This window comes from Phlebotomus papatasi, chromosome 2, assembly GCF_024763615.1.
Source record: "Phlebotomus papatasi isolate M1 chromosome 2, Ppap_2.1, whole genome shotgun sequence".
Classification (NCBI taxonomy): Eukaryota; Metazoa; Arthropoda; class Insecta; order Diptera; family Psychodidae; genus Phlebotomus; species Phlebotomus papatasi.
The window spans coordinates 57,791,481-57,913,376 of record NC_077223.1 but is presented as its reverse complement, the minus strand read 5'-3'; the positions used below and the strand labels follow the sequence as shown (position 1 = coordinate 57,913,376).

The 121,896-nt window shown below is 33.8% G+C and overlaps 8 protein-coding genes across 12 annotated transcripts; 3 read left to right on the top strand and 5 right to left on the bottom strand.

Annotated features, from left to right (window-relative positions):
• Positions 1–1,718: 1,718 nt before the first annotated feature.
• Positions 1,719–11,947, bottom strand: LOC129801879 (uncharacterized). 2 transcript variants are annotated; one of them, XM_055847282.1, is made up of 4 exons: positions 11,788–11,947; positions 10,299–11,724; positions 2,230–3,484; positions 1,719–2,164 (listed from the first exon to the last, which is right to left on the bottom strand). In XM_055847282.1, exons 1-4 carry the CDS (start codon positions 11,794–11,796, stop codon positions 1,981–1,983), a joined length of 2,874 nt encoding a protein of 957 aa, XP_055703257.1. In that variant the 5' UTR covers positions 11,797–11,947; the 3' UTR covers positions 1,719–1,980. The 2 variants fall into 2 exon arrangements, with proteins under 2 accessions (XP_055703257.1, XP_055703258.1); XM_055847283.1 differs by lacking the exon at positions 1,719–2,164 and having other exon boundaries at positions 2,197–3,484; positions 11,788–11,938.
• A 32-nt stretch (positions 11,948–11,979) lies between these two features.
• Positions 11,980–28,767, bottom strand: LOC129801881 (opsin, ultraviolet-sensitive-like). The gene is made up of 3 exons (XM_055847285.1): positions 28,664–28,767; positions 28,065–28,600; positions 11,980–14,277 (listed from the first exon to the last, which is right to left on the bottom strand). The coding sequence occupies exons 1-3, from the start codon at positions 28,699–28,701 to the stop codon at positions 13,712–13,714; spliced, it is 1,140 nt and encodes a 379-aa protein (XP_055703260.1). The 5' UTR covers positions 28,702–28,767; the 3' UTR covers positions 11,980–13,711.
• LOC129801882 (E3 ubiquitin-protein ligase sina-like) lies at positions 15,362–21,039 on the top strand. Its single transcript, XM_055847286.1, has 3 exons — positions 15,362–15,587; positions 15,677–16,004; positions 20,266–21,039. The coding sequence occupies exons 2-3, from the start codon at positions 15,741–15,743 to the stop codon at positions 20,845–20,847; spliced, it is 846 nt and encodes a 281-aa protein (XP_055703261.1). The 5' UTR covers positions 15,362–15,587; positions 15,677–15,740; the 3' UTR covers positions 20,848–21,039.
• Positions 28,768–29,080: 313 nt separating the features above from the next.
• Positions 29,081–33,342, bottom strand: LOC129800995 (uncharacterized). Its single transcript, XM_055845745.1, has 2 exons — positions 33,175–33,342; positions 29,081–29,281 (listed from the first exon to the last, which is right to left on the bottom strand). Exons 1-2 carry the CDS (start codon positions 33,340–33,342, stop codon positions 29,081–29,083), a joined length of 369 nt encoding a protein of 122 aa, XP_055701720.1.
• Positions 33,343–33,408: 66 nt separating this feature from the next.
• On the bottom strand, positions 33,409–34,945 carry LOC129801880 (tRNA (guanine(37)-N1)-methyltransferase). Its single transcript, XM_055847284.1, has 2 exons — positions 34,827–34,945; positions 33,409–34,773 (listed from the first exon to the last, which is right to left on the bottom strand). The coding sequence occupies exon 2, from the start codon at positions 34,707–34,709 to the stop codon at positions 33,423–33,425; it is 1,287 nt and encodes a 428-aa protein (XP_055703259.1). The 5' UTR covers positions 34,710–34,773; positions 34,827–34,945; the 3' UTR covers positions 33,409–33,422.
• Positions 34,946–38,491: 3,546 nt separating this feature from the next.
• LOC129801877 (protein Jumonji) lies at positions 38,492–65,508 on the top strand. The gene is made up of 9 exons (XM_055847280.1): positions 38,492–38,619; positions 38,707–38,840; positions 39,195–41,469; positions 47,939–48,880; positions 51,193–52,364; positions 53,055–53,573; positions 53,637–53,928; positions 53,993–54,151; positions 64,565–65,508. The coding sequence occupies exons 2-9, from the start codon at positions 38,764–38,766 to the stop codon at positions 64,934–64,936; spliced, it is 5,808 nt and encodes a 1,935-aa protein (XP_055703255.1). The 5' UTR covers positions 38,492–38,619; positions 38,707–38,763; the 3' UTR covers positions 64,937–65,508.
• Positions 65,509–65,649: 141 nt separating this feature from the next.
• On the top strand, positions 65,650–73,114 carry LOC129801878 (ubiquitin carboxyl-terminal hydrolase isozyme L5). The gene is made up of 3 exons (XM_055847281.1): positions 65,650–65,811; positions 65,905–66,308; positions 72,531–73,114. Exons 1-3 carry the CDS (start codon positions 65,736–65,738, stop codon positions 73,020–73,022), a joined length of 972 nt encoding a protein of 323 aa, XP_055703256.1. The 5' UTR covers positions 65,650–65,735; the 3' UTR covers positions 73,023–73,114.
• Positions 73,115–98,094: 24,980 nt separating this feature from the next.
• LOC129801876 (bumetanide-sensitive sodium-(potassium)-chloride cotransporter) lies at positions 98,095–113,383 on the bottom strand. Of its 4 annotated transcripts, XM_055847277.1 has the most exons (11): positions 113,288–113,383; positions 113,073–113,165; positions 110,401–110,670; positions 104,310–104,388; positions 104,038–104,241; positions 100,550–101,863; positions 99,788–100,381; positions 99,525–99,732; positions 99,280–99,342; positions 98,603–99,151; positions 98,095–98,534 (listed from the first exon to the last, which is right to left on the bottom strand). In XM_055847277.1, the coding sequence occupies exons 3-11, from the start codon at positions 110,583–110,585 to the stop codon at positions 98,290–98,292; spliced, it is 3,441 nt and encodes a 1,146-aa protein (XP_055703252.1). In that variant the 5' UTR covers positions 110,586–110,670; positions 113,073–113,165; positions 113,288–113,383; the 3' UTR covers positions 98,095–98,289. The 4 variants fall into 4 exon arrangements, with proteins under 4 accessions (XP_055703252.1, XP_055703251.1, XP_055703250.1 ...); XM_055847276.1 differs by lacking the exon at positions 113,073–113,165 and having other exon boundaries at positions 110,401–110,690; XM_055847275.1 differs by lacking the exon at positions 113,073–113,165.
• Positions 113,384–121,896: the final 8,513 nt, after the last annotated feature.

Here is a 121,896-nt window from a genome sequence, read left to right as displayed (position 1 = left end):
ATAAACATGTAGGAATCTAGGATACTTTTTGCAATACTCCAGCTATTTGCTATATACAAAATATTTGAGCTCAAAAATGACGAATTTTCAAATTTTCACGTTGGTGCTTGAATTTTAATATTTCTAATTTTTTTTTAAGCAAAATCCTCTTATGACTAGAAACTATAATAACTATACATAATATTTCTCAACAAAGTAAAAATTATAGTTTATTGGTATTTTCAGGAAAGCTTCATAATTTTCATGGGTCATATATGACCCAATCGTCCCTAGAGGTAAAAAACACCGAATTTGTCTCTAGTGGATTTTCGAAGATTTGAGGTTAGACTGTTTCATGTTTTTGTTTATGTGTGCGCAAAATAGTTAATTATTCGTGTGATATTGTGTGATAATATCAATTAGCTGAGTGCAATTTCCCAGTGCAATAATAACTGAAGAAGGTAATATTTTGATAATTTATAAGATACTTCTGCGTATATGTTGTGAATTCATAACTTTTACTCTTGTAGATATTATTTGTTTTTCTTCAAAAATTTTTTTCAAGAATTTTCAAAAATTCTTCAAAAAAAAAAAAAAAAAAAAAAAAAAAATTCAAAAAAAAAAAAAAACTTACTCTTGTAGATATTATTTGTTTTTCTTCAAAAATTTTCAAACTTCAAAAATGGAAAAAAAAAATTTCATGATCAATGATCCCGAAATCATCCACATATTATGCCCGGAAGATAGCGATAATGCCGACAATCTTGTCCTGAACGAAAGCAACATAATATATTTTTAACAAGACGTTGATGAAGTGGACTTTGAAGTCTTCATCGAAAACGCATCAACTTCAAAAGAACTCCCAAATCCACAGCAATGTGCAACTGTACGTCTGAAATTCCCAGAGACAAGCAACATTTCATCTACCCATTACCATCAAACATATTTCGAAGAAAACTGAGGTGCACATGGTGCTATCAGAAGAAAGGGTTGTAAGACCAATTGTATTTGTGAGGCATGCGACATTTATCTCTGTGTTACCGGTACTCGAAATTGTTTCGATTAATATCATAAAAATAAAAAATGAAGTAAACATTAATACATGTTTATGATAAAAATTATTGTTTTTGTGTACCACTCTTCAAGATTCTTTGAGACCAAAAATTGAATGAGATATTTTTTTAATTAATTTTTGATCGTTTTAATTTTTACTCGTACTCTAATTTTTTTTATTATTACAAATATATTCAAGTTATTTATCATTCAAAAATAACAGAGCAAACGAGTGAACTAGTCGTCTGGAAAATTTTGTGCTTTTTTACCTTTAAGGACGATTGGGTCATATATGACCCACAGTTTTCCAGAACTCCTAGGGATGGGAATATTTCTTTTTAACTGTAAATCTCTTATTTAGACTAAAATATCGAGGGAAACTTGATTTCGTTGAATTTCGCTCAGCAGAAAGCTTCTCGTCCTTAAAGGGTAAAAAGGTCTCGATTTTTTTTAAATTATTTAATATTTTAATAAAATATTTATATTTTTAGTTGAAATTCTTTACAATTTCTCTTTATGTGCACACTCGTGAATCATGTCCTGCTTAATAGCACGGGTATTTTGAGAAAATATTGATTATTCTTACCGTTAACTCCATCCTGTAAATTAAAATCTCAAAAATAGCAATACAATCTAAAAAAGACATCCATTTTAGGATAATGAAAAATTTATTAGGAAAATCAATGTTTTCATTTGGTAAAAATTTAATTTCTATTCCATTTCTTCATCTACATAAATTTCTGTGTATCTTCATCAAATATTTACATGTTGTCAAGTTGAGAAATCAAGAATCCAATTCCATGTCAGAAAGATCAAAAATAAAGTTGAACAATAATTCTTTTAGGATTATTTCAAATATTAAAGTCTGACTTTTCTAATAAAGTCAAAAATAAATTCAACAATTTAAAAATATTTAGAAAAAACAAATCAGGAAGTTACCTTTTACTCCTAGTCCAACGGTATTAATTTATTTTTCATGGATCGCCTCGCTTTTTTGAGTACCGGTTTACCTGATTCATCCAGAAAATGTTTTGGAATTGCATTAATCGGCAGTTTGTTGGCCCTCCTCAATTTATGAAATTCTTTAACAAGTTTTTTATAGTTTTCATGGCGATAAGGTGTAAAAATATATCTAAAAAACAATTTTATTTAATATTCTTCCAATTTGCAAAATTTATCTGTGAAAAAAAAACTTACTTAAAATGAAGAAAGATGTTATTTCGAATTGCCGGAGGTACTTGAACGCATTGTTCCTGTTTCTCCAGTGTCATCAAATCCTGCTCAATTGCCCTCAGATGCATCTTCCCATCTAATAATCCAGCCTGTCCCAAGAGAATCATATTGAGCCTGATTCTCAGAGCATCGGCTCTTCTGAGCATTCCCATACTAGTACACTTTCTCTCCAAGGCACCCATTTCAACATTCAATGCCGTAGCATCCCCTATGTAACCCAGAAGCAGCTGCAGCTTTTTTCGCAAGAACCGAATCATCTTTATACGGTTCCTTGGAATATTCTGAACCTCATCCATTTGACCATCTGGACTTGGAACTGGTGATTTGTCCACTTTGCTCAGGAAACGCATTAGAGTCTTCTTAAAGGACTCTATATTACCACGTTCTCCACGCAATTTCAACAAATTTCCTGACTGAGAACTCCGGAGATTCACTTCTACCGTGAGATCATCAGCCAAACTCATGAGGACCTGCTTACCCCGAGGTGCAAGTAAGCGTTCACAGTATTCTCTATCCAGATAAAGCTTGGATTCAGCATTATCTGTTTGGATCCTAGATGCTTCTTCCACATCCACCATTTCCTGTTCTTCAACTGGTTCCGGCTCTTTACTTGATTCCCCTTTAGATGCCTCAATATTACAATTATCCAGAAATCTCTGGTAAAACTGAGATTTTTTAACACTCTCACTCCACGCAAATTGCATTCTCTCCCCGCGGTACGTGTGAAAAGGATCCTTGGGATTGTCAACATTCCCACTTGCCTCATACACAGCCTCATACGATGAAACTCTCCACGGACTTACAGGATACTCCAGAATTCTCACAGGACACGGACAACTATCTGCCATGTGGCCCTTTTTAGCACACATAGAGCAGTATTTTCGATCATTGAGACACTCCTTCACCTCAACCGGTACACTGCCTTCGAGAGTCGAATGATACCTTCGCCACGTATCCGGACACAGTTCCTTCTTGTGCCCCTTCGTCTGGCAAATCTCACAAATGCGAGATGGCCAATCTGAGCATTTGCCACATGCAATGCCAAATACCATCGCACGATTTCCACATCTAAGGCACAATGTGTTTGGACATCGGGGTTCCCGATGGCCAGACTCACCGCACATGTAACACACCAGCTTCATTTCCTGTGGCTCTCGCCATGTTCGATGGAATCTGCTGAAGTTGAAGTCCCGAGCGCTTATCTGCCAATGACTGTTGGCTATAACACAAAAAAAACCAAATATTCAATAAAAACAATGTCCTACCAAAAATTTGAATTTTCACAAGTTCATTTTAAATTTAAGAAAACCTGATGAAAATCTTGAAATCGTAAACTTTTTCAGTGTTTTTATAAAAAAATATGCATTTTTGAAGCAAAATTTCGATTTAAATCTTACAACAATTCCTTTACTTCAAATACAAGAGCATTTAATTCTGAAGCAAGAGAATCGGCCAAAACAGAATCTCAATCTTATCCGCCACTTTGAAGAAATTCTAAAAATAATAAGTGGAGAAAATGCGCTTCAAAATTTTGAATGTTTTGGATAAGGGAGACTGGGGCAAAAAGTCACAAATCGAAAAATTCAATATCTTCCAAGGTAAAAAAGATAGTGGCTCAAAGTTTTTTCTATAGATAGCCTCCATAGACTTTCTTCAATGTCGTAAGTTTCTTAGAATTCGAACAAGGAATTTAGAAAACAAAAAATATCGAAATTTTTAGTCCTATTTTTGAAATATTTTCCTTGCAGAAGATAACAATTAGGGGAAAGTCGTCTGCCTTTAAATGCAGCAGCCTTCAAATGTTGCGATTTTTTGGTTCCCGTCAAATCATTGCTCTACCTGCTGATTTTACTCGGAGGTTTTTTGAATTTTAACGGTATATTCTAGTACATTCAGAGAAAATCTGCAGATTCTCGGCAGAATTTCTCCCTAGAAAATCTGCATAACCTCCATTACTTCACAAAAATATTGTTGATTTATGAAGAAACTGTAGAAGTTATAAAGAAAATTGTATGCTCTGCTTAACAAGCATTACCGAGTACACATTTTAGATCAGTAAAAAAACTGCGAGCAAAAATACTAATTTCTTAAAAATCACCAATCGAATGATACAAAAACACGAAATTTTGGTCGACACTCTGTTTAAAGTTTTCACTTCACTTTTCTCTACTTTTAACACGGCGTCGCAGAATTCTTTATTTTATATAAACACCGTGATATCACTAAGAATAACTCTATAGAATTTTGCAAACTTCAGTGAAAAATTTTTCCATCTCTTCTGACACATCTTGTCTGGAAAGTCTGGAATGTAGAAAAAATCTACAGAATATCTACAGAAATTCATCAGAGATTCGTCATAAATCTGCCGAAATATTCTGACGAATTTTGTCCCAAGCCCAAATAAAATTCGTAAGAATATCTACAGAATTTATCTGCAGATATTCTGTAGAGGTGTAGATTTTCTCTACAGAAATCTTAAAGATATCTGCAGATATTATTTGACGGGTTGTTCTCAAAAGCATAAATTATATTCTATTAACTATTAGGTAGCAATCCATCATCCTCACAAATCATCAAAAAATGGAGAACCTAGCTCCTATTTCCTAGATGCTAGATCAAAAAAAAAAATGAAAATGAGCTCTAAACTGTAATTTTGATGTTCCACAAATCATGTGATTTTTCATAGTAAAAATCATTTTACAAATAAATCTTCCATTGTGACACATAGAAGGTTAATCAGGCTTAATATTTCTGTTAATACATTTTGGTTCAGATGACACAATTTTTGTGGGTGGCAAAAATTTGCAAATATCACCCTGCAGTAGCCTTTAAATGCTAATGTCGTGTGCCTTTAAATCCTATCCATCCTATCTTTCCATACATCAAAACATGTGAAATCGAACTCCTACTTTCCTCTGACGAACGTCAAACAAATACTTATAACCTGCTATCTTGCTCCGGCCGGGATGTTTCAAGTTGACAATTGTCAACTTCAATGGCTTTTTCTTCCAAATTTTCAAGTGCAAAACAGTGCTTCAGAAAAATGTGAAGAAAAGTTATTGTTTAATGTCTTTTGACTGCAGTGATGATTTTAGTGAGTGCGTTAGGCTTCAACCTAATCATTTATAGCCCATTTAGTTTTATTGATTCAATATTCTTGGTGAAAAAAAAAAACATTTAAAGGTAGCTACCTCGCGTTTAAAGGCAGACTATGCCAGCTGCCTTCATACAAATCGACATCACTTTTTTAATTTCCTCAGAAGGAAAAACTGAGGACTTGCAAGTGCTAAATGAGGTAATCATATACGCCGAATGAACAAGAGAATTTTTTGGTGTAGTAGAAAATAAAATCCATTTTGTGGATTCTTCAGAAAAAAATCTTAAATTTGGAACTCCATTTTTCATTTGAAGGCAGACGACTTTCCCCTATTACCTACTTATTTTCCAAAATTGATGCACTGGTGAATATTTTCTAAATAATTTGGATTCTTTGAATACGAATCCGCTATCTAATTTTAGAATTTCGCAAAAGTTGTTTTCTCCAAAAATCCTTTTATTAAAAATGGCCACTTGGGGCAAAAAATAACAAAAGGCATAGAGCAAAAAGTAACAAAAAAGCGAAGCAATTTCTGATGTCTCACGGCGAAAAGAAACGTCATTATCATGTCTCGCCACTTGTTGTTTGCATTGGTCAAACGATTTGCAGTCTTTTGTGTGTTTTTTTTTCTAAAATAGCTTGAAAAGCGCTTTTCTCGTTTTCTCACTTTTCTCGCAGAGAAAACGGTGTTTTACAAAGGTGTAGACGAATAAATTTTCTATGAAAATATGTCCTCTCGGTATTTTTTCAAATTTACGGAAGCCCGTAATAAAGCGAGTCAAAATATGATAATACCCCATGTCTGGTACTACTTGCCCCAGCATTTTTGAGAATAGTCACAAAATTACCTTTTAGAAATTGGCTCGATAAACGTATTTCCTTACAAAATAGAAGAAAATTACTTTCACAAAGTTCTAGAGCGGTAAATTTCCTATAAAACTGTGCTAATTAGAAATTTTTGAAGTGCTTGAGTAGCTTGTAAAAAAATAAAATATCCGTTTTGTGACTTTTTGCCCCGGTCTCCCCTATTCAATAACTGTATTTGCTGCAATAACTTATTACTCAAGATCTTTTTGACAATTTAGCCCTAGGATTTGACATTAAAAATGAGTAATTCATTATTTTCTGATGAAAAATAAATCAATTGATTGCCATTTAGGATTTTGAGACTTTTGGGAACTAGACTAAACCTCTACTCTGAATATCGCAAGTTCGGAAATAGTTCGAATAGGCTTCTGAAAGTTTTGTGGTGTTAGATAGTTTATCTATCTACTTAAACAATTAAATTTACAGTAGACTCTCGCTAATTCGGTTCTTTGAAGATCGGGCTACTTTTTAATTCGTGCAGCAGTTAGATTTGAAAAACGTTTGTTGACAATTTTCAAGTTTTATTATGATTATCAAATGAAGCAAATATGCTTAAATTTGCCATGGTTTGTCTTAATTATGATGTTTTTCTGCATTATTAAGAGATTTTCATAAAATTTACTATAAATATGACTATGTAAACTTAATATGTGTATGCAGAAGAACAAAAAATCGTTGCATTTCAAAAAATTTGTCGCCCGAATTTCTCTCTAATTCGGATGACATTTTGGTCCCAAATACCCGAATTTGAGAGAGTCCAATGTAGATCTCTTTTGGCCTTATTATTAGAGAAACCTTCTTAACCCTCTAAAGTCCAACTTTTAAATACGCGAAAAGAAGTAGGGGAAAGTACTCTCCCTTCGAACGTTCATGCCTTCGAATAATGTGAATTTTTTCTACTGTTCTTAAGAGGTTTATACATGATTATCACATAATTATCAATAGTTAATAATAAGATAACTAATTTTTAATAGAAATATTTAAGTCTCTAGGGAAACCTTAAAGAAAATTCACAATATTCAAAGGCATGAACGTTCGAAGGGAGAGTACTTTCCCCTACACAGAAAAATTTTGACTTTAAATTTAAGAATATATAAAACTCCGGGAACTTAAATTGGACGTGAATCCCCGAGGGGTTTAAATTCAGAAGCTCTTTGCCAATGAAATGGGCTAGAATCTCTATCTTTTTGGCGCTAAGAGATCGGGAGTTTAAGTTCAGCATTAGCTGAAAACTGAAAAATGTCTTGAGATTTTCAAATTACAATTAAAACTAAATGATCAAAGATTTAGGATTAGGGCATTGGCATTCATTGGCTGGGATTTGAAATTAAATTCCTGGGTAATTTCTGTTTAAGAATTTTCCATTTTTCTATGAGTATGGTCCAATAAACTCAAAAATTCCATCCGTTCTTTATTATCACTCTTAGTTTAGGCGCAAAATGCAAAAATATAAAAACAAATTTAAATTTTTTCGCTCCTAAAATTCTTATTTTTATTTTTTTTAATATTATCAAATTAAAATTTACAGAGTAGAAAGACATATCTTTCAATAAAAAATAAATTTATTTTAATCACTTTACTTTGAATCGGTATTTTTTTAATCAACTTGAAAGCAACTAAACGAAGAAGCAAAATAAGTTCAAACCTTCTAAAGGTGTTAGTAAGACTATTAGGAGAACGTTGGCATGGTTCGCACAGAGTGAACCTTCAAACAACGCAAATTTTCTCTTTATTTACAAAGAGCTAGTTCGTCATTTCTTAGCCATAAGATAGATAAATAAGCTCATGAGACGAGATGAGAAATGGTAAGTCAGCTCTTTGCAAACAAAGAGAAAATTCGCACCGTTCGAAGATTCACTCTGTGCGAACCATGCTTACATTCCCCTACACAGAAAAAAATATTTTGTAAAAATGTTCGTAAATGTTCGTGAATTCCTTGGGGAGTTACGAAATGCTCGTAAATCGTATAACCCACAAATATGTTCGTAAAAATTTGTACTTTTTTCACAAAGATTGTTCGTAACATGATCACTTGACGAGCATTTTTTGTACTCTTACAAACATTTGTTCGTAAATGTTCGTAAACACACAAAAAAAATGTTCGTAAAATTTTGTCATTTGTTCGTAAATGTTTGTTTTCCTGTCGAAGTCAACTCACTTTAATTAATGATATGGAAAGTTTCCGGGCTTCTTGTGACATTATACGTTTCCCTTACATGAACAGGAAGAGGACTTAGTAAGATTGGTTCATCAAATGAAGAACAATGGGCATCCTATTGAGGCGGATTAGCTGTCCAAATTTACAGCCAAGTTGTCCAAATTAATAACCAAGTTGTCCAAAATTCGAGTCAAATTCACCAATACATATCAATTCATTTTCAAACGTATTAAAACTAATTTCAGTAAAAACAAAGACAATAAACCATTGTCAAGTGTCTAAACAACCCTTCTGAAGAGAGAGTAACAAAATTAGTATTGAAAATATCGCACTTTAAATTTAAAAGATCGATACTTATAAGCATACTGTTCAAAATTAGGAGCCTTTACCCTATACGAAAATATCATTGAATCCCAAAAGAATAACTGACGTGGAATATTTATAATGCAATAGGGCGATGACCTCCTTCCGGGTGCGTCAGGGATGCTGATCCTTTCCACAGAACAAACAACAATGTTTTTTTTGGCGAAAAAAACATTGTTTTTGGCGAGGATCAGCATCCCTGATGCGCCCGGAAGGAGGTCATCTCCCTATTGCATTATATAATTGAATCATTCCTAATAACGGATTTTCAAGGTTAAACTGTTGAACTGACGGTTGAACTGATTCCTATCGGTTATGACCTCGTATAGAACCGATTCAAAATCGATCTATTTTTTTATCCGATTTTTTTATTTAATAAATCAGTCCCAATCGGTTATAAACCGGTCGGTAAACGGTAAATTATTCAAAAGCATGTATTTTTGAGATATAGCATCGAAATCACGAGTTTGAGCACTTCGGAAAGCCAGGGGCTCTTTGCTGCAATCCCTTTTCAGAAACAACACTGAGTGAGAGAAATCCGAAAAAGTTAAAATAACATTCCTAAAATGTTAATTTTATCCTGCATTATTGATCCGAAATCGGTGTAAATATTACCCTTTTTAGGTGTATTAGGGGTTAAAATAACCCATTTTCATGTTAATTTTACCCTTAAAAAGGTGTAACATTAACATTAAAAAATGTTGATATATTTTTACACCTAAAAAGTGTTAAAGTTACGAGGAAAAAAAGTTAATCGCACCCACTTTTTTTCTCAGTGAATCACCAGCGAATTCTTTCATTTTCGTTTATAATCGTGATTTTTCCTATTTTCTAACACGTTTTAAGGGTTAACCAATGCATTTCTCATCCGATTGAAACAAGTTTAGATCCATGTAAAATGTCTTCGATTTCCGGATAATTTCAAGTCAATTTAAATTGCGGTGTACGTAATTTTCTTTAATTCTTTATTGCTGTACAATTTTCGCACAATTCTAGCAATCAATTATAAATAGATAAATGTAAAAAAAATATGAATTACTTGAAAATTTAAAAATAATTATACATTAATTGTGAAGAATTGGATACCATAGCTGCTCTTTCAAGATTTTTTTATCATGATGTTAATGTAAAAAAAAATGGACATACTTTAAATGACTTTTTTTATTAACTATTTTCTTTACAAACAATTTCTTGAGCAACTAAGACAAAATTAACGTTAATAACTCGTTACTACAATTACGATTTTTATGATTATAATTATCTTTTCCTGTATATTTTTAATTTCTTTTTAATATAAAAAAATATTGCTATTTTATTTTAATAGGAAAATTTTAAATACCTTAGCCGAGAATATCAAATAACCTTGTGCAACGATACAAGAACAAAATTCTAAGAAAAATAGCTGAGATTCTTCTGTTTCTTTTGTAATCATCGATTTTTTTCTTGGTCAGCAAAAAAAAAACAAAACAATTTCCAATCATCAAGTTTCAGCAAATAATCTTTTCAGCTGCATTGTGTTTCAGTCCGATAAGACAATAATGGACTCACCTGGCATTTGGTCAAGGATTTTCTTGACTGAGAAGTTTTCTCCTCCCCAGGAATCCTCGTAGAAGCGTCTACTCTCTGCATTCCAGCCATGCGTGAGCCTTGGGAGATTGTCCTCTTCAAGCTCTTTATCATCCTGCTCAGATTCTTCACCTTGGGCTTCTTCTTCTTCTTCTTCTTCTTCTCCCTCTGCAGATTGTTCCTCATCTTCCTGCCCAGAACCCTCAGCTTCTGACTTTTTCTCAGCCTCTGATTCTTCTTCAGAATTCTGATCTCCTTGAGTACTTATGTTGAGGAGAATGTCAGAAGTCTCATCTCCAGGAATCGCACTCACAATCTCCACAGGATCATCATCGGAATTGCCAGGATTTTGAGAATTTGACGTATCTCCATTGGCAATTGAACTGAGAATCGTAATGAACTCTTCGTCAGAGCGATGAGATGAACTCAAATCGATACTCTTCCGTTTGGGAACAGTGACAGCATTTGGAAGAGCTTCTCCCTTGAGAATGTAGGGTGTTTCCTTTGGAGATGGTGGTAGACGTTTGCGCTTCCGGTAGCGATGCTTGGGCGAGGATTCTTGGTCCGGCAGGAAATCCTCAGAATCCGACGTGGAAATATCGGAAAAATGTTCCTTAGGGCCTTCTGTGGATTCAGAATCCTGAGCTCTGGAACGCTTCTGGGCATTTCCCGTGGGCTTAGATTGCTGCTGGACTGTTCTCAGCTCGTCGTCAGCCATATGAATCGTCTCCATGGACTCTGCGAGACGCTTGCGATCCTTTGCAGCAATAAAATCATCCGAAAGGATAGAACTCGAAGGACTGGAGCCCCTTGTGGATTTCACCTGACGCTTCCTGGGGCTCTTCTTCATCCCATCTTGCTGAGACTCATCCGAACTGTCAAGACAGACGAGAGGAGGCGATGGAACAGGAACCTCTACAACATCATCATCCTTTTCGTCATCACTCGAGTCCAGAACAATAGTCTCAGGCTTTTTCTTATCCTTCCGACGGTTCTTCTTCTTCTCGCGCTTTGACTGTGACGGAGCCTCAGGAACTGGTGGCTTTCGAAACAACTTTGCCGGATTCTTTCTCAAATTGGGATTCCTCACAGATTCTGATCCCATCTTGATGCCCTGCAGAAAAGACTGGTAGGGTGTAAATTTTGGAATTGCCTTCCCACCCTCTGGTTGTGTCTCTCTGTCAATCCCCAAAATCGGGGCAGTTCTCTTTGCAAACTTCTTGCCAAAGGGCCTTCCGGAAGTGCCACCTTGAGCAAAATACCGACCATTCCTCCCCTTCTGACTGCCACCGGGCGCACTGGGTGGTGCGTCTGTCTTCATTACACTCTCCACTTGTCCGTGGTGTATCTTGGAGTACAAGTGTTCCTCTAGCTCGGCAGAAAATTCTTCTAATGCATTCCCTTCGTCCTAGAAACAAAACAATGACAAACTTGTCTCCTGCGATTTTCACCAATATTCCCACAAAATTACCTCATCCATTGCCTTAAATGAACTATCGGTATCCCATGCACACCTTTTGCTACAGCATTGGATAATTTATTTTCACTTTTCCGTAGAAAATCGCGATTTTCTAGCCGCCAAGAGTTTCACAACAAAAAAATACAAGAAAATATCGTACCACGTGTGACAATAATCATGCAAGTTAAAAATGGCATGTCAATATGTTGCTTGCAAGGGAGTTTATTTAAATTTAAATTTAACGTATTTCGGAGAAGAAATTTCTTTGGAAATTCTCTCAAAAAATTTATAATTCTGAAAAATATAGATAATTGTAATAGTTGTTAAATTTTTTTGGAACTTCAAACTCTTCTTAAATTTAAAGATTACCGAAAAATTTAAATTTATTAAGATCTAAAATCTAACCTTTTCAGAAATTTATTAATATACAAAGATTCCGGGTTCAGTCGCACGTAGAGGAGTGAGCGGAAATGATATGGAGGATCAACAGCGAGGCTTGACCTATTCCTTACCATGGTATTATACATCATATGCAAATTGAGTGATTTTAGAAGATTTATTCCAGGGCAATTGATATTCGAATTTCTGTCGGGAATGGATTTTTAGTTACTTTAATCCTTCAATTGCTTGGAAAAAATTGCCCGACAGAGATGGGAATGCATTTTGTTGTTCTGTTCTCGCTTCGCGTGAAGTCATGCAAAAATTTTGCTCAAAATTGCGGACGGAAAATTCGACATCCCGTCAAATTTGTTAAAATTGGCCTTCATCCTCTTTCCTGATTTGAATTCTGGTTGCCAATGTGTTTTCTTGGATAGTTACTCTATCTAACTCAATAGAGTTTGTAATGAATTAATGTACAGAATTTAAATTCAGTGACCGTTAAAACGCGTGTTTGAGGACGGCTCCCCGCGCCCCCGTAATGGATAAAAATATTTTCTTTTCAAAAAATTCACCTATTAATCTGTAGAAAAGAAAACTAATCCCAAAATAAGAACATTTTATCTCAAGTATTTCTGGTACATTGACTGAATGGGTTAAGAGGGGGAACAAGAAAAAAACAAAGTTTCAGGACTATACCGGAAAACTTATCATCAATATCAGTAAATATATGAGACGCTAAGAGCAGAAGTGGTCTCCTTTGTATGCATTTCCCTATTAAAACTGTCCACTTCTGTTCTGCGCGTCTATGGAATACTGCCAATACTGTTAAGTTTTACAATAATATTTTGTTTTTTAATAATATTTTCATATTACAACAATAATAATAATAATAATAATAATCAATATTTAATGTAAAATTTCTCTTGATGTTTTATGATAATTTTTTATAAATCTCTGCTGAAACGTAATCGTTTTCAAACTTATACAAATGAAAATATAGTAATAATAACGGTGCACGCACAACGTTCCATAGAGGAACTTAGGCCCCCCGCAAGAGGAGTTCGGGACATTCATTGCTTTCACATCAAGCTTTCAAAATCAAGCGCAGTGAAACTCACTGGATGCAATTCGAAAACCAGAAAAATTCCTGGTGACCTAATGGCCTCTACACACTAGAGAAATTTATGTCAATATTGAAGCAAATTCCCTACGCTTTTGTAAGAAAAACTCTTCAATATGGACATAAATTTCTCTAGTGTGTAGAGGCCATAAAGGGGATTCGAACTCGGGACACTTGCATCATACAGCGAGTGCTCTATCAATTGAACTTGAAACTTGACCCATTGAGTGCCCAAATGAAAGTGCCTTTAATATAAAAGGCACAAAATTATTTATGATAAATAATCTGTGACATTCTTAGTAGTTTTCATTAAAAAAAATCAAAATCTTTTGAGGAATTTCCAAAAAAAAAAACTTCCTGTATACACTCATGTCCATTGTTTTTCTTCTGCCTAAGGTCGTCATATAATATAATTTTTCTTGTGTATTTTTTTCTTTATGTGGTAGTCGTGGTCACTTGTCCAGTGTTCTGTCCAGTTTGAGTGACTTCCGTGGTTACAGAAGCTGTATCAGAGATTTCCTTTTCATGAATAGCCAGCCATGGCAGTTTCTTTTGCAGCTCAAGACGATATTTCGGATGACTGATGGCATAAACCCAAGGATCAATACAGGCAACAAGTTTGCAGCAACAAGCTGGAATCATAGTGACCCCAGGTGTCAACAATCGGCGATCACCAAAAGCTCCAATGAGCGCCATGACGCCATAAGGAGTCCAGGAGGCTACAAACAGAAAGCAAATCACAAGAGCAGCTTTTGCTATTCGAATCTCTGCAGTTTGATTCGAAGTATTTGTGTTTGATCTTAGAGAATCAACATTCATCTTCTTGGCTTGCTCTCTGAGAGTTTTCTCATGATTCACCACATGACTCACGATCTGACTGTAGAAGTAGATGATCATAGACATAGGGATAACATAACTGCACACAAAAATCGCTCCCACAAAGAGATGGTTGTCGAAAGTATCGGTGAGATAGTCGAAAGTACAGGATGTTAGATAGCCCTCTGAAACAAAAAAAAGAAAAGCTTAGTGGTAACAAAACAAGGGTTAAAATCCATTTTGGGATGTATGAGAGCTATGAGAGAAATGTCCGCTAACGCCTCTGGGACCTATTAGATCGGTATAATTTCATGAAATCAAAATTCGTGTCCTTTTCTTTTTCAAAAGATTTGCATAAGGCTATCCCACTCCTTCGATCTCGAAATTAGACTGAACTAAGTTTAATTTGGTTTTACGTTGATGGCTTGACATATGCGAAACTTAAAAAAAAGGATGTGAAAATTGACTTTATGAAATTTTCCTGATCTAAAAGGTGTGCCGGAGGCATAAGATAGTCTATACAAATTGTATGTAGTTGGTAGTCTAATTCTTTACCAAGGCCCTTCATTCACCTTCAAACACACATTTTTTAGATCTCAAGAACTATAAATAATTTGGTCCCTCCAGTTTCAGTTATGTTTTAGTCTAGAAAGCCTATCCTAGAGAGCAATTCTCCTATAAATCCCAAAGACGCCCCATTTCTCCTTCTTGATAATTTAAATTTCTTAAATCCAAAAGCCTCCCAGCCCAGACACTACATTTAATTTTTGAGAATCAACATCAAATCGCGTATTCCTGGGTGCACTTTTATTCGTTTTCTTCGCATTGTTCGCACTGCTGCGGTGCGGGACCGGGCACGAAAATTTCTACTTCTACTATCCATCCATAGTTGAGTAATCCGTGGTATACCTCTTAAGTACACATAGGTAATATTTTTTTGTTTGTATTTTAGATTAGATTTTATAGTCTTTGGTATTCCTAAATCAACTAAAATATTTAGTTAAAAATGAAATATCAGAAATTAAAGAACTTAATAATGGAGTTTCAATATTTAATTTTCTGTGAAGTAAAACAAAATTTATAAAAAAAATTAGATCATCTTTGAAATAAATTAAATATTAATTTAGATATCCAGAATTTCAACTCAAATTATAAAGCGAATAAATTCGTTTGAAAAATTCGAAAAATTAATTCTGTTGAATTATTCATGGTGCGAAATCCTTAACTAGCATGCCACTTCTTTCTTTATTTCCACATTTTCCACACTTTTTGTGTGGAAGAACAACATTTGACAATCGATCGAGCAAAAAAGTCTCAGCAGAATTTGTGCTATTGATTAGAAAAGTTGTTTTTTTCCTGTGAAAATTTCCCAGTTTGAGTTTCATTTTCGTTTCTGTGTATTACTAAAGGGGAACTCTATTGAGTTTGTGTGAAATTTTTATGGCTCTGGCGCAGGAAGAGTTCGAAAATTGCGTAAAAACCTTGGTGTTCTGAGGTGAGTGAAAAAAACAATGGTCAGCTGTCATTTTGTCGAGAGTCTCTGTGACTATTTTATGAGTAATCCTCCTGACCCTCCTACTGCAGACATTCAGTTCATCCGTGCAAAAGGAAGCAGTGGAACTGTGACGGACTGGACCAGGGTGACGAGATGTCCGTAAAATTGCCCATTCCGAAGCGTCGGGAGGCCCCAAACGCGTCATCATCATCCAATTCGAGTCTCTCATCGGCCGATGGAATGTCTGCTGACCTGGCGTCCCTGTTCGAGTGCCCCGTGTGCTTCGATTACGTCCTGCCGCCCATTCTGCAATGCCAGAGTGGTCATCTTGTCTGCAGTAACTGTCGCTCCAAGCTCACCTGCTGCCCCACTTGTCGGGGCTCCCTGGGAAACATTCGGAACCTCGCGATGGAAAAAGTAAGTCTTCAAATTTATTTCTTCCTATTTTATTTTTTTAATTTTGATTTGATATTTGTTTTTAAACATTGAGTTGCAAAATTCTTCGAAAAAGAATAAAGATAAATTTCACAAATTTATATCACTATGATGATACCCAAGCAGCACAAAATCTCTAATAAAACTCTTAAAAAATATTGGATTTTTTTTTGCAAATCTCATATCTTACTGGTACTTAGTGATACATTTCCTGTTTAATTAAATTATTAATTCACATAAAATATTTTAGTCACGGGTCCCATTATCTCCCTGTTATTCTGACCATTTCAGGATTATTCTGATCATTGGTATTTTAGGTATCACCATTTAGTATCATTGCGTTTTTGATTGATTAATCAATCCAAGATCTTTAAATGAATTTACGCTATAGTCAAAAAGAAATTGTTAAGATACTAAAATAGTTATCAGAAATTAATATTTAATTGCATGTGGATTGTGGATAATGCTGACTTCCCACCTAAAAATCATTATGGGCCATGCTTCATTGAGAAATTATGGCCAATTAATTATACATTTTTCAAATATTCAATAAACATAAGGAAAATTATATTGCACTTCACGGACAAACCAAACCAATGAGTTTAATTTTGGGTGTTCTTTAAGTGGGATTGTCGTTTACTAAATGAGCCCCGCCCCCACATGAGTTATAAAAAAAATTAAGAAGTAGCAAGAAATTAAGGAAAATATAAATTTATAAGAAGCAGGAGCGAATAAAAAAAAGCTTTTCTCGGCAAATCCATTACAATCTAAAAGGATACTGTTTTACCCCATGAACTAGTAATTTCGTCTACACAGAAAAAAAAATATTTTGTAAAATTGTTCGTAAAGGTTTGTGAAATCCTATGGCAGAATTAGAACTGGAGTTATGGCCATTTTAAGAAATTTTTTTTGGACCCTTATAGCTCGGGCCAGGGGGCTCGGGGGACCTTAAATTTAATATTGATCGAAAACCCTAAGGCCCAGCTATAACATACTAAAATTTGAGCCCGCTCGATGCCATAGGGGCGGAGCTATTGAGAAAACAAAAAAAGGGGGGTATTCAAAATGGCGGAAGGAGGGGTGGGGGGGTGGGGGGTCAATGCACCAAGTTGCAATTTTCATACGATATATAACCTTTGCCGAAAACCGCAAGTCGATATCTCTTTTAGTTTAGGAGCTATTAAGCTCCAAAGAGCGGCCGGACGGACGGGAACGGTTTTTAGCCATCCATATATTCGTGATCAGGAAGTGTCAAAACACATTCTGGCAAAGTTTGGGGCCGATCGGAGGACATGAGATTTTGTTAGGATTATAGTAGGTGAGATTGTTAAGAATCTCACCTAATATTAGTTTTTTTTTTGATTTTAAAGAAAAGGCGGCTTCAGTTTTTTTTTTTTTTTAACTTTCTTATGAAAATTTCAACAAGCTTTTTGTTTAAATTTCACCATAAATCCATTTCCACGTCGTAAGGTAAAGTACCCTTCCTCGACCGGGTTCCTTTATTCGACCAGTGGGTCAATTTTTGAATATTTGATGGTGAATTTCATCAATTTCTATGAATTTGTCACTGATTCGTATTATTTAAAGAATAATTGACCTATTAATGTTAGATCATACACAAAATATTATAGCAAATATAATTAAATTGAATAAATAAATCCTCCGGTCGAATAGAGGAACCGGTCGAATAAAGGGTACTTTACCTTATAAGTATGATCTCAAATTTTTTGCAAAGTTCAGAACATTTCTACAAAAAAAAGTCCCTAAAACGTCTAAAACTGAAACATATCCAAATGCGCATTTCTTGGATGGAAATTCTAATAAAGAAAAAAAACGTTCTTCTATGTGTTTAAAATTTAAAAAAAAACGTTTAAAATTAAAAATTTAAATGAAAATGGCGGGAAGTTGATCAGAAATGGAATGGAAAATTTTCGTTTTAGAGTCCCAAAACCGTTTTCGAAAGTTGCTTTCAAAAACTCAATTCTAATCATATTTTACCTACTTTGCGGCCTGCTGTGGAGAGAACTAACTAGATATTCCCTAAAATCCCTTCCCAAACAACATTGTAGCTTTCTTTTGATCAAAAATTTCCAAAATGTTCTTTTCAGAACCTGTTTTTAAGATTTTAAAAATTCGATTTTTCACAAAGCTTTTCATTTCAGATCAAGAATGAGATGAAATAAATTCAATTCAAAAATTCATTTCATATCCTTCATCAATCCCTTCATCACTTCCCTATCCATATTCAGAGCGGCAATGTTCTACTCGAGACACTTAAAATAGGGTTTAAAATGGAAAGTCTCACAAAATACAACAATTTTTTCATATAGTTGAAGTTCATCAAATGAACACTTGGGGCGCTCTGGTCGAAAAAACGAGTTCAGAAACAAACAACCTCGATTATCTCGGCTTCTGATTAATCGATGAGATCAAGTTCTACTGCAAAATTATAGAGAACTTTCTGGTCTACGTTTCACCCATATATCACTTTTCTGTCAGTCCATCCAAATCCTTGATATTTTGGTTTAAATACAAAATTTGTATAATTTCACGAATTTGATTCAAAATAACTGAATGGCGCCCCCCAACTTCAGCTCTAAATCGAATTTGCGTACATTCTGAGTTAGCTCACATTAAGAATCTCATCTACATAAGGCGGTTAGGATTATCTATCCCTTTTAATTAGAGTCGAATAGTAAATTCAAACAGTAAAACTTGCAATATTAAAGGGAACCGAATGGATAATATTAAGTGTCAAAAAAAACATTAAAAAATATTTAAAAGAGATCTTGTGGGGGGCATGTTTTTTTGCAATTTTTCATTGGATCCTCTAAAAATACTCTCTTCAAATACCTAATGACGTAATTTCAAATTTGGGCCCCTTATAACTAATATCTTATCTAAAATCTTTGTAATCTTGGCCTTGATTGGAACCAAATTTTATTCGTTGCCCATTCAATGGGATTTACCTGAAGTTCTCCGAATAAGGGAATGTGGCTTGAAAATCAATATTTTATATCGCTCTTGGGAGATTTAAAAAATGATTATTGTATAATTCAATTTAATTTCTTACAATATGTGTAGATAACTTAAAACCCGAAGAGTTGAGTGTTTTATAAAGTTGAAATTTATGTATATACTCTTTACATTTTACTTATCTTTTACACAAACGAAAGATTATTTTATTCCCATATTGTCAATAAATCACATTTTATGTGATGGACTTGCAAAAGCTTAGAAAAGATTATGAGTGCAAAGTATCACAATTAAAGATTATCCCAATATTTCTCATATTCTCTAATTATTTATTTAGTTAGTCTATACTGGACCCTATTCTAAAAAATCTTTCATTTATTTCAAAAAAGCAATTCAATATCTTAAAATCACGATTCTTATGTTGCTATAGCTCAAGTTTGAAGAAACCAAAAAATTGGAATAAATAAACTGTGTTCTGTAAGCACGTTTTATAAGCAACAATATTTATTCACTGAGAAAAAAGGGGGTGCGATTAACTTTATTTCCTCGTAACTTTAACATTTATTTGGGTGTAAAAATATATCAACATTTTTTAAAGTTGATTTTACACCTTTTTAATGGTAAAATTAACATGGAAAAGGGTTAATTTAACCCCCAATACACATAAAAAGGGTAATATTTACACCGATTTTGGATCAATACTGCAGGGTAAAATTAACATTTCCGAATCCGGAATGCTATTTTAACTTTTTCGGATTTCTCTCGATGACAGAATTGAATATTTCTTGCGTTTCTTGCTATATTCTGCACTGAGAGAAATCCAAAAAAAGTTAAAATAACATTCCGTAAATGTTAATTTTATCCTGCAGTATTGATCCGAAATCGGTGTAAATAATATGCTTTTTAGGTGTATTGGGGGTTAAAATTACCCTTTTTCATGGTAATTTTACCCTTAAAAAGGTGTAAAACTAACATTAAAAATATTGATATATTTTTACACGTAAAAGGTGTCAAAGTTATGTGGAAAAATAGTTAATCGCACCCCGTTTTTTTTTCTCAGTGTAATAATTTCACCTGGCTTTTCATTTTAATTCCGTGTTTGTGTTGAATTTTGCACCTCACTGTATTTGTCGTATTTTCTTATCAAATACGAACTTAACTTTTTTTTATCAATTGATGATCAATTTGTAAAGATTAATTGCAAACAAATGATAATCCAAGTAACAATTGAAGTAAAATGAAATTATTTGTTATTTTTGACGTAAAGGTAGCTTCCAACGTGAAGTTTCCGTGTAAACACAGCAGCTACGGCTGCAATGCCTCCCTGATCTATACGGACAAGACAGAACATGAGGATGCCTGTGAATTCAGGCCGTACCTCTGTCCATGTCCTGGAGCATCTTGCAAGTGGCAGGGTGCCCTGGAGCTCGTGATGCCGCATTTGATGATGTCCCATAAGAGTATCACAACGCTTCAGGGTGAGGATATTGTCTTCCTGGCCACTGACATTAATCTGCCAGGAGCTGTAGATTGGGTGATGATGCAGTCGTGCTTCAATCAGCACTTTATGCTGGTGCTGGAGAAACAAGAGAAATTCGATGGGCATCAGCAGTTCTTTGCCATTGTTCAGTTGATTGGATCACGCAAAGAGGCAGAGAACTATGCCTATCGCCTGGAGTTGAATGGACATAGGCGTCGGCTGACGTGGGAAGCGATGCCACGGAGCATCCATGAGGGCGTTGCATCGGCCATCCTAAATTCTGACTGCCTCGTCTTTGACACATCCATTGCGCAGCTCTTTGCTGATAATGGCAATCTGGGCATCAATGTCACCATCTCGTGCGTCTAAAAAAAAAAGATCTCTCCACATCCCAAATCATTCGGCAGTTGTGAGCACTTTTCACCCTCCCTAAAAGCCCATCCAAAAAATCCCGAGCAAAATCGCATTAAAGAAAAAAACCATCACCCTTCATCACTCCCAGAGGATTTAAAAAAAAAATACTATACTTCTTAAATAAATGACACTAGGGTTAATTGCAAATAATCCGTGGTATCAATATTGGAATATCTGGGATGTTTGGGATATCAACTGACCTTTCTGGACAAATTGGTAAGTTTACTTTGATTTTTTTTTCTTATCAGATCATTCATATGAACTTATCTCTCAAATAAGGTAAAGTACCCTGTAGTCGGCCGGTTTCTCAACTCGGCCAGTGCGACTATTTATTCAATTTACTTAGATTTGTTATAATATGGCCTTACCGATTTAACATTAGAAGGTGTATTATATCATATATAACGTAAATCAGTGAAAATTTCATAGAAATTGACTATAAAACGTTAAAAAATTGGTGAAATAATTCAACTGGCCGAGTTGAGAAACCGGCCGACTAGAGGGTACTTTACCTTAATACGTAAATTATATTTTTAACTCAAACTTATAATTTTTATCTAATGTCTGATGAGAATTTTGAAAGAACTAAAGAGTTTAGACATTTTTAAATCTATTTTGTGAAGATTGCATTTTTTTTTATCATTTATGTGTAACTATGGGCGTGGTCTATTTTTATAGTCCTCATTTTATTCCCTATTTCGTAATTTTTTTTTCTGAAAAGTTCTGGATAAAGTTATAATTTTGTTCCAAAAATACCTTTTGTAGAAATATTAATTATGACCAATTAATTTTTGAAAATTTCCTAAATAGGGGGCAGTGGGGCACCGTTGAATTGGGGAATCTTTGAAATTCAGCTTTTTATCCTATTTTTAAAAGAAATTGAGCCTTACTTTATTGTAATTTAGCTTTACAAAATAGGTATGCGATGATAAATTATATCATGATAAGATAGGAGAAAAACGCAAATTTCAAAGGTGTCCAATATGATAAATAAGGTATATAATGAATGCGAATAGGGTAGAGTCAGCCTTTTTCGCCATGTAAGCACTTTTTCGCCACCTAATATAAAACAACTAATTTAAGGCATTTAAGAATAAGTAGCATTTTAACACTCATAATATGTTCTGTTCTAATATCCCAATACGTTATTACGTCTCTTAATTAATTGAAATTCGTTTTAAAACAGGTGGCGAAAAGTACTGAAACAAGCATAATTGGGGAAAATGCATATTTTTCAATGAGATTCTCTAAAATTTTCGAAACGTATCCTAGATATATAGATAGATATTGCTTCAAAGTATCTTTATACAAAAATTCATTTTAGTCTGACAAAAATATCACAGCTTACGAGGCCCCTAAAGCTTAATGGTGGCGAAAAGTACTGACTCTACCCTATTTCGTTTTCGAGAGAATTTTCTCCACGGAAACCTTTTTTTTTAAATTACCTTTTGGGGTAAAATAACACAGGACGCGAGATAAAGTTTGAAAAAAATCTACATTAAAATTAAGATTGACCCGTCTTAAATTGTCCCAGGCTCGATCGAAAAGACTTTCCGTGCCAAAAACTGCTTTTGGAAAATGATTTAAAAGGCTTCTGGTTTCCCTGATTTGAAAGATACTTCACTACGAGATAGGTGAAAATCATTTTGGAAAAGGTGCAGAAGACTAAATTTCCTATAAATGGGCAAACATTTTGTGGTCAGTAAAATACTCTATTTCAGTCAATAGGGGAAAGTGGGGCACTTTTCAAAGTGGGCCACATTTGAAATTGTAATTTTTCACCTATTTTTAAATAAAATTGAGCCTTATCGTGATATAATTTAGCTGTACAAACAGATTGAGAAGCTAAATTTAATTAACCCTCTAACGGTGTTTTCTATAATATGCTAAAAAAGTCCTAAAACAATGTTTTCTAGGATAATTATGATCCAATAAAGTCGAAAAAACCATTCATTCTTCATTATCTCTTTTAGTTTGGGAGCTAGATGAGAAAATATAAAAATTTATTGAAACTCTTTTTGCTTCTAAAATTCACATTTTTACTTTTTTCAAATTTAGAAAAAAAAAGTAGAATGTCATATCTTTCAGTAAAAAATAAATTTATTTTAGTCAGATAACTTTAAATCGGTATTTTTATGGAAATTGGAAATCAGTTTTTTTGCACAAATATTTTTTGTTGCTTTTTCTCTGACCTGTCACACAAAACTGGGAATAGCAAGAAAACGAAGAGTCAAAATGAGTTCAAACTTTCAAGAGATGTATATAAGTCTATTACCGAGGACACTATAGTACTTTTAAATAAATGAAACCTTTATTGTCGCTGTAAATGTTATTTTTGTGAAGACCGCCTGGAGGCGGTCTTACCCGATAGAGGGTTAAAATATGGCCCAGTTCCACTAAAACATATGAGAAAAATCCCAGTTTCAAAGGTACCCCATTTCTCCTTAAAGACCCCGGCCACACCTTTTAGATTCGGAAAATTTATATTTTTCAATTATCGTATATATAGTCAAGTGTGCTAATCTGGGCGCTTCGCTATCTGGATCGTTTATGACTAATCCACTTAAAATAATATTTTACTGCTCGAACTCACAGAGAGGGCAGTTATATACATCGTCTTTTTTCAACTTATCACTGTTCTGGAACTTAAACGGTAAGAGACATAGACTTCAAGTCTTAGATGACTCCCAATGAAAAACAATATCTCTCGACGTTTTCCTACCCCTCCCCCTCTATCCCCTCCAAAACCATGTTTTTTCTCGGTTTTTTTATCAAAATTGGCCCAAGCTTTTTCAATGATTTTCGGATATGTTTCAGAGGTAGTCCAGGCGAACATTTCGCCCAAACATACTTATGACCGGAAAATTCGCCATTCTGAATGATTGAAGGTCAAAGATTGGAGGGCCTTTGGAGGGACTTTGGAGGGCCCATTTTTCAACCGATTTGGTTAAATTTGGATTTTTTTGGAAAGGTATTGAAATTCTGAACCCGGATGTATTGGTCTTCATAGGTAATCAACCGGTTAAGTACCGATTTTAAATAATTTTTCGAAATTTTTTTTTTTACTTGACCTTAAATTTGTTCTCGAGCTAGAGGTCAAACGGTAAGAGATATCGACTTCCGGTCTTCGATGACCCCCAATAAAAAAACAATATCTCTAGACGTTTTTCCCCTATTCCTCTCCCCTCCCCTAAAAACATGTTTTTTCGTTTTTTCTCAAAATTGGCACAAGATTTTTCAATGATTTTTGGATATTTTTGAGAGCTAGTCCAGGCGAACATTTCGCCCTAACATACCTATGACCGGAAAATTTTCCATTTTGTATTATTGAAGGTCAAAAGTCAACCACTTTGGAAGGCTCATTTTTCAACTGATTTGGTTAAATTTGGATTTTTTGGAGAGGTATTGAAATTTCGAACCCGGCTGCATCGGTCTTCATCGGTAATGAATCGATTATGTACCGAATGATTGATTTTCAAATGCTTTTTTTGTGATTTATGAAACAATTTGATCTTTAGTAGATCAGTAATATCAAAAGATCATGCAAAAAAAAAAAACTAATTCACGGTGAGCTCTATCTCGTGAGTTCGAGCATTCCGCAAAGCTGGAACGCTTTGCCATCTCTTTTATTTTTATTTCTGTAATATAGTCACTACAGTAACATAATATAACTATCCAAGTTTGAGAAAAAGCAAAACTAATATTTTTATCCATTAAATAAGTGAGTGTAATCGACTCATTTCAATCTTGTGCCAGTTGGGTTCTTCACTAAAATTTTTTTAGCAGTGATATTTTCGCTAATGACAGCTGGTTGATTGAAAATATTTACTGTTTTTTTCCTTGTGCAAAAAGTATTTTAAATCCAAAGATTTAATTAAAAGCGAATTAGCGAAAAGGCGAGCCACTTAGTGCATGCTGACTTATTTCACTATTATCATTATTTTATAAATTTTCTTTAATATTTTAGATATTTTTTTTATATTACGTTTCTGAATGAAACAGTGAATAATTCTATGGATTTAGAAGAAGTAAAAAAGAATTTCATCAGTCCCAAAACAAGAGTTTAAGTAGCACTCTTCGGAAAACGATCCGGTTACCCCACCTTACTGCATTATCAAAAAAGCCAAGAGATGGTTTAACGTAATTAGAATCAAAATAATTATTAGATTACATTTCCATCAATTTTTGACTAAGTCGTCTCTCGGCTTAAGCCGCGAAACGACGTACTTAGTGGGAAACTGATGAAAATTTAGTCAAATTCGATTTCGATTTTCGAATTTCTGTTTTAATCTCATTACCATTTTTTAGGTTTTAATAAATCTAAATTAATTTTTATGCTTTAATTAAATAATTTATTTGCTATTTAATTTTACTATTAAATATGATATTTAATTAATTAATTTGCTTTAATTAAATTTTTCAAGCATTCTGAAAAGAAAGACTTTGTCATCCTATTTTTAGAAAATTGAAAATTGAAGTAGATTATACACTCCGATATTGATCTTTTAAATTTTTCTTGAGATCCATACTCTCTCATAAATGTGGTTAACTTTATTACTTTATTAGCACGGGCACACACATTGAAATACTTGCAGAAAATGTGGGAAATAATATAAACATTCACTTCACTATAAACTTTATGAGTTCGTTGTTCTTCTGTTCACTGTTTCTTTCAATTTACGAGCTAGACAGACTGATATTTACCAGATTATTCACAACTACAATGAAAATGATCTGCTTGATTAATAATTATTTCAAAATTGATTTTAGGGAAATCTAAGGGAAAAGAAGGGCTACATTGAAAATGCTATTTTTTGCATATTTTTAAAGAAAGATGGGCATAAAATTCAGACAGACAAAACAATTGTGGATCTAAATTAAATTATGACTATAGGTCAGTAGGGTACACAGTAAAAAAATGTGTAAAATTTTACTACTATAATAGTGCAAAATAGACCATTTTAGTTGTTTAATTTAAAAATGTTTAAAAAATTGACAATAATTTGGTAATTTATTGTCACGTGATTGAAAATTACCACTATTATAGTTGAAAAATTTTCAACAACGTTGTTTAATTTGAAAATGTGTAAAATTTTAACATAATAATAGTGTGAAATCGGATAAATTAATTATTTAATTGCGACCTGTGTAAAATTTCTCACTATTATAGTCATAAAAAAATTTTCAAGAATGTTTTGTAATTTAAAACTGTTGAAAAGTTCTAAATATTACCACTATTATAGTATATGATTATAGTTTTTCACATTATTATAGTGTGAAAAAATACAAAACTTTATGGTATTTTTTGTCACATGATCAAAAATTATAACACTATTACAGTTTGATCATAATTTTTCACACTATTATAGTGTGAATCCTTGTCTATTTCAACCAAAGTTGTTGAATTTTTAAATAAAAGTTGTTGAATTTTGAGACAAAAGTTGTTGGAATTAAAAAAAAAAATCTGTAAAAATTATTGAATTTCCAATTAAGGCTTATACTTCAGTCGATATACTTTTCCTTAGGCAAAAGTCATACAGAACATCAAATATTTATTGTGAGAATTTTACGAACTTTAGTTCAATGTTAATTGTATTTATGTACAGAGAAATCGTCAATCAGAGCAAATGACACTCAAATCATCCAATTTTTTTCTCAGTGGAGACAGGAAAAATTCCTGCCTCCACCCAGAATCGAACTGGAGACCTCTCGTTAACTAGACGAGTGCTCTACCAACTGAGCTATGGGTGGAGGCAGGAATTTTTCCTGTCTCCACTGAGAAAAAAATTGGATGATTTGAGTGTCATTTGCTCTGATTGACGATTTCTCTGTACATAAATACAATTAACATTGAACTAAAGTTCGTAAAATTCTCACAATAAACCAAAATTCATGGACACCATGAGCTGCCGGCTCAATTGTACGCACCACATCGTTTCCAAATCTCGCAATCCCGAGAGTAAGCGATTGCAGTGCATAATGCAATTGGCTAAAGGTCGTGTAGCAAGTCAAGCAGAGCATGTGGCCTCTAATAGCTCAGTTGGTAGAGCACTCGTCTATCAAATATTTATATACATAATAAGTATATCGTGAAGATCCGAGCATCAGATGTAATTATCTCGCATTAGGGAGGATCCCGAGTACAGGAAAAAACATTACAAATGTCCAAAAAGGCAAAAAAGAACTAAAATAAACTAAATGGAATGAAAATTCAACAAATTTTGAGTTTATACAGACACAAATTCAACAATTTTTAAGTTCAACAACTACAAATTCAACAACTTGAAATTCAACAACTTTAAATTTAACAATTTTAAATTAATTTTTTTCCAAATTTAATACTATAATAGTGGTGTGAAAGATTACACACTATAATAGTGTTAATTTTTTTTACTGTGTAATTCTGTAATTTTCGTGGCATTGCCACGCGCGAATTCGAAACGTCACAATGTCATTCGAGCTATTTTTTGTCATATCATATGAGTTCGAAAATACAATTCATTGAAGTTTTAATGAAATCCTTTTACTTGATGATTTTATGAAAATACAGTACGTCCTTGGTTGATTTATTTCACAAAATTCATTGTCATTTGAATTTCCAGAAATCTCATGTGACTTCTGACAATGCCACGTGAGCTGAAATAGCAATATCACGGCTATAGAATCGCATTTTCGAAAAAGCTCTCTTAAGATTCGATAACCCAATTTGTCATGTTGCATTGCCAGAGCGTTACAGAATTCCCCTTCAGGTCCCTTCAGAAATATGCGAAAAAATAGCATTTTCAATGTAGCCCCAACTTCCCCTAACATAGATAATTGTTGATTTAGTTTAAAATTTAGTAAATGCACTGAGAAAAAAAAAGGGTGCGAATAATTTTTTTTCCTCAGAACTTTAACACTTTTTAGGTGTAAAAATATATCAACATTTTTTAATGTTAATTTTACTCCTTGTTAAGGGTAAAATTAACATGCAGAAGGGTAACTTTAACCCATAATACACCTAAAAAGGGTAATATTTACACCGATTTCGGATCAATACTGCAGGGTAAAATAAATATTTCCAGAATGCTATTTTAACTTTTTCGAATTTCTCTCAGTGTAGTAATGTAACGAATCATCGTTATGTCCTTTTGACAAAATGGAAGAATTGAAAGGAAATGCCTCAGACTTACCTGGAACAAATCGACCCCAGATTTCCATGAGCGGTAGTACTGTCCAAGGGATGGTATAGCCCCAGACCAAGAGAACAATCATGATGGCCTTTAGGCGAGTCATTTTGGCATGAAAGGGCCTGGTGATGACATTGAACCTGTCATAGGCTATACAGGCATTAGTCATACCAGCCCCAATTCCCGAGAGACTGCCCATGGCTGCAAAGAGTTGACATCCTGTGACTCCAGTTGCGAATCCGCGGTGGAAGGAGTTGAAGATGAAGATGGGTGCTTTGAGCATCATCATAAAATCACACAAAGCCAAATTGACCACAAAGACATTTGAGGGAGTACGCAGGGCTGCTGAGGAACCAAAAATCCACAAAACCAATCCATTTCCTGTCAATGCAGCCACCGTGAACATGATGTACACCAAACCAAGAAGGTAATGTAGGGAAGCTTCGGGTTCTGGGTATGTGAGCCAGTGATCTGGAATCTGACGAAGATCCTCAGGAGGGACATTCCAGCCTAACAAGTGGCCACCGTCCGCTGAAATTCTGCCCATAAAACACATTTTCAAAATTTCTATTTCTATCAGTCAAGAACTCTCAAGTATTCACCGTGCTTCTGGTCTCAAGACTGAGAAATTTCCCTCCATTTTCACTTACACTCACTTTTTCACACCAAGAACACCAGAAGACTTTCCCGAACGGCGACTGACAGAGATTCTAAACCCCATCAATCCCTTATATAGCCCATCGCAGTAAATCTCTGATTAATCCTCTTTGCAAAATCGAAAAATTCTAAATGGAATTAAAGGGAGAATTAAAAGACAGTTTTAGGGCTTCAATCAAGGTCATCAATTGGTCAGGAAAGTTTATTTATTCTGTTTTTTTTTTCTCGCCAACTCACAGTGATACACTTTTGGTTAATTTGCACGAAAACACGCAAGACACGCGGGAGCCTCTTCATCTCAAAGCCAAAAGTATCAAACACACACACATGAAGAAGAAGAAGAAGCTTCTGGGGGGCCCTCTCTAGACATCTAGATTTGAAAGACCAGCCTCCACATCTTTCGTCTTTGGGGCTTTCTTCTGTGATTTACGACCCCCTTTTGAGGGACTGGCCTTGGGAGTGGTAGCCTTCTTTTTCACCACCATGTCCTTGTGAAGAGTCTTAAGGGACTCATTTAGTTTCTCAGATTTATTCTGGATTGCTTCTTTCTTCCCAGCCTTTCCCTTGAAGAGACACAAATAGGAATTGTTGTAGATTTTTTTATAAGGAAAAATTTCCAAAAAAAAAAAATTTTGAGAAAGAAAAGGATGTGAATTTCGTTAAAATTACTTTAATATTACGTTAATATTACGTGAATTAGTTTTTCGCATGATCTTTTCGTCGTGCTTACTGGTCTATTAGAGATCAAATTGATTCATAAATCACAAAAGCATTTGAAAATCAATCAGTCGGTACGTAATCGGTTCATTACCGATTATGACCAATGCAGTCTCGTTCAAAATTTCAATACAGTAGACTCTCACTCAATCGGCTCTTTTTCAATCGGGCGACAAATTTTGTTGACAATTTTCACGTTTAATTTTAAAGCTAATTCGCTCAAATTCGCTGTACAGTAGACTCTCGCTAATTCGGCTCTTTTAAGATCGGGCTGCTTTTTAATTCGGGCAGCAGTTAAATTTGAAAAAAAGTTTGTTGACATTTTTTTGGTTTGATTCTGATTATCGAATGAAGCAAATATGCTTAAATTTGCCACGGTTTGTCTTAGTTGTGATATGATTTTGCATTATTAAGAGATTTTCATGAGATATAAAATAAATATGAGTACGTAAACTTAATGTGACTATGAAAATGAACAAAAGATCGTTGCATTTCAAACAGTTTGACTCCCGAATTTCTCTCTAATTTGGGTGACATTTTGGTCCCAAATGCCCGAATTTGAGAGAGTCTACTGTACTTCTTCCTTATTTTATCGTGATTCTTTATAATTGAGCGCTTTTTGTGGAATTTACAAAGGCTTTGACGCTAAATTCTATCGCTAAACCGGATGATATTTTGCCTCATATTCCCGATTGAGAGAGAGTCTACTGTACCTTTCCAAAAACATCCAAATTTAACCAAATCGGTTGAAAAATGAGCCTCCCAAAGTGGTTTCCTTTGACCTTCAATAATTCAAAATGGCGAATTTTCCGGTTATAAGTATGTTAGGACTAAATGTTCACCTGGACATCCGAAAAAACATATCCGAAAAATATTAAAAAAGCTCGGACCAATTTTGAGAAAAACCAAAAAAAAAACATAGTTTTGGAGGGGATGGGGGGTGGAAAACAACTTCTAGATCTAGAGATATTGTTTTTTATTGGGGGTCATCGAAGACCGGAAGTCGATATCTCTTATCGTTTAAGCTCCAGGACGGTAACAAGTTGAAATAAAAGATGATAAACTGCTCTCTCTTTTGAGTTCGAGCAGTAAAATTAGATAGAGTTTAGTTAATTTCCGTATTGTAAGAGTTGGGGTATATAGATGTTATCCATCTTTGGAAAGATCTCGACCTCAGCTACAACATAATAAAATTTAATTGAAATCGAAAATGGGGATTTTGATATATTAGACATTGAAATTTAGAAAATCTATTTTTGATCCTAGCGTCCCTAGCGGTTTTTTTTAAAGCATTTTTTTATGAAAATTTTGAGACCGAGTCATCTGAGTTACTGAGAAAATAAAATTTAGTAGTGTTGCAAAATGGAAAATGGCAGGGCGTGAATCTGTCATCACAAACATTTACCCACCCAGCGACATTTAACGTTTGCGAAAACCGCTTATCGATATCTCTCTCCGGTTGGTCTCCAGAAGCGATTATACAACAAACCGGGCAGGATGGCTACAAAAAATCGATTTCTAGCGCATATAAAAGCATTTTGAGTGTCAATAACATCAATACGAGTAGATTCAAAATTTGGGCACAATCTGACGACGTCTGAGACTTAGAGACTTTAAATTTGAAAAACTCGTATAGGAAAATTAAAAAATAAATAAACAAATGATAAGATTAATAAGCAAAAAAGTAATCTTTTCGGTTATTATTTGTGTAATTTTATAAACATTAAAAGATGAACAATAATTTTTCAAATTCAAAATTTTCTAATTCGAACTATATTTCTTTACAAATTTTTTTAGGAAGCCATTTTTAGATCTCTTTGATTTCGCGAAGCAATTTTTGTGTTTCTCAGTTTTCGTGAAGTGATTTTTATGTTTCTTCACGGTCGCTAAATAGTTCTTAATAGTCTTCGGTTTCTCGAAAGAAATTTTGAGTTTTTTCGGTTTCGTCAGTTTCTCAGCTTTCACTAAGAAATTTGAGCTTTTCCGATTTTGCATAGCAGATTTTTTTCGGGTTTCTAAAAAAACAAATTCTAAGTCTCTCCGATTTCGCAAAGCAAGTTTTAGGTTTCTTGAAGAAATTTTTGAGTTTATAAAGCAATTTTTGAGTTTCTCAGGCTTCGTGAAGTGATTTTTGAGTTTCTCTGCTGTTGCGAAGCAATTTTTAAATTTCCTCAATCCTCAGTATTGTGACGCAGTACTAAGGTTTCTTGGGTTTCTAGAAGCAATTTTTGGGTTGCTAGAGTTTGCGGACCAATTTTTGAGTTTTTTCAGTATTGCGAGTTTTTTTTTTAATTTTTGGATTTTCGATATCATTTCACGACGCATTTTTAGGTTTCTCGGGTTTCGAAGTTATTTTTGGGTTTTCCGAGTTACTCAAAACAATTTCTGAGTTTCTAAGGTTTCGCTGAGCGATTTTTGGGTTTCACAGACTCCATTAAGCAATTTTTAAGATTTTGAGCTGCGTAAATTAGTTTTTCAGATTTTGCGAGGAAAATTTATGATATTTCTCGGGTTTTGCGAAACAAATTTTAGGTTTCTCGAAGAAATTTTTGGGTTTCTCAATTTCACAATCAACAATTTTGATTTTTTTAAGATTTTGCCTTACCCTTTTCTTAGGTTTTACAGTTTTAGTGAACTAGTTTTTGAGTTTCTCGGATTTAGCGAAGCAATTTTTTGTTTTCTCGTGCAATAGACAAGGATTTCCCCATATGAGTCACCCCTTAATAAAAATAATTATTCAGTCATTATTCATGACCGTTAGGTAAATATAATTATTTTTAATGGTCATGAAAAATCACATTTGGCTAATGTTTAAGAAAATAATGTAAAAAAAATCATAAATTTTTAATGTACAAAAATAGTTAAATAAAATATTCTTAACGAGGGTAAAATTAATTATTTCAATATTTTATTTAGTTAAATTTTTTTTTGTTTTTTTTCCTTGTTTCCACTGAACAAAAATATTAATTCTTATGTTTATTTAAGGAAATAATTGATGATTGATTGATGATATAAATGAAAAAGTTATTTATAAAGATAAGTCGAGAAGACGACCAAGGACAATTTTGACTACTAAAACTCCAATCTAAAAAAAAATCAATTTTTTTTAAACTATGCGCTGTACTGTCCCCTCTGTTTCCTTTAATTCGGTTAGTAAAGTCATTTCCATTTCACGAAAGGAGGAATAAAGTTAACCCTTTAAGGACGATTGGAACACCGGTGTCCCATAAAGAAAATAATTTTTCCTGACTTCCTAAAGATTTTTCTTCTTATGTTTATACGTAATTGCAAAGTAGAAGGTTGAAGGAATCTAGAATAACTTTTGCAAGTCTCTAGCTATTTGTTATGTAGTAAATATTTAATCTCAAAAATGGCCAATTTTTTTTAAGCAAAACCCTTTTGGCAATAAAAACTACAATACTCATACGTAATATTTTTCATTAAAGCAAAAAATATTATTCATTGGTATTGTCAGAAAAATTACTTAAATTTTTGGGCTATTTTTGTCCCTATCGTCCATAAAAGCACAAAATACACCGAATCAGGCTCTGTTGGACTATCCAAGTTTAGATGTAAGTCTTATCATTGATTATGTTTCTCAGTTTAATTTTTATTGTTGATTTTCAGTCCGTAAAAAGTGTCTCGTCGTTAAAGGGTTAAAAGCAAAAGTTTAGGACTGTCAGGACAGACTATAGCAGATAGGGTTTCTCCCAGAATGCCCGCAATAAAATAATCTTACCTTTTTAAAATTTGCTGCTGCTTTCTTGGCCTTATCCTTCTTCTTCGAGGCTACTTTGAACACATTCTTGCCCTTCTTAGTCTTGTTGAGTGTTGCTTTTGATCCTTCGCCCTTCTTGGCGCCTCCCTTTTGACTCTGGATCAAAGCATGCCTATTCTTCCTGCCCATTTTTTTTTAATTCCTGTAACGAGAGAGACAGGGGCGCTCTTTAGTATCCAAGAAAACACTTGAGAGTCCTCTTGTAAAGTTTATTCGTCATCTTGGGAGGTACAAAGGAGTTTTTGCTGAGGTGCCTGATCGTCAGTTACAGCTGGACGTTTTGGGGCCTTTCGGGCAAAGAGGATGTCATCTGTGAGGCGGAAAGTGACTCTGAACATGTTTTTGTTTGGAGCCACATTCCGCACAAAGGACACTCCCTGGAAGTCTGTGATTTTGTGACCAAGGTGGGACTCTGCAGAAGTTCTGGCATCTTCAGGGGCGCCTCCTTTGAGGAAGGTGTAGACATGGACCAGAGGCAGGGATCGATCCATTGCCTGAAGTTCAGGTTGATCACTTAGAAGGCCAGAGAAGACATCCAGGAATTCAATTGCAAGTGCTGGAAGATTCATGACAATGGTGAGAGATTTTTTAGGGTCTCTGTGGTGCCAGAATTCAACCAGATGAGTCTTGAGATCACTCAAAATAAATTCCCGTCCGTCTTTGTTACAGATCTCAATGGAGTCTTCGACTTTGTTGCGCTTGGCATTGTGCTTGAGCCAATTAATGCTGTCGGGATTGAGGTCATTGGCCAGGACACGGCATTCTTTCTTAGCAGCTGGGATACTAAAGGGGCCAACACCGGCGAATACATCGCAAAAATGGTGTCCGGAAGTGAGACTTTTAACAATTCTCTCATGTTCACTGGCTAATCTTGGATTCCAGTACACTCTATTAAAGTCCAATTCAAAGATACATCCATTCTCCTTGACTTCCACTTGGTAACGTTCTCGCCCAGCCAGAAGTTCCATCTCAAAGTTCCTGAACTTTGACTCAATTGTGTGGATTTTATTAACAACTGTCCGACATCCTGGAACTTTGTCCAGAAACACCTCACCAATTAGTCTCCTGAAGGGCAAGAGATGTTCCTTGAGATTGACATGCACAATATGTCCAATTCGGGAAAAGGAAGTGAGATTTTCCTGATCTTCTGGGAAGACTGCACGAAAAATTTCATCATACTTGAAATTCTCATAATTAATTTCAATCTCCTCGAAAATCAAAGAATCCTCTGTGATCTTAACTTGTTCAAGACCCTTGACATCTTCCCAACTTTTTACAATTCCCGGATTTAGAAGTACAGTCTTCACATTCTCTCCAGAAACTGCTTTTAAATGGCCCAATTTGAGCATCTTTTCCTTTACAATTGGCAAAACTTCCAGAAGTTTAATAGCCTCTACTTTAAGCTTGGGCACACGGATGCTCTTTTGGAAGACACTCCTGTCCAGCACAGTCATTCCACGAGCTTCAGGAGGCAGATATTCTTTAAGGTCCATCATCCTCCCTAAGCGTCTGTCTCGTTTAAAAATCCACACTATTGGGCCACACCTCCGCCAAGGGAAACTAATCAGCATAGGCGGAAGAGTCCAAAGCTGAAGATTTTCATCAGTAATTACCTGTAATTGCCCGCAAAGTGCCTTTTCTGGGTACTTTTCTGCAGCCCAAAAGCGTGGTCAAATGTCACTTTTTTGCTTGGGTTCACAAAACTAGCATGCAAGTGGAGCCCAGCCACCCCAATAACTAAATATTTCTGCGAAGCTAAACTTCCAGTGGATAAAACGCGGAAATGTCTGCATTGCTTTCTGAAGTGAAAAGTCCCAGGGAAAATTTCACAGAATTTCACTGATGAAAAGAAAATTAATAGATTTTTTTAGCCAATTTTTGATAAGATGTTGATGTGCGATTACAAGCTCTGTTTTTACATTTTTTTTTAAATTTTATTTTTTTGCTGAAAGAAAATTTTTGAGAGATTATAGTAGTCATTCGAAGAGAGATGGACCATCATTTTGATAATTTTTATCACGCCTTTAACAGGAAATGCGATCTCAGTGGTTTGTCATTTGAACACTCTCTGGATTTAAGATCACTATTAAAGAAGTGTTGATTAAACAACCACCTGGAAAAATGACAAATAATAATTTTGAAAAAAAAAATGCATTTTGCATTTTGAATGCACAGTTTTGCTACCCTTTGCTATACTTACCACTTAACCCTTTAAGGACGAGAAAGTCTTAATCGAGGGTCAGAAAAAATCATTTTTTTCTAACTTTTTTTTTAGAGCAAAATACTGTTAGAAGGCAGTAGGAAAAATTTCATTTATGGGTCACGGGTGACCCAATTGTCCTTAAAGTGTTAAGGCATCTACAAACTAGGAGCATTAAAAAAATGCTTTTTTTCTAAAGAAAATTTCCCATTGTAGACAGAAACGTCAATTTTTTTTTAAAGGAATTTTTGACGAAAATTAACTCTAGTGTGTAGATGCCATTATGGTCTCTACACACTAGAGAAATTTATGTCCATATCCCACAGTTTTTCCGATGCAAGCGCGACAATTTACTTCAATGGACATAAATTGCACTAGTACAGTAGAGTTCCTCAAATTTGAACATTTGGGGGGTACAGATGACACTTCTCACTCCTCTCTTGAACAGTATTTTCAAAAACGTGACGGAATTCATGTAAAATTCACTTTTCCTAAATTAAGGAAAATAACTTTAGAGAATTTTATCAATTTAATTTGTTGTTAAGTAGGCGGAATTTGTTAAGGAAATAAATATAATCCGACAATATTGAGGAAATACCAGAGAAAAATAGTTCTAATTCAGATTCTCAGAATTCTTCAGAATTCAGAGGAACTCGACTATAGATGCCATTACTGTTCAGTTAAACTTAAATCTTCAGGCGACCTTCTTTTAATATTTTAACACCCGAGGCAGATAATAATGTAAAATAATAAATTACCATAAAATGCCCAGTGCAAAAATCAATTTTTATATTGTTTTTCATTTCCAAACATTTTTATATCAGTTTTTTGGGATCATAAATTAATTTTTTTATAAAGATTTTCGTATTTTTAAGTATTTCTGCGATCTTTTCAAACGAATTTCCATAGCGTCTATTAAATGTTAACACTTGTTATTTTTTCACTTTTGCCGAGTATTTTTATTACACTTTTTCAATACTCGAAAATATCAACAAATCTGATAAATATTCAAGATTTTCGCAATGGAATGTTTGAGAAACAACTGCAATATTCGCAGAATTTATATTGTGGATTAAATAGTGAATTCTTTCTTGGTGTTTGAAATAAAAACCATTCAAATGTATATTTTGGGTGCCTATCGCCATATCGACGGCTTCACTATTCCATATTATTCTATCTCAGAATGACTACTTTTCAGAGGAGTCATTTGAAGTTGGCAATTTCCTATGCTGCCCGTGTACATTTTTTTTCGAAAAAGTTGAGTATCTCAATACCCGAACATCGGATCACCACTACATTTTTACCAGTTATAGAGCTTGATGGGAACTCAATGGGCCAAGTGGTAGAGTACTCGCTCTATGATGCAAGTGTCCCGTGTTCGAATCCCCTTTAGGTCACCAGGAATTTTTCTGGCGTTAAAGGTGTTCGAATTGCATCCAGTGAGCTTCACTGCAATTGATTCCACGGGCATGGGAGTGACAATCTCATCCCGTATAAGAAAAAATAATAATGCATGTCTAGAAAATCCCTTGCGGGAAGGCATAGTTCCTTCATGGAATTTTGTGCCAGCATTATTATTATGATTAGAAAAAATGTTCAGAAATCACTTTTTAACCCATTCCTTTTGCCCTAAACCCCCTAGACACACTTACGACTTAAGCCGAGAGATGACTTAGTGGAAAATGATGGAAATGCACTTTAACCATTATTTCTAAAATAATTACACTAAGCCGTCTCTCGGCTAATCCTCATGTATGTCAAGGCCCTTACCATGGTGTATTACACATCATGCGCAAATTGAGTGATTTTATTCACTCCTGGGGAATAGTTATCCGAATTGCTGTCGGGAATGGATTTTTCCTTCAATTACTTGGAAAAAATAGTCCGACAGAGATGAAAATACATTTTGTTGTTCTCTTCTCGCTTCGCGGAGTCATGCGAAATTTTTGCTCAAAATGGCGAATGTAAAATATGACATCCCGTAGAATTTATTAAAATTGGCCTTCATTTTTTTTCTTAATTTGAATTCTGTATGCCAATTTGTTTTCTTGGACAGTTACTCTTTCTAAATTAATTGAGTTTTTATTGAATTAATGTAAAGAATTTAAATTCGGTGAACGCTAAGCCGCGTGTTTGAGAGCGGCTCCCCGCGCCCTCATAGTAGACTATCGCTAATTCGACTCTTTTAAAATCGGGCTACTTTTTAATTCGGGCAGCAGTTACATATAAAAAAATTGTTGTCATTTTTCTTGTTTGATTATACAGTAGACTCTCGCTCAATCGGCTCTTTCTTAATCGGGCGACAAATTTTGTTGACAATTTTCACGTTTAATTATGAAGCTAATTCGCTCAAATTCGCTGTAGTTCTTCCTATTTTATCGTGATTCTTTATAATTGAGCACTTTTTGTGGAATTTACAAAGGCTTTGACGCTCAATTCTATCGCTAAACCGGATGACATTTTGCCCCATATTCCCGATTGAGAGAGAGTCTACTGTAATTATCAAATGAATCAAATGTGCTCAAATTTAGCATGGTTTGTCTCAGCTTTGATGTAATTTTGCATTATTAAGGGATTTTCATGCAATTTACGATATTAAGAGTGTGTAAACTCAATATGTGTATGCAGATGGATAAAAAATCAAAAAGTTTGTCACCCGAATTTCTCTCTACTTTAGATGAAATTTCGGTTCCAAATTCCCGAATTTGAGAGAGTCTACTGTAGATAAAAAAAATATTTTCAAAAAAGTTATCTATATTAATCTGTAAGAAATTATTTCCAAAATATATGAACATTCTATCTATTAAGTCAAGTATTTTTAGTAACATTAACTGAATAGGTTAAATCTAAACTTCGCAGTCACTTAACCTACAAATAAAATTTCATTGTTTTTAAGAACTAGAGAATTGTTAATCTCGTTTTCAATATTTAATTATTAAATTCAAGTTTTAATGACCATATTTTACTAAAATATAATAAATAAATTTCCTTTATAATTTGGTGAAGATATCGTCGACCGCGACATACGATGCCACGTCGATTTTGTCCACGTATTTCTTAGGGAAATTGTTTGACTTTCTTTGATGGGTAGTTGAACCGCGAGTGGAATATCGGCTTGATGGCGGACCGTCGGTCTGCGAAAAAGTGAGAAAAATCGAGTTAAAAGTGTTTTGTGCTGTGCCAAAAGGCACCCAATCTATGCCCAAGTGAGTACTTTGTGATATTAACTAGTTTTTGTGCCGCGAAATCAAGTATTTGCGATCCTAAGAGTGCTTTTTCCGTGGTGCTTGCAGATCCTTCGTGGATTCCACGGTGAGCGGCGATTTGGCGTGAAAACTGCAGAAAAAAAAATGGTCATCTCCAAGGACGCCAAGAGAAAGAGGAAGGACACAGCGGCACCCAAGTCGCCCTCAGAGACACCCAAAAGGTGCGTAATGGTACAAAATTGGGGCTCATATGGGGCAACAGGGCGCGGAATTGCGGTGGTCGGAACAAAAGAGGCGAGTCGCGCGCGCCATATTGATAAAACAAATGTCATTTTCCGGGGAGTTTCAGCACACTGAGAAAAATTGTTTTCTTTTAGAAATCGCAGTAGGTGGTTGAAACAGGGGAGAGCTTTGGGAAAATCGCTTTTCGCGGTTTTAATAAATTGGTAGATTTTTTTATTTTGGTGAAATTTTGGGCATTGTGGTCAATTTTCATTGGGTGGGAGGAGGTGTTTTTTTCTCAGTGTTGCCAAAAGTAACACGAAAAAAAAATAAAATGGTTGTTTCTTTTGCAGAACAAAGGTTCATGCACAGCGGAAATTTGCTCAAGGACAGGGCAATACTTCGTCATCTTTTTCCCTGGCCACCCCTCCACCCGGAACGGCTCCCGGCAAAGATGCCCCTGCTGTTCCGGAAACACCCCCAGAGCCGATAATGGCCAAAAAACCCCGCGCAGCGGACTTTGTGACGTATTTGTGCTATTCCCGGACTCCAATTCTGTCACAGCAATTGGAGATTCTCACAAAGGGTAAAACAGCTGCGACCCCGGCTACTCAGGGCAGTTCGACTGAGACTGTGGTGAAGGATGTGGAGGCTGGAACCTCCACCAGTAAGGATGATGGTGGAAAGAAGGGTAAGAAGGTGACGGAGACTTCGACAAAGCCTGATTTTATTCCATTTGGCGTGCGCAAAAGGGCTGAGCAGGTGCCGGATAAGAAGCAAAAGACAGTGGAGGCTCTGAGGAAGAAGTATCATGATCAGAGAGTGGCTAAATTGAAGTCCAAAGGAGGTTTTCCAGCAATGTCATCGTCAATTAGAACAAGATCCAATGTGACGAAGAATCCTCCGAAGGAAGATGAAAATGAGGAAAAAGCTGACAAGGCGGAAAAGGCTGACAAGGCAGAAAAGGCCGAGAAGGCTGAGAAAAAGGAAGAGATTAAAGGAAATGCGGGAAAGAGGAAGATTTCGACGAGGAGTTCAGGGAGTCAGAAGGATTCAAATGGGATGAAATTGATGGATGTTAAGGTGATTGTGAAGAAGGAGATAGTTGAGAAGAAATTGGCTGAACAGAAGGATCAGGAGGTGAAGAGTGCAAGAGTCACCAGACAAATGGTCATTAGGAATCCCTCAATGGCTATCAAAGAGGTTAAGAGTGACGATGAAGAAGCTGCTGGTCAGGAGGAGGATGATTTTTCGTCGGATGACGAGAAACCTCTGGTGAATTCACTGGAAAAGCCCACTAAGAAGGGAAAGCAGCCCAAAGTGACCAAGGAGGATGCAAAAAAGCCCAAGGATCTAGTCAAGAAGGAGTTACCGCCCAAGAAGACTCAAGCTAAGAAGGTCCCTGAGAAGCGTAAGAAGGTGGAGAAGAAAGTGGAAAAGCCACCGCCAGAGAGTGAAGAAGAGAGTCAGGTGTCGGAAAAGGTGGTGAAGCCGGCTAAAAATAAGATTTCCAAGAAGGAATTGGAAAATCTTTCTCAGACAGCCACGGAAGGCAGTGAAAATGACACCAAAGCTACAAGACCTACACGAAAGACCAAGGAGGCTGCCACAATCTACATGGAATTGATTGGGAGGAAGCTGAATCTCAAGGAATCCGATGATGAGGCCAATGAATCCCTGGACAGTTATCCGGAATTGCCGAATGTCCGGAAAACTGAACAGATGGAGAATGAATTGAAGCAGAATGTTGGGAAGAATAAATCGCAATCGCCAGAAAAAGTATCTCCAGTCCGGAAGCCACCACCACCACCGCCACCGCAACGTCCGGAAGACACTCCAAATCCGGCTGAAAAGAGGAAGCGTCCTGAGGCCAAAGGGACCAAAAATCCAGCTAAAAAATCACCAACGGCTGTCAAGGAATTGGAAAAGAGTTTCTCGGATTCCGATGAGGAACCTCTGGCCGTGAAGATTGTCAAAAAGAAACGTCCCAGTCCGGAGAAGAAGAAACAGTTGTTCAAGGAAGAAGATCTAGCAGTTTTTTCACCCACAAGAGTTACACTTTTGCCCGAAGATCAACCATCGCCAATTCCTGAATGTGAAATCCCAAAGATTTCTCCGAAAAATGACACAACTGATGACATCCTCAATCTCTCCTTCACAACATTCAAGTCTCCAGCATCACCGGCCAAATCCCTTCCTGTTACACCGGATGTCACCAAAACGACGACCGTATCGGATTTGGATCAGAGCTTCGTGAAGCCCCTGACACTGCTTAAGCCGAAGCAGGAGGTGCAGTTGATTCAGAAGACACTGGATCAGGATTCGAGGAAATTTGATCCACTTCCACCCAAAAAGGCCATTACAGCTAGTTTGGCTAGTGCTCAGGGTACCAGCAAGACATCTCCTCAGGCTATAGCCAGCCTGATGAATCCGTTGCCGAGCAAGGAGGAATCAGGAAAGATTTTTGGGATTGCCAGTGTGAGTCTGGCCCAGAGTTCCGGACCTCAGGACACCAAGTGCACCCTGGGAAAGTGTGGATCGGTTCATAAGCCACCACTGGGACCGGCTGTGCCCACGGAGGCTCTTCTGGGGGATTCAGGCGCCAATCGCGAGCGACGCAAATCAAAGGTAGTGCTTTCACACTCATTCGCCTAAGAATCCTTCTTTTGCCCACAACATCTTTACGGGGAGGGTCATTGTTTTTTTCTAAAATCAGAGAAATTTCCTTGGAATATATCTTTTTTTTTAATATTTTGCAGATCTTTTACGAAAAACAGATTTCCCGTTTTATTTATTTTACCCATTTTACCTTCAAGAAGAAAATGTCCTGAATAATGCTCAACGCACAATAACTTTTATATAGTAAACATGTTTTTGACATTTCAATGAGAGTGAGTGAGATCTAGATCTAGTCATCTCCCTCACTCTCATAGAAAATTTTGAAAACATGTTTACAAACAAAAGTTATTGTGCGCTAGGCATAAAATCCCGTTTAGAAATTAGGGGAGACTGGGGCAAAATTTGTCAAAACGGATATTTTATTTTTTCACAAATTATCAGAGAATCTGAATGATTTCTATTTAGTATATTCTTATGAGAAATTTACCGCTCTACAACTTTGCCGAAGTTCTTTTCCGAGCCATTTTCCAAAAGATGATTTTGTGGAAATTCTCAAAACAGCTGGGGCAAATTTTGTCAGGCGTGGGGAATTTTTGTCATTTTCTTTCGTTTTGTTATGAGTTCTCGTGAATCAAAGAACCATCCAATTAAGATATTTTAATAGGAGATTTATTCCTTTAGGGTAAGTGTACCAAATTTCGGCATTAGTTACATGTAAGCACCGAAGTCCTAAGTTTGAAATGATATATTTTTAATTCATATTGATATTTTTTGTTACTTCCTTTTCGGGAAGGTTGTGTGGAACCTTGAAAACTAGTTTATCTTCTTTGTTTTCTTTTAATCACTTCCTAAATTATTGAAAAATTAATAAAAAAAATGGACATTGCTTTGGGTAGTATTCCGGCCACTTTGTGTGAAATACCGGCCACTTTTTTACTGACCACCTTTTGTGACGGAACAGATAGAAAATTTCAAAACGTCAAACGGAACGAGTTTAATATTTAGTTTAATATGTTTATATGACCCACAAGCCCTGAGATCTTCCGTGTAATTTGTCCTGAAGAGCTGAAGAGTAGCATCTTAAATTTACGCGCAGATTCCCGTAGCAATTTGCCCTTCCTGAACTCTTCCAAGGCCTTTTCCACATTATCTTTTTCATAGAAGCGGGGTTTTTTCTGTACATTGTAGAACTCAGAAATTGAAAAAAAACATAAAGTGAATAAGAAATTTAGGAAAGCAAAAGATGTTGCCGGAATAGGCAACACTACCTCACCGGAGAGACGCTCACAATGTATATACATTTTTACGCGAAATACAGGATCCAGCTGGGAAATTTTACCTAAAATTTAAAGATTGATTCACTATTAACATAAACAGAAACAATCTTTAATGAAAACTAATCAAATTTCATGAAAAAAACCGAAGGAATACCTTCTGCACTTCACCACAAATCGTAAGACTGCTAGAAACACAATCGATCTGTCACATTTTTTGTAAGACTCTTTCCACACTGAGTTTTTACAACACAATTTAAATTCAAATTATACCTATAATTTAACTGTCTTTGTGTTAATACAGCCTAAAATGAATAAATATTTGAAAGCAAAATGAATTCATTGACTATTCGAAGATTACATACATAACTTTAATTAATTTATTTGCATGGCCGAAATTACACTCAATGTGGCCGAAATTAGAAGCTAGCCGAAATTTGGCACACTTCCCCTATTTGGGTGGGGGAAGAAAAGATTCTAATTTGACTAAATTGAAAGAAAGAGGTAAAGTAAGGGAGGATGGGACACTTTCACGAAACTGAAGTTTACTCAAGCTAACTTAATTGAGCTGTTTTGAATGTAGCACATTTCCCGTAGTTTACATTCTTATTTCAAAATTTTATATAATATTTCGAAAGTAAAGAATGCACGAAACTGCCTCATAGCAGCTCCTTCTTATAAAAAAAAATTCACAGGTTCTCTCTAGTAGAATTCAAATTTCGGAATTCTGAAGAGATATGAGAACAAATGGCACAGATTCTTCCACAAAACTGAAAAGATTTTATTAGTTCTTAGGTTGGGATCATTTGAATTAAAAATAAAAATACTATAGGGGAAATCGAGGAAGATTTGGTCAAGGGTAGAATTAGCCGTGAATGTTGGTTTCGTGAAGCCCCAAATATTATATACTCCGGCTAATCTTATGGCCTCTACACATTGGGAGCAATTTTTATCAAAAATTGCTTTTTTGAAGGAAATTCCCTGCAGCGTTGTAGGGGGAAACGTCAAATTTCTGTCAAAAACGCAATTTTTGAAGAAAATTGCTCCCAATGTGTAGACACCTTTAGAGAAGATTTAGTCTGTAAAATTTAGCAGTAAAGAATCAGGTAAAAGAAATTCATAGTAGTCGATATTATGGGCCAAATAAAAACCGTTATTTTGTGGGAACTTTGAGTCTCCCCTCTGAACACTAAGCCGAGAGAAGGCGCTAATGGGAAAAGAGGGGGTTGAATGAGGCAGTCTCAGGAAAGGCACGAAAAGAGGAGCATCAAGATAAATATTCTGATGGGATAAACTGATGGGAATGTAGTTAAATCATTTGATGGATTATAATTATATTAAGCCGTCTCTCAGCTTAAGCCGTAGGTGTATCCAGCACATTAGAATCATCGATTAGAGGTCCTTTTCATAAATATCCGTTAGGGGAAAGTGGCCATGCTTGTTACCATTGGAAGCTTCGTAATGACTAAAATTTTCCAGTGTTTCTCAATAAATGTGACTCCGCAATATATTTTAAAAACTGGCCACTTTCCCATAGTTTTTAAAATATGGTTGCGATGAGTCACATATATATTGTGAAACATAGAAAATTTAGTCATTACGAAGCTTTCCATGGTATCAAGCATGGGCACTTTCCCCTACCTAAACAAATTTGATAGGCTAAATATTCTCGGATGATTCTATTTCTATCTATATCTATATCTATCTCGGATGAATTGCTTTAGGTACCTTTGCATTTGGTAATGTATTGATTTACGATACCTAGAACGGGGGTGTAACGATGACTTTTCGATACTATCGAATCGATAGTATCGATAAATCTATACCTGTTAGATTAAGTGAATGTCGACTTTTTACGCATTGTTGGGCCTTTCATTGTGACATTCGTAGAAGAATGTGACTGTCGATAAATATCTACATTAATTACAAGAAGTCCTGGGGTCGAATGATAACTTTTCGATACTATCGAATCGATAAATCTGTATCTCGTATATTAAGTGAATGATGATTTTTTACCTATTGGTAGGCCATTTATTGCGACATTCTTGGTAAAATGTGACTGCTAGTAAATATTTATATTAGCTGTAAAAAGTACAGCTATCGTTTAATTTTTTCAGAATCGACAGTCGATAATATCGAAAAGATGTCATCATGTCACCCCAGCATAAAATTTAGACATTCGAGCGTTCCGCAAAGTTCTATTTAATTTCTCTTTTACTGATTACTGTATTAATAAACTAATTTTACATCTCTGCTTAGAAGGGAAGTGTGTCTCGGATTAATGAATCTTAAGCAGAGTAAAGAATTTCAGCTAAAATTTTGCGTTGCCCGAAATAATTGGTATTGTTCATGGGTATATATTCAGTTGTGACTGGTCAATCGCCAATTAAAATGGATCTCGTGGATTGTCACGTATCACTCTACTATGGATAGTAGGGGAGACCGGGGCAGAATTAGCCTAGACTGCATATAATACTTCAATAAATAGGAAGGGAGTGTAATTTTATAATAGTAGTTTCTTTAATATTCATTCTAAGACAACGTATAACATCCCACTGTCTAATACCATGCGTGGCTATTTCTGCCCCGGTCTCCCCTAGATAGAAATTTTCGTATCCCATAGCAACGTGAATAAAGCGAATTAATAATAATGCATCCAAGAATAATGCTCAACAGTTAAGCTCGGCATCTGAGTTTTATATAGGCGAAACTGGGGCAGTAGCAAAAATGGGGTAGTTGTAAACACTGATTTTTCATGTGCAAACTACCCAGCGAGCACACTTAGCTGAAAAAAGTAGCGTTTTCAGCATATTTTTGCTGAATCGACTAGCAAAAATTTGCTGACTTATCAGCAGTTGTCGAACAAAAAGTGCTAACCAAATATATGAAAATGGCACTGAATCGCCAATTTTGTTTCAAGGTTAGCAGAATTCAGCTGAAAATAAATATGTTTTCAGCTGAATTGCAATCGGTTAGCATTTGGTGCTCGCTGGGTACTTGGAGTTATGTCGACCAACTACTACAGTGGACAAAGATTTCTATAGTGTCTATGAATTATATAGTCTCGTCCTCTGAAGTTAATATTTAATTGAAAAAAATCGAAATAGGTCCAAAATTAATTCAAACTCCATTGCAATATGGTGCCAAGGGTGTTCTGGCTGAATATAGGGGAAATTAAGCATGGTTCGCACGCAGTGAACCTTCAAACCTTCTTTGTTTGCAAAGAACTAGTTCATCATGTTCTTTGCATAAGTTAGAGAATTATAAACCTCGTGAGACGAGATGAGAAAAGGCAAGCTAGCTCTTTGCAAACAAAGAGTGAATTTGCATCGTTTGAAGATCTACTAACCTTGTCTATCTTCCCCTAATACGCTTTATTTTCTATGTGATAATTAGAGATATTGACTTTTTAAGCAATTTTGACTGGACTTTGAGGTATTCTGTGTATCATAGTTCAAATTGGTTTTGAATCGGACAATATAAAAAAAAATGAAATCGTTGGAAGGGTGTTTTGGGAGTATTCACTTATACAAATATGATATTTAATTTTTTAACGAATTTTGCAAATTTGATTCCGTGATACTGAAAAGCCTTAGAGCTACCTTAGATCACAATCCAGTAAGTCGAGGATTTGCCTAATAGATAGGGGTTTACTTAGTCGTTCTCGGTTTCTTGTGATGTAAAATAGAGTTTTGGAGCACGTTAAGTGCTGGACACATTTACAACGTAAGTCGACAAACTGCTTAGTTAGTGGGAGACTGATTTAAATTTAATTCTAATCATTATTTTGATTAGAATACAAATTAGAATACAAAAGCCAGACAAATATCCGGCTCAATATCGGTTTACAAGTGTCTTATTGTGTTTCTCTCCCGAAGTATATGGGAAATTGTAATTATTTGGATAGCTTTATTCTAAATCCAGGAGATCCAATGCAACACTATTTATCTGAAAATTTTTAATCCAAATATTTTGCTCTTTGTTGATGAATCAGACCAAAAATTATATATTACGAGTGGAAGAGGCAAGTTCAATTCAAGCAGCATATTTTTATTCTTATTAATTGCTTCTAAAATCATGCGTGCGTGAACGTTCGTTATCTTATAACAGATCATAATTAAAATTATTAACGAAACTTGAAGTAAGAAAGACCTATTCCTTCCGTACAGAAGTAGATCTTAAAAAATTCGAAAATTTATTTGAAGATCCAAAAAAGAGACTTTCTTACTTCTTGATACTTTCGCAAGGTGGCGGAAGTTACATCCTGTTCGAATTTCGAAGTGCTCAAGTGTCAAAATGTGACGGTCTTCATATTGTTGTGAGGAATAAAACAGAACAACGACGTTTACTGTTCTCGCTCCAGTATTTAATCACTCCATAATCACTGAGTAACACTTTTGCGAGCTTTTTCGTGTGATATTTGATAAATTTTCCCCAACTTGTTCGAAAATTTTGTATGAAAATTCGAAATTGAATTTGAATTCTTCGAACTTCAACGACTTTTTGTGCAAATAAAGTTCCATTTACCTTTCATCCAAGACACTATTGGAGAATCAAAATCTACTTGTGATCGAGCTCATTGGGAAGATAATTGAGAAAATAATCGGTCGGGTATTTTTAATTAAAAAAATCGTTTTAAAAAAAGATCTGTATTCCAAGGAAAATTTCTTTTAAATGAAACTATTTTTTTTTCTTAGAATCTCCTCTTTGAATTTGCAGAATTTTTCGAAAAAAAATTAAATAAGAAGTATTTTATTATGAAAAAGTATTTCAAAAATTGCGATTGAATAGAAATTATATCAAAATTAGAATTTAGAACTTAGAGGCAGAATATCCAAAATTTATTTCTATTTTTTTTTCTTCAAAATTGTGATATTTTGTTTTAGGAGATTCTATATATAAAAAAAATTACTACTATTTTAATCAAATATTGCAATATTTTATTTTTATTTTAAAAAATATTTTTTTTTCTTTATGTTTTGTTTAACTTTGAAAGATCATTTATAATTTTATAATTGTTTTGTTGAAATGATTTTGAATAAAATTGTATTACTAAAATGTTGCCATTTCTTTTATTTTTTTTCCCTCGAAAATTATCCTCTCCGGGAGTGTTGTCGGTGACAGCAATTGGGACACATTGGGATGTGTTGTGCGATGATGCAATATTGCAGCAGATGTTCTAATCCTCACTTTGTCTTTTGCAGGTGAATATGTCGCATGAGCAAATCCAGAAGTGGTTGATTGAGTGTAGCAAAGCACCTCATCAGGAAGAGATTCACGATGATCTCTCCGATGAGGATTTAATGACGCCTCCGAAGCCAATATCTTACCTGTTGACATCGTCACCGTATCGCGACTTGGCTGATGAAAGTACATCTTCGGGGCAGGGAATGAAGTTGGGTGGGAAGGTTAAGGAGGAGAGAAGTAGTTCATCGACCACAGGGAAGTCAACATCGGCTACCAAGGGACCAACATTGAAGGCAACACCAGTGTTTTCGACTACTCCAAAAGAGGAAACAACATCCAAGGAACCTTTGAATTTTTCATCAATTAAACTGGAAGATAAGAAAGATGGTGGTCCAGTGCGCGCAAAGACGACTCCCATACGTCCAGTAAAAGAGATTGAGAGCAAGAAAGTTCCCACTCCTCCTCTCAAGACGCCAGTAACTCCTGCAAAGGCAAAATCCACTCCTAAATCTGCAAAATCAAGCAAATCAACTGCAGTTCCCAATCCCAAACCGGCTGATCGGAAGCCTATTTACAATCGGAAGACACCTCTCTATAGCCCAAAAGTCCCAGAAACTAGCAAAACTAAGCAAGTTGTCAACACATTTGGGGCTTTTTCGCCGGAAAATGAGCATTCGGTGTATTCCTTTGACAAGGAAGATGATGCAATTCCTGTAGCGACTCCCTTCAGGCGACACACACGTCGGGAATCCAATAATTCCCGCGCTGATGATGCTCAGAATTTAGAGAAGAGTAAGGAAAGTGTGAAAAAGGATGCAGAAACATCATTCCAAAAACCTTCTCCGGTTATCACGCAAACTCCCAAGGAGACTCTCAAAGAGATCCCAAAGGAACAATCGCAGGTTTCACTGACCTTGAGTCCGGAGGAAAATAACAAATCCGCCTCCATCGCTGTCCAGGTGAGTGTGAAAACATTTTTTTTTTATATTTTATTTTTTTTTTATTTTTGAAGTGTCCTAAACACATTTACGACTTAAGCCGAGAGACGGCTTAACGTAATTATAATCAAAATAACGAAAACACTAAAATATGATTATAAAAATGTATAAAAAGCAAGTTGCTGAAAATTTCGAAATTCGACATATCTCAAGATAAGGAGAAAGATTCAAATTATACCATAAATAAACATTTTCCTGCCTTAAATGTTCAAAATTCTATACGATTCGAGTGAAATCTGATTTTTTTAAATAAATTTCTAGTGCATGTATTCGAAAATCAATTTGAATTTTTCGAACATCGAATGAATAGGTCAGTTCTTTACCTTTTAAGCCAAGACACTTTCAGGCAATAAAACTTCCTATATGAGTTGTTCGATACAGCACACTTTTTTCCAGTTTGCCTTTTCTGCTTCTTCTCACAGTTGAATTGGAGGAGCTTTAAGATTTTTAATTCAGTTCGGAGTCTGATAATCTAATAGAATTGGCCGCATGTTAAGGCAAACTTAGGCGTCTTGACATAATTGTGAAATTTGCATTAATTTCTCTTGTAAAATCTTGCGTAAAAATTTACACAGAAAAGCCAGAAGAACGATGTAGAAAAAAATTTTAGGGGAAAAGTATTTTTTTAGTACATGATTGCTTTCATGTGCTTCTGCATAGTCAACATCTCTTAGTATTGGTTCCTGTCACAACTGTTTCTCTCCAGGAGGGGAATTCTGTAACGCTCTGGCAATGTCATATGACAAATTGGGTTCGAATCTCAGGAGAGCTTTTTCGAAAATGCGATTCTGTAGCCGTGACATTGCCATTTCAGCTCACGTGGCATTGTCAGAAGTCACATATTTGAGATTTTTGACAATTCAAATAACAATGAATTTTGTTAAGCAAATCAACCAAGACGTACTGTATTTTCATAAATTCATCAAGTAAAGGGATTTCATTAAAGATTCAATTAATTGCATTTTCGAACTCATATGATATGACGGGCAAAAACAGTAAACGTCGTTGTTCTGTTTTTTTTCCACACAAAATGTGAGGACCGTCACATTTTGACACTTGAGCATTTCGAAATTCGAACAGGATGTAACTTCCGCCACCTTGCGAAAGTATTAAGAAGTAAGAAAGTCTCTTTTTTGGATCTTCAAATAGATTTTCGAATTTTTCAAGATCTACTTCTGTACGAAAAGTGTATTTCGTACAAAATGTCGTTTATGTTCGAAAAGTTCAAACACAATTTCGAACTTTCATTTTAAAAATTTCGCGTGAGGGTATAAATTTTATACCCTCATGCCTTTTATAAATTTTATACCCTTACGCGAAATTTTTAAAATGAAAATTCGAAATTGTGTTTGAACTTTTCGAACATAAACGACATTTTCTTTCTGTACAGAAGTAGATCTTGAAAAATTCGAAAATCTATTTGAAGATCCAAAAAGGAGACTTTCTTACTTCTTAATACTTTTGCAAGGTGGCGGAAGTTATATCATGTTCGAATTTCGAAGTGCTCAAGTGTCAAAATGTGACGGTCTTCATATTGTTGTGAAGAAAAAACAGAACAACGACGTTTACTGTTCTTGCCCCAGTATTTAATCACTTCATAATCACTGAGTAACTCTTTTGTCAGCTTTTTAGTGTGGTATTTGATACATTTTCCACACCTTGTTCGAAAATTTAGTATGAAAATTCCAAATTGAATTTGAATTCTTCGAACTTCAACGACTTTTTGTGCAAATAGAGTTCCATTTACCTTTCATCCAAGACACTATTGGAGAATCAAAATCTACTTGTGATCGGGCTCTTTTTGGATCTTCAAATAGATTTTCGAATTTTTCAAGATCTACTTCTGTACGGAAAGACAAAGTTGTTTACCTTTTAGCCGAGACACCTTTAGAGAATCAAAATTCGAGTGTGAGCACTGTGAGCACATCGATATTGGAAACTTTATTTTTAGATAACTAAAAGTGCTTACACGGCCAAATGGTCTTACTCTCCCCTAAATAATAACCTTTAGCAGATTATTTAATCGAGTTTTCATTAATGAAAGATATGTTGAATATTAGAGTATCTTTTCGTCCTTTCATACTCTTCGGTATGCAAAACTGTTTCTGACTATTTCACATTCTGTATAATAATCTTTAGTTTTTGATTCATCGCACAAGAAAAAAAGGTAAAAGAAAAATAATATAATATTAATGTGATAGAACAAAGTCCAAAAGCACAAGTTTCTAAAGTTAGATGTCGTTGGAAGTTAATCAGTAATAATAATGATTTAGGTGAGCCTGGATACTGATACATCACCCACGAGGGCTACAAATGAGAAGCAAACGAGCACAGTTGATGGCAATGACTCTGATTCCGAAGGGCACACCTTCTACATTCCACTCCAGGGAACTGGGAATTTGGGTGGGAAGGGTGATCAGGTGATTCAGGGCGTAGCCGTAAAATTGGGCACAGAGGGACCTGATGGCCCCAATCAGAGGGTTATAATGAGGGCAAAATTGGTGACAAAGGCCCAAATGGGCACCAATCCAACTCCAATTCCCGAATCCCTGGCAAATGCTCAGCAGGATATTATGAAGAGTTTGCTGGCAAATAAGGAGATTTGTTCGAAATCTGTGCCAATTGGAACTGTTCAGCCGAGATTTAAGTCTGCAGAGACACCTACAACATCACGAGCTTCAGTATCTAGGGATCCTCCTCCAGCTCAATCGGCTGCTTCATCTTCTCGAGCTCCGAGTCACTCAAGCTTAACTAGGGTCAATTCCAATTCATCTTTAGTTTCGCAGAAATCCAGAAAGTCCGGAAAGGTGAAACCCAGTGAATGGCAAGGAACTATAAATCCTAGCAATAACACTGCTTTTCCACGGACTGATGATACAGCTCAAATGGTTGAAGCTCCGGTATTTTCGCCAACAGAGAAAGAATTTCAAGATCCCATTGAATTTATTGATCGTATTGCACCAATTGCAGCTAGATTTGGTCTCTGCAGAATCATTCCACCGGCCAGTTTTAAGCCAGAATGTCGAGTATCTGATGATATGCGTTTTACAGCTTACAATCAGTATGTGCATAAGATGCTCCATCGATGGGGACCCAGTGCTAAGGAATTGAGTGCCATTAAAAAGTATTTGGCTACACAAAGCATCACATTGACCCATCCACCGTGGATTGGGGGTATGGAGGTGGATCTGCCTAGGCTATATCACACAGTTCAGGAGCTTGGGGGACTCAAGGAGGTGATCGAGAAGAAGAAGTGGGCTCGAGTGGCTGAGGAGATGTGTATCCCAAAGTCAGCTCAAGATAGAGTGACAAAATTAGATGATATCTATTGCAAATATCTCCTGCCATATGATACACTATCACCGGCAGAGAGACAAAAGTTATTTGACGAAGTGGAAGCTGATTGGGCCAAGAGAGAGGCAAAGGCCAGGCGGAATGCTGACAGGTAAGTCAAAAAAAATCATTTCAATTTAGTAGGAATTGCTTCATAATTTCAGGAAAATAGTGAAAATGCAGAATCATCTTTATCCAGAATATTTAGAATACTTTGGATAAGTTGGATAACATTTTTATTGCACAAAATGAAGATAATGCTCATAAATTTCATTTCCTGCCTAGAAAGTGTTTATCCGTGAATAGTTTTCACTATCTTGGATAACTTGTGATGAGATTTATTTTTAAATTGAAAGTGATATGTACTTCCTTGAAGTGTGAAAAATTTAGACAAAGAAACTGTTATATAAATGCATTTTCAGATTCATTACTATATACTTACTCTTTTATCCGAGTTTGGATAAAATAGTATTATCAAAACCCAATTTTCAAAATAATGCTTATCACAGAATTCATATTCCGACTGTGACTTTACTATTATTAAAAAGGACTAGCAAATTTTCTTAAAACTGACTGAGCATTATTAACGTACATTTGGATAACATGATTATCCAAATACATTTTTATCCTTCATACATATGTTTCGAAATATTCTAAGATTTCTTTATTGTGATTAAAATTTACTAGCCTATTTCGCACAAAAATTTGAACTTTAGAATTGGGATAATCCTAAAAATTATCCAGGTTTATCCCAAATTATCCAGAAGACACTTGGATAACATTAAATATTCTTACATCATAGATGTGTGACTACTGCTCCACAGCGTGAGCCAGATGGGGATAATGAAGATGAAGATGAGGATGAGAGTGATGATGAGGCCGATGGAGCAATGGAGTGCATTGAAAAGGGACGAAGTATGCCCTTGAATGCATTCTTTAGAATTGCTCGGAATACAATGGCTCTGTGGTTTAAGAATACTGAACCGACTCCGTCTGATGTTGAGGCGGAATTTTGGCGACATGTAGCCGTGCGCGATAGTCATGTATGTGTGCATTCGGGTTCCATTGATTCGTCAGGATGGGGATACGGGTTTCCGGCTCCGGGAGCCAAAACCAAGGCATCCCCCTGTGCCAGACATCCGTGGAACCTGAAAGTACTGACTAACAATAGTGGCTCGATCCTGAGATCTCTGGGACCCGTTATGGGTGTCACAGTGCCCACTCTGCATGTGGGCATGCTCTTTAGCGCATGCTGTTGGTACAGAGATCCTCATGGATTACCATGGATTGAGTATCTGCATACAGGAGCTCCCAAAGTTTGGTATGTTCAGAAGTTTTAGGGCCTCTAGGATGAATAAGTACTTATATTCCTTTCAAATCGAAGGTATGGTGTTCCGGATGAGCAAAGTGCCAATTTCCGGACAGCTCTGACATCTCTGGTACCCACACATTGTCAAAATAAGACTATCTGGCTGCCATGTGACACTGCAATGGTGCCTCCTCATATGCTAACAGACAAGGGAGTATCGTTGTGTCGTACTGAACAGCAGCCTGGCCAATTTGTCGTGGTCTTCCCGCGGGCCTATACTTCAAGTATTGCAACGGGCTACGTTATCTCTGAGAGTGTCTACTTTGCCACGCATAAGTGGTTGGACTCCTCCCATCAAGACTTCAAAGTAAGTAAAGGGGTATTTTCTTCAGGAAAAATATTTTTTATGTGGTTTTCTTTGTGATTTGCAGGACATCCAGGAGAGCTGTGAACCTACAATGTTCTCCTTGGAACAGTTGGTCTTTGCAATGGCTTCTGACCAGAGAAGCAATGCTGAGACACTAGCACAGATTCTACCAATCCTGCAAGATGTCTGCAAGAAGGAAGCGACATTGCGACAGGAATTGAAGGTAAGATTATATCCGTTAGAATTTGATTTTGACATGTGTCACTTTGAACAGAAATTTTTAGCAGAAGAGTGACAGATTTTCGAAAAGTAATCATACTCCTATGAAATTTCTAGACTAATTGCATGAAATATAAAGTAACGAGTTTATATTAAGTTTATTCTAGAAATTTGCATAAGTTCAATTTTTCAAGAAATTATATGATGTGAACGAGCGCCGTAATCGCTTCGTAATCATATCATTCAATCCCACTTCTGAATTTGTAAGACTTAGATGGGCAAATAAAAAGAAAGAGAGATGTGTTCTTGAGTGGAAGGCTAGAACTTCTTCGCTGTCTACTTTTTCTATTTGCCTTTCTGAAACAGTGAGAAAATCTCAAAATTCCAAATTAGAAATGATTCCAAATTACCCCATTTTACTGTACTTCCTACTGTATTATGTCTTTTTTTATTACTAAAGTGTCAAATTTCTTTAAACTTTTAAACCCCGCGGCAAGGAGAGTTGAATTGTCAAACTTAGAAACCTTGACAGATCTTGCCTTAATTAGCAAAAGTATCCTTTATTGGCCGGGCTAAATATTATAAAGATGAATATTTATATGAATAAGGAGGGAATAAAGAAAAAAAGGAGTAAGGGAATAAAAAATAAAAGGAGATAAATAATCTCAGCTCCCTTAAGCATATCTGGGCTTATATGCAGATGGTCATCTTTAATCCTCTAACGGTGTTATCAGTTATCACACTTACACATTAAAATTTTAATATGATTCACATTAATTGTCGCTGGTGAGAGTCCAAATGTGTAATTTGTGTGTTTGAATCATTTTATATTCAAAATTTGATCTATTTGTTGATAAAAAGGTAGACTTGGCCCGCAAAATTTGATATAAATTGATTTATAGCATTAATGCGAAAAATTACTGCGATTTTCTCTTTAATTTTTTAATGTGAAAAATATTTATGCTTTAGGTAAATTTAAACTTACTTTTGCAGGCCAAGCCTACTTCTTTATCAATAAATAGAAAAACCCCAAATATTAAGTGACTCAAAGACACAAATAACATATTTGGACGCTCACAAGCGACAATTAATGTGAATCACATTAAAATTTTAATGTGCAAGTGTGATAACGCCGTAAGAACGAGTGGGACACCGGTTTAAAGGTTTAAAGGATTAATGGATTCAATCGAAAATTGAAATTGCAATTTCAATTGCCAATTCCAAATTCAATTTCTATTGAATATTAGGTAATGGCGTTCGTACACCTTTCAATGAAGTGAAATTCAATAGATTGAAATTTTACTTCTTACTCTTTCAAACAGAAATCAGATGTAAATTGTCTATATCTTTAAAATATAAATTTATAATGAAAATTTACTTTAATTTGACAGAAAGCTATAATTATATCTGAATTTTTCTTTGAAAGAGTAAAGCGTCTGGTAAACCTTTTAGCTCGGTATAATTTCATGAAATCAAAATTCTCGTCTCTTTCTTTCTCAAAATAGGACTGAACTTAATTTGATTTCGTGTGATGTTCAAAAGAAGAAGAAGAACAGTACGAAAGAGTAGGGCAGACATATGTCAGGTTTTTAAGAAAGAAAGTAATGTGAATTTTGACTTAATGATTTTTTCTTAACTTAAAAGATGCGCCAGAGTAATAATTAATAAAGTTTCAATAAATTGAATTTCATTAAATTGAAAAAGTGTGACAGCGCCACAAAAATAATGTCCAAAAAATTATATTTTTTTGGAACATTTCTGACGCGCAAAGCAGAAAAATATGAATTTTAATCTTATTTGTGCAGTAGGGTAAGTGTGCAAAATTTCGGCATAGTTGCATATATCCGGCTTCTTTGAGTGTAATGCCGGCCACCTTTTGTGACGCAACGGATAGAAAATTTCAAAACGTCAAACGGAACGAGTTTAATATTTACTTTAATACGTTTATATGACCCACAAACCCTGAGATCTTCTGTGTAATTTGTCCTGAAGACCTGAAGAGTAGCATCTCAAATTTACGCGCAGATTCCCGTAGCAATTTGCCCTTCCTGAACTCTTCCAATGCCTTTTCCATATCATCTTTTTCATAGAAGCGATGGTTTTTTTCTCTGGACATTGTAGAACTCAGATATTGAAAAAAAACATAAAATGAATAAGAAATTTAGGAAAGCAAGATGTTGCCGGAATAGGCAACACTACCTCACCGGAGAGACGTTCACAAAGTATATACCTTTTTTACGCGAAATACAGGATCCAGCGGGGAAATTTCACCCGAAATTTAAAGATTGATTCACTATTCACAAGACTGCTAGAAACACAATCAATCTGTCACATTTTTTGTAAGATTCTTTCCACACTGAGTTTACAACGCAATTTAAATTCAAATTATGACTAAAATTTAACGATCTTCGTGTTAATACATCCTACAGTGAATATATATTTAAAAGCAAAATGAATTCAATGACTATTCGAAGATTACATACATAATTTTAATTAATTTATTTCCATTGACGAAATTACACTCAAAATGGCCGAAATTAGAAGCTGTCTGAAATTTGGCACACTTCCCCTACATTTTTATAATTTAATTATTGAATATTTAATATAATAATAATAATTCATTTAAGGTTTTCACAAGCTTGAATGAAGAAATTAGAAATTATATTAGGGTTAAAATATGCGAATTTCAATAAATTCAAGAAATTGGGAGTCCTGAGTACGGCCCTGTGTTTCATGAAATATTTTCTTTAATTTCATGAAACATTTTCTTTCTTCTTCTTCTTCTTCTTCTTTTAATTTGTACGGCTGTCAGACTCAGCAAAGGTCCATATAGCCACTTGAGTTCGTTGAATTGTTGATGTGTGTTGAATTCTTCAGTGTGTCTTCGCTGCTATAATGTTGATGTTGATGATCATGATATCATCCATGATATCCATTTTATATATATATTTTTTAATCAATGTTTTCTGTGTGTTGCCAATGGATTAAAGATCATTGTAAATCTTTTTCTACAGGGTTGCTACAGACCTAAGGATAAGTCGAAATAAGCAACCCTTGTGAGTTTATCAGGATCTTTTTGTTAACATTTGAATTCACATGAATATTAACTGTTCAACTGTTCAACTATTTACTGGTTTATATGGAAGCTTTGATACTTGTTACAAACGCACAAATGTCTTTATAGGTTTTATGGTTAATAGGATTTAGTATTTTTTTGATGTCTTCTTTTTCTTTTTTAATTGAGATATAGTTATCTCTTATCGTTTTATATTTTTCACATTTGATTATTAAATGGTTTATATCTTCTACTTCATTGCAATTTTCGCATAAATTAGTTTGTTCTATTTTCATTAGGTTGAGGAATTTTTTGTCAAAGCAATGTCCAGTTCGGATTCTTGATAAAGTTTTAATTTCTTTTGTTGATAAGTTTATTTCACTAAACCACGGTTTTGGTTCTACTCTGAAAAAAATAATTTGCAAAAGGATGCAAAAGGAGAACACCTACTCCATGTAATTAACCAAAAAGGGTAGTAACCCTGGCTCCAATCAACTTTTTTGCAAAAATCGATTAATTTCAATCGATTTTTTGGTCAATTCGAATTCAATAAACTTTGTTTTGCAAAAGGATGCAAAAGGATGCAAAAGTTTGCCATTTTGCACGCGGCAAAATAAGCAATTTCCAGTGGCTTCCAGTTCCAGTGTCGCTCACAGAATTGTCAAATGGCAGACAAAATAATAATTCACAGTGCAGTTAATTCGCAAAGTGGTGATAGTTTTCGCGTGTTTTCTCAATAAATATAATAGTGGAAAATGGGAGGAAAAGCTCCTACGTTAGAGATTTGTGTTGTGATTCACAAAAACACGGTGCCGACCGAAATAAGGTGAAAATTGAGCAGTGTTTTGCAGGAAAATTGACAAACATTTTTTTGGGAAAATGAAATTTTGTGGTTCAGAAGTTTGCTCAGGTCTATGGAGTGTTGTGTGACAAATATTTCGTGACGAAAAGACCTAAATAGTGAAATATTTGAAGGATTTGTTCGCGAGGTTGCATCCCAATGCAAAAATTTTTGACATGTTGGATGGTTCATTCAGTAATAGTCCGACGACAAAAATTCTTGCAAATGTGAGTGTTTAAATGCGCAAAAATGGGCAAAATTTGCTAATAAATTAGGTAAATAATAGATAAAGTGAATAGTTTCTGAAAAAAAGTGTCTACGGTGGTAGTGGAGTGAAAATTGAAAAGTGCAATTAACATTTTCATTGAGAGTATGTGTACGTCGATTTTGTGTTAATGCGGCAGACAAGAATGCCAAATTCTATTTGTAGTGTTTCACCACAGATGGCGCTACTATAGTGCTCATTCGGAGGCAAAAATTTGCAAAAAATTACAAAGGGAGGCAATAATTGGCAAATATTTGCTAAATTGCAAATTTTTGCACCCAATTGCAAATTTTTCGTTTAATTCTAAATTAATCTCCAAAATTAATCGATTTTTGCACCCTTTTACACCCTTTTGCAAATTATTTCTTTCAGAGTAGCAAACCTTTTCTCACTTCATAGTTAAATTTTCCTTTAATTTCACTTATTGCTGTCCATTTTTCTTTCCATATGTCCCACATTGTATCTTTTCTTATTTTATGACTTTCTTTAAACGTTATTTTAATGTTTGTTTCTTCTCCTTCGTCTAACGCTTTTTTTGCTTCTCTATCTGCTATTTCATTTCCTTCTATTCCTATATGGCCTGGCAGCCATTGTATAATCACATAGATATTATTTTCACTTACAAGATTTTTTATTTTATTTTCGTAAAATTTATTACTTTTGTTTATTAAGCTTTCACATGCGCTTTTAGAGTCACTGTATATTATTATTTTGGATTTTTTCATAGTTACACTGAATTTTATTGCTAAATAAATTGCCACTAATTCGACTTCTTTAATTGACACTTTTTGATTAATTTTTGCTTTATAAATCTCTCCACTATTTTTAAAGAATATACTTAGGCCTCTTTTGCCATTGGCTAGAGAACCGTCCGTATAAATGCTTTCATAGTCTTTAAAATGGTTGATAGTTTCTAGTGCACTTTGTTTTAATATTACATTATTTAATTGTCTTTTATTAGCACAGCCTCTTATTAAACTTTTGTTGATTTTAAGGTTAACTGGCATATTTTGTTCTTTTGTTACTATAGCAATGTCTTCGAGATAATTATGTACGTTTTTAATTTGTTTAATTTGCGGTAAGTTGGGTATTCTTTGTCCCAAGGATATCTTTTTTGCGATGTACTTGGCAGTTGTTGATTCCATTTCCATTTGGATTGGTAATTCGCCTGAATCTGCTAAAATAGCGTTAATTGGAGTTGATTTGGTGTATCCCATAATTCCTCTCAGTGCTTGGTTGGCGATCACTTGAAAAGGATTTTTTATCCAGTCTTGGTCCTTGTTGAAAAATGCTGGTACTCCAAATAAAATTCTAGATTTAACTAGGGCGTTATAAACGTTGAGTAGAGTTTTAGGATGAGCTCCTCCATGGTATTTACAGAAGATTTTTAACATATTTATATAAGTTTTACAGTTTTCTTTCACTTGTCTTATATGTGCAGTAAACCTTAATCTATCATCAACTATTATTCCTAAAATTTTTTGCTTTTTAACTCTTTCTAAACTTACATAATTTAAAACTACATTTTGATTATTATGTGTACGGCTATTATCAAATATCATAAAGGAACATTTTTCAGGATTTAACTCTTTCGCGTCCCACTTTTATTCAGCAGATGAATTCATGTAAAATTGAGTTTTTCCTTATGCTTTATGATCAAATATAATAGTTCTGAGAGGATAAAAATTTTCCATTGCGTGAAAACTCGGAAAAACCCCGGGTCATATATGACCCTGTTGTCCTCAAGGGAAGTGTATTTACCATTTTCAAAATCTATATCACGGGCTGTCTAAGAGTTTTTTTTTGCTTAAAGTTGTTAATTTGGCTAAAACCATGGCAAACTGGATTGTCTTGATGAACACTGTACTCCTGGTGTTCAAGGAATCTTCCTGGAAATCCCTTGAACAGTCACTGTCACAATATTTTGAGTGGTATTTGGCAAAAATAAACTTATCCACATATTTATTCACACACAATACAATTGCACAATATCAGATGCTTGCAGAATACTCTAAAATATTGCAAAATATGTTATAATTCATCAGATATAAGATGAAATGTCCAGGAGCAAGATGTCCCACCTGCATTTCACGAAGAAAAACAATGTCCCAACTACATTTCGCTATAGATTTGGGACGAAAACACTGTTACCCTTGGGGACCATAGGGTCATATATGACCCGGAAAATTCTACACGCTTTTCTGGAAAATTGAGAGTAGTTTATTATATCAAAATATGAAATATACAATCTTTGGATATTCTATTTTGTGTTTCTAAAGAACTTTTTGCTGAAAAAAATAAATTAATATAAAAAATTTTGAAAAAGAAAAGTCATTTCACAAAGTTCGAAATTAGTGATGTTTGATCTCAAATATTTTCTTTTCCTGAATATCTGGAGTCTTGAGAAAATTAGCCAAGAATCTTACATCTTTCTATTATGATGTCGTGCACAAACCGATAGATTTCAATTAATGTAAATAGTCAAAAAAAATTGTTTTTTCCCCGGGTCATATATGACCCTAATGACGCGAAAGAGTTAATTTCAGTCTCAATCTGTTAATGGCTTCATTGAATTTACTAAGAATTGTATTGGCATTAAAAAATAGTTCTTGTGACGTATTTCCTGAGATAATTAAGCTAATGTCATCTGCAAATTGCATGATCTCACAATGCTCTCCATTTAATTTATGTAAATTTGATGTATAAATATTGAAAAGAGTTGGGCTTAGTTTTGACCCTTGGGGGAGGCCTGCACTTGTATTAACTGTTAAACTGTAATCATTTGATTCTAAAGTGACTTTTCTGTTAACTAAAAATTGTTTGATCCACTCTCTTATTTCAATAGGAATATTCATGTCCTTCAATATTTCAATTAGGATGAAAACGTTTACTCTGTCAAATGCTTTGTTTAGATCTGTTATAATAATCATGGTTTTTTTATTATTCCTTTTGTTAGATTGTACTATTTCAATTAGTTTAATTATGTAATCTGTTATGTTTTTATTTTTACGGAAACCGTAAACATTCTTATGAATTAAATTATTCTCTTCTAATATTTTCTCTAATTTTTGTTTTAGAATAGTGTGAAACAATTTAGCAATGTTATTTATTAATGAGATTGGTCTATAGTTTTCTATATTAGATGGGTCTTTGTTGGGTTTCGGAATGCCTATGATTTTTATTTCTTTCCAGTCTTTTGGGAGTGCTTGTCTTTTCCATACTTCATTAAAACTGTTAACGAGATTTCTTAAAAGATTTGGAGGTAGCATTTTTAAAATATTATTGGAAATTTTGTTTATACCTGGAGCTGATTTATTGCTATTTTTTATTATGAGGTCTATTTCTTGCAGTTGGCAGAAGTCATAATTAATCTCTACTTTTTCGATGGGAAAAATAAGTTCATCTTCGTCTACATAATTATTCGATAAGAATTTTTTACCCATTTCTTCATTATTTAAGATACTATTATTCCCCTTATATTTTTTGGTATTGAACTTATTTACTTTATTCCAGATAGTTTTTATATCATGATTTGGATTTATACTGTTTAGAAATTCTATCCAGGCTTTCATTTTAGCTTTTCTTATTTCTATTTTTAATTTACATGTTATTTTTTTGAGTTCAATCAGCGTGAAGAGATTTTTTGTTCTTCTATATATCCTTAATTTAGCTCTTTTGATTTTCCAAAGATTTGTGAGGTATTCATTCCACCAGATTTTCGGGATATATTTGTTGTTTTGTATATTAATATTTACTGTATTTTGCTGGATAATAGTTTTAAGGCAATTCTCTATTTCTTGTAGATTGGGATTATGTTCAAAATTAATTTCTTGTAACTGACTTTCAATACCTTTATGATTTATTTTCTGTTTGATACTATTGTGATAAGTGGTGTCATTACTGTGAATATCTATAGAAATCGCATAATGATCAGAAATTAAATGTGAATTATCGACTAACCAACTCGTATTAGTGATTAGATCTTGGGAAACGCATGTTATATCAATTGCTGAACTATAATTTTTATGTATATTAACGTAAGTGTGAGATCCATTGTTCAAACAATTAAGATTTGATTCAGTAATAATATCTGCTAAAATTATTCCTCTACTATCATTCTTTGAATTATCTTCCCACATTTCATGGTGACCATTTAAGTCTCCACCTATAATGACATTTTCTTTATTGTTATATGTATCTATTAATTTTTGAAAGTCTTGTTTAACTATTTCGTTATTTGAATCAGGTGGGATGTAACAAGATATTACATTGTAGGTTTTATCTTTCGTTCTTAGTTTAACTTCTACAACTTCGATGGCATTATATTGAAATGAGTTTTGTATGCATGCATTTGCATCTAACTGATTTCTAATTGCAATTCCCACACCGCCCCATCCAACAAGTCTACTGTTTAAAAATAGTTTAAAACCTGGTATTTTAACTATTTCATCTTTTTTTGTAAAAGTTTCACTTAATAATATGATATCACTTTTAATATCATTAACATAATATAAAAGTTCTTCTTTGTTTCTTTTCAAACTTCTAATATTAATTTGAGTTAATTTGATCATTTAAACAAAGATTTTTTGGTTGTGTTTTAAAATGTCTCTCAATCTACTAATCACTAATACCTCATTTTTGTAACTCTCCTCCGATGTGACGTTAGTGCAGATTTCGCGCACTAAGTCCTTGATTTTGTCTAGTGCCTCAATGAGACCAGCATTCTTAACAGATAAATCTCTAATTTGAGAGTATTCGGTTGAAAAATCAGTTTTTGGTAGTCTTGGAAAATCTCCTCCATTGTTGAGTTCCTCTAAAGCCTCCCTGTATGTTTTCTTCTGCTTCACCATTATTTCCTTGATTTTATATTGTTTTTTCCTCTCAACGCAGGTGATATCATTCGTTCTGTGGTCCCCAGTTTGGCAGAACTTACAGAACGTCGAACATTCGTGATTGGGAGTTTCGTTTTTGGTGCATATTTGGCATTTCTTTTCATTTTTTTTGCATATTTTTTTAAAATGACCATAGCTGAGACAGTTGGAACAAAAAGTAGGTTTTTGGAAAAAGAAGCGCACTTTATAGGGTATCATAAATAGTTTCACTTCCTTCGGGAGAGTGAAACATCGGAAAAAAATTTTTATCTTGTTTGTGGGTGATGCTTCCTTCTTTGTTTCATCCCATTTTGAGATCCTCTCAATTTTGGTGATGACTTCATCAGCTTCTAGTGAGTCGAATAATTCTTCATCTGAGTGTTCTGTTGACACATCGTCAATTACCCCAATTGATGTAAGATACATCGCTGGGACTGATACTTGGATTTTCTGCAGTCTTGCTATTCCAGTATCTTTTAGGATTTTATTGGCCGATTCGGGGTCTTTGAGGGTTGCCTTGATGCTGTTTTCATCCATTTTTATGATCTTTTCTATTTTTTGTTTCCCAACAATTTTTAAAATGGTTTTTGCGAGTTCTGTGTACGGTGTGTCTTCTTTCCTCAGAACAATCACAAATGGACCTCTATCCGTATGTTTGTACTTTAGTTCTTTTGTCGGCGCCTCGGTTTTTTTTTCATTGCTAACCCTTTTTCCAGATGTTATTTGTTCAGCTGCAATTTCCATTTCTGCATCCTCATGAGTCATCTCGTTTTGGGTGTTTATTGTCTTCACTGGTGAAACTCCTATCACTTCATGAATTTTTTGGAAATTCATCTCTTCGTCTTCTGGTGATATCTTTGTCTTTTTATGCGGCATGATGTCTTCCGATTTTTCTTGTCTCGAATATGGTTTACGCGCTTCTTTGGGTAGGGGGTGATTTTTCGGGGATGAATTTGAAACTTTTTCCTTTCCTTTTTTATGAGATTTCATTTTTCCCCAGAGTTTTCTTTGCCCTCTAAGGAGGGCTTTCTTTATTACACTGCCTTTTGTAATGTTTTAAATTATTCACACTATATTTAACTATAAAAGATCAAAAATTCACTAATTAATATATAAAGCTGATTAAAAATTGTTTATCTTAATTTAAACACAAAAACCACAATAGTTTTCTTGCACTGAAAAAATAACGATGTTCACACTTCAAAGGTTTGAACTGGAATGAAACATTTTCTTTAATTTCGTGAAACATTTTCTTCAGTTTCATGAAACCAAACGAAACTTGATTGAAATTCTTAAAATCTTTTGAATTTCTTTTCAGAAACAAGCGAGAAACATTCTTGAATGGCTTGAATGAATGAAATGGTTCTCTTTTTTTTTATTTCCAGGATGCAGGTGTAGCTGCCACTGCAAAGTTCGCGTCGAAGACTAAGAAGAATGCTGCTGATGAGAATGAATGTGATTTATGTCGAGCGAATTTGTTTGTGTCGCTGATAAAGACGGAAGTGGAGGAGGAGGAAATTACTTATTGCCTCCAACATGCTCTGAAATTTATTCAGGATGGAGAAGTTGTGGCTAGACAGTGTACACTCCATCTGCGCTATACAATTCCGGAGATTGAGCAGTTGATTGGGCGTCTGAAGGAACGCATAGAGCAGGGTGGATGTGGTGGAAGTTCAGTGGGAAGTCGCAAGTCCGGAGGAGGAGGAGGAGGAGGAGGAGCTGGGAAGAAATCCACAGTATCCGTAGGGAGCAATTAAGGTGGAATAATGGTAGGGATTTTCCTTTTGTCACCTGGCGAAGAAATATCCTCCACCAAGATTTTCCTTTTTGTGATAGTTTTTTCTACATTTGGCAATTTGCGTGGATTTTCTGTGCAGTTTTATAATAATATTGTTTGTGAGAGAGAGAGAGAGTGTAAGTGGACTTTCTGCAAAGAATCTCCAAAGTGGACACCTCAGAGTATTCAAGAAAAAAAAAGAAAAAAAAATTGTAAATAATAAATTAAAAAAAAACATTAATTAAAAATTATTGTGTGAAAAAATATTTTAAGCGAGAAAATGTGCAACAGATGCCATTTGTATTTGGTAAGCAGTTGAAGGAGGATAAAATGCATTTATGTGCAAAATTCATATAAACAAAAATTAGCCATTAAACGTTTTAAAAATTAAAAAAAATATATATCAACTTCTGGAGCAAGAGTTTTCAGAGGGAAAATTCCAGAGGAAAATATCCAGCAGAGTCTATTAAGGTGGTAAAAACCTTTGAGTGTTTATAGTCATTCTAATGGATAGATATCTGTTTTGAGTCTAATAAAATGCTAAATAAGTCATTAATTTTGGGTTTTTTATTTAAAAAATATAAAATTAATTTCAGTTACCCTTTAAATTTGTTTCATGCGCGTTTTAAGTTTGTTTCACGAATGCATGAAACGCGTCGTCTAACGAAATCCATAGGACACTTCCGATCATTGTCCCAGTGTCATTGTTACTGTGCTGCAGTGTTTATCCTCCGGAAAGTGCTTCATCACGCAGAAAATTCGTCTTTTCCGGCTGAAAAATGAGCGATAGTGCAGGAAATTGGTGTTTGATTGAAAGTGATCCGGGTGTTTTTACAGAGCTCATTAAAGAATTTGGTGAGTATCCTCCAGAAATGTCGGAATTTTGGAAATACCTCAGAATTTGAGGTTATGTGAGGGTGACACTGGTGTTTTGGGGCCTTTTTGCAGGAGTCACTGGGGCTCAAGTGGAGGAACTATGGAGTCTCGATGCTGAGCAGTTTAAGAACCTCCATCCCATCCATGGGCTCATCTTCCTCTTCAAATGGGTGCAGGATGATGAGCCGGCAGGATTTGTGGTGGAGGAAGGAGATAGTCGGCAGTGGAACATCTTCTTTGCCAAGCAGGTTATCAACAATGCCTGTGCTACTCAGGCTATCCTCAGCATCCTCCTCAATTGTTCTCATCCTGATGTTCAGCTGGGTTCCACCCTTACGGACTTCAAGGAGTTTTCCTCGAGTTTCGATCCTTACAACAAAGGATTGACCCTCAGCAATGCCTCCCAAATCCGATCTGTCCACAACTCCTTCGCTCGACAGACTCTATTCGAGTTGGACTCCAAAACTCCCAATAAGGTGAGAAAAAATTTCTTTCTCTAAAGATTTTCTTTGTCCGGGAAAATTTCAGTCAGACTTTTCTCTCGAAGCTCTCGAAGTGTTCCAAAGATTCATATTGAAGAAATTTTTTTTTTTCTAAATAGTTTTTAATAAAATATAGTTGAAATTCCTTACAAACTTATATCTTAAATTAAATGAAACCATAAATAACTTTTTTTTAATGCAAAGTATAAAAAACATTCTCGAAAAATCAAATCTAAAAGTTTATCCGAATCTTGAAAATTATTTTAAAACTTTCTATAAGTCCTAACTGTTTTAAATTATTTGATGAATTGATTTTTTTTTGGAAATTCCTAGATTATCTTGGCATCTGGGACTTGGCATAGTTCTTAATGGCACAGCAATTGTGAACTGTGCCAAGTCCTAGATGCCAAGAGTCCTGGATTATCTACTGCACATTCAGATTTAGATACCTCAAGATACTTGAAGACAGAATTGTTTTTTTATTAATTTAGATAATGAACTGCTTTAAAGCCAATCGGTTAAAAACCGTTGAATATTTGATCAAAATGATCAAAATGCTTTCATTTTTCATCATTCAAATAAAAACTAAAATTCTTAACCGATTTCGGACTTGCCCAATATACCAAGACCTTTAAAATTAATCTTTCTATCAATTGAGAAATACGTTGCCTAAGCCATTTAAGCACCCAAACATGAAAAAATGCACGATATAATGCCCTCAACAAACATACAACTTAAGCTGAGAGACGGCTTATGCCCTAGACACACTTACGACTTAAGCCGAGAGATGACTTAATGGAAAATTATGGAAATGTAGTTTATTCATTATTTCGAATATAATTACGCTAAGTCGTCTCGACTAATCCTCAGGTCTGTCGAGGCCCTTAACGTAATTATAATCAAAATAATGATTTGACTAAATTCCCATCATCCCACTAAAGCGGTCTTCAGATTAGAGGTTTAGCGCAGTTCCGGAAGGTTTCAAAATCCTAAATAGCAAGCAATTTCGTTGCTTTTCCAGAATCTAACAGGTCATTTATCTTTGATAAACCCATCTTCAAAAATTTTTGTTCAAAAAATATTGATTGATAAGAAATTAAATCAGTTAAGCCAAATGCCTAAGCCTTAGGTCTGAAGCCCTTATAACTAAAGCCGTTTCACGGCTTAAGCTAAGGGCCTTGACAGACCTGAGGATTAGCCGAGAGACGGCTTAGTGTAATTATATTAGAAATAATGGTTAAACTACATTTCCATCATTTTTCACTAAGTCGTCTCTCGGCTTAAGTCGTAAGTGTGTCTAGGGCATGAGTGACAGATTAATCAGAAACTGATGGAATAGTATTCTGATTAATATTCTGATTATACAGTGGGACCTCGATAGAGTCAATATCCAATAGAGTCAACAGCTATTTTTTTATTCTACGGACTCCGATAGAGTCAACTTGGACCCAAATTGAGTCCGATAGAGTAAACTGTTCTTTTATTATTTTACTAATAATATTATATGATTTTATTATAATTTTTTTCGAAATTTAAACCAGTGCTTTTGTGTATCAATGCAACGTTTTTAACACAAAAAATCACTTATGTTAGTATATACATGGTAATATTATAATAAAATTCGTATATTAACCGTGTAAATCATTTTCCAACAAAATTATTTTCTTTTCGTCATTTTAAGCGTTTTAAACGATCGAAATCGAAAGTTCTTTTGTCTTAAGAAGTTTTGATCGCAATCTAAGGAATTTTGAGCCATCAATAATTTGGAAGTGAATACTGTTATGAACTCGAATTAAAAAAGAAAAACGTACAGGATGCTAGATTTTTTGAGTATAATAATAATAATAAAAAGTTTATTGGTTCATGCCCAGGATACAGAAAGTAACATGTAGGACTATACAACTATATAACGTAGTGAAGAAACTTTTTCTAAATTTATTCAAACTTTTTAAAGAATTTACTTGTTTAAAAAAAATTATACATGATAAACACGATCATAAAAATTAACATCGTGGATGGATCTCAATCTTACCACATAGAGAGAAATTTATACTTAAGATATTCATTAATAATAAAAACATTCCGTAAAATCGTTCCTTAATCTCCAACTTTCTCCCAAACATATGACTTTTTATCAAAATTTATCAATAATCTAATACAAATATAAAATAATATCCCTTTTTATCAAAATTTCACATTTTAATTAATTTTTTCGGACTCCAATAGAGTCAACAGGCCTGGAAATAATTAGTTGACTCTATCGAGGTCCCACTGTAATTACGTTAACCCGTTTCTCAGCTTAAGTCGAAAGTGTGTCTAAGACTTAAGCCTTGATGGGGGCTCATCTAATTAAAATTAAAAACCAGTGATAAACCCAGATAAGCTTATACAGTCTTTTATTTATTCAGGTATTAATTGAAAATCTATTTTTCGATTATTCGACCCTTCGATTAAATCAGATGAAGGGGTAGTACTCCACGAAAGCTTTCGAAAACACAAAAATTTTTCAAATTCTGACAATTAGAACCTGAGATATGATATGATATGATATATTTTAAAACTGCCACACTTCAAAGGTGCTCCACTTCTCCCTACACAGGATTGAATATTTCTTGCTGTCTTCTGCACTGAGCGAGAGAAATCCGAAAAAGTTAAAATAACATTCCGGAAATGTTAATTTTACCCTGCAGTATTGATCCGAAATCGGCGTTAATATTATGCTTTTTAGGTGTATTAGGGGTTAAAGTTACCCTTTTTCATGTTAATTTTAGACTTAAAATGGTGTAAAATTAACATTAAAAAATTTTGATATATTTTTACATCTAAAATGTGTTAAAGTTCTGAGGAAAAAAGTTAATCGCACCCCCGTTTTTTTCTCAGTGTGAAAATCTGCTCAAATGAGTTAGCCACTTGTAATTTCCAAGGAGCGATATGTTTTAAATATGTTTCAACAGAACCCTTGTTTAAATAATCATATGGGCGGTTTCAAAACCTATCGAACAACCCATAAACTCAATCCACAGCTTCTATTAGAAAAGAAAGAAACGTGAATGATTGATTATAATGATAAATTCATAAGAAACCATTGATGAGAGGGAGCATCAGCATTGTTAAATATGAAAAATTTATTCCTTTAAAGTTTAAAATTTAAGAGAGCTATTTCAATGGAAAGTTATACATAATCACTTAAGATTTTTCTTGAAAAATCGGAATAGGGTAAATGTCCTAATTCAAAACCATTTCCAGACGTTTTATCTTTGCCAGAAGATTCAACACAATAAGCTCATATTTTTTCTGAAGAGAATTATATAAATTTGCTCCTTGACTCTTCTAGAATGTTACTGTTTAATGAAAATTCTTTAAATATAATTTGAAAACTTCTTAAATACAAGAAAAATACACGAGTGTAAAATGCTTCTATTGGAAAGAAATTAATCCAAATGGAGACAAAGAAAGTTTCTAATTGGAGACAAATAGTGTGAGTGAAACCGCGACGAAAGGCTTCCAAAACCTTGTTGAATTGCTCTTGAGTGCAGGATTTGTTCTTATTCCTGGTCTTTTCTCCTTTCCCATATCTAAAACAATAAGAAAATATCTCGAAAAAAATAATATTTCCGGGGTTTCTTACACTGTGCAACAATTTTGAACTTTTTTTTTGTCCCTGGGTTCTCATGCTATTTTTTCTATTGCTAAGGTCAAATGATTTACGAAAATACTTATCATTTTGATTTCATTTGGATTTTGCGCCTGGAATCTAGGCAAAACCGTTTTTGCCGTTTTTTGATACTTGGGTGCCTATATCTCCGATTCTGCTGAACCGATTTGTTTCTCACTATGGAACAATTTGTTGTCCTTTACATGCCCGATAAATCCTCTGAACAGATGAAGTTCGTACAACTGACACCAGGGGCGCTGTAGTCTCAAATATGTCAGAAAACATGGAAAAATCGAACTTTTTAGCAACTTTGATCAAAAATATCTCGAAAACTAGGACTGTCCCTGACAATCTGTTTTGTGGGTTTGATAGAGAATTTAATCAGCTACATTTTCGTCCATATACAACTTTTCTCTCAGATTGGTTTTTAACCCCGATATTGAGGTTCAAACGAAAAACGGGCACTCACCCAACTAAAGAAAAACTTAACTATTTCGCACATTTTGACTTTTTCTTTTCAAGTTTAGATAACCCAGAGTATTATTTTCACTTTTCTTACAATTGTAGGACTTTATTGATACTTGTTGCATTATAAAATGTGTTTAGATATAATACAAGGTAATAACTCAAACAATATCTTCAGTAAGATTTCAGTGTTATTTCAATCTCAAAAAACTATTACAAAAAAGGCATATTAATTGCATATTGCAAAATTTTAAATATTTCAAAGAATATTTCTTGTTAAATTTACGTTTTAGAATCAATAAGTATCGATTTTACTTTTTACATACCAGTTACATATGGAAAACTTTGCAAAAAATCCTTTTTCTAAATTCATTTCTTTTTATAATTCTTTAAAAAATTTTCCTACATTTATCTACAATCCTACAATTTTAACCTCATAATTACGTGATTTTCGTCGAAATAAATCTAAAACTAGTTTTTGAACTTGTAATTGTTACTTTATGTATATCACATACGTTAAAGTTTTATACAAGTTTCCAAGTAATAAAATAATATTTAAAAATTTAAAATGTCATATAAAAATCACCATAATATCGATATTTAAGTATTAAATAATATGATAAAAGCTTGTACTGCCTAATTGCGAGGAAAAGAAACAGTAACACTCGAAATTGTGAAGGTTTTATTTAGTTTGCTGAATTCTCATTTTTCGTTTGAACCTCAATATCGAGGATAAAAAATAATCTGAGAGAAAAGTTGTACATGGACGAAAATGTAGATGATTAAATTCTCTATCAAACCCACAAAACAGATTGTCAGGGACAGTCCTAGTTTTCGAGATATTTTTGATCAAAGTTGCTAGAAAGTTCGATTTTTCCATGTTTTCTGACATATTTGAGACTACAGCGCCCCTGGTGTCAGTTGTACGAACTTCATCTGTTCAGAGGATTTATCGGGCATGTAAAGGAGACCAAATTATTCCATAGTGAGAAATAAATCGGTTCAGCAGAATCGGAGATATAGGCACCCAAGTATCAAAAAACGGCAAAAACGGTTTTGCCTAGATTCCAGGCGCAAAATCCAAATGAAATCAAGATGATAAGTATTTTCGTAAATCATTTGACCCTAGCAATAGAAAAAATAGCATGAGAACCCAGGGACAAAATCATCGTTGCACAGTGTTATTGAATCATTTCAGTAAAACCGTTTTTGTTCACTAAATAGGTAATTATTTCATTTGAAAACTTCACGTACCGTTAACAATAAAGATTAGCACTTAATTTAACTAAAATTAGCCAGAAATAAGACACAAATGTTGAACAAAACGAATAAACAACGGTCACTTTATTGTGTTTTTCATTCGAAAACATGGTCGATCGATGAAGAATTAAATAGCGAAAAGATACACTTTTAATTTTTTTGTGAAATTACCAAATTAAAATTTGTGAATATGAATGGATTTTTGCTTTATTTGGAGCAAAATTAATTAAATAATGAAACTGAGGTATAGAAAATACATAAATATAGTAATTTAGTAATGTATTTATCATGAAAACAGTGACGTTTCCATTTGGAGTAGCGAAAAATTTCCATTTGAAACAGGTTTTGAATTAGCTTAATTTACCCTACTAGACTAACTGTGTTATCACACTTGCACATTAAAATTTTAATATGATTCACATTAATTGTCGCTGGTGAGAGTCCAAATTTGTAATTTGTGTGTTTGAATCATTTTATATTCAAAATTTGATCTATTTGTAGATAAAAAGGTAGACTTGGCCCGCAAAATTTGATATAAATTGATTTATAGCATTAATGCGAAAAATTAATGCCATTTTCTCTTTAATTTTTTAATGTGAAAAATATTTATGTTTTAGGTAAATTTAAACTTATTTTTGCAGGCCAAGTCCACTTCTTTATCAATAAATAGAAAAACCCCAAATATTAAGTGACTCAAAGACACAAATAACATATTTGGATGCTCACAAGCGTCAATTAATGTGAATCACATTAAAATTTTAATGTGAAAGTGTGATAACGCCGTAAGAAAAATTATTGGTTTGCTTAATCAATTATTATTAAAATTTTTGGTTTAGGATGAAGATGTGTTCCATTTCGTGGGCTACGTGCCAATTGATGGGACTCTCTATGAGTTGGATGGACTCAAGGATGGTCCAATTGATTTGGGAAGTATTGGACCCAATCAGGATTGGTTGGATGTTGTAAGACCAATCATTGAGAAGCGTATGCAGAAGTACAGTGAGGGAGAGATTCATTTCAATTTGATGGCCATCGTGTCTGATCGTCAGATGATCTACAGTCGTGAGATTGAGCGACTGATGAATTTGCCTGATACGGAGATTGAGATGGAGGCCCGTCAGAGTGAAATAACACGGCTCCGGATGCTAATTGAGGATGACATCACGAAGAAGAATCGCTATCGCGTGGAAAATATTCGCAGGAAGCACAACTACCTGCCGTTGATTGTGGAGCTGCTGAAGATGCTGGCTCAGAAGGGACAATTGATGCCGTTGTACGAGAAGGCAAAACAGCGGGCGGCTGAGAGGGAAGCAACGAAGACATCTTAAGAAGCCGGCGCCTTCCCATTCTCCCACAGAAATATCCCAAAATTTCTCCCCCCTGAAGATGCGAATAAATGAAGATGGTGTTTTAATACAAACTTGCGGTTATTGGTGTGTCCTCTTTTTCTATTTCCCATTATTATTTTAATTTTTTTTGTCTGCTTCTCCCTCTCGGCAAAAAAAAACTCTTCAACACATTTTCAGTGTTTTTCTTGTCGCATTATTAATTTTCCTTAGGCTATTTGGGTAACACATTTTTTCTTTTATTTTGGTTCAAAAGCTGCTGGGAACATCACGCTTTTTTTCTCACAATTTCATCACGCGTTGAACAAACACGGGGAAACAAGAAAAGTTTTTAGGGTGTCTGACAAACCTGACAGTACAAAAATCTTCTGGCTAATCCGCTCTGAAGACACCTTTCTATAATCTCCGGTAATGGGGATGTCATTGGATCCTTCTGAATTTTTAAACACCGACCAGCATTCACGGAATATTTAAATTTTTAAAATTCTCTGAATCTGAGGGCGAATTATTGAAATCGTACTCGCAGTCGTCAGCTTTTTAGAGGCCGAGAGAAATTCACTCGCAAACCCAGCAGATTCAAATCCTTTTGTAATTACTTCTTTATAATATGAAGTATTTGCTGCAAGTACTCAAGAATCTGCGGGGTGTGCCAATAGGTTTCTCTCGGCCACTAGAGAGCTGACGGTTGCGAGTACGATTTCAATAATCTAGTGCTATATTTCGACCGTATACACGGTAAAAACTTTTGGACACTGACCAAAATATTGGAACAAGTTTTCCTTGGAACAAATTTTTTTGGAATCAATTTGTACCTAGACAAGATATTTGTTTGTTCCAAAAAGTTTTCTTTACAGTTTTGTTACGAAATATAGTTACAATTTTGCTATTTTCTTTTGGAACCGTCTTGATACGGTGCAACGTCTACAAATTTGAATTGATTTCGTTTTATACAAATTTGTTCCAGAAAGTTGGAATAGAATTTGTTGCATTCGGCTGTTTTGTTCCCACTGTCAGGAATAAATTGGTAAATTTTTTTATACAGTAGAGTCTCGCTATAGTCCATATTTGGTTTCAAATTTGACACTTGGGTCGCACTATAGTCCATGTAATTTTTTTAAAATTATCAACGATTTTTAGTATTGAAATTGCTCGACGGCTTCCACTTTCTTTGCAATTGTGGTACTTGTCTTTGCTCTCTTCATTATGGATCACAATTATCACAACTACTTAATAAAGTTTGCCAAAAATATTAAAATAATTATGAATTTCGCATACTAAAAAACATAACCTAACTTAAAATCAGTGTTTTGAAATCAACGGTCGATAAATTGTGGACTATAGAGCGATGGCTTATAGCGAGACTCTACTGTAACAATATTATTCCTACATCTGTACCATATTTGTTCCAAAAATTTTCGGTGTACGTGGACGAGGTAATTTTTTAACGAAATTCTTACTCATGGGGAATCTTTTTGTTCCCATTGTCGCGAACAAATTCGTGTAAAAGATTTCGTCTTACAGTTAAGGCCTATACAACAGTCGAGATGGATTTCGGTGACAAAAGTTCATAAGGAACATCAAATAAGAATCAACTTAAGAGTGTTTTATATACAGACGCATACATGACGAAATCATATGCGAGTTCTGGTAGTAGGAGGGGAAGGGAATCTCGAATTAAAAAAAGTGGAACCACGTAGCACGAAAATTGCCACAGATTTGGCATCTTCCTCGCTTCGTTGGTGACGGGTGAGTGAGTGTGAGAGGAGGGATGCGATTTTATACTAGACGAGCTATTTTTTTTTGAAACAAATTCGTTACTAATATTGGGTATCTTTTTGTTCCTCCTAGAAGGTACAAATTTGTTCAAAAAATTTTCGGTGTCCGTGGATGAGCTACATTTTGGAACAAATTCGTTACTAATATTGGTTATCTTTTTGAGTCTCGTAAAATTAACAAGATTGTGCCAAAAATTATGGTGTCCGTGGACGAGCTAATTTTTGGAACAAATATGTACCGAAATTTTTTACCGTGTACGTATACAAGCTGAAGTCAAAGTAGGAAATTCGGTCTAATTTTTTGTTCTTCAATTTGACTTTATTTTGCCAATGTTTCGATCCTGGATGGGATCTTCTTCAGGGCCTATTACATACAAATTCAATCCTTTACTAAGTATTTCTTTGGACAATTTTTAAACAAAATAAAGTCGATTTCAATAATTTGCCCTCTGAATTGGTTGGAGAAATTGAAACTTTAATGGTTATAGGGAAAAGTGCCCATGCTTCGCACGATCCCAAGATTCGTAATGGCTAATTTTTTCTTGTTTCTGAATAAGTATTACTGCTAGATATTTTAAAAACTGTCCATTTTCCTCTAGTTTTTAAAATATGGGTGCGATGAGTCACATTTATCGAGAAATATGGGATAAACGGATAACCTTAGTCATTACGAAGCTTGGAATCGTACAAACTATGAGCACTTTAAGATTAAAAGATCGCGATTAAGTTTTTTCCAGAATATCCATATTTTCCTTTAGGTACTCACTGTCTCAAATGCTTAAGAAAGCGTTAAATCAGCAAGGATAGGCCCACCCACCTTGGAAAGTGTTTAGGGGATTGATTCTATCTCCTACCGTGAACCAGAAAGCTGGATCCTTAGAGTTACTTAGGGTTTGGAACTGTTAGAACAAGGGTACATAACAGGCTCAAAAACTGATGAATCCTGAGTCGGGCCAAGGGGTTCCGGTCAAAATCCCGAAATCCAAAATCCCGTAATCCAAAATCCCGAAAGCCAAAATCCCGAATGGGCAAAAACTCCCGAAAATCAAAATCCCGAATTCTTAAAAGTGTCATAGCTACTTCCACGATTGTACCCGTGCTTGCTGGAGGCAAAGGGAAATCTTCTGTGTCTTGGGAAATTATTCTAAACATTTTACTACACATAATTTTATCCCTTTCAGGATTTTGAACATTCGCGATTTTGGCTGCCACCGGGGCTAAGACCAGTCGGGGAATTCTGTAACGATGACATTGTCATAATGACAAATTTTCTTAGTAAATTCGGAAGTAGGACAATACTGAAGACTCGTGAGCATTGAATGGTCATTCGGATGATCTGTATGAAGCTCTTAGCACCTGATCTGATATGAATTTCATTTTCGATTGTTTTTCCGCATTTACCACGTAACAATTTTTAAATTTGTCATATGACGGTATACTGTTACAGAATTCTCCTACAGAAAGTGATTGTAGTGGCTATAAAAGTAAGCAAATTTGACTTGATTTCTTTTTACAAAATCTAATGTTTTATTGATCGAAAATACTTCACGTTTTGAACATTTTCAATTTAAATTTGAGTAATAATGTAGTCTTTTATAAATAAAAAACTTGCACGTTTTTAAATTAAGAAAAGAAATATTTTGCAATTTTTTTTTTGTGAATTTGTGTGAATAATCAAGGTAAATTTATGAAATGTTAGTTTCTGAAACCCACTCAGAAAAGTGCGTAAAAGTTTGTTGCATAAACATTCCTCCCAATTCTGAAAAAAAATTTTAAGCGTTAAGTCTTTTAATCAAATTTTAAAGCTGGGCTGATCTTAAAATTTAAAGTGTCTGCTTTTTTTTTAGTGAGGTAAAGAGTAGGGGAGACCAGGGTAGATTAGCCTGCAAATGAAGCTTTTTTTTCGCTCGTGATTTGAGAAAAAATGAAAAGGTTTGTCTAATGTTTTTATGTTTCATAAGTAGCATTAGGATATTGGCTGTATGAAACAGTGTAGTCCAAAGCTCTAAAATCCTTAAGTTTTTCTAGAGAGGATAATGAAAAAAGTATGACTCATTGGCTACACTTTCCCCGGCCTGGGTAGATATAGCTACTTTTGAGGTGCTAATTGCCACCAGTTTTCCAGACGAAATTTTAAACTGGGGATACCAAATATTGTTTCGCTTGATACACTGAAGCCCACTGATGCTAACTAAATATGTCACTTTGGATAATTATTATCCAAGTGAAAAATATTTTTTAATTAGGTTTATTAAACCAGAAAGAGGTAAAACTATGAAATCTTGACTAGAAACTCAGAAAACCAAATGCTGGGCCAAAAACTGTCGCATCAAAATTACAGTTTTATACCCATTTTATAAAAATGCTTCTAAATTGTAGGATAACTGGATCAGACTTATAAATATTTCTGGCAATATGAGGATGTGTTCCTACTTTCATTAAAAAATACTTTACTCGATGTACATTTTAAGAAAAACGAGAAAAGTTCACTGACTAATTCTACCCCTGGCTATAGGTACCCCGGTCTCCCCTAACAATTTTCACACAATAACGAAGCTCAAATAGAAATATTAAACTTATTTAAGAATTTTGAGGCTGGTTGCGAGAAGCTTTTAAACTTTTATATTTATGCATAAAATTTAATTTACTTTTATCTCATTTCGTCTTTTTACCTTTTTACTAGAAAATTGGCTAAGACGTGTGCATTTTAAATGGGCTTGTCAACACGTAAATAAAAAGGGATATTTGAGAAAAAATATTCAATTACAACTGCTTGAGCATTTCATTACCTTTTGGGACTAATATAGCCGGGTTGGAAATTTCAATACCTTTCCAAAAAATCAAATTCAACTAAATCGGTTGAAAAATGACTCCTCCAAAAATTTTGTCTTTTAAAAATTGAAAATGGTGAATTTTCCTGTCATAGGTCTGTATGGACGACGTGTTCGTTTGGGGTACCCCCAAAACATATCCGTAAATAATTGAAAAAACTTGGGCCAATTTAAAAAAAGCAAACAAAAATCATGGCTTTGGAGAGGGGGGTGGGGGTAACAAAGAAAAAAAAACATCTGCAAATAATGCTTTTTTAATTGGAGGTGTCTGAAGACCAAAAGTTGGTACCTTTTACCGTTTGAACTGCAGGACAGTGAGAAGTTGACAAAAAGAGGTAACTATCTGGGGGAAACTGGGGCAGTAGTAAATACAGGGTAGTTATATGCACTGAGATTTTTTTTATTTTTTAGACTTCACAGGACGAGACCTTATCAATTCATAGAATAGATAATATCGATAATATCGACAGTTCAAAATATAAAACGAATAAGTCGCGAATTGCCAACTTTACAGGAGACCGTTGTCAAGTTGTGATTTGACATGCTGAGTATAGGATTTTTAAGATTTGAAACTTTGGGAATAATTGACTTTTCGATACACTGCTGGCAATAATCATAGCTCCACTTTTTCATACTGGAAAAACTTTGAAAAAAAATTTTTTTGGAAAAAAATAAAAAAATCATTTGAAGGTATTTTCAAACCAATATGAAAAATTGCCATTTGAATTTCATATCGTTAGAACTGTGAGTACTGTGATAGAATCTTTATCAAAATGGCGATTTTCGGATGGCAATAATTATAGCTCCACTCAATAAATTTGGCTTCAGGGTATTTATTTTCAAACAGTGAAGGTAAATATCTTTTAGTAATTCAATTAATAACTTTATTAAGCTAATTAGAATCATTTTTATAAAGTTTTTCATGAATTTTGCTGAAATTTTGTAAAAAAAATGTTTAATGAACAAAAATAAGGGATTAATTAAGGTCTTGAAAGGGATGAAAATTGACAACCAAAAAATTTCCATAAAAATGACAAGATCCTATCACCTTTCATCCGAATTTGTCCATATTGTCGACATATATGCATTTTAAACCACTCCCAGGGCTAAAAATCTCCTTTTGTTAGAGGCAAAAGTGTTCAATTTTCCGTGTTACAGTCGAAAAAAACAAGTTTTCTACCGAAATTTGATGTAAAACAATGCTGACTGCTTAGTCTCATCATGTTCTGTTGATCCTGCCTCAAAACAGAATTCCAAGTGACTAAGGTGGTCTTCAGAATAATGAGATAAAAAAATATCAAAAAGAAGCTTATTGCAGTTTGATGAATAGAAAGTATTTTACGTCATTTAAGTGGTTTAAAATTATTTTTTTCATTTGAAATTCAAATGGCAATTTTTCATATTGGTTTGAAAATACCTTCAAATGATTTTTTTATTTTTTTCCAAAAAAATTTTTTTTCAAAGTTTTTCCAGTATGAAAAAGTGGAGCTATGATTATTGCCAGCAGTGTATAATATTAGGGAAGACTGGAGCAAAAAGTCACAAATCGAAAATTTCAAAATTCAATATCTTCCAAGATAAATAAGATAGCGGCTTAAAATTTTTTCCATATAGATAGCTTCTATAGACCTTCTTCGATGTTGTATGTTTCTTAGAATTCGAACAAGGAATTTAAAAAAATAAAATGTATCAAAATTTTTAGCCCTATTTTTGAAATATTTTCTTTGAAGAGTTATATCAATTATTACCTATTTATTATTCAAAATTTATGCACTGATGATTATTTCCTAAATGATTTGGATTCTTTGAATACGAAGCCGCTATCTATTACGGAATCCCGTAACAAAGCGAATCAAAGTGTGATAATATCCCATGCCTGATACTATTTGCCCCAGCATTTTTGAGAATGGTCACAAAATTCCCTTTTAGAAAACGACTCGATAAATGTATTTCCTTACAAAATGGAGGAAAATTACTTTCACAAAGTTGTAGAGCGGTAAATTTCAAATAAAACTGCGCTAATGAGAAATTTTTGGGTCGTTCGAGTACAGTAGAGTCTCTCAAATCTGAATCTCTCAAATTCGAACGCCGTTTGGATTCAAAATGTCAATTGTGAGGTTATGTTAGAAAGTTCGTATTCTTGTTGAATGAAAATCATATTTATGTGCTTCTTCCTGAATGTTTACATACATTACGGTCGTGTAAAATGAAAAGGAAGTATGTTACCACTAAGACTTGCGAGAAAGTACGGGAATTTGATTCAAAGTACAATTTAATCTCACACAAATTTCGTTAGTTTTGAAAAAATCGTTCGAATTTGGGAGGTGAGAAATGTCAAAAATACCCCCCGAGCGTTCGAATTTAGCAGACTCTACTGTAGTTTGTAAAAAAAATAAAATATCCGTTTTGTGACTTTTTGCCCCAGTCTCCCCTATAAAAAAGGTAGAAGGTGTCACGGAGTACCTGAAAAGCGAAAAAAACGAATTTTGGAAAAAATTGGCTTATTCGATTTAGTATATATCGACAAGTCGATATAGAGACCTACCCCATAGCAAAATTCCGCAAAAATTCCAATGGAAAACTTGCGTCCAAATGGCTAAATTCGCTGGAATTTGACGCTAAAATTCCACTAAGTTTTCCTATGGAATTTAAAGCCGGAAATTCCATGGAAATCATAGTACTCCATGGAATTTACTAGTACGACATGCTGGAATTCCAGCGTTAAATTCCGCGGTATTCCGCGGAAGATTTATATGGAAACTCACACGTGAAACGTCCGCGGGATAAGCTGGAAAAAACATATGGAAATTTCCACTATCTTTCCATAGTGTTTTATATGGATTTTTCCACTAGTTTTCTGAAATGTCAAACAAATAAAATGGTGTTGCGAAAATTTTTAGAATTTGTTTCCAAACCTTCCGCAAACATTTCTAGTGATTCATGTGGCAATTATAATATAATTAATTATGCGACACTGCGTTTCGTGTAGATAATAATGAAGTGATTACATTAAATAGGTCGCCAACCTAAAATAATACTGTTTTTATGTTAATTAATAAATATTTTCGAAAAAATTATTTTTTTTTACAAAATATTTTTTTATTGCTTAAAGTGTTAATTCGTTATTGCTGATTTAGTAAAACATATTATAATCCTCGTAATATTTGCTATTTCTTTAATATTCGGAAGTAAAATCACGAGGTGCATGTGACAGCTTCATTTTTTCTCCATTTTATTTTGGTGGAAAAATCCACATAAATTCCACGAGCATTTCCATGGATGTATTCTATATGAAAAATCCAGCATAAATCCATTAAATTTTCCTTGGAACCTATTATGGAAAATTCCTATGGAATTTTTTAAGGCAAATAGTGGAAAATTCCGAGGATTTTTTCGCTTGTTATTCCTATTCCGCTTTCTTTTGCTATGGGGTATGTCCGGTGAAGAAGTGGATGACACAAAAGAACAAAAATTCAAGAGATCATGTTACGTACAATATCCCTGCAAAAGTGCAAGCTTTTACGAACTTGTTGAGCCTCAAGTGGGTCAGTGGATAGAGCAGTGGCTATGACTGTGAGGTCTTGGGTTCAAAAAGCTGAGCAGCAGCAGAAAGAAAAAGATTTCTCAAGCCATATCGGATTTGAGTTCGTCCAGTGAATGAATGAATAGTAATGCCAATGGTGCATATTGGCAAAAAAAGTGAATCGCCTGAACAATAGAGGCTGGTACGAGAACGAGTTTCGACATGAAAGTGGTACTTCAGTTGATACAAATATTCACTGTTACTAATCCAAACATACACCGAGAAGGGATGCTGTGATATATAGTAGCGGCACTGATTGCCCACAGAGCTGTGATATAGAGCGGCTACCTGTATCGGGGGATAAGATAGAATAGGAGTGGGGAAGCATAAGGGGCCATATTGTGGCCTGGATGCATCGGTAATCCGAAATGGAGGACCCCTGGCAAAATCTTATCTTATCTTACGAACATGTTAGTGGGTTATATAATTCATGAACATCTTGTAAACCTTCAATAATGTAATGGATGGACATTTCTAAAAAAAATCCAAAACATATTTTTTCTGTTTGTTTTATGTGGTGTTCCAATTCTGTTGAGGTATGTGCCTGTGATTGCCTCCCATTAGGAGGATTTAATAACCGAAAGTTTTAGTACTACACAATATTAAAGCATGTGAAAAGCTCTTCCCCAGGATATAATTTGTTAGTTAAACAATTCGAAATTAACATTTTTGATCATCTGCATAAACCACCTACTCATGTACTCCATGTACTCGAGTATTAAGCGAAATCTTTTCCACTCTGCTTACTCTCGTAAGAGAGGTAAAATGCTAAATTACAGCTAATTTTGCAAGTTTTTGAGGCTTTTGTAATTTAAGAGTTCTTATATTGGAGTAAAGTTGTTACTGAAATTAAATTTACCGAATTTTCAGAAGGCAGGCACAACTCCTAAAAAGATCATTTTTCTCGCCAAAATCTTTAGCTTATTTTACTGAAATGCTCCATCTTCACGTAATTACACTCGAAGGCATAGCCACAAAAGAGGCAACGAAATAAATTAACTTTTGAGCACAAATCACGAAAAGTGGATGAAAATTTAGGCGAACGATGATGAGGGGTATATTTTTAGCCGATGGGCAGCGTGCTTGAAAATCCGCGAGCTTTTTTCCTGTGATTTACTCTCCTGACAACTAAGGGAGGGAGGGCAAAACGGTTGGTAATTTGAGGCCGGAAATAATGTCGATGAGGCATATGGATGGGTTTACATTTTGCGGTATAATTTAAGTTGCAAATGGATTGTGTTTTACGCTTTTGGCTCTTTGCTTTGTTCATTCTCGTACGAAAAAAACATAATTGTTGAAACAATATATGAGATTGTCAGGATATGCCATTGAGCTTTTTCACCTCGTTGCTAATGAGGATGTCAGTGATTATTAGGCAAAGTACTGGGAGTTATAATTTGTAATTTTCGGACCACAGAAGTGTTAGATAATGCTGTGGTCAAGAGTGATATATGAGTGGTGTGCGGTTAAATGAAATTTAGCGTTCAAGAGGAGCTTACCGTACAGAAAATGTTTATTTTGTTGGGAGGAAAACCACATTTTACATAACTCACACCAAATTCTATGCAACTGAATATATATTGTGTTTTGGCAAATATTCAAAATATCTCACTCACACCCTCACTTTCTTCAGCAACAAGTACCACTGAGCTTTCATCAACTTATGCTCACTCAAACCTACCTATATATCCATATATTTATCACAAGAAAGGAAAATTATGGTAAAATATACATTTCACCCCATAATTTCAACTAATTTCAACAATTTTTTCTTTGTAACCCTCAACAATTGACTTTTCAATTCAATTTTGCGTCAGAGTACAGTGCTTATAGAAATATATTACCATAAAACTTGTTTAGTGATAAAATTTACATTTTACACTAATGGCAAAATTTTCAGACAATTCATCATTCAATAGGTAGAATTTGCTTATATTTCTCAGTGTAAAAGTTTTTACATTTCAAATTGTGCATAAAATATGGTAAGTGTTGCTCTTCATGGTACTCGTTAGGATTCTTTTTTCTACTGTAAATTTTACAATGATTTCTTTTATAGTAAGGTGCGGTAACTGGATCCTTTTCCGAAGAGTGCTACTTAAACGCTTATTTTTGGACTGATGAAATTCTTTTTTACTTCTTCTAAATCCATAGCCTTATTCACTGTTTCATTCAGAAACATAATATAAAAAAATTATCAAAAATTAATTAAAGAAAATTTATAAAAAAATGATAATACTGAAATAAAAGTCACCAAGCACTAACTGGGTCGCTTTTTCGCTAATTCACTTTTAATTAAACCTTTGGATTTGAAATACTTTTTTCACAAGGAAAAAACAATAAATGTTTTCAATCAACCAGCTGTCATTAGCGAAAATATCACTGTTAGAAAATTTTTAGTGAAGAATCCAGCTGGCACAAGATTGAAATGTGTCGATTACACTCACTTATTTAATGGAAAAAAATATTAGTTTTGCTTTTTCTCAAACTTGAATATAGTTATATAATATTATGTTACTATAGTGACTATATTACGGAAATGAAAATAAAAATATTATTTTAAGTGGATTAGTCATAAACGATCCAGGTAGCGAAGTGCCCGGATTAGCACACTTGACTGAAAGTAATAGGGAAAACTGGAGCATCACCAAACACGGGGTACCACCAAATACTGCGATTTTTAATCGGATATTCGACTTCAGAGGATAAGCCCTATAGGAATTTTAAGCACTATAGGGATGCTTGTCCACTGAAGGAATGGTCGAGATAGTCCAAGTAGTTTAGAAATAAAAATTAGTGTTTGGTGGTACCCCGTGTTTGGTGGTGCCCCAGTTTCCCCTATAGAGATTGTCAAGGAAAAATAAAAAAAAGAAGTAGCGAAAATTTCATTTTTCATAATTTTTTATATAAATATTTTTACTGATTATAACCTTAATTTAAATTCTAAATAAAATTCATTTTTGGTCAGTAAATTACCATATATTTTGATAAGTAGAAAATTATAATTATCCGTAACTTCTTAATTTTTCCTTTGTCAAATAATATTTCAATATTTACCAATTTTCATTTTTACTAACCATTTTTATCAAAATGCTGCCTGTTCTGTTGCAGCCATAAAAAAGTGATGACCGAGTGTAAACAAAGTGAAATACTTGAACTCATGTTTTCACGGTTGAATAAAGTTATTTAGCGATCCAATCCATGATACTAAACATCCATAATACACATCTCCTATTTCAAACTTAAAAGCTCGAAAGACGACACTTTAAAACTCCTTTTGTCTACAACTCTTCCTTTACTGAATGATGGGATTGGGAGGGGCAGTTTCATCTTTAACGACTTTTTTCCACGCCTTTGAGAAAGATGGTATGAAAGCAATATGTTACCAAAGCTATACCTTTTCGCCATATAAAATAAGCAAGTTTAATTGCAATCGATTTTACTATAACACTACGTGATAAGGAAATTTTCTAAGATTTATGATTTTCAATATTTCGAGAATCATCGCAATTATTTGAAAGTTAATATTAACCCATTCCTTACCATGGTATTATACATCATACGCAAATTGAGTGATTTTAGATGATTTATTCCAGGGCAACTGATACTCGAATTGCTGTCGGGAATGGATTTTTAGTAACTTTAGTTCTTCAATTATTTGAGAAAAATAGTCCGACCAGTCCGACAGTGATGAAAATACATTGTGTTATTGTTTTCTTAATTTGCGGAAGGTCATGCAAAATTTTTGCTCAAAATGGCGGACGGAAAATTCAACATCCCGTCGAATTTATTAAAATTGGACTCTTTCCTCTTTCCTGATTTAAATTCTGGTTGCCAATTTGTTTTCTTGGATAGTTACTCTATCTAAAGCAACAGAGTTTGTAATGAATTAATGCACAGAATTTAAATTCAGTGACCGTTAACACGTGTGTTTGAGGGCGAATCCCCGTGCCCCCATAATAGAAATTTTTTTTTCTTTTCAAAAAATTCATCTATTAATCTGTAGGAAACTAATCCCAAAATATGAACATTCTATCTCAAGTATTTCTGGTACATTGACTGAATGGGTTAATTGCAGCGAATTATAAATAATAAAATTTATTTACGCTCGCTCCATGGAATAGTTTTTTTTATTTCAATATAGAAAATTATTCTAAAGAAATAAATTTTTCAAAAAACATATTTTTTAATAAAATTTTTACATAGAATCAAAGGGATTGCAAAGTGTCCTCAGGCTTTGCGAAGTGCTCATTCAAACTCGTGACTTAGATACCTACTATATTTCCTGTTCCCGGTTTTCAACCGATTTGAACCTATTCAGAAATTACTTAACAGGTTCTAGAAAATAGTTTTAAAAGTAATAAAATTGATATTCGGACAAAAATTACTTATTGGTTCGTAACCGGTGCAATACAGGTTCACAACCGATTTGAACCGATTTTCAAATCACATAAAACATTCTCCAAAATACCTTAGGAGTAGAGTAATTGAATTTCGGATAAAAATTAGTTATCGGTTATGAACAGGTTCATAACCTATTGTAAATCCTATTGGAAACGATTCAGCCTGGTCAGAAATTTCAAGACATTTCCAACGGTCTCAAACATTGTACAATTTAGGTGAAAAATACGCTCTATGGATCCTTTTTAACCAACTTCGAAAAACCATTATTACGAATGATTCAACGGTATTTTTATATACGGACGAAATATCCGTCTATGTAATTTCCAAACCACATCCAAAAATGAGAGGTATTGGTCCCAGGGTCGGCTTATGGAGGTGTCTCTCGAAGGTCTCAAGTCTCTATCACAAAACGTTTGGCCTCTGGGCGTGGTAACAGCCCGACAGATAGACGAACGGACAAACAGCATGATGACATTTCTCAGAAATCGTCTGAAACATTAGCGATATGTTGAGAACACTCTGGTCCACAAGGGGAGAAAGATAGAAATTTGAGAAGTAAAAAAAATAAGGATATACAGCTCTCTCATCTGTGGAGTTCGAGTAGTAATAAAATTGTCCAAAGTTCAATTTTAGTTAAATATTAAATTTTTGTGAGTAAAATACTTCAAGTTTCACTCAATGGGCATATTTTATAAATTTAGCATCTAAGTTTCTAGCAGGTAAAGGTCACTCAATGGGTCAATAGAGTACTCGCTCTATTATGCATGTGAACTATTATGCATTTTAGAACTTTTTTTTTTATTAGGGGTCCATCTGGAAGATGAAGAGATAAAAAGTCACAGAGGTCGGTTAAACATTCTGTTTCGGTCAGTATAAATAATATACAATATTTATCGTTTTTTTCAAATCTTAAGTTGCTAATATAGACCGTAACATTTTGATTTTAATTTTGCCACCAATGACCACTAATCAAATAAATTTATGATTTATTTATCAAAATTGTTTTTCATTGACTATTTTAATAAAATTCTGATTAATTTATTAATTTGTACGTCAAGCTTTTTGATTGATTTTCTTTGATTGATTGATACTGATATATGTAGAAATCCCAAAGCTCGTAAAATAAAATTGTTCTAGAAAGTGCGAAAACTTTTAAGCACGCACGAATGGTGAAATTTTCAATCACAGTTTTAAGCCGTGTTTCATTTGAATAAAAAGCCTGTTGAAATTTTTCTCACATAGAGAGAGAAAGGTAAACTTGAGGGAAACTCTTCGGCAAACGCGTGCTTTTTGGGATAATGGTGACTACAAAAAGAGATTGATGCATTTCGATTTGTTAAAAAAGCGCATATGATATATACATATACACAGATGTGAAATCCTGAACATCAAGGAGTGTGAATAGTGAAGGGTATAAGAGGATTTTAATGGGGATTTGCGGTGGAGAAAAAATCAGAACTATTGGTTGAGCATTCAGAAGAGATACTTTTAGGTGCTCAACGAGCGGGATTTTCCATATATACTTGCGATACTTCCTTTAGGCGGAAATTAAAAAATCCATTTAAATTCTTTTCCAGCTCAGCAGAGTGCATATTTTGATTCTATTCTGCCTTTTTATGCCCATCTCGCTATCATAATTATTTTATGCATGTAATGTAGCGTTTTGAAATGGAAAACCCTTAAATGGAGTTTTTAATACATGTATGTATGCACTTAGTGTCTTTTTAGTTAAATACATTTTTTATATCATCATCAGAGACTGGATTATTTTTATCAAGAGGAATATTTAAAAAAAAAATCAAAAGAGTTGCAATTTTAAATTTAAATTGAAACTTTCCTTTTTTTATGTTCTCATTTTATAGCTTATGGCTCCACATATTGGAAGCAATTTTCGCCAAAAAATTGTTTTTTTTTTTAAAATAAATTTTGACATTTTCACCTACAGTGATAGAGGCAATTTCCTTTAAGAAAAGCATTTTTTACAAAAATTGCTCTCAATGTGTAGAGGCCATTTGAGCGTAGGCAATTTTCCACTAAACTTCCTTTCAAATTCAATTTCTTCTGTTAGTTATTTAGCAAAATACTTGTTTAAACAATTTTCTCTTACGATATTTGAATGTTGAATAAACGCTCTCTAGAGCCTCTATCACTGTGGCATTTCTCCAACATTTTTCTGTCAAGTGGAAAGTCACTGTGAATTGAAATGAATTTATCATAGAGAACTGCAATATCTCTGATTCCCTCTTGTGATTTTTTATTCAGTCGCTCAACATGGTCTCTAATCCTTTTCAAGTTCCAAATTGAAAGAAGGCAAAGTGTTGAAAGCTCATGAAAGAGGAAAATCGCATGTGTGATGCCGTAGAGTGGAAATTTGTGCAGACGAGACTCTTGAGTACACTTCAAGCTAAGCTTTCACCACGGGGTGTTTCGAGGAATTTGTCCGGCAACATTACAAATTGATTTTTCAGACAAATTCATTTAAGTTTTTAAATAAAACCGGATTTCAAATAGACTGTTGTCTTAGTTTTTTTATATGGAGCAAGATTGGATCTTTATTGAAGATTCGCCGGTTTTATTTAATGAATTTGACGCGGTAGAAATATGTAGGGGAAACTGGGGCACCACCAAACACGGGGTAGCACCAAACACTAATTTTTATTTTTAAACTACTTAGACTTGTCCTCTGAAGTCCTCGATTTGCCCTCGAATATCTGATTAAAAAATCGCAGTGTTTGGTGGTATCCCGTATTTGGCGGTGCCCCTGTTCCCCCTATGTTTATTTTTTGAAGGAATTTTGACAATTTTCTCTCGTAAAGGATAATTTGTTCTATTATGCCAAACATTAATGAAAACTTCTTATTGTGTAGCAGAGCTAAAAAATGAAATAAGAATTTTAAAGAAAAATTACTTGAATTTATAATCGGAATTTCTGATTATTCTAACCAGTCGATATCATATTTTACATGAAAGTGAATGTTATTGGGAAAGTAATGTAACTGAATCTCGTACTATTTGTTTGACAGTACAGTATTAAAAGTCTCTACACATCGCGAGCTATTTTTGTAAAAAAAATTTTTTTAAAGAAAATTTCCCCTATCATATTGTGGCGTAAGCGTAAAAATAAAAAAAAATACGATATCGTTAAAATTTCAAACGGTTTTATTCTTCGTTTTAAATATTTTCTTTTCTTGTAAGATATTTATAATTATTAAATACTTATATGAATGTTGAAATACAGTTGTCCACATGAAAGATCAGTAAATTTTTAAATTTTGCTATAGAAGTCACTATAACACCTTTCGCTTAATTTTCTGTCGTACTTGACCTTCTACATGACAACAGTGTAGAGAATTGTGGCATAAGAAAATGATGCTTTGCAGATCTGAAAATATAAAACATACCTTATCATTATTAAACTTTTGATGTAATAAAGAATATAAAAAAGAGAAAACCTGAACAAATGTATTAAATGAAATTATTCCAAATCCAAACGTCTCTACTCTTATCGGATGTTGAAGTCCAATCATAAGCATTAGAAGAGCCTTTTGATTCTGAACACTCATTTCATACCACTTTATCATGTAAAGAGAATTTGCCATGTCTTCAGCAGTGTTCATGATAAACTGACCAGAGTAGCAAAGAATTAAAATTTGTGTAATAATTAGTGAAATTAACAGGACTAGTAATATCGGAAAGTCCGTTGTTCTAAAGATAAATAGCACCACACAGAAGTAAATCATGATTGAGAAGAATTTCTGAAAATACACATGCCAGAAGCACTGTGTCAGTTTTTGGGCTTTCTGAGAAATTGCTTGGTGTACTTTGTAGATTGTAAGAATATGTCCATCCATCTTTGACATATCTTGACCATCCACTTGAGTAATTAGGTCTTCAATAGTCCGTAATTCAGAATTGCAGTACATGATCATGATCATGATAAAGGCGTCAGACCCCATAACTTCTTCCATTGCTGCGAAATACATGCAAGTTTGAACTACTAGGTTGACAGAATAGTCAAAAACCTTGTTTATAGATGTTCCAGGGATATAATAAAACATTGGAAGATCATATTGAGAGTGGTAAGAGTTGTGCAGAATCATGATAAAAATTAAAACTTTTATTGATCGCAGAAATACCCTGGATAAATTGATTGGAATCATTGCTAACCAAAATGTAAAAAAAAGATATTAATTTGTGTACTGTACCTTGCGAAGGTAAATGCTAGCTTTGTACTTTTGATGTAATGTTTTTCTCTCAAGACATTGAGAAAGTCATCTTTGCAGTTCAGTAAAATGTCATCAAAGTATTTAAAAATGTCCATAATAACTTTCTTATTTACCAAAACCAGTGTCAAATGAATAATGAAACTTTGGTAGAAACCAGCAATGAAAATAATTGAAAAACACCAATCCATTAGATCACTATAATCTTCAAATTGAAAAAAAAGATGCCACACTGAACAAAATATGCCAAATATCATAAAAACGGGAAAAATGAATAATTTTGCAATATTTAAACACTTCCATGGAGATTTTGGTAGAATATCTAGTCGAAATAAGTCGAAAAATTGAGTGACTATTCCCTTCAATCCACTGTGGTATTCAGCTAACATTGTTCAACGTTCTGATGAGACACTTTGTTCTTGACTAGCTTATATGTGCTATTTCACATACATAAATATTTAATGTATCGTATAAAGTTCTCGAAAGTTACCCATTTACAAATGGCTTATTTAGTAATCATTTAAAAGAGTTCTAAATTAATACTTACACCTATTCTTAATTTATATTTCCTTTAAATATTCAAGATCACTAGTTCAAATATTGATTGTTCGTAGTTTAGAAAAGTCCAAGTTTCTGCTAATTATGTGATGATAAAAAAGAAAAAGAGATGAAGAAAAAGAAAGAAAGTATGCGAACCCCTCGAATTTATCTCGATTTAAAACTGATTGAAAACTATTACACTTGAGGGTTCAATTCCTTCAATGAGAAAATCTCTCAATTTGCAATTGATGACTTTTCCAAATGGTCGCATGCTGTTCTAAATTGTGCTTTGCATGTTTTTTTTCATATATTGTTTTGCCTAAAACAATAAACGCTTTTTTGAAAGCGATAGAGAAAAATAAATTCGAACCAGATGGACATACAGAACATAACAGAGTATGGAGTAACTTTATATAGTTGGGTGATTGTATTAGGTGTGATTCTTTTCAATCCCTATATTTAAAATTTTCTATTTTCAAAAACTCTCCTGAACATTTCTTTGTTAACCATTTCGGATGGTGAAAGTTGAGGAAATTCTAAAGGAGGATTCTATCATAAAAAATTCGTAGAATATTAACGTTGGATTTATCACCCTTTTTTATTTTACACAAAATGCCAAACAATAGGGGAAATATTTACTGTACATACACTTCAGTAATAGAATTTTTATGTGGTTGAAAAATTGAACATCTAACTGCAAACATTTGCAAACACTTGCTTGAAGCTCCCGAACACTTTTCAAGATATTAAAATTACATATTAAAATGATATATTGAAAATATTCAGCCATTTTAGATCCTTTTTATAGGATATTTGCAGTAGAGGAATAATGTTTTGAATTTATCAGAGTTTTATCGCAAAAATTTTCATTTTCTTAAGTGATCTCAGGGACGAAATAAAGTTAACCCATTAATACTGTGTTTAAAGATCCACCATATCCTTACATTGTATTACACAAATTTAAAGGGAGGGAAATATATTTTTCTTAATTTTGGAGGACGAATAATAAACCCGTGTATGGTGTATATTTTAGAGATAGTACATGATATATATTACTCATATAAAGCAACTAGAGAAGGGCAAATAACTTTAGTCATTGAAAATGGTTCAGTGACTATAAAAACAAGTTTTCTGAGGAAGTGGGAAATATCCCCTAAACATCGTATTGAGCTTAGAAAGAAATAAATCTAAACCACAAAAAACATGCTTTAACTTTTCATTAATTTAGTCATTCATATTAAATATATTTGGAAGGTTTTAAGTGCTTAATTGATAATATTTCATTGTGTTACTCGTGCTACTATCAATAAATTTTATCTTATCCAAATCTTTAACCACGCTTTAACCTTTTTTTAACCTTTAATTAATTAATTTATTTTTTAAACTTTTAACCTTTAATTAAAAACAAATAGGTAAAAGCTAGATCAGCCTAGGTGATCTAGGTAAGCCTAGATCATCTTTTGTAGATGAGATTCTTAAGGTAAGCTGAAGTTGAGGGACGCCATTCAGTTATCTCGAATCAAATTCGTGATATTATACAAATTTTGTATTCATTGAAAAACAATTGGCCTCAGATCAATGTCTAAAAAGGAACACCCGCGACAAATTCCCAAATTTCCCTGTAAATCCCCACTTGGAGTAGTGGATAGACAGTGTGGACGAAATTTCAAAGACAAATCACAGATTTGACCACACTGAGGAAGGCGCGTTGAAGCGTCAAAAGCTTTGGTGAAGAATTTTCTGTTTTCCTGTCCTGAAAGTATTGCACCCCCTGACACATCCGGAGGGAGTTCATCTCCTTGGCTTTCTCATGCTACTGCTGCCATCAGTAATCTACCAACTAAAGGTAACTAATTAACTTTCTAACAGTATTTTCTTTAATATGCAAAAAAAGTAGTTAAATAATTTTGTCTAGGGCATTTTCTGTACAAAAGTATGGTATATTTTTTCTTATGTGATTTTTTAGTTTTAGTATAAAACCAAATGCAATCGTTTTAAAACTTTTACCAAATGAAAGAGTATCTAATGTTATGTTATTGGCACAAAAATTTATAATGATTGCACGAGGATAACAGTTCCTAAAACCTTTATGAAAAAGACGTAAAACTCGCAATTTTTTGAATTTTTCTGACAATTTTTCTATTTGTAATACCAGTAATATTTTAAATTCAATAAAAATATATTCTCTGTACATGTGCCTACCATTTCCTGTTATATTTATTTTTGTGGAATCAAGGACTTAAAAATTATAAAGAATTTAAGAAAAATATACCATTTCTGAATTAAAATACTCCATCCGTTAGTAATATTAGTATTATTATCTAGGGTAAATAATGGTCCAATAAACTAAAAAAAAACATCCTTTCTTCACTATCTCTTTTCGTTTGGACGCCAGGTGAGAAAAGGTGAAGACTGCCTGGAGACGGTTATTTTTTGTTTAAGGCATCAAAAGACTGAAATATTTTTATTGAAAAATAGTGAACAAATAGTAAAATAAATGAATTTTGAACGTTTTTATTGATGAATTTTCTATGATTATCTAAAAAATGACAATTTTTAGGAAAAAATGTTTAAAATTTTTAGAATTAGACGTTAATGAAGCTGAAGGGGTGTGTCAATGAGGCTGATTTGTAACGAATAGGTCACAGGTCAGCTATGAAAATGTCACCTTCTTGTATAATTTGAAGGTACTTTGAAATACGTTGCTCATTTTTTGCTTTTATTTCACGATCTGGGGCATTAAAGGTCAAATTAGGAAATTCATCATCACTGTTGAAATTTGCTTCTTTATCAATTTCGTTTAATTTGCATAAATCGACCATTTTACTGATTTTGGGCGGTCTTCATGTCATTTCAATTGTTTTCTATAATAATTAATATGTTGCAAAACAATAATATATTTTGCCAGAACAACCTAAATAAAAAGATCGGTAAGTTTTGAAAATTTTATGTCTGAACCGATAACACTGTCCATAGGCGGTCTCCTTTTATGCTTTTAAAACTCATACTTTCATTTTTTTTTACATTTATATAAATTGAAATATACAAACTAAGAATAACATATATTTTAGGAAATAATATTCTTTTTAAAGTTAGATTACTTTAAAACGATTTTTTCACTTAAAAACGAAAAATATTGCAAACGAAATTTTGTTGTTTTTTCTCTGACCTGTCACACAAAACTAGAGATGGTAACTAAACGAAAGGTCAAAATGAGTCCAGCTTCAGATAATATGTTAGTAACAGTAGAACTGAGGACACTGTAGATATTTTAACTTCGAATAAGTAATATTTTCGCAGTAAATGCGATTTATTAAATGACCGTCTAGAGACGGTCTTACCTGATACGATGTTAACTCTTTAGGTCACCGATAACCGAAAAACAACGCCATAATTTAAATATTCTGTCCAGAAAGAACTAATTCACTGAGGTTCGCTTTTGTAATATTAATATTAATTATTATATTAAATAAATTTAAGAATTTGAATTCTCTCTTGATGCGTTCGTCCGGGGTGTAATTTTTTCAAGACAGAAAAACACAAAAATTCGTTTCGTTGGTGAAATTTGCAATCTGTCTCCGAAATTTCCTCAAAATAACTATCCACTTTCAATTGAAGATTCACGGAGAAACTCGGAATTTGATCGCTGATGCATGTTCTGAACCTAATAATCAGTGTCCAAGAAGATACACCCGTGATAAATTACCGAGTTTCCCTATGAATGCCTAATTATTGGTATAGTTATTTAGACAAAATATCAAAGACAGATTACAAGTTTTATCACTGAAAAGTGGAGTGTTGAAACTTCCACAATTTTAGGAAAGAATCTTTGAATTTTTCTGTCCTGAAAGTTTTTCTCCGGATCCGCAGGGGGTTCATCTCCTTAGTCTCCTACCAACGTCGCAGTATATCATCGGTTGGATCAGCAACTGTGCTAACTGCGTTTGCTTTCGTTTGCAACGATTCGTTTGCAACGAATATAGACACGAAGCAATTGGGGTTAGCACAGTTACTGATCCAACCGACGATATTCTACCACTTTTAAATACTATCACCTACAGTTTAAGTGAATATTTATATTAAAAGGGTTTTCATGAGGTAAAAAAAAATTACTGATTTTAATTTTCGCTAAATTTAACTCAAGAAATAATTATGAATGTTTTTCCAAAAGCTATGCAGTGTAAGTAAATTGTAGTTTTTCACGGATTTTAGGGCAAAAAATTAAACATTTTGTAAATATATTTTAATTTAGTTTGATTGTAAATTACACGAAACATTCATTTTTCAGTAATTATTTATTAATCACACCTATTTCAGATTTTTTTTTAGAAATCAAAATCAAAATATAAATTAGAGTATTCCAAATATTATTAATTAACATGGGATGATTAACATTAGTTAAAGTAATTAAACACTCATAATAGAATCAGTATTTTATTAGAAGTTTTAATAACGTTGTCATGAATTCAGTTATGATGATCTTTATGATGTTGACTATACGTTCAGTTAAACATAACTTAATGGGCTTATGAATATTCTTCGGTGCTTTTGAAATAGCATTGAATTTGAACATTTAATTTCAAACATAAAGATGAATGAATCATAACGGTGGCTTGCGTGCAATACAGTCATTTGAGCTTCTATTAATTAATTTAGTTTTTGAATATCATATATATCTAAAATTTGAAAATAAATAATTTATTTGTATATCATGAAAATTAATTTTGTTCAATAGTTGGGATTTGACGCTCAATCTGCGTTATATTATTAAGCTTTGAAAATATTTGCAAAGCAAAGAAAAATGAAACTTTTGAGAAAAAGTAAAGTATTTTAATTACTAAGTGATCTTGCATGTATATTATATGTATATTCATTAACTTTTAACTCAGAATTAGAAAATATTTACTCTTAACAATAAATATATAAAATTAAATCATTCAGCTTTTTTTAAATTAGAAGTGAGAGGCAGTATTCAATTTTGTATTCAATATGTAATGAAATTGTAAATTAAGCAAGGTACAATATTTGATGACGCAAATTTTCAAGGCGATGTTTTATTTCGGAGTATAAATTTAATTATGGCATATGTTTTTCAGAAAGCACAAATTTGTAATATGCTCAATTTCCCAAATTTCAATTTACGATAAAACATCTCTATCATTTACTGAATTGTAATATCTATTGACGTGATGAATTAATTTTCACCTCAATTCAATTCTGATAATTATATGCTGATAAATACATTCTATTCACCGGAAATATGTCATTCATGGACCTTAATAGATTGACTCCAATGAGTATATAAATATCGTACTTGTATTATCATTGATTCCTATACAAATACTGACTATAATTTAATTAATTTCAATAAGCATTTAAATATTCAATTAATATCAAGATGAAGTGAATTAAAAATTGTGTTTAAATGCAATGGAACAATGAAAGAAAGCAAAAATGTTAGCAATGTAGACATAAAAACAGAATCATCATAAACTTAGTCAAAAACACTTTCTAAAAGCCTATATTTATATTTATGAGGATTGAATGATATTATAGTCACCCATTCCCGAAAAATATCACACTCTCCTTCTCATTCCCCTATAAATTGATCAATATGGTAAAAAAGTTACCCTCTCAGATGAATATTAATTTCCTCAGACGTGATTATCTGTTTGGGAGAAGTTTTGATAATAATCCAAAATTGGGTGTCAGGGTGGAAGGATACGTACTTCAAGTCAACTCTCCGACTCTTGACGATTGAGTGAGAAAACCACAACGTCACTCTTTATTTATTTCATGATGATTTATTACACAATTCCCTATTATCTCCGTTCTCTAAACTTCCTCCCAAATACCAAAGATTATTGTCACACAATTCACGCAGCTTTTTCGTCTTCTTAGGTGGTGGGCTATCTCGTGGTTTTATCTCATTCTCAATCGACTTCTTTTGCGAGTCTCGGCTCGACTTCCCGCCAAAACTGAGAAGAATAAATCATTATTCGTTCAAAGGAATGGGGCTATGGGAGCAATTGTACACCCATCTTCTTTATATCCAAAAAGAGACTCAATATTTGATATTTGATTTAATAAGTTATGATTAAATAATAATTCTATAGATGCAAATTTGGAGAGAAGGCTCATTCATATCGCGCGAAGAACTTTGTAAGAAATCGAAGTGGTTATATCTTTATTTATTTATTTTGAAAATGAAATATCAATAACTTGAAATAAATGCGATATTTCTTCTGACCACAGTTAGTAGTATTGAATTTAAGACGTATTATGGAGTTCGTTGATGGTTTATAATATTAAATGCACATTTAGCGAAAAATAAAAATGTTAATCATTCAATTGGAGAATCTGACAACAACATGATCTTAAGATCTAATGTTTTACTCATATGGAATGAGTGTTTCAGTTTCGTAAAGGGTTTATATGAGTATTGAAATTTTTTTGGAAATAATTTTTCTTATTTTTGTGTAATAACGCCACGCGTGGAAAATATTTTGCCAAATTTTCGAAAAAAAAGCAGAATGAATTCTAAAAACGGAACAAGAGTCTTCTAGATGGACCCATAATAAAAAAAGTCTGAGATGTAGAGTTTTCGGAAATTCTTGATATAGTAAATCTCAATTTGATATCTCTTGTTAAAAGTTAAATTATTTTATATTCATTTATTAGAGAAGATAAAGATTCTACGAAGGCCGTAAGTTATGAAAAAAATATCAGACTTATTTTCATTAACCGTTCTCGAGAGCACAAAAGCAACCAACAATGAATTAATGCGGTCTTCAGATTAATAGGATTGTGGCCTTAACTTCACAAAGGTTTCAAATTTTCAAACAACAAATGATTGCAGAACAACTGATCTCTATATACAATCCTAAGTAAAACTTTTATCTATTTTTCGATTTTTACCTGGATTTCGAAGCCAGATAAAAAGCACATCCTTTTTATTTTAACAAATTAAAATACTTAATCAAGGAATATTTTCTGGAATTTTCAATTAAAAGCTTAAAAATTAAGGTTTTGGAATTTAATTTTCAGAAGTTCATTCGAAAAAACATTTCCTTGCAGTAAGTTACCATTATTCAGAAAAAAATTATTTTTTGGAAACGAAGAATCTACGTTTTTTTTTTGTTTTAAAAATAAGTACAAGATTGTGACTAATAAAATTTAAAGAACAATCGATATTGGTATTTTTGGCAAAGTTGTGAAAATACTATATTTAGGGAAATTCATCAGATTTTATCTTACTAAATAAGTTGTAATCTAAACAAAAATAATCCTACTGTTAATCACTAGTTGGTTCTTTCAATAAAAAATGTACAAAGTTTTAAAGAAATTGGTGACAAACGTTGATGCCTTTTACTGGCCGTATCTTTTTTTATTTTAAATTTATTCGATATTCCCAAAATTAGAGAATAAAATTGAATTGGCGGTGCATTATTCTACAAGAAGTATTCGTACCTTGTTTGATGATTGATGACATAATTTTGTTTCACAATGGATCTGTTCAATAGTGTAACTTCTCAAAATAACACAAAAGTCACAAGAGAATCTTGTCATCTTATTGACTATTCAATATTTACCTTTCTTTTATTTCTTCCCATCATCTTTACCATCTTTACAGTTATGAGCATAAAAACTCACGTGCCTTCCTCCTTAATAACGTACAATGCTAATATGCAAACATTGTAGTTAAAATGTTCAAAAGTTTATTACACCTCTGTAAGTTAGAAAATTGACATTGTTTCATTTTCTAAAATCTAAAATAAAATTAAACTCTTTCACGGAGTGTTAGTCTATGGACTATTTGAACTGAATCAATTTTAATAAATAAATAGCTGTTTTTTTTAAATATCAATTGTCAAATAAAAGATAACCACAACAGCATTAGGAGTAGAATGTTAGGACACTGGATTGATTTCCGCGAACGAAAAGGAATGGTGGCATTTTGTGGCTCATACTTTCTAGCCAAGCCATGTAGAGTGGTGCTGAGACGATGCTTTTACGAGGCATTGGGAGTGTCATCACTACCAGATCAGACTTCATTGAGTACTCATGAAGATACTCCCTAAGGCGAAGGTAGCGATTCGTCTTGTCCTTCACCGCTAGGAGTTCGCTTTCGGTTATGAGATCTACGGATTTAGTGGATGTCGTTAATAATCGTCTTAAAGTTTAAGCATGAGTTTATTTTTAAACTTACTGCTTCCATCAGTGCCATCCTTAGATTGACCCTTTCGATATTCCTCCAAAAGGTCATTGAAGAACTTGATTGTCTCATCCTGAGGTTTCTTTGTGATGTCTGGCAAAAGACGCAGGTCAGAGTAGTCAATTCTAAACTTTGCCAACAGACTCGCCATGGATCTCTGTTCAAATTCAAGTTCTGCTTTTTTATTAGCCAAGGCAAATACTCTCAATTTACAAGAGTTCCAATTGCGTCTGGTACTCATGATATAGGGCAAAAGTAGTGTTAATCCTCCGTCATCATAGAGCCACCAAACGTCAATGACCGCATCTTTGCGCTTTCCTGTAAATATTGTCAATTCATCGAGAATCTCCTTGGGTAGTTCAGTCCCTCCTGGTCCCTTAAACAGCGTTGATGGGTCATCGAGGGTCTTCTTCTCACCCTTCTTGGTGAGGGAAATGTTGTAGGACATATTGGTTTTAGTTTGTCCCGGATCAGGAAGAATAGAGACGGTATTTGTGGCCAAAATGGGATTTCCCATGAGAGATAAATCACTCGTACTGCTGGCTATAATGTCCCCAGAAAAACATGCTTCTTTAGAATTATCGACAAAAGCTATCCATTGTGCCGCATCATGAATAGCGAGCAATAGATGTGATATTTTGCATATAAATTTGTATGGTATGTGTACTTACATTGATTTTTAGTGTTTTTCTTTAATTCATTCGCATTGTGGGCATTCTTTTTAGATTCCTCAACTAATTTGAAAAGAAAGGGAGAGAGAGTTGCAAGAGATAGAGAAAAAAAAATGATATAAGAATTCATTCACAAGCGTGTGCATTTAGAGCTGGCGTCTGTTTTTGCTTGCATATAATTTTCAATTGAGACAATAGTTAAGATGCTAGCAAGCCTCAGACTTAATAGGTAATTTGTGAAATACCTTGAGAGTCATTTCTGCTCAATGAGTCGCAACTTCCGTGCATCTCACTCTTTTTGGCTGTGATTAGAAGATCCGTAGAACTGTCGCTTTCTTGAAGACCTTTAGGTACATTCACAATACTCCTGGTTAGTTCATCTCCCAGGACTTTGGAATAATCTAGGCCATTGTTGACTCTCAGGATGCAGACGGCAAAGTACATGTCAAAAGCCTGAGAAAAACTTGGATCATTGGTTTTTGTAATTTCAACTAAATGTAATATTTACCTTATGAACGACGTTGAAATACTGCTTTAAGGCATTTGATTCAGCAGCTTTCCAATCGTTTTTGTATCCCATCATCACGACATTAGGCTTTAGTTTTCCAATGCCAGATGCCTGCATCAAGGCCTTGCATCCAGATTCAAAATCATCATCATCCACGTAAGCATAGAAAGCCTTCATCTTGTGATCATCGAACCACTCCTTGGTCTTCTGTTGCATATAAAGTCTGTGCTTTTGATTACTTACGCTCTGGATGACATGCCCGCAAACCAATAGAGAAACATTTTTGGTAATCAAATAGGCGAAATCCACAAGAATTGATCGGACACTGGGTAAACCTGAAAGAACTAGGATCTGGGGACGGTAGTTTTTAACATGTTCCTCTACATTGTTCAGCTGCTGGACCGACATTAGGGCATTCTTGTAAGTTTGCGCTTGAGTCGAAGAGCCCCAGTTTACGTCTGGTTTTCGATAGTGAACTATCAAGTACAAAGCTATGACGCATGCAAAAGTCAGTAGAGCTGTAGCCCATGATATCAGAAACATTACTGATACACAGAGAATTGTTCCTAGTAAGCTTAGCCACATGTTGTAGTACTGAAAAACAAAATAAGCTAAACCGTTTAGATAATCTAGGGTCGTAGTTTTGAAGCCAAGATCAATTTTAAATTTCTATTTTGCTTTTTTTTTGTATTCTAAAATTGGATATTGCATTTTAAGATCTTGAACTTCGTATCACACAAAATAATCTTCCCAAATTCTTACTTTAAATGTGGGTCGCCATCCAATAGATTTTGCAAAACTTGCATGGAACGTACTGAAGTTGATGAGAGTATAGGCTGCTAGGAAGAAATTAGAGATGAGCGGTGCAATCAAATTGAGCTCACCAACCAAGATAAAAGCCACAGCTAGAAAGAATGTGAGGATGTATCCTCTAACGGGTTCGTCATTCTTTCCATATCCTCTAGCAAACCATTTAATTTTGGGGAAAAGTTCATCTTTGCACAGTGCTTGGAAGACTTTTGGCGCTGAAACGAGACTGGCTAGAGCTGATGATAGGGTAGCTGCAAAGCATCCAGCATAGATGAGTGGTCCAAATGCTGAGACAAGCTCTATAGCCTGATAGGAATTGAGCAAGCCGTATTTGCAGGGTTCCGTGCAGTTAACGAACTCAAGTGTACCATTAACTACATCGGTGATGTTTCCCGTGGCATCCCTGAGGACCGTGGCACCAGCACACAAGGCCATAATTACGTAGGAGGCTGTTGTGATTGCGATTGCAAGGAGGGTCCCTTTAGGAATGGCTTTTTGTGGATCCCTAAGATCTCCTGAAATATTGGCTCCAGCCAAGATTCCCGTTGCGGCAGGGAAGAAGACAGAGAAGACTGAGAAGAAATTGTGTGGTATACCATTGTCCATACGATAATCTGGGCCCAAGTTATCCATGAACACCGTAGAGTTATAGCCAACAAAACCCTTAGCTATCTCTAGATCACTCTTCGGCCCGATAAATGTTCCAATTAAGAAGTCAGCAATGGCTACGAGAAGAATAAATAGCAGACCAACTTGCGCTTTAGCTTCCCATTCCATCCCAATCACTACAATTGCCAGGAGAATTATAATGGTGATGCTGCCAATAATCCTCACATCATGTACTCCATCGTCAATGATTGCCATACCAAAGGACCTCAGTAAATCTTGCAACGATTCGCAAAAGCCCACCACGTACATTGCACATGCTACTGCGTTCGCTAGGGAAAATATCATCCCGATCGAGCCACCGAACTCTGGGCCTAGGGATCGTGAGATCATGTAGTACGTTCCACCTCCTTTTATCACGCCATTAGTGCTAATGGCTGACATTGACAAGGCCGTAATCGTAGTTACGACTGATGTGGTGAGAATCAGAACAATTCCCTGACCCACACCAGCCTGGCCAATCACCCAGCTCAATCTGAGGAATAGCATTACTCCCCAAATGTTCAGAAGACATCTCATAAGGACCCCTTGCTTCCATCCAAATTTCATCCCTCCTTCACTTGTTGAGGAGTTTGGTCGGTTTTGTAATGTTCCATGTGTCTGAAATTTATCGTATTTTCCTACTCAAAATGTTATTTTTATTTTTACAACGTGGAAGGTAATTGTGTATTTTAAATGCTCAGTATGATTTTACAAATTAAATTCGCTTTGCAGTTTAATTGAAAATTCTAAAAAAAAATCTTACAGTTTTCTTTCAACACGAGTCATTTTCAATTGCAATGCGCTATAAAACTTCCTCAATAAATTTTATAATTAATTCAAATGATGACGGATGGTGAAGACCGTGTCAAATTCCATTTCAAGATCACAGAATTAATTTAGTTTAGGCGATAGGCTACGGAAAAATAAAGACATAATGTACAGTAGTGTGAGAATTAAGTAAGCGACAAGTTTTTTTTTTTAACTTTTCAAATTTTATATTTAAGAGTTTAATTAAAAAAAAATCTTTATAGGGTAGTTATTACACCATGCATAAGAATTTTAAGACGATTTACAATAATTGTCGCTAATAAGCGTTCAAAAGTGCATTTTTATTAAATTAATACCTAAGTTAAATTGTAATGTGCTGAACACACTTACGACTTGAGCCCAGAGGCGGCTTAACGTAATTATAATCAAAATAATGATTTGACTAAATTCCAATCAGTTTACACTAACTAAGCCGTTTCTCGGCTTAAGCCAAGAGACGAATTAGTCAAAAACTGATGAAAAAAATAAACTGATTATTATTTTGATTATAATTACTTTAAGCCATTTCTCGGCTTAAGTCGTAAGTATTACCAGTACATAAGATTTTCAATCATTTAGTACTGAAAAGTCGGACTTGCTCCACAAAACTTGATTGAATAGACTTAAAAAGCTTAAACCAATTTTAGTGGGCCAAAAACTCGGCATTTTATCACTAACATTATTATTATTTTTTATTTCTATAAAACTTTGTAAATTAGAAAAAGTCTATGGTTGATAATACGAAGAAAATTGATATATTGATCTGAAATATTTTGTCAAAATATTCTTTTTTTTAATTTAACTACAAAAGAATAAGGCCATCTTGACAAGTTTTATGCGATCGGCGAAGTATACTATTAACTTAAACATCTTTTTCTGTTTTAATGATTAATTTATCGTGTATATAAAAGGATTAATATAATTGACTGAGAATATTTATTTTTTATCAGCATTCAGCATGTATAAAGAATGCAATAATTATCTTTTTTTATGTACGATTTTTACCGGTTTTGACCCTGTGAACTTTACAGTTGTTCTCGTCATACTATAATATTGGTCTGCCGTTGCAAATTTTACGATCAAATTTAATTGCTGATTCGCGAAAACAAATTAAATATTTAATTATTTCATTACTCGTTCGGCAGAATGGAAGAAAGTAATGTTACAAACTCATAAATAATTCCATGCTGACACCTTGTTCAACATTTCAAAACATCTTTCTAAATTTGGACGTTGTCGGTCGTGTGAGATTAAAAAATTGCATAATTCACATTGAACATTAAACTCTCACTTTCGAACAATTTCTTGTAAATTTTCCGCTGGATTGAGTTTTTTGGAGGTTTCTGAACCCCTCAATTCAGAAATTAGTCTACCGATTGGTAAGAATGGTTAATCAATAGATGAGTCATACATCATCACAGAGCTTTTTTGACGCTTTAATTAACTGATGCATTTAATTAAAAACTTGACTCACATATCATCACCTTATTAAATTTGATCTCTCCATTTAATTGATTGACCTTTTCGGCAGAAAAGATCGCTTCATCTCAATTGATTAATTTATGGAAGAAGTTTGTTGGGGGGGAAATTGGCAGTAAAAAAAAGACCTCTAAAGTCACATGAGGCATGACCAATTGGGCTTTTTAGCATTGCTATTGAGGAACGTGAAGAAATGCAACACTTTCTCAGTCAATATCGATTGAGAATTCGATGGAGATGTTGTTGGCACAATCATCATTTAGTCACGATTTATGGGACAATCTCAATATCTTCTCACTTGCATATATATTTTTTTTCCATGAAAAATTGCTCTACTTTTGCACAAAATTTGCTGCTGGTTTTATTGAAATGTCTAATTACTGATGTTTTCTGAATTGGGATAACCCAATAAACTTCCTAAAGACTATTTAATTCTAGTTAACATGCAATTAAAGTGAAACAGAGTTTGAAACAGAAATAAATTAGGTTTTCCCATATGTAAATACCTTATTGGAAATTGTTGCATTGTGCAACTCGTCCAATGTTGGCCGATTGGAATGTGTAATACTGAGGATATTTCGGTAATTGTCCAACCGAGGTAGTGCTTCCCTGGTAAAATGTCTGAAGCTCTTGTAGATTTTCGTGTCATAGTCACTGCCATCGAGCAGATCATTTTGTTCCTCATCCGTTTCATTTTGCTCGGAGTCCATCTGGAGAATACAATGCCCTATAAGTTGTTCTGAATTCAAATCACATGTTGATCAATCATTTTAATCACCTGAAATCTCGTCGTTTGCAGATCTTTGAATCTCGATGGTTTGTCTATATCTCGAAAGCTACTCTTTATTGATGATAGTCTTTTTAATGGCGGATACAGTGAAGTGGCAGGAAAAAAAAGAAAAGATGGAATCAATGAAGCACTTGGTGTTAGTCATAAATGAACAGAGTTGAGATGAAGAGTTTGAAAAAGACATTAAATAACTTTTGCAGAGATCAGAATATTCATACATCCATATTAAAAATCCATATCGAGATTTAAAAGATTTTTAACTTCTATACCACTAAAATTGAATAAGAAATTAATAATTTAAAGTCATTCTCATCAATTTCATGCGCAATGCATGAATAATTTTAATGTAGATGTCTTGAAGATAAAAAGTAGGTACAAAAAACTGCATTTCCTATATAAATCATAAGTTTTTTTTAATAATAAATCATAATTACCTTTTCAATTATCTGTCTTATGATCAATGAGTTTTTTTAAATTTTTTTTTGTAGAATAATGTAATAGAGAATCAAAGGGACAGATAATCCTAACCGGCTTATGTAGGTGAGATTCTTAACGTGAGCTAACTCGGAGTGCATGCAAATTCGATATAGAGCTGAAGTTGGGAGACGCCATTCAGTTATCTTGAATCAAATTCGTGAAATTATACAAATTTTGTATTTAAACCAAAATATCAAGGATTTGGATGAACTGACTGAAAAGTGTTATATGGGTGAAATGTAGACCAGAATGTTCTCTATAATTTTGCCGTAGAACTTGAACTCATCGATTACTCAGAAGCCAAGATAAGCGAGGTTTTTTGTTTCTTAACTTGTTTTTTCATCCAGAGTGCCCCAAGTGTTCATTTGTTGAACTTCAACTAAATCAAAGAATTGTTGTATTTTGCGGGACTTTCCATTTAAACCCCTATTTTAAGTGTCTCGGTGGAGTAGAGGCAGTCAAATTGGCATCTGAGTGATTTCAAAGCGTTATTATGGGAAAAATCAATTTTTTCACACTTAAACGGCAAAATCGGAGTGATAGCATAGTCTGAGCGGAAAATGATGTATGGACGAAATGTAGAGACAAATGTGCTCTACAATCATGTTAAAGTAATCATCAAAATCGGTTCAGCGACAGTCGAGATAATTGAGGTTATGTGATATTGAAATTGGTTTTTCGACTGTGGCGCCCCTGGTGTTGGTCCCACGAAGTTCAAATATTCTAGAAAGTTGTAGCATTTGGTGAGATCTTTCGTTTAAGCCCTCATTCACCAAAATCGGTCACATAGAACCGGAGATATGATTTTTTGAATTTCGTGAACTTTGACCCCTCATATCTCCGGTTCTATTGAAACCACAGCGCGCATACGCACCATTTTGGAAACGTCCTAGACTGGACTACAACATACTAAAATTTCATTAACTTGCACAATGCCGTTTTTGAGAAAAGTGACTTTGAATTTCGATGAATTTTGACGCTATCACATCGCCACCTGTGGTGACTTTTTGAACTTCCATCTGAAAGTGCTCATTGAGACGAAACCAAAAAGGTAAAATTTAGGTCGCTATGTTAATTAGAACCGGAGATAGAGGCCGGTCAATGTTCGAACTTTGACCCCTTATAGCTCGGGTCAGGGGTTTTAGATCGACTTAAGGTTTTTTTTGTTTGATAGGTATAATCAACGGCTACAACATACTAAATTTTCAGCCCGATGCACAATGGAATTTTTGAGTTATTTAACTTTTAAGATTTAAAAATTTTCTTTTTAAAAAAAGCGCCCCTAGCGGTGGTTTTATGAACTTGCGATGTTAGAAGGGGAGGTGGCATTTCACGAGAGCTTTCCAAAAAGCCCCCATTTTTTAAATTCTGACAATTAGAACCGGAGTTATGGCCATTTTAAGAAATTTTTTTTGGACCCTTATAGCTCGGGTCAGGGGGGTCGGGGGACCTTAAGTTTGGTATTGATGGAAAGCTCTAAGGCCCAGCTATAACATACTAAAATTTGAGCCCGCTCGATGCCATAGGGGCGGAGCTATTGAGAAAACAAAAAAAGGGGGGTCTTCAAAATGGCGGAAGGAGGGGTGGGGGGTGGGGGGTCTATGCACCAAGTTGCAATTTTCACCCGATATATAACCTTTGCCGAAAACCGCAAGTCGATATCTTTTTTAGTTTAGGAGCTATTAAGCTCCAAAGAGCGGCCGGCCGGCCGGCCGGCCGGGAACGTAAATTAGCCACATATATATTCGTGATCAGGAAGTGCTGAAACATATTTTGGCCAAATTTGAGGTCGATCGGACGACATGAAATTTTGTTAGGATTATAGTAGGTGAGATTGTTAAGAATCTCACCTAATATTGCATCAATTGCCGTTAAAAGTAGAATGGGGAAAGTCATTAGCGTAAAATACAAAGAAAAGTTCAATCAATAATGATAATATTGACTCACAGACATCATTACTCAGATTAGCAACTGTGGTATCTGCATTTCTTTTGTATATGCATTTGCTGCAAACGATCATTTAACGTTGTGTTATTTGAGAAAAAATGCAGTCAGCACAGTTGCAGATCAAACGCTGCGATATTGTTTATGGTATTGTTACAAACAATCTAAGAACTAAAGCTCCATAATAAGACTGAATTATTTATTAAAAAAAAATGTATAATAGGGGAAGATGAATCAAATTTTGGTGAAATAATTTTTCTTACGAGCTTGCACAGGATTCGTGTGACTTCAATCTATCAAATTTTTATAAGAAATTCAAAAAGCTCAACAGCTTTACTGTAAATTCTTTTCATCAACCTAAAAGGGAAATGTGTTTTTGAACCATTCCAAATGGGAAAAATTTCAAAATTCTGTAAAAACATTTTTTGATGAAAACTGCTCACTTTTATGTAGAAGATTTTAGTGATTTTGTTGAAATTCTCGAAAATTCTGGTACATGCATATATTGACAAGCATGGGGTAATTTATGGGATTTTGATTCACTGTATTTCTGACTATTATAAATAAAGTTCGATTCTACAGAAAATTTATGTCCCTACAACGTTGTCGAAGACTATATTACTCCATGTTACCGTATATTCATTGTTATTTTCAACCGCTTATCCCTATGGCGGTCGTGAACTTAACGTATATTGTACTTTTTAATTAATTTTCCAGGTTTTCGGCAAAAGAAGTTACTTTTCAGATTCCGAACAGTTAGAATAGGTGTACTGAATGTTAAAATAGTTGATTAAATTTTACTCTTAGTGCAAATATATCCATGCAAATATTCCAAATAGCAATTTTTACTAAATAATTTTCTAGACAGAAACTTAAAAAATTCCAAAAAAACCATGGGTCGTGTTCAGCTGATCTAAATTATACTAAAAATATTAATTAAGGTGTAGTGAAGTAATTTTGAACAGAATCTATTTTTTTTGATTTCTGAAATTCCCTCACTGTTAAATAAAAGATAAAAAGAATAAGACGACAAAGGAATATTCTTTCTTTTTTCCTTGCTCTTTTTTTCCTTGTTTATCGGAAACAGTAAGGAAATCTCAAAATTCAAAGATAAATTATATTCAAAATTATTTTATTGTACTAGCATAAATTTTACTATGTTTTTTTTTTTTAGAAAAACTAATTTAAACGAGATTTCAACAGTGAATTCTATTAGGAAATATCTATCATTACAAAATATTTATTAGAAAAATGCTATATACTATGTTTAGATTTTTATCGTAATTCTAAAAAAAAGAATACTTAAAATATAATTTTACAAGAAAACCTTTTATATAATATCGTCAGTTAAATCAGCATTTGTCGTAACTTCCTTTTGACAACTTTTCAGGAGAGGAAATTTTCAGTTCAGCATTATTTTTCTTAAAAATGAGCACCGAATGCGATACTTTTGAGTCAAGATAATAAAAGTAGCACTAATAAACTGTAAGTTGACTTGAGAAAATCTTTATAAAATTATTTAAAAGCTGAAATATTGAGAAATATCTTAGAAGAAACACAATAATATTTTGTCGTAACTTCCATCGTTTACAAAGCCGTAACTTCCAATGTATGGAGATTCTGGAAGTTACGACAATTTTCTAAAATGCATTATATCAATTTGAATTATTCTAGTGATAATAAGCGCCTTTATTTGACTAAATTAGTCAATAATACTGTTATCCCTGTCCCTAAAAGTTTTTATTTCATAAGTTTTATTAAATAAATTGTAATAAATTTTGTGCGCCACGTCGCTTGTTTTGTTTTGAATTAATGACAGATGGATAGGGATTTTTTCTCACTTTTTTCTCGCAAATATTGAATTAAAATGATTTCATGTTACACTATTCGCACTGTCTTTTGATATTTGGAAGAGTTTATAAACGTTTTATTGAGAAATATTGCAATTTTGCTGCAAATTACAAGTAACACAAGTGAGCAAAAGAAGTTACGGCAAATGCTGATTATTGAAAATTTTGTATGGAAATTTGTCGTAACTTCCCCAAAAATGGAAGTTACGACAAATTCTGATAATTTTTTCTTAATTAAGGGCTCTTACGATAATTTTTGTTTAAAATAATTTTTATTGGGCTTATAAAAGTTTCTTTTTCAGAAGTGCGTTTAATAAACAAAATTACGCTGATTCCAAATATGTATATATCTCAAAATCGCAAAAATGAAGTTACGATAAATGCTGATTTAACTGACGATATATTCATAATATTAATAAATGGTTACGCTTTTAATTCTTTAATTAATGTTTTCGTAAGCAGAGCAAAAGTTAATAATGACTAATACTCAACGCACAATAACTTCTGTTTGTTATATATTCAAAATTGCCTGTAATGGCCTTTATACACTAGTAGACATTTCATTAAAAAGTCTTTTTAAAGAAAATTTGCCCTATCCTTGTAGGCACACTGGGAGAAAAAAAGAGGCTACAATTAACTTTTTTTCGTCATAACTTTAACACTTTTTGGGTGTGAAAATATATCAACATTTTTTAATATCAATTTTACATCTTTTAAGTGTAAAATCAACATGAAAGAAGGGTAACTTTAACCCATAATACACCTAAAAAGGGTAATATTTACACCGTTTTAGGATCAATACTGCAGGTTAAAATTAACATTTCCGGAATGTTATTTTAACTTTTTCGGATTTCTCTCAGTACAGAAACGCCAGATTTTTTTTTAAAAAAAGCTAATTTTTTACAAAAATTTCTTCTAGTGTGTAGACAGCATAAGATAATATATTTATAGTTTAATAAAATGAAAAGAATAGTAAAAATTTTTATACGGATTTTAAGATTCTAAATAACAAAGTAGGGAACCGACGTTGATATTAAATCAATGGACAAATCCGGTGATCGTCGGATGGGAGGAGGTTCAGCTCAGAATAAAAATTCTTTTCTTCCCAGAGCTTTCGATGCTCTACGCCCCTTCTTCGCAAAAAAAGAGCATCGAAAGCTCTGGGAAGAAAAGAATTTTTATTCTGGGCTGAACCTCCTCCCATCCGACGATCACCGGATTTGTCCATTGGATTTTAAGAGTAACTTATGTTTTTTGATGATATTGAAACTAACAACCACGTTATCATACTTAATTTACTCATTGCACTAAATCACGATGATATTGAATTTTTATTAACTGGCTTTTGTTGTTAAAACCTCATCTTTAAAGCTGTCTATCTCATCAACTCTGTTGCAAAATAAATCTACAAATTGCTACTTTAAGGTGTTTTTTCTACACATTTCGACATTTTTATTCAATAACATCTTATTGGCTAAAGATGAATAGAACAAAAAAGGCTCATCTTTGTTCTCTATTCTTGTACAATTTAGGCCATGTGTTTCAACATTACGCTATTTCTTCTGATCACCTTTGCAAACAGTTATATTGTATTTTTCCATCCAAAATTCAGTTCACGTCTTTTCTATTTTTACCATCTTGGGTATATTTTCCTTGACAATGTTAATATTTAACTTAATTCTGGGAATATTGGCACGGGACAATTGTTCACGGATCGATCAATTGTCGCGTCGCGACCATCTGTGTCACTATTTGCCACAGACAATGCCAAAATTCTTGAATGGGCGTAAGATTAGTGGTTGTGTTACCTGGATTGACGTCGAGCGATCATTGCGGCTGTTTCTTCGGGAAAGATGTCATCCTCATCCTCCTGCTCTTGCCTTTGATGTTGCTGTGCTGATCTTCGGTAGTTTTCTCCATGACTCACCCGCTTTACTTGAAAGCGATTCATTGATTTATCCACTGAACCCATTTCCATTAACGAATCTGCCATCCTCTTGTCTTGCCAGTTTTCGTTCGTCTAACGCCAAATCAATTATCCTTCCTCTTATTTCCCACCAATGAATTCCGTAAGTATCCTGCAATTTGTGATTTCCATCTCAGTGAATGGAACATAACACGATTTAATTGAATTTTATGAAAAAAAAACTATAATGAGAGTGTGGGGTTTTTCTTGAGGATTTTTTTTATGAATCTGTAGAACTAATTTCAGGAAGATGCACTTACAATGGATTTACATTGCAAATGCGATGAATTTATTTATTTAAATTTATTCTAGACTAGATGGAAATTGCATAAAAGATTTTTCAGCTTCATTTCATAAATTTCTTCTGAAAGACTCTCGGTCTTATGGGATGTAACCGGAAGTGGATACAAAAATATAAATTCTTTTTGATTTTTGCTGTTTATTTTTTTAATTTTTTTTTTGTAGAAAAAAAATTAAAAATTTAAAAAAGGTCTAAGTTTTTTTTATCTACTGCCAATTATAAATTTCTTCGATTGGAAAATGCAAAAGAAAATCTATTTAAGAGGCTTAATTAACTATGATTTATGTATAAGAATAGGTTATATTTATTTATTTATTATATTGTTGATCCATAAGTGAGCGTTTCTGAAGATTTATAACTTGAAGAGCTTTTGTCTTGAAGAAAAACAATGTTTTCTTAAATATTTGTTACTTTAAAGTTAGTTTTATCATTTTTATATATTTATCCAATTATTTAGTTTAGGGTTTTTTATTTTGGAACAAAAACGTTCAACTCTTCGGCGGTAATACGGGCTTTGGACCTAGCCATATGGTTTAAGTGCTCTACTTTCTTATTAAAAGATTTTTTAGAAAAAAATAATTTTAAATTTGACATTACGGGCATTCTATACGATCTATTCGATTCTAAAAAACCAATAAAATTGAATTGGTATTTGGATTTTTGAGACTTTCGGAAAATGGGCTAAACCCCCTAAAGTTCTAGTCTGAAGACCGCTTAAGATCTCTTACTCGATTGTCACAGTCGTAAATTTGAGTCTTACACGGTGCAAAGGAATAAAATGTCTAAAGGGACACTTTTCCCGTACATAATGCAACTAAATGACACCGATCAAAAATTTAATAAAATAAAATTAATCAATTATTTTGTTTGCTTTGTGCAGCAGTTAGTGAGCATTCCTTGTTAAATTAGGGCTGAAATACAAACTTATTCATATTTATATAGAATTTATAGTTCACTTATATAAAATTCCACCTATACTTTTTTACTTTTTTACTTTTATAGAGATATAATACACCTCAAATTATTTTTTCAACATCTTTTCAAATGCAAAAACAAAATTTTGCAAAACAACTGAGTTTGGTGGAAGATAGAATAAAATTACAGCAGGACATTTTCTACATAATATTTTGTCATATATACTAATTATTGATAAAATGATTTAATTTTAGATAATAATTATTTGAACATCAAAAACCTAAATTCAATTTTGTGAAACATTGCAAAATTGTATTTTAAATTGAATTCTGAATTTCATTAAAATTTCATTAATTTCATTAGAATCTTGCGCTAATTGAAACGCTTTACTATAGAGAAATAAATTAGATTAACGTGAAAAACTTTTTCACATCAGCAATATGAAAAAATATAATTCATTTAATTTTAGAATTTCAAATTGCAATAAATGTCAATTTTATATTTGCTTGAATAAATTCAACTTTATATGATATTTCAGTATTTTACGAAGCATTCAATATACGAAATTGGCAAATAGTTTTCAATGGTATTAAAAAATAGCAAACTGATAGAAGGAATTTTCTTTTGCACAATTTTGAAGTGATTGTATCACATTCTCATCCAAAAAAATCGATTTAAAAAAAAAGAAAAAAATCCAATTAATGCTTTTGGTCCAACAATGTTCAAAAAGTCAATAACAGCGTCAATTTTGAAAATAAAACGCATAAGTAGAATATCTTATCTCACGGTCGCACAAAATGGTGCAATAACTTTCAGGAAAAAATGCAATTTGTGTATATTTTCTGTTGACTTTTTAAAGCACATAAAAGTTACAAATAATTTAACGACCCTTTTCCAGTCAACACTAGCAAAACTCTTACTGAAAAGTGGTACAAAATAGTTATACTATTTTGAGGAAATATTCCACGTGATGGTCATTAGGAGTGGGTGCGAAATATTGTTGGTGAACAAATCACAGTTTGTTGTGAGCCTTATCAGTGATGCTGAGTGACTAAAGAGTCGTGAAGGAAAATTCTCATTGAAGCATATGCAAATCAATTGTCTCAATCACTTAAAATTCACTTGACTAATGTGGCTTTTCTCATGGTGAAATTGTTTTTGCAATAAATAACCCTATAATAGTGCTTCTGCTATTAGTGCTCAAATACAACCTTATTGCGGAATATAATTTTTAACGAAAAACTTGCAATGTTTTTGCTATGAAAGTGAACTTCAAAGAGCAGAAATTAACAACACACCACACTCTCTTTCGGCGTGAACACACAATATTTTCCCATTTATCAGCAAAAATTAAATTTATATAGCACACTTTTTCAAGATGGGAAAAATCGCTGAGATGTTTTTTTTTTAGGAAAAAAAAACAGGGGAAAAATCAAAATTTTTAAACTGTATAAAGTGCCACGAGATCGTTTTTTTTTCTTTTTGATCCAACTACAATCACAGAGTCTTTTACCTCGTGTCACTATTCTGAAGAAAACCTCACGACACTATATTCAAAGCACTCTCATATAAAATCAACTCCATGGATCGCGAAATAATCATAAACTGAGCGAAATAGTTCTTCTTCTCCTCCTCTTATAACTGGGTGCATTGTTTCTGTGTTGGCTGTCCATATACACTCACAATCCATTCACATTGGCAGAAGAGCATGGCGATTATGTAAATTTACATATTAACGGGAGCACATATAGGCATTTATAGGAATTTGATAACATTCTGTACTACAAGTCTGGTGGCTGCCACTGTGAGCTATAAATATGTATAGTTATTGATATTTCTTTAAAGACACACAGCTACAAGATGGGGCGACGCCTTGAGAAACAGTTGGCGTAAGCGTAAACCGGTGAAGAATAAAAAAAATAAATTGCAAAAGGCACGTCCGACATACTTCATCAATCTTTTTCCCTCGGGGTTATCGATTTTGGTGTTTAGTCTAAACTCTAAACTAAGCAATATTTTTTTTATCCACAGAAATCCCTCTTTCCCGTTCTCATTAAAATCTTTCGTTTTTTCGCGCTAGAATAAACCTCAAAAGTCTACTTTTTGGCGCGCAAAATCATGCGTATTTTGTGCTCCACATTTCATTGATTATTTCATTTTCTCGCGGAAGTGTTGAATGTTATTCTTTTTTTTTTGGTTGGTAAATAATCATAGAAATATTTTTAGTGTCTCGTGAAAGACATGTGCGGCCGAAAACTATAGGGACGCAAATAAAGACGCCGGTTGTCTGCGACGAAGCAAATTGCTAACACTTGCGCAGTTCTTTTGACCTCTAACACCATTGACTTGGTCAGAGATGACTCAGTGTTGAGTTCAATGGAACTTACACTTCTCTCTATGATTTTATTTGCAGAAATTTTCAAGAGAATAACTATGACAAAGATTCTTATCATAATAATTATGTTTTACTATGGTTGTACAACTGTCATTGTAATAGATATAATATGTGAAACATAAAAAGGGTGATCATCACAGACTTTATTATTATTTCACGATTTCGACCATTTAGCAAAGTCTCTTCCCTTAGTTTATTTTATTGCTTTATTTCACATTCACAAGAAAGTATATAGCAATCTCAGCCATATCAGCTAAAAAAAGGGGTGGGAAAGCGTCCCAGGTTTCGCGAAGTGACCGAACTCGTGACGTATAGATGCTATACCTCAAAAGTGCTTTCGCATCCTTTATCGTTTACCGGTTCTCAACCGATTTGAACCGATTTACAAATCACTCAAAATAGGAGTATTATAATTAAATTTTGGATAAAAAATAGTTATCGTTAGTTGGAATCATTGGAATGGTTTAGGCTTGTTAAGAATTCCAAGACCTTTCCAACGAGCCCAAACATAATACCATTTAGTTGAGAATTATGCTCTATAGAAGCTTCTCAATCTTATCATCAACCTGAAAATCCATTATCAGAAATAATTCAACGTTATTTTTGTATAAGGACGATATGTCCGCCTGTGTAATCTCTAAAACATATCCAAAAATTGAAAAAATCGCACGAATCGTTCTTAAACAATCCAAAAAAAAAAACATGGTTTTTGGTTTGGGGAGAGTAAGGGAAAATGAGGGGCATGTTAATGATCTTATGGATCACTTATGGGGGTCTACTGAATGTCCAAAGCCTCTATCTCTAACCGTTTAGGCTGGTAATGGTGGGACGGACAGACGCACAGACGGTCAGACGGAACAGCGTGATGTCAAAAAACTCGAAACCTCAGATTTCCAAAATTCTGCCAGAATACGACTCCTTAGGGGATAAAACACATGTCTAAAACACGAAAAAATATATATACACTGTATATTATACAGCTCCCTGCTGCTTAGGAGAAGGTTAAGATCTTTTATGGAATCTTGAATCCACATACAGATCAACTAAAAAATTTCCTAAAATTGCGTTAGAGTGAAACAATTACATTTCAGAAAAATATTAAATATCAATTAAGAACCATTATGCTTGTTAGGAATTTTAAGACTTTCTTTAGTGAAACTAGACTTACAATAATCGGTTAATTTTTTGAGCTGTTTATCATCTTACCTTGAAACCCCGTTATTGACATATTCAGGGACATTTTGGTATATGAGAAAAATATCCACAGGATGAAAAACATCTTCAAATATATCCAAAAATGAAAAAGAAATTTCTCTAATATTTCATTATCAGTTCAACAGGAATCTATTCAAAGTTGTCAGAGATTTAAAAACATTTCTAAATAATCTAGACTTACGTCAATCATTTAAGGAGTACATTCTCAAAATACTTTTTAACATTTTGTTTGGAAACCTCCTTAAGAAGATTCAAGGTATTTTTTTTACATATTAACGAAATAACACTCTAATTAAAACTTATTTAAAATTGAAAAGAAATTCCCACGATGAATTTTCGAAAAATCGTTAAAAATACACTGACTGAGAGAAATCCGAAAAAGTTAAAATAACATTCCGGAAATGTTAATTTTACCCTGCAGTATTGATCCTAAATCGGTGTAAATATTATGCTTTTTAGGTGTATTAGGGGTTAAAGTTACCCTTCTTCATATTAATTTTACCCTTAATAAGGTGTAAAATTAGCATTAAAAAATGTTGATATATTTTTATACCTAAAAAGTGTTAAAGTTCTGAGGAAAAAATGTTAATCGCACCCTCTTTTTTTCTCAGTGTATAGAGTGGGTAGCAGAAGGAATAGATGGCGAAAACTTATGAATGGTTTACTGGTAATCCGAACTTGGTGTCTCTAACCGTTTATCTCTATAGGTTTGGTGTCGACCTAATGGGTTAGACGGTTAGACGGGTAAATAAGAAATCAAAAATTTTGATGATCCTTAGGTCTAAGCTAGGTTTTTAAGACATATCCGTAGGATCCTTCCGGTGAACATTGGAATTTGTGTGGAATTTTCTCAGAGCTCTCGATACCTAGGCTATAAAGTAATTTGGAATCATGTCTAATTTTCTAACAATTTTTCAATGAGAAAAGGAAAAAAAAATTGAAAATATAAAAATTCCAAAATAGACTAAACATAATTTTGAATTACCCCATCTTACCCTATAGTGTCTTCTTCACTGAATTCTTATTTGGTCTCTTTTTTTTTTAATTTTCAAATGAAATTTTGCACATATTAGGCCTGAAAGAGGCTCTAAATGGATGTAAAGTTTGAGGCCTCTATCTCTCAAAGTTTCCGAGATAATCGACTTTAAAGATTTTTAGATGCTTTTATGGATTTCTCATCCAATTTGCCTTATCAATAACGATAATAAGTTACATACAGTTTAAGAATTATTAAACGAAATTTGCATTATTTATGTATAAATATCGTTCGAGTTTGCCACAATCCGAATTTGCAATGAAGGAATCTCACCTTTATAAGCTGATCTAGGCTTATCACTGGTTTTCACTAAAATTGTCTATTTTCATTATCTAATTTCAAAAAATGATGTGCATAAAAATTCTAAAGAAAAGACCAACCAAGAAAGAACTAGTAAGAAAGATATGATATTTTATACTTTGATGTTTGATTCACCGGAAAGGCAATTGGTTTGAAAAACATGGTTCAGATCTTCCATGAGCTGTACTTTTCTACAGCAACTTGTGTTTAAGATTCATCTATTTTCTGAAAATTTAAAATAAATATTATATTTTTGCTGTATAATTATATGACACCGTCACAATTATTTTTTTTATTTAGTGGGGACATTTTTGCCGCTCAGTCTTTTTTAGATCCATAATGGAATGTAGGCATGGTTCGCACAGAATGAACCTTCAAACGATGCGAATTTTCTCTTTGTTTGCAAAGGGCTGACCTACCATTTCTCATCGCGTTTCATAAGCCTAATAATGACATGGCTAAGAAATGACGAACTAGCTCTTTGCAAACACAGAGAAAATTTGCGTTGTTTGAAGGTTCACTCTGTGCGAACCATGCCAACATTCCCCTACAGGCTAATGAAAAAATTACAGCTCTATGGTTTTCTATGTTTCTTATGATTTCTGAATTTTAATGTGGATATTTTTAAACGATTTAAAGAAAAAAATACTCTTTTTCATTTCAATAAATTTCTGTGCTATAAAGAAGAATTTCAGATCATTTCACCTACCACTCATATGCTTCAGGAAGGAAGAATTGGAGACTGAGAAGTGCTGGAGTGTCACCTTTCAAGCTTTTAAGTTTGATATGAGAGAAGTGTAAAAGTTAAGGAAGTCGTTGTTGAACTGGTAGAGAAGGCATCCTTGGGAAAGTCTCTTCTTTCTAAGAGAATTTCAAAACTTGTGAAAGGGTGACTGATTCTTCTCCTTTTCTTTCTGATGCCCTTAATATTTTTTCCACTATCTTTTTTGCCATACCAGCATCCTTCCTTCAACACTTTGCCACCCTAGGACATCCATCGTGTCATCTTCAATTTACACTTTCGTCCCACATGCCCTATCTCTCGGGCAGTTGCATCATCTTGCGAGACAAAGGGACACTCGGTATAAATCTCGCTGGTTTGTCTGTGGCATTGTCTTCCTCAGTCACTATCGCATCCTTGCCAGGTTAGTGGCCGCCCTCATGCATTTTCCATTTCATACAACTTCTCTATGAATGTGTGCACTTTTGCGGAAGAGTGGCGGACAATGCAAAAAGGTGGATGATTGGAGGGATATGCTCCTGATGAATTGTTGAGAACGAACAAGACACCTCATACTCATACCGATATCTGTATACACATTCACATCGAATTCTATTTCTCCCAACTATAGATTTTCACTCATTTGTCATTCATCGAGACACAGAGGCACAGGACTGATTTGAACATGTTGGACTAAATATGATCAAAGGAGATGTTTAGAGTGATACATGTCACACATGCAACAGTATAATTGATAAAGAACATCGGACATCTCGGACATTGTTAATATTTGAACATATCCAGTTTACAAGAACATTTTATTAAACACGCTAAAATTTTGTGTTTTACTTTTACACTATATTTTTTTACCGCGACAATTAATATTGTGACGAATTTGCCCATTAAATGACGTACGACACCCCCCTCCCCACAATGGGCCAGTCAGTGTGCTTTTTTATAGCTCCAATTACCATTTTTGGGGCTAAAATTGAAGAATAGTGGGTTCAGTATCTTTTTTACACTTAAGCCCTATACTTCGGGAGGGCCACGCATATGTCTTTATAAGACATGATAGGCAATGTCTGTAGATGAGACAGAGAAGGAGAGGAGCATTAATCTTTCTCTTTATGATCCACAGGCAATTATTATTGAAATGATACCACAGTTTATAAGGAGATGAATCCTGATGAGGATACCTCTTATACTCTGAACTACTTTACATTGTTTTTTTCACAATTTTTAAGATATTTTGACACGAATTTGATCTCTGTCTTCTTGGATTTTTTAATGTCCTTTCCCAGAGTGGTTGATCTTTCCCGACGACTTCCATTAACGTGCTGGACAAATCTATGGATTAATCAATAAGGATACCGGCGTACCAAAAAATTGTTTTTTACGGTCTTCTAAAGTTATGTTTTGCTCTAAGAAAGAAACACAAAGATTTTTTCTGAATCCAATTTTTCACCCTCTCGTCTTTAAAGGGTTAAGCTGAGAGGCGACGGCTTAACCCTTATGATTAGACTACATTTCGATCAGTTTTCCACTAAGCAGTCTTTCCACTTTAGCCATAAGTCTGTCTAGGCATAAGACAGTATCTCGAAACATTTCAAAAATCCGGCACTTGCTCTGCAATAGTTTGAAAAGCTAAACTCATCTTTTTCTCAAAATCCGTAATTTGCAAGTTGATCAAATTTCTGGGTGTTTTATTCTATGCTAATTATTACCAAAATTGGGATGGTTCTGTTTCTAGAAAATCAGAGGTAGGGTAAATGTGCCCAATTTCGGCATTGTTGCATGCAAGCGCCAAAGTCTCTTGAAATGTAATATCTTTAATAGAAATCGATTTTTTTATTCCTTCTACTTAATAAGTGTTGCTTAGAACCTTATAGACAGTTTATCGTCTTTATTTACTCTGAAAATCATTCTTAATACATTTTAAAATGAATAAAAATGTAGACATAGCTTTGGCGCCCTATTTCGGCCACCTTCATTCTCATAGTTCCTTGCCCTTTAGGAATTCTTCCAATGCCTTTTCCACGTCATCTCGTTTGTCGAAGCTACATTTTTTGTTATTCTTTTGCATTGTATAATCTCTAGAGTAGGGTAAAGGCTCATAATTTTGTCCAGTCTGCTTATAAGCATCGATGTTCCAAGTTTGAAGTGCAATATTTTCAATACAAATTGACTTTTTTGTCACTCTCTTTTCAGAAGGATTGTTTAGAAACTTGGCAAGCTATTTATCATCTTATTTTTACTAAAATTAGTTTTATTATGTTAAAAAATGAATTGATATGTAGAGGTGAATTTGATTCTTATTTTGGACAATTTGGTTATTAATTTTTACAAGTTGACTGTAAATTTGGACAGCTAATCCGCCTCAACAGGATGCCCATTGTTCTTCATTTTTCGAACCAATCTTACCAAATCCTCTTCCTTCATTCTTCCTGTTCATGTAAGGGAAACGTAGAATATTACAAGAAGCCCGGAAACTTTCCATATCATTCATTAAAGTGAGTTGACTTCGGTACTCCAAGTACGTGCGGATTCGCTCATTCCCTGGCCTTTCCGGGAGCCTTTTAGGGCTTTTCTCACTACATCTCTTTCGTAGAGATGATGCTCCTTTGTTTCTCCAGGCATTTGTCCAACTTAGTCATCACAAAAGCTAAAATTTCACGAAATTTCGTGAGAAAAACACCTGTTCAAAATAAGCAGTATCACTGGTGAATGTCTTAGAAAATTTCCCATTTTTTACACGAAAAATCTAATTCACAAGGCAAATCTCACTTCAGGCCAAATGTACACATCACCACTAACGTGAATCAACACAATATTCAATGAATATTCAATAATATCACTCAAAAAAAGCGAAGAAACATTGTTAGTACTTCACCACAGCTAAGTAAGACTGAAGTAAACACGAAGTTCTGTCATATTTCTCGTAAGCAATTGCTCACAATAAAATTTCAACAAAGCAATTTTAACTCAAATTATATTCAAAATTTAACGTATTTAGTGTTAAAATATTCCAAAAAGAACAAATATTTAGATATAATACATTATTCATGAAATATTGGAATAGAAATCCATAATTTTAATCAATTTATTTTTAGTGTCCAATTTTATCCTCAGAGTGTCCAAAATAAGAAACTGGACAAAATTATGAGCCTTTCCCCTCTGTAAAAACTAAAAATTCATGACAATTCGAGGAACAAAAAAGGTGGCCGAAATTGCAAGCTGGCCGGAATTTGGCACACTTACCCTATAGGAATTCAAGCTTCAAAAAATTAAAAACACTATGCATTCGATTCTTTGGCTAAATTTGATAATCTAGTGCGCAAATGTACAGTTATCCCAAAATGTGTAACGTTAAAGAACATTTGACACTCTTAGTGGTATTAGAACAAAAAAATTCTTGATTGAAAATTTATCTGAAATATCATCATGCTTTCTATTCTTGGAAGGAATGAGAATGCATGCAATGTGAAATAAAATATTCAAAAAATACTACTGCAAAATAATCATTCAGAATCTTGCTTTATAGCGAAGAAATATGAAAAATAATTGGTAAAGTTTCTGTTGGATTATAAAAGTTCAGCTTAAGGAAGAATAAAGTGTGGAAAATCCATTTCAACAATATAAATTCTCGTGCATGCAATGGTCGTTACTCTTCCTTGTGGTGTGAGATATCATTAATAATTTCTGTAAGTGACTTAAAATTGAAATAAATGTGAATGTAGTACATTTGGTAGATGTATCGTGAAAATTAAGTACTTAAAGAGGCTTTTTTTTCTGCTGAATCCAAGTGCAACCATATACTTTGGTGTCATTCTTCCATTTCAAGTCCCTTATGGACCATTTGTAGGGCACATTTCCTTGGTCTTCGAAACATAATCATACTGGTGAAGATGAAAAAGAGTAGAAGAACAAAAGCATTTTCCATTTTTCTTGGTAATTTTTTCTTCTCTCATCTCTCATATTGAATATCACAATGTTGAAAGAGAGAAAATTTTCGTAATAAAGAATTATTTGCATGCGAAGGGAGAGCTTTTTATGTTTTTACCATTTCAACCATCGTGCCCCTCCCGGCTTTACCCCCTTTTCTCAAGCAAATAAGGGAAAATGTTTAGAGGAATTTGCGGGTGAATTTTCACATTTTCTTCTTCGTCACATAAAACATTCATTTATGGGGAATTTATTAAATAATTTATATAGAACAATGTACTCTATTGTTGTATCCATTATTTGAGCTTTTCTTTGACTCTTTCACATTTTCCCGCAGTTTCTCATTGTTGGTTCTGAAGTTAAGCTTATATGAGGAGACACTATAACACAAGACGTATGGAATTTGCAAAAAGCCCTCAAGTTTCAAGTTTTGCATGTGGGACAAACTTTCCGGCCAAAGAAGTTGCAATTAGAAACCCCGGGGTGCTTTCCAAAAACTAGGGAATTCTCTAC

What these genes read in the sequence shown, in the direction of transcription:
- LOC129801877 (XM_055847280.1), top strand. Translation starts at nt 38,764, where the DNA reads ATGGTCATCTCCAAGGACGCCAAGAGAAAGAGGAAGGACACAGCGGCA. An exon ending in GCGAGCGACGCAAATCAAAG is followed by an intron (nt 41,470 to 47,938) that starts GTAGTGCTTTCA and finishes TGTCTTTTGCAG; the next exon opens with GTGAATATGTCGCATGAGCA. An exon ending in CCGCCTCCATCGCTGTCCAG is followed by an intron (nt 48,881 to 51,192) that starts GTGAGTGTGAAA and finishes ATAATGATTTAG; the next exon opens with GTGAGCCTGGATACTGATAC.
- LOC129801879 (XM_055847282.1), bottom strand. An exon ending in AATCCTTGACCAAATGCCAG is followed by an intron (nt 3,485 to 10,298) that starts GTGAGTCCATTA and finishes TTTGTGTTATAG; the next exon opens with CCAACAGTCATTGGCAGATA. An exon ending in AACATCTTTCTTCATTTTAA is followed by an intron (nt 2,165 to 2,229) that starts GTAAGTTTTTTT and finishes ATTGTTTTTTAG; the next exon opens with ATATATTTTTACACCTTATC.
- LOC129801882 (XM_055847286.1), top strand. Translation starts at nt 15,741, where the DNA reads ATGTCCGTAAAATTGCCCATTCCGAAGCGTCGGGAGGCCCCAAACGCG. An exon ending in GGAACCTCGCGATGGAAAAA is followed by an intron (nt 16,005 to 20,265) that starts GTAAGTCTTCAA and finishes TTTGACGTAAAG; the next exon opens with GTAGCTTCCAACGTGAAGTT.
- LOC129801876 (XM_055847277.1), bottom strand. Translation starts at nt 110,585, where the DNA reads ATGGCAGATTCGTTAATGGAAATGGGTTCAGTGGATAAATCAATGAAT. An exon ending in ATGCAACAATTTCCAATAAG is followed by an intron (nt 101,864 to 104,037) that starts GTATTTACATAT and finishes GATAAATTTCAG; the next exon opens with ACACATGGAACATTACAAAA. An exon ending in GAGCAGAAATGACTCTCAAG is followed by an intron (nt 99,343 to 99,524) that starts GTATTTCACAAA and finishes TTTTCAAATTAG; the next exon opens with TTGAGGAATCTAAAAAGAAT.
- LOC129801878 (XM_055847281.1), top strand. Translation starts at nt 65,736, where the DNA reads ATGAGCGATAGTGCAGGAAATTGGTGTTTGATTGAAAGTGATCCGGGT. An exon ending in AGAGCTCATTAAAGAATTTG is followed by an intron (nt 65,812 to 65,904) that starts GTGAGTATCCTC and finishes GCCTTTTTGCAG; the next exon opens with GAGTCACTGGGGCTCAAGTG. An exon ending in ACTCCAAAACTCCCAATAAG is followed by an intron (nt 66,309 to 72,530) that starts GTGAGAAAAAAT and finishes TTTTTGGTTTAG; the next exon opens with GATGAAGATGTGTTCCATTT.
- LOC129801881 (XM_055847285.1), bottom strand. Translation starts at nt 28,701, where the DNA reads ATGGAGGGAAATTTCTCAGTCTTGAGACCAGAAGCACG. An exon ending in GTCTTGAGACCAGAAGCACG is followed by an intron (nt 28,601 to 28,663) that starts GTGAATACTTGA and finishes TTTTATGGGCAG; the next exon opens with AATTTCAGCGGACGGTGGCC. An exon ending in CTGGGGTCGATTTGTTCCAG is followed by an intron (nt 14,278 to 28,064) that starts GTAAGTCTGAGG and finishes TTTTTGTTTCAG; the next exon opens with AGGGCTATCTAACATCCTGT.
- LOC129800995 (XM_055845745.1), bottom strand. Translation starts at nt 33,342, where the DNA reads ATGGGCAGGAAGAATAGGCATGCTTTGATCCAGAGTCAAAAGGGAGGC. An exon ending in CAGCAGCAAATTTTAAAAAG is followed by an intron (nt 29,282 to 33,174) that starts GTAAGATTATTT and finishes TGTCTCTTCAAG; the next exon opens with GGAAAGGCTGGGAAGAAAGA.
- LOC129801880 (XM_055847284.1), bottom strand. Translation starts at nt 34,709, where the DNA reads ATGATGGACCTTAAAGAATATCTGCCTCCTGAAGCTCGTGGAATGACT.